General features: G+C 37.7%; 8 protein-coding genes across 33 annotated transcripts; 4 read left to right on the top strand and 4 right to left on the bottom strand.

Annotated features, from left to right (window-relative positions):
- Positions 1 to 921: 921 nt before the first annotated feature.
- adora2ab (adenosine A2a receptor b) lies at positions 922 to 11,571 on the bottom strand. 3 transcript variants are annotated; one of them, XM_079846568.1, is made up of 3 exons: positions 11,547 to 11,571; positions 6,771 to 7,461; positions 922 to 2,385 (listed from the first exon to the last, which is right to left on the bottom strand). In XM_079846568.1, exons 2-3 carry the CDS (start codon positions 7,091 to 7,093, stop codon positions 1,374 to 1,376), a joined length of 1,335 nt encoding a protein of 444 aa, XP_079702694.1. In that variant the 5' UTR covers positions 7,094 to 7,461; positions 11,547 to 11,571; the 3' UTR covers positions 922 to 1,373. The 3 variants fall into 3 exon arrangements, with proteins under 3 accessions (XP_079702694.1, XP_079702692.1, XP_079702693.1); XM_079846566.1 differs by lacking the exon at positions 11,547 to 11,571 and adding an exon at positions 10,305 to 10,570; XM_079846567.1 differs by lacking the exon at positions 11,547 to 11,571 and adding an exon at positions 10,379 to 10,517.
- Positions 11,572 to 12,477: 906 nt separating this feature from the next.
- Positions 12,478 to 44,771, bottom strand: specc1lb (sperm antigen with calponin homology and coiled-coil domains 1-like b). Of its 6 annotated transcripts, none has more exons than XM_079898628.1 (16): positions 44,590 to 44,771; positions 36,691 to 36,871; positions 36,410 to 36,554; positions 34,605 to 36,259; positions 33,494 to 33,701; positions 32,492 to 32,565; positions 32,156 to 32,331; positions 31,866 to 32,029; positions 30,594 to 30,718; positions 27,033 to 27,111; positions 26,660 to 26,746; positions 24,214 to 24,379; positions 23,121 to 23,223; positions 16,462 to 16,578; positions 16,208 to 16,267; positions 12,478 to 14,232 (listed from the first exon to the last, which is right to left on the bottom strand). In XM_079898628.1, exons 2-16 carry the CDS (start codon positions 36,832 to 36,834, stop codon positions 14,143 to 14,145), a joined length of 3,393 nt encoding a protein of 1,130 aa, XP_079754754.1. In that variant the 5' UTR covers positions 36,835 to 36,871; positions 44,590 to 44,771; the 3' UTR covers positions 12,478 to 14,142. The 6 variants fall into 6 exon arrangements, with proteins under 6 accessions (XP_079754754.1, XP_079754755.1, XP_079754758.1 ...); XM_079898629.1 differs by having other exon boundaries at positions 26,660 to 26,743; XM_079898632.1 differs by having other exon boundaries at positions 26,660 to 26,740.
- A 1,728-nt stretch (positions 44,772 to 46,499) lies between these two features.
- Positions 46,500 to 49,678, top strand: setb (SET nuclear proto-oncogene b). The gene is made up of 8 exons (XM_079848028.1): positions 46,500 to 46,825; positions 47,761 to 47,818; positions 47,908 to 48,050; positions 48,144 to 48,247; positions 48,341 to 48,454; positions 48,538 to 48,708; positions 48,803 to 48,943; positions 49,129 to 49,678. The coding sequence occupies exons 1-8, from the start codon at positions 46,753 to 46,755 to the stop codon at positions 49,147 to 49,149; spliced, it is 825 nt and encodes a 274-aa protein (XP_079704154.1). The 5' UTR covers positions 46,500 to 46,752; the 3' UTR covers positions 49,150 to 49,678.
- A 1,920-nt stretch (positions 49,679 to 51,598) lies between these two features.
- On the top strand, positions 51,599 to 55,840 carry dync2i2 (dynein 2 intermediate chain 2). The gene is made up of 9 exons (XM_079898634.1): positions 51,599 to 51,947; positions 52,047 to 52,298; positions 53,506 to 53,615; positions 53,700 to 53,857; positions 54,427 to 54,536; positions 54,618 to 54,785; positions 54,929 to 55,161; positions 55,268 to 55,425; positions 55,497 to 55,840. The coding sequence occupies exons 1-9, from the start codon at positions 51,870 to 51,872 to the stop codon at positions 55,733 to 55,735; spliced, it is 1,506 nt and encodes a 501-aa protein (XP_079754760.1). The 5' UTR covers positions 51,599 to 51,869; the 3' UTR covers positions 55,736 to 55,840.
- A 48-nt stretch (positions 55,841 to 55,888) lies between these two features.
- On the bottom strand, positions 55,889 to 87,503 carry sptan1 (spectrin alpha, non-erythrocytic 1). Of its 17 annotated transcripts, XM_079898619.1 has the most exons (57): positions 84,412 to 84,431; positions 77,587 to 77,826; positions 76,879 to 77,004; positions 76,298 to 76,438; positions 75,906 to 76,186; positions 75,371 to 75,515; positions 74,631 to 74,785; positions 74,382 to 74,517; positions 74,055 to 74,156; positions 73,807 to 73,944; positions 73,580 to 73,690; positions 73,403 to 73,480; positions 73,114 to 73,269; positions 72,797 to 73,001; positions 72,431 to 72,612; positions 72,046 to 72,289; positions 71,799 to 71,921; positions 71,448 to 71,665; positions 71,082 to 71,174; positions 70,827 to 70,961; positions 70,581 to 70,729; positions 69,855 to 69,914; positions 69,256 to 69,454; positions 69,028 to 69,132; positions 68,210 to 68,242; positions 68,047 to 68,082; positions 67,746 to 67,793; positions 66,997 to 67,088; positions 66,765 to 66,909; positions 66,492 to 66,673; positions 66,297 to 66,396; positions 65,949 to 66,146; positions 65,704 to 65,850; positions 65,512 to 65,615; positions 65,251 to 65,413; positions 64,991 to 65,005; positions 63,311 to 63,442; positions 63,082 to 63,219; positions 62,881 to 62,985; positions 62,580 to 62,788; positions 62,359 to 62,479; positions 62,106 to 62,227; positions 61,864 to 61,996; positions 61,622 to 61,720; positions 61,324 to 61,483; positions 61,117 to 61,193; positions 60,787 to 60,996; positions 60,398 to 60,694; positions 59,704 to 59,816; positions 59,215 to 59,232; positions 58,815 to 58,877; positions 57,774 to 57,828; positions 57,054 to 57,250; positions 56,873 to 56,926; positions 56,639 to 56,785; positions 56,411 to 56,558; positions 55,889 to 56,302 (listed from the first exon to the last, which is right to left on the bottom strand). In XM_079898619.1, exons 2-57 carry the CDS (start codon positions 77,821 to 77,823, stop codon positions 56,177 to 56,179), a joined length of 7,506 nt encoding a protein of 2,501 aa, XP_079754745.1. In that variant the 5' UTR covers positions 77,824 to 77,826; positions 84,412 to 84,431; the 3' UTR covers positions 55,889 to 56,176. The 17 variants fall into 17 exon arrangements, with proteins under 17 accessions (XP_079754745.1, XP_079754751.1, XP_079754746.1 ...); XM_079898625.1 differs by lacking the exons at positions 58,815 to 58,877; positions 84,412 to 84,431 and adding an exon at positions 87,414 to 87,503; XM_079898620.1 differs by lacking the exon at positions 58,815 to 58,877.
- Positions 87,504 to 88,938: 1,435 nt separating this feature from the next.
- Positions 88,939 to 90,230, top strand: LOC307145010 (uncharacterized protein). The gene is made up of 3 exons (XM_079847818.1): positions 88,939 to 89,052; positions 89,124 to 89,307; positions 89,906 to 90,230. Exons 1-3 carry the CDS (start codon positions 88,988 to 88,990, stop codon positions 90,221 to 90,223), a joined length of 567 nt encoding a protein of 188 aa, XP_079703944.1. The 5' UTR covers positions 88,939 to 88,987; the 3' UTR covers positions 90,224 to 90,230.
- Positions 90,231 to 90,322: 92 nt separating this feature from the next.
- On the bottom strand, positions 90,323 to 102,143 carry odf2a (outer dense fiber of sperm tails 2a; the record flags this gene model as incomplete). Of its 3 annotated transcripts, none has more annotated exons than XM_079847816.1 (19): positions 101,687 to 102,143; positions 100,829 to 100,948; positions 100,573 to 100,677; positions 100,254 to 100,427; positions 98,843 to 99,030; positions 98,618 to 98,756; positions 98,351 to 98,482; positions 98,159 to 98,233; positions 98,006 to 98,077; positions 96,580 to 96,696; positions 96,221 to 96,406; positions 95,440 to 95,549; positions 95,190 to 95,325; positions 94,934 to 95,044; positions 93,560 to 93,823; positions 92,257 to 92,357; positions 91,842 to 92,004; positions 91,616 to 91,741; positions 90,323 to 91,543 (listed from the first exon to the last, which is right to left on the bottom strand). In XM_079847816.1, exons 1-19 carry the CDS (start codon positions 101,687 to 101,689, stop codon positions 91,370 to 91,372), a joined length of 2,496 nt encoding a protein of 831 aa, XP_079703942.1. In that variant the 5' UTR covers positions 101,690 to 102,143. The 3 variants fall into 3 exon arrangements, with proteins under 3 accessions (XP_079703942.1, XP_079703943.1, XP_079703941.1); XM_079847817.1 differs by having other exon boundaries at positions 98,645 to 98,756; XM_079847815.1 differs by having other exon boundaries at positions 91,370 to 91,543; positions 98,591 to 98,756; positions 101,687 to 102,141.
- Positions 102,144 to 103,265: 1,122 nt separating this feature from the next.
- fam219aa (family with sequence similarity 219 member Aa) lies at positions 103,266 to 118,998 on the top strand. Its single transcript, XM_079847735.1, has 6 exons — positions 103,266 to 103,514; positions 109,187 to 109,286; positions 111,191 to 111,293; positions 113,397 to 113,477; positions 117,028 to 117,082; positions 117,434 to 118,998. The coding sequence occupies exons 1-6, from the start codon at positions 103,455 to 103,457 to the stop codon at positions 117,590 to 117,592; spliced, it is 558 nt and encodes a 185-aa protein (XP_079703861.1). The 5' UTR covers positions 103,266 to 103,454; the 3' UTR covers positions 117,593 to 118,998.
- Positions 118,999 to 120,973: the final 1,975 nt, after the last annotated feature.

Here is a 120,973-nt window from a genome sequence, read left to right as displayed (position 1 = left end):
TGCACAGACAGTATATGGCTTAAACTCTTAGCATAATTTATGCCTGCGTGTGATTCTAATCAAGCACATTAATAATGTTTAATACATTTTCAGTAAAAAAAGGTCGAACCCTAAGGTACAACAGATGTCACTGGGGCAATACCCTTTCAAAAGGTACTAAAATGTATAATTTAGGTACTAATATGTACCTTTAAGGTTCCTTATTTACCCTTTAGGGGTAATTAAGGTAGAAAGGTGTACCTTTTGGCTTGTGTACTTTTTGTGGGTGCCGCCCCAGTAACAACTTGTACTTTTTTTTTTAGAGAGTGTACACCACTGTACATAACACTCTATTTGTGCAAATTTGGTTATAGTTTTGTTTTATTTAGTACATTTTCCTTAAATATTAACACATGCTTACAATCAGTACAGTATAATTCAGTTTGGTCATGTTTTAACAGGGCTGCACGATTAATTGAAATAAAAAAGGAATCACAATATCGCTTGGTGCGATTACCAAATCGCAAAGGCTGCGATTTAATGACATAAATGTGTGCTGCATGTTTAAGAGTGAAGAGCATACAAGCTAACAGCTCATGATCTGGTGTTCTCAGTGTCTCAGAGCGGCTCGGTTCAAAGGAGAAAAAATACAATAATACAATAGTAAAATTTCTTGTTTTTTTTATTCATTCAAGGATAAATTATTATTATTCTATAGTCCTATTAAATAATATATTTCATTTTTAATATATTAAAATATTTCATATTTCAAAACATTTCTGGACAAATTGTGCAGCCCTATAAACAAACGAACACACACAGCAAACCTGGAGCTTTTTTTTAAATCACATTTTAAGTCGCATTCACAATTTTGCAAAATAGATTTTTTTTCCCCAGAAATCGTGCAGCCCTATGTTTTGAAGCGCTACAGACGTTCCGGCAGGTATATTGATGGTGCATGCTCTAAGTTTGGACATACTCCTATTAAAAAGCACAGAAAGATGATAGTTCCGTATGGCGCGGTCACAACAGGTTTAGCTGAATTCCACAGAATATTGATTTAATCCATTAGGCCTCCCCCACTTTGACCAGGAACAATGCTCTTTTAATAAAGCTCCTAAGAATCATATAAGCTTTGAAAAAAACCCTCTACAATGTCAGCAAACAAGTTCTTTATGAGGTCTGAAAATCTGCAAACACCATCAGGGGTGTTTGGAAGCAAAGAGAAGTAAAAAATTCCTGGAATTTGTACAGTAAGGGTTCCCACAGGAGCTATGCAATCCTCTCATAGCTTTATCTTTCCTGACCCTGGCCTAGATAGTACTGTAAATGAAGTCACCCTCACTAGCACAGCAACTCAGATCAGTGATTGCTTCATGAAGAATGAATGTGTGTCATGACACTTCTGCAAGATCAGATGAGTTGCTTGTCCTTACGGGCAGCAGACATTTGACATGTACATTAGTAATAGCACTGCAGTCTTTTACCGTCATGATTTCTACATGGTCTTTGATGGGGGGAACTTCCTCCCCGGTATGTAATGAAAAAATCTGTGTCGAACTGGCGGGAAAGGAATGTTCCAAAGCTCCATTTAAACTGTATCCTAAGTCTTGGAATTCCGTTTTTGGCCTGATTTTTGCTGCCATTTGCTTTGTGAATTCATCGCAAGAAATCATGCCGGGAATGGGATTGGGATCCAGCTCAAAGCCATTGGACATCTTACAAGAAGTCTCAATCACACTGACCGCAGCAGAAGAAGCAGCCATACCTCCATTGCTGTTACCAATGGCCAGTCTGCTATCATGCCACAGGAAGTGCTGTCGGATGATCCTTCGGAAGGTGTGCCTGAAGTCACGTATTCGGTAGGCGTATATAAACGGGTTCACTACTGAATTAGCATGTGAGAGCATGATGGCCAGGTACATGACCCAGTCCTGAGGTCGATCACACTGAGGGCAGAACAATGTGAAGCAGTTAATGATGTGCAACGGGAGCCAACAAATAGCAAAAAGGCCCACGATGATAGCCAGCGATTTGGCCGCGTGGACCTCCTTTTGCAGTGTGGACCGGGAGGAGGATCCGTATCCGTGAGTGTGTCCGTGCACTAGCTTCTGCTCCATCTGTCTGAGCTGACGACGGGCAGCCATGAAGATCCATGCGTAGATGGTCAGCATAGCAATTAGCGGAATCAAGACGCAGCCAAAAAAGTTAAAGTAAACCATGTAACCCATGGTGACCACCTTCTCGAACAGGCACTCTGTCATACCTTGAGGACAGGAGCTGTTGGTGCCCGCGTCGACGCGACTGTTCCAGCCTAGCATGGGGGTCAAGCCGATGACCACTGAAAGAATCCAGCATACTGCAATTATGCCTTTGGCTCTCTGGCTTGTGACAAGGCTGTTGTACCTTAGAAAGACAAAACAAAAACAGAAATTTTAGAAGGAAGTATGCTATGAAGCACTCTGGTGATAAGCATGCCAAGTTTGGTCATATATTACAACTCTATCTGCCTCAAACAATATGTTGATGTTTCCTGAAGCCCATCCTGAAGTGGGCTGTATTGTTCTGTATTGTTCACTGTCAGGGCTTTATTTTCCCAAATCTACACATGCATGCACTGCTCCTGGGAAATGTCTATTGTTTAGGTGTAAAGCCCTGGTAATTGCTGCCAAAATGGAAAATACCAGGATATGTGTTAATAAGAAGCATATATTTCACCTGTATTGTGCCTAGTCTTAAAATAATACTTGGAGGCTTTGTTTTTGTACAACTTTGAACGAGGCTGTAAACTTTCAGCGGGGTTAGGAAACAACATTATTTCCAATTATAAAACAAGAAGAATTAAATTGTTCAATTAAATCAGGGGGTTTCAACTGCAAAAGATATTTAAAAACTTTTCACAGAGAGGTGGCATACATTCAATTCTCTAGTTCCCTAAAAAGAGCCAAGTTGCAAGTCATTGTTTTAGAGCTGGATTAGACTGGTTGGTTTTTTGATTCTCTAAAAAGAGCCGACTCAAAGTTCATTTGCTCGCGAGTTGCACTACACTGGTTGGTCGCACTGTTTATTTGTTTTGTTTTGTTTTGCTAAAAAGAACTGGCTAACACATGAGTGATTCGAGTCAGACAACACTGGTTACGCTGTATGTTTTTGATTCACAAAAAAAGCGGCTCATAAGAGTCATTCGTTCGAGAGTTGGACTCTGTAGATTCAATAGCGGTTTTGCAGGGACTTATTGGAAGGTACTCTGTCAGAGTAGGCTATTTAATCGGTATTGGTTCTGTCCACGGCAGAAGGATGCATGTGAGAAATGGGGATGCAACCAGGCGTCATTTGGTTATGTTATTTTTTTTTAAATTTGTTTGCCCCTATTGTGCTTTTTTTAATATTACCTTTCAGGCAGTGTGTAATATAGCTATCTGAGAACGTAAACGGTCTGCAAAGTTGTAAAGTCGAAAGTGCACGATGTGTTATATTTCTGCTAATCAGCTGTGGGTTCACTATTACCAATAAATGTATCACAATAAAATGGTAAATGTTCTTACTACTTTGAGTAAAGATTAAAAGAGTAAGAGTGAAGAGTAAAGAATGGAGCAAGATTTGTTTTGCAAACTTTAATGTTACATCAGTAATCCACATTAGTGCTCAGCTAACGTATGCACTGTTATTGATACAGTTAATGATCCAGTTCCCGCATGTGCAATGGAATAAATTAGAAATATACACATCGGTTTGTTGATGGACATACACTTGTTAATGCTGATGGTGAGGAATTACAGTTGCAACATCTCATAATGTATGTCAAACTGAGTAGCGTATCACTGAGCATCCTGCTCAAGTCGTCCTTGCGATGGAGGTTCGGGCTGAATGACTAGTTCTTCCAATGTTTCATAATCAGACTTGCGCTCTGATTGATATGGTAAAATTGATGCCAGCATTACTGTCTTTACAGTGTGTACTATCGCTGAACTTTAGGAAGCCTCTGGTGCTGAAATTCAGCTATGGTAATGGGCATTTAGTTTCCGAGGTAGACCAATCACAACAGACTGGGCCATCTGGCCAATCAGAGCAGAGTAGGCTCACGGAAAGGAGGGATTTAGAGAGACTGATTCATCCGTCGAGTCATTTGAGAATCATTGAAAAATGTGGTGATGTGCAATGTATATTAAGAGAAAATGAAAGTGTTTTTTGACCTTTGATGCATGCAAACCTGTTGTAGGAGAACTCCAAAACAAAATTAGAAACCTTTAAAATAGCATAATAGGGGCACTTTAATACCTACAATAACACCCCCTCCCAGCCAGCCCACCTCCCCCAAATATATATAAAAAATATTCATGGTAACATTAGAATAAGTTTTGTTAAGAACATCATTGAGACCCCCACACAGACCCCTGGTTAAAAAAACCTGGCTGGTACTAAAATACATTATATGAAGCATATTAGCAATTGTAAAAGCATCAGTTTACAAACAGTTTGGAATACAGCTGTGCAAAATCCACAACCGCTATGCATTTCAAACATCCCGTCGAGCAGACAGCCCTGCTACATGTTTCCTTTGCCAAGGGCAACAGTTGGAAACGGTGGTCAAATGTCAATTGTTCCAAAAATCCTTGGGCTTATATCAGGCCCATCGAGAACAACAGTGGCTGCTTCATTAAACCCAGAGGACTTACAGGGCTCCAGTACTACTGGTACCTCATTCACACACCCACAGAGACTGGAAGCCGGCAGACCTTATGTAATCAACACTTGCCCAGGCTTTTGCTGTCACTGCTGTTCTCTTACAACGCTTTGTGCAGCTCAATCTACACCATGAGCAGAAATGTGCATCACACCTTGTATGCAGGCAGGTGGTAAAGTCCCACACCTTTCAGCTTCCGAAAAGTGCTGCTGAGAACTGCTTGGGCCAGAAGATTTAAGAAAAATCATTACGATGTTCAACTGGAGTGCAAAATGTCCCAGGTTTAATACCCAACACTTCTTACTTTTACATCTTCAGTAAATTAAGTTTATATCAATTAGTAGTAAAAAATACAAGTATAACTCTTTGTTACATATTTTAATTACTAATTAAAGACTGTATATACACTATTTCTTCTCAAAAGACTTAATAAGTATTTGTGCAATGAATGATACCAAAAATTATGTGGCTTGTGGAGTAGAGGTGTGCTATTATTTTTCTAAAGGATCAGACCTATGATTTACACCTGACAGACAATAAAACGGCTGAAAATCCCCTAGGCTTACACTGAAGGAGGAACCTGAGTCATATCTAGACTGGGGTTAGTAAACAAAAAAAAGTATCTAGCAACTGGGGTTGTGTGCCATTTAGAATTGAATTGAGAATGGCTTTTGAATTACAATTTAATTCCTGAATTTGAACTGAGGTAGCAAACAGGATGCATAATTTCAGTTGGAATTTGAACTTGAACAAAACTGAATTTTTCTTTGAATGTTTGTAGCTGTTAAAAAGTTTTGAAGCAAGTCTAGATGAATGGATGGATGGATAGATAGATAAACATTTACAATTCAGTAAATTCCTCCTTGTGTCATTTTACATCAAATTCCAATTCTCCTTCCTGTGGGGTGTGACTTGTTTGTTGCTCTTTTGTACGTCACTATATTACAACATGGTGCCAGATTGAGTATTGATTATTGATTTGGCTCAACTGAAACAAACTATTCTTAAAACATTTGTCAACAGTGTAAAGCTGCATGACTCCTATTTACTGCAAAAAATCATTGCAAGCAGTGAAAGAGTGATTAAAGGGGAAATTACATGTATCTGAGGGAATTACAGTGCATGTTGTGCCCATTATCAAGTCATTATCATGAGAAAGGCAGAGAGTCACTCAGTCTAGGAGCCTTTGACCTCATATCAAAACATTTGCAAAACACACATTAATAAAGATTACATAGGATTACATATCTGCAAACACATAATGTTTTACTGAATATACACATGTAAACACTCACACAAACACACGCACAATGGCTCTCATGTCATTCTAAACCTGTATGACAATCTTTCTTCTGTGGTATGCAAAAGAAGATATTTTGAATAGTTATCTTTATCCAAAACATCTAATATTTTTTACCCCAATGACATGAGTAAATGGTGACAGGTTATTAATTTTTGAGTGAACAATACATATTTATTTAGGGTTTGGGTGTAATTTCTGCATCACAAACCAGTTTAAAAATAAGGACTATATCGCATCCCTATCCAGTGTTATATCCCTATTATAGTTTGTATTAATATTTTGAATAGGTTTTATATTATTATACTTTCCAGTTTAATTTTAATTTTAGTTAGTTTTAGTAATTTTGTTGTGTTTTTGTCATTTTTAATAGCTTTTGCTTTTTTTATATCTTTCCATCAATATCATTTTTAATATATTTTTAATGGTTTTAAATGTCTATAGTTTTTATTATTTTATATTTTAGTTAATGTATATATTTTATTACCATTAAAACAATTTTTTATGGTCTTAGTTTCAGTTTTAGTTTTTTTTTTATTAGAATAACCCTGCCCCCATTTGCCATTATTTGGACAAACAAACAGATTGCAATTCCGTTTGGTCTTTAATACAAGTTTTGATCAATTTTACCATAAACAATAACTAATTATAAATGTACTGGTAATGTGAAAGAGGAAACTTTGTCTATGTTCTTGCTATGGGGCGACTATGTAATCTGTTCTTTCAAGCAACCATATGATCAGTAATCTTACTAAAAGTTTGCCTACAACTCTGAAACTGAAAATCACGACACAATCGTTCACTCACCTCAATGGGATCTTGATGGCAATGTACCGATCCACAGCAATGGCCAACAAACTGAAGATGGAGCTCTGCGTGAGGACCAGCACGAAGCAGGCGATGAAGAGGCATCCATGAAAATGACTGCAAAAGCCTATGCTGATGGTGACGGCGAACGGAATGGCCAGGAGTCCCACTGCGATGTCCGCCACGGCCAGTGATACCACGAAGAAGTTGGTGATGGTCTGGAGATTGCTGTTGAGGCAGACGGCCCAGCACACTAGAACGTTCCCTGCCACGGCCAAAACCGCAATCAGCAGCTCAAGAACAATGTAGACGAGAGAAGACATGGTACCATCAACCAGTGTGAAAGGACATCCTCAAAGACACACATAGTTGTGCTCCCGATAATTGCTCAGTGGTTCTTACAATAGGTGTGAGGATGAGCCAATCCGACCATTGCTCTAACCAAATATCTCTCTTTTTCAAGGGAAAGAGGAGGTAAGATGAATCTGGTATCAGCTGGTAGCAGCACTTTGGGGTTCACTGTGGTAACTGCAGGGTCAACGGAGACACCCCTCCATAAATCTTGATTTACCCGTTCACCAGCCTGTCCCTTAGGTCCAGCTCACTTCAGCCTTTCATTGAAAGTCTTAAAGGAAACAGCTGCTAGATTTCATGAAGCAGAACCGGTAGACCTTCAGTGGGACTTCTTAATCTGTAGAAAGAACAATGACATCGCTCAACAAAATATCAACCTCTCTGGGTCACAAAAGCAATCCATCTCTAAACAGGAGGTCTCCATCAAAAGATGACAGACCAATCCAACAATAAGCTTTTATTTTAAGAAAGACTCCACAAATACGAATGAAATAATTGTGCACGCCTGCTATATATCACAAGACCCGGCCAGCACTTCCTCCATTAGTTTCTAGGATGTGTACAGTTGAACTTTGCTATTAATGGCTTAGAATTGCGAACAAGTATTCTTTTGTACCCATTCATGTGATTCTACTTTTATGTTTCATGGACTACATGAAATGCATCAGTTTCTCGATAATTAAATGGTTATTAGCTTTCTTTTATATCATAATCAACCATACATTACTGTTCAAAGGTTTGGGGTCAGTAAGATTTTTTTAAGTGTTTTTGACCCAGGTTGTATTTATTTGATTAAAAATACAGTAATATTGTGAAATAATATTACAATTTAAAATAACTGTTTTCTATTTTAATATATTTTAAAAAGTAATTTATTCCTGTGATGGCAAAGCTGAATTTTCAGCATCATTAGTCCAGTCTTCAGTGTCACATGATCCTTCAGAAATCATTCATATGCTGATTTGCAGCTCAAGAAACATTTGTGCTGATTTATATTTTTGTGGAAACCCTGATAATGTTTTATCCTGGATTCTTTGGTGAATAGAAAGTTCAAAAGATCAGCATTTATTTTAAATATATATATATATATATATATATATATAATCTTTATAGTCACTTTTGATCAATTTAATGCATCCTTGGTGAATAAAAGTATTAATTTGTTTTTAAAAAAATCTTACTGACCCCCAAACTTTTGATCAATAGTGTAAGTTTCAGCTCTACTTCTTCATAATTTAGTAATACTCAGTCTGAATTGTTCAAATACAGTATGCTTGGCTTTGAAAATACATGCAGAGCATCAAAATATTTCAGTATGTGTGTGTAAATAAATCATTCTGCCAAGCCTTTGACTCTTTTGGATTCTTTATTGTGGTTTTGTGTAGACCTATCTAGAAAGAATTGAGTAATTGCAACATGCCTTCCAAGGTAGACCTTTTTTTTTTTATTTCTTATCTTCTAGTTCCATTCTGTTTGATCAGGCACAAAAATGCTATGATTAAAGTCACAGTCACTGTTTCTGGGGTTTAGTGTTGCTGTTTGCTTATTATAAAGCAGTGTGACTTTGGTATGACTGTTGACTCTCTCAAGTGAAATAATGACTAAATGTTTCCAATGCACGGGGTTGCGTTTTAACAATTTTAGCAAGCACCGTTCTTCAAACCACTTCCTGTGTTTTAAGATGATGTACTTTCCGAAACTTGAACGTTTATGAAGTATCGTATTAAAGGGATAGTTCACCCAAAAATGAAAATTCTGTCAGTAATTACTCACCCTCATGTTGTTCCAACCCCGTAAGACCTTCGTTCATCTTCGGAACACAAATGAAGATATTTTTGATTAAATCTGAGAGTTGTCTAACTCCTCCATAGGCTTCTAAGGGACTGAAACTTGCTGTCCCAGAAAATGTATTAAACACATTGTTAAAATAGTCCAAGTGACTCCAGTGGCTCGATCTTAACTTTATAAAGCGACGAGAATACTTTTTGTGCGCAAAAACAAACAAAAATAACGACTTTATTCCACTTTTCATTTCCTTCTCTCTGGGCCTCGGGTCTTTTCACGTAGTGTTTAAGCGTAGCGCGTCTGTGTTGTACGTCACCACGTAGGCTCACTATTGGCCGACGCTGGTCATGTGTGATATGTGGTGACGTGCAACACAGACGCGCTACGCTTAAACACTACGTGAAAAGACCCGAGGCCCAGAGAGAAGGAAATGAAAAGTGGAATAAAGTCGTTATTTTTGTTTGTTTTTGCGCACAAAAAGTATTCTCGTCGCTTTATAAACTTAAGATTGAGCCACTGTAGTCACTTGGACTATATTAACGATGTCTTTAATACATTTTCTGGGCCAGCAAGTTTCAGTCCCTTAGAAGCCTATGGAGGAGTGAGACAACTCTCAGATTTAATCAAAAATATCTTAATTTGTGTTCCGAAGATGAACGAATGTCTTACGGGGTTGGAACAACATGAGGGTGAGTAATTACTGACAGAATTTTCATTTTTGGGTGAACTATCCCTTTAAGCACATGATGTCTGGACAGAAAAGAATGTACCAGGTCCCTCATGAGTCATGAGTCACTCATGTTGGGTGTGAGGATGTTTGGGGACTATGATAAGCGTGTATCTGTCATTAAAAAGCACGCTTAACAGTTATTTCATTGTGGAATAATTTTAGCCTAGTCAAGATGCAAGTATCTATGTAACCATCAAAAGTCATTTGGATGGGTGGGATGACATCATACAGTATAGTTAGAAACACTTTAAAAATCAAATACAGTAATTTCACAATTACAATGAGGTCATAAAACGTGTACATAGCATGGTACTAGGAAAATAGGAAAAGAAAATGCTCTAGTAAAAGTAGTTTTTAGTAGCACCACAAAACTTGTCACACTGTGGGAGAGTGCTGTCACTCCTTGTCATGAGAATTAAGTAACTTATATTCCCATGGTAAAAAAAAAAAAAGGAAAAGTAAGCCAAGGCGTGAGGTTATCATCAAAATATTGTTGTCAAAAATGATGAATTCATATTAAGAAAGAGCGAAATAATACAGGTGTCAGTCTCCGTATGGATTAATAGACTGCCAAAGTTATTTAATCTAAATACAAAATCAATACTTTCAGTTATATCCCAAACATTAGTAATAAACAAAAACATTTATAAACTCCCGCCGCGCACCTGAGTTGTAGGTTTCTCCGCTGGCATCTCACCTCTTCTGAAAGTTCAACCGCAAAACTGCTGAATGTACGTACCAGGGATGCAAATCAAATCATTCCATTCGTTTTCCTCACCCTGACAAAGTACACTTATAGACTACTCTAAACGTCTTTGGTCGAGAAAAAGGCAAGTTGAGTTGCAGCTTTCCTCAACGCTCCGTGGAGTTGTGGTGGCCACAGACAAGTGCGCGCGCTTACACAGTGACTGACACTCACGCGCGCTGTGAGAGAAAGAGACGCACGCCTGATTGGTTTTCGTGGTTACATTAAACATGATGTTTCCGGTTTTCGTGGTTACATTAAACATGATGTTTCCTTCACTACAAATTACCATTGTGGCTGGTAACTTCTTCATCATAACTGTCATTTTTCATAGTTCCTGCAGTTATAGCAATAAAAGTCAAAAGGCATTAGCCAGCACATAAGTAAACAAATACACAGCAATGATTAAAAATTCTTAATTGAAATTAGTTATTTTTGTTTTGTTTTTTTGTATTCACTGTACTATATACACACAACAATGTATGTATGGATAAACAAATAATTTAAAAAATATATATTTTTTTACAGTAGCCTAAGAATCATTAAAGTGATACAAACAAATCACAAAACTACGGTACATGTGAGCAAAAAAGTTTTTAGACTTTTTTTCCTTTTTTTTTTTTTAACTTAGTAGGCTAGTTAGTCTTTTGAGATTATAGTGCACATTATCTTGTTTTAAGAAAATATATTTTTTATCTGACGTTTTATACCGTAGTAAACGACCGCATTATTTTATCAGAGAAATTTAGCTCGAATCGTTTAGTTTGTATGCTAATTTGATCGTTAGTAAGCACGCTTTGAAATGTACGCCGCCAGCCCAATAGCTGATGTGAACGTGAGGATAAGGGAGTGAGGGACCTGTGATGGGCACCGTGAGGTTGTGTTGTTTCTCACGTACAGCCGAAACATCCTGCTTCACCTCAGGGCCACATGAAGATAAATGTATGTAATCAGCAAACCAGAGGCTGAGGTCCACCCACCAAGGACTTCATTAAAGCACGCAGCACACACTGCAATGACATTTCTTAATGTTTTGGATCTAATACATAAGCCAAAGCCTTTTTGTGCCCCTTCAGTAAATCAAATCACAGCCTCCATGCTCACCATTTACCATAGCCTTGTTTATGCATGCAAAAAACATTCGCCACAAATAGACACTTACCTCAGAGAGCCAGACACAATCGGTGTGAAAATTAAAGGTTATTTTCGTAGGAAGAGGAAGTTCTTGAGTACAGCTGTTTAAATAGACATTTTCTGCTGGCTCAATTCTTTCTTTCCACGAGACAAGGGTATAGTTTATTTTTTTTCCCATTTCTGTTCCTTCCCTGAAGTAGACTACCGTACGACTTCCAGGAAAAGGTGTACTTATAGAAGAAGTATATAGAATCTTGATTAGCATCCATCCATTAGCCTACACACAGTAAAAAAATTATATGACCAACACGTTCTAACAATTTTTTTTAAATATATATACAAGATTCAACACAATTTTTAGGTCACTTTAATGTATTAATTTAAGTTGAAATGACTTAAATAGCCAAGTTGATTGTACTTACAAATTTAAGGCAGTATTGTTTATACTGTGTACAGTTTCAGGGTCATGTGCCCTTGGATTAATTTAAATACTACCAGTTAAAACAGTCGAGTGTGTTGTAAAACTCTAATGTCTACACAAATGTGTCTTTGATTTAACATTTTACATCTAAAGGTTAAACCTATTCAAGCTGGTAATGTACTGAATTTATGTACCATAAAAATAATTGTTAACTGGTGACAGAATGACCCACCAAGGACCAAGATAAGATCAATATATCAATAATGTTTAAATAAACGAGGGACATTTGGTAAGAAAACAGCTTGAGGGGAGTTACAACCAGTGTTATTTTAGTATTATTATGCTAATATATTTCGAATCGGCTTATTATTTAGTTATTATTGTTTTATTATTTGTATTTATTTACACAACATTTCTAATTTTTTAGGGTTTTCACCTGATATTTATATTTTATTTCATTTCAGTCATATTTCAAATAAAGTATATATATATTTTTATTAATTTTAGATTACAATAACACTGGTTTCAACAAATATTTCAGTCAATGAGACTTTATTGTCAAAGTCCATGCACAAGCCCATCCGCACAAATAATCAACACACACTGAACAAATTTGAAAATATCAAACTGTATTTGTGCTCACAGATCTTTGTTCTCATAAAACCTTGCTAACAGGAAACCTTGTTTTCAAAATCCTCCATGTCATACAGTGCTCTAGGAATTTTAATAGTGAAACAAGGTATTTGTAGTGTCAACAAGGAATACAATCCAGGATTTACACAAATATGAATTATGGCAAAAGCACAGCAAGATATGATCTGATTTTGTTCAAATCAATGTGTTCATATCAAACTCCATGCGATTAGGTAGCAAAATAGAGCTTACATCTCACAAGAAGATCCAAACAAAAATACTCCTCGTCACTACTGACCTTTTCTAGGAAATTCAATGTCAGTATCAATGACATTTCCACATATAAACAAAATCTATCATTTAAAACACGACAGGGCTCTCTGTAGCGTAAATAGAATAAGTTAGTTTTGCAACAAACATGACTTGCCCTTGACATAAAATTCATTTTTGAACTGCTGTCATCATTAGCAGCATAAACCTTGCTGCAACCCACTTGATCCCTTCAATGAGGTCTCAAATGGGCAAATTAGCCCCGAAACAAACATATTAAAAGAGCAGTGCATCGAAGAGTTAACCTAAAACAAGAAATGTGCTCTTGGCTTTTCCTTTTCCATGTAAGGCTTCAGTTTTGTGTGCAGAGGCTTATCTTTGACAGACGTACAGTATGTAATGCATGAGTAAACCATGAGCTGACGGTGTGGATGGATTGTAGTCGTCTTATTTCACATTTCATTTCAGTGAATACACATTCAGTCTTTTTTTATTTGTGCTTTAACACCCATAAGACAAACTCAATCTGAATCAGCAAGCTTCCAGAACCCAGCTGGCTTCACGTGTCAAATAAGAATTAGTAGTGCGTAGACAAAAAGGACCGAAATGCTGAAAAATATCCAGTAAAATAGAAAACTTCTTGCAGCATTTTCAGTGATCAGTTGGAATGAACATTGAGGGAAAAATACACTTCTGGCCTAACAGCTTCATTTCAAATTACATATTAGCTTTCATTTAGCGTATGAAAACAGTACAATATTATAATAGCAACACAAATAGGTTGAATGTTAAGGATCCCTGTTTTACTTATTAGGAAAAAAAAAGGCTAAATAAATCAGGTTTGAGCTTATTCAGGCTAAGGAAAACACAAAAAACATATTTTTTGTGGGCGAAACCTGTTGTGGCGCCACTCTTTGGAATAAATACTGATAATCTAAGACCATTACTGGCATAAAGAGGGCATCCTTATGATAAAAAGGCATTTTTCAAAGGCATCTCTATTCCGAGATACATATTTTTGTTGATCGATTGGCACAATACACTTAAAATCGTGTTTCCCACTTCCCCTCTTCCAAAGCATTGCCGTTCAGAGAAGCTTAGTAGGATCTGGCCTGTTTCTGCAGCCATAGAGGATTCTGGGAAAACACATTGGGAGAGAACTGTAAGTTGTGTGGGAGCTTCCTCCATGCACAGCTAAGGCATCTTGGAAATTTGTAGCATCTTGGGTGTAGCATTCCACAGCAAGGAAGGCGAAGCGAGGTAAGCTTAGCTGTCAACACAGTCCAGTTTAAGGAGATTTTCAGGTCTCAAAGTACTTATAGATGGCCGTCACATAGGTCATGACACTCTGCCAGTCGGGTCTTTCTGTGCGCGCCATTTCACCAAGGTCCTGTCAGACAGAGAGAGTGAGTCAGATACAGGAAGGCAAGAGCAATTGGTCAGAAAAAAAAAGATGTTTGTGTCAACCTATGTGGTGTTCTTGCCACATCTTGTTGAGCAAACAGCACAGCTAGCAGTCACAGTTTTCACCATTGAAACTAGTAAACAAAGTCATTACTAATCATCTATTTACATAATAAAAGCTTAAAGGGTTAGTTCACCAAAAAAAGAAAATTGTGTCATCATTTACTCACCCTCAAGTTGTTTCAAACCTGTATGAAGTTCTTTCTTCTGCTGAACACAAAAGAAGATATTTTTAAGTATATGGGTAACCAAACAGTCGCTGGACCCCATTGACTTCCATAGTATGGGAAAGAATAATATGGAAGTCAATGGCTACCGTCAACTGTCTGGTTACCAACATTCTTCAAAATATCTTCTTTTGTGTTCAGCAGAAGAACTTCATACAGGTTTGGAACAACTTGAGGGTGAGTAAATGATGACAGAATTTTCATTTTTTGGGTGAGCTATCCCTTTAATTGGGTAATTCTTTGTATATGTCGCCTTTTTGACTGCATGACAGGTTAAAACAATAAAAGAAAATTAACAAGATAACACAACAAAGGGTGGGTCGAAACAGCTGGGTAGAATATGTATATAAAATGAATGTTAATGAAATGGCAATAAAGGGTGGAAGGAATATTTCTTTGAAAAATACATTTTAAGAATGACTGAAATGCATTTTAATAACATTCCTGTGAGGAATGACTAAATTATCTGTAAACATCCACAAGATCACAAATCAGGAGGATCATTGCGGCTTATGAAGTCACTTATTTTTTCTCTCGATATAAAATGTTACGCCAGGGAAGTGATGTCATAGTTTGCTGCATTAATGTTTTACAGCTGGCTAACACAATTTGAAAACATCTTCTACTGTTGAGGGAAATTCAAAACAAAAGAAGATTTGATTAACAGATCTGAATAAAGAGATTTGATGTTGTCTCATACTGAGAACATTTCATTTGTTTACAACTGAATTTCATTAGGAAAGATAAAAAAAGCACCTGGAGACATGGAGAAAACATGCCTCCTCTGATAATAAAGATGCATCTAAAAATACATTCAGAAACGCTGCATTTATGCGATCAAAGACACGATAAAAAGAGTAATACTGTGAAATATTATCACAATATAAAATAACTGTTTTCTATTTTAATACAGCTTAAAATGCAGTTTATTCCTGTGATGTCAAAGCTGAATTACTCCAGTCTTCAGTGTCACATGATCCTTCAGAAATCATTCTAATATGCTGATTTTCTGCTCAAGAAACATTTATTATTTTATCAATGTTGTGCTGCTTAATATTTTTGTGATATTATAATTGTTTTTCACGATTCTGAAATTTAAATACTTTGTGGCAGTGTATATATGTGACCACAAAACCAGTCACATGGGTAAATTTTTTGAAATTGAGATTTATGCATCACATGAGAGCTGGATGAATAAGCTTTCCATTGATGTATGGTTTGTTAGGATAGGATAATGTTTGGCCGAGATACAACTATTTGAAAATCTGGAATCTAAGGTTGCAAAAAAATCAAAATATTGAGAAAATTGCCTTTAAAATTGTCCATTTATGTTCACGATTGTGCTGCATTCACTCACAAAAATAAATGTTTTATATATTTACGGTAGGAAATTTACAAAATATCTTCATGGAACATGATCTTTACTTAATATCCTAATGATTTTTGGCATAAAAGAAAAATCGATAATTTTGACCCATACAATTGTTGGCTATTGCCAAAAATATACCCGTGCGACTTATGACTGGTTTTGTGATCCAGCTAATTCAGATATGCATCATATTACAATGCCTCAACCTAATATGTGACCCTGGATGATCCAGGGTCACATATTAGGTTGAGGCATTGTAATATGATGCATATCTGAATTAGCTGTGACGTTCATATTAAACTCACCAGTGTTGATTTGATTCCCACACTTTCTGCTGCCTGGAAGGCTAAAGTGAAATTTCGCCTCTGCAAAAGACAACCAGGAAGAAGTGATGTCAATACATGAAGTGAATGCATATCTTTTTAAACACTTTTTATGCTCACTGATATTAAAGAACACAACATATAGAGTGAATTCAGGTAAATTGGGCCACATTAAGACATTCCGATTGACCTGAATTCACCCTATTTGTGTCGTTCGTGTGTGTGCACGTACAGACCTTGTCCTGGCTATTGAGCTCGTGGTAAGGGATATGTGCCGGTAAGTAGGTGTGAAGAATGGCACAAAAAGCGAGCCCATCATTCCAGCTGCTGCTGAAGTTGGTGATGTCAATATTCTGTGTTTGTGTGGAGGGGGGAGAGAAAGATCAATAATTACAATTTCAGTAGATGAACTGAGGGGATTGGGTGTGTGATTCAGAGAGACTGATGAAGCAGTGAATCTTTCGGTGTCTCTGTGACATTATGGTTGTAGTTAAGAGCCACAACTGTAAATCTTGTCAGAAATAATGACTTTTTTCAATGTTTACAGAAACATTGACAAACACTGCTATTCATACAGTTAAACACACCTCCCTGATTTGGAGGTGATGTGTACATTATACTTAAAGTGTATGTTGACCAAAAACCCATATCTTGCTACATTCGTTACATTACACTTAAAGGGATAGTTCGGCCAAAAATGATATTTAACCCATGATTTACTCACCCTCAAGCCGTTCGAGATGCATATGTCAATCTTTTTTCAGACGAACACATTTTCAGTTATTTTAGAAAATGTCTTAGATCTTTCAGTGGTTATAATGTGAAGCTATGGGGTCCACCTCCTTCAAGTCCCAAAATGTTCATGCATCCTTCACAAAAGTAATCCATCCGGCTCCAGGGGGATAAACGAAGGCCTTCTGAGGGTAATCCGTGCGGTTTTGTCGTAAAAATATACATATTTAAAACTTTATAAATGAAAATATCTTGCTTCCGGCAACGGTCGACGCGCGTTCACGGAGATGGATGCTGGCGTATGACGTAGGACATATGGATTACTTTTGTGAAGGATGCATGCACATTTTGGGACTTGAAGGAGGTGGACCCCATAGCTTCACATTATAACCACTGAAAGATCTAAGACATGTTCTAAAATAACTGAAAATGTGTTCGTCTGAAAAATGATTGACATATGCATCTCGAACGGCTTGAGGGTGAGTAAATCATGGGTTAAATATAATTTTTGGCCGAACTATCCCTTTAAGCATTACATTGTTTGTTTAGTAAATATTTTGCCTATTTTAATAGCGCTTTCAGTCACAGCTAAGACCATTTTACTGAGAATGAACACACTTCACAGTTTCAATTCACCATGAAATCAAAATGGACAATTCTATTGCAGTATTTATTATGAATTCATGTGCCCTTGTTATCTTTAATCATAAGTAATATCCCCTCATCTCTTCTCTTTGCTGACGACATGTTTACAACCTGTCACTCACATGACATCATAGCAATAGCAAACCAAAACCATCCAATCAATTCCCGATAGACAAAGTCAAGTCCCGCCGTACATTTTTTCTTGTTCGAAAAGCTTGGATATACAAACTTAACTTGCGGTTAATGTCGAATTTAAAATTTAGCTTTTTTTTTCTCCCAACAGTCAGCACTGAAATTGTGAAACATACGCCACATTCTGTGTAGGCTTGCTTCATTACATATGTACACAGAATAAAACATTTTAAGAGATAATTGCGACTTTTTATCTCACAATTGCGAGTTTACATCTCGCAATTCTGACTTTATTTCTCAGAATTGCGTGAAATAAAGTCACAATTGCGTGTTATAAAGTCAGAATTGTAAGATATAAACTATTCTGAGGTAAAAAAAAAAAAAAAAAGTCGTCTTTTTTTTCCCCCTTAGAATTGGACTTTATATCTCACAATTGTGAGTTTATATCTCTCAATTCTGAGAAAAGATGTCAGAATTGCGAGATATAAACTCGCAATTATGTGTTATAAAGTCAGAACTGCGTGATATAAAGTCGCAATTGCGAGAAAAAAAGTCAGAATTCTGACTTTATAAGACGCAATTGTGACTTTATTTCACGCAATTCTGACTTTATATCTCACAATTCTGACTTTATAACACGAAATTGCGACTTTATTTCACGCAATTCTGACTTTATATCTCGCAATTCTGACTTTATAACACGAAATTGCGACTTTATTTCACACAATTCTGACTTTATATCTCGCAATTCTGACTTTATAACACTCAATTGCGACTTTATTTCACGCAATTCTGACTTTATTTCTCAGAATTGCGAGATATAAAGTCAGAATTATCTTTTAAAATGTTTTATTCAGTGGCGGAAACAAGCTTCCATACATATTACATACATTATAATTTAAAAAATAGTGCATTTGTTTACAATAAGCTCTCCATTTCCTTGACGAGTGAAATGTATTCTTGGTACACTGTTATGCAAACAACTATTTTCTCGCACACTGCCACAAAAAGTATCGTTCATGCTGTTCAGAGACCAGCGTTCACTTACTTATTCACATTCACTGAGACCAGCGTTCACCTACTTATTCACATTCATAACACATTCACGGACTGACAGTCTCGCCTTGTGCTGAAGTATTTGTTCAGCCCTGCTTATCTACATCAACCTACTTCACACATGCTTCAATCCATACACGGAAGAAGCCATTCGACTGATTGCGAGCCATTTATGGTTTTGTTGTGACCGGGAAAGAGGGTTTGCGTTCATTAATGCATCAGCGTTTGCTCAACTAATGCTCAGATCTACAGCTCTCACGTGTTGCACTCACACATTATACACTATCGTTCAAAAGACAATCTAGCACATCTATCTTCAAAATGGGTAATAATACGAAATGTTTCTTGAGCAGCAAATCAGCATATTAGAATGATTTCTGAAGGATCATGTGACACTGAATACTGGAGTAATGATGCTGAAAATTCAGCTTTGCATCACAGGAATAGATTACATTTCAAAATAATCCAATAGAAAAGTGTTTTTTTAAATTGTAATAATATTTATAACCTCAATATTGCTATTTTACTGCATTTAGGATGAAATAAATGCATCCTTGGTGAGCATAAGCCCAAAATATCAAGCCCAATAATATTTGAATGGTAATGCAGGTGCAATAATAAGGTAAAGAGGTACATTAAAACAAGACTAGCAAGTATCATTAACTACTGCTTTTCTGTATGTTTTCTGTTTTTTTAATCCATTGTCTTGTTTGTTGTATCTGGAATCCAGAATGAAATACGTAGGCCGTATGGTGGCAGTTTACTGGAACTGATATTTGTTCGCCCGTTGCGGTTCTTCTGATGTGTATTCAAGAGTTTCCAAAAGAAACAAAAGCACCCTTTCTGATTACACTATCACCCCTGTCCTCTAGCAAAAAGGACCCTCGATTTTTAAAGAACGAGTAACAGCCTTTATCAGATGTGGCAGGCCAGTGTAAACGTGCTAAGGGATGGCGTAAATTGGCAGAGCGCTCGCTCGACTTTCTGGAAACCCATAGAAAGTGGAGTGGAAGGAAGTGATGAGCTCATCAGAGTGGGTCACAGCAGCAGGGGATCGACAGGCAGGAAAAGGCCGAGGTCTGTGGAGCACCAAAGTGGTCTCACACTGATAACGATGCTCTGCTTTTTATCCAGAGATCTGCGGGAGCACACGTACCACTTAAAGACACTGGCTTTAGTTATTATACAGTGACCCCAAAAATGGTTTGGAAACTTAAGCCACACTTAAAGATGTGTGAATGTCATTGTATTTAAATAACAAAATAAAATTTCAATAATCAATAAAATAACAAATAAAATTTGTTAACGTAAGTTGCATTAGGTATCATGACAATGATAACAATGAACAATGGACACTACTTTTAGCACATTTATTAACCCAGGTTTAAATTTAAAATAAACTGTTGTTTATGGTTGATTCATGTTGGGTTATAATAAATTAAAGTTAATTTATTTAATTTGTTAAAATTGTAAACTACAATTAAAATAATTTATTCAGCAAGGATGCATTAAATTAATCAAAAGTGACAGTCAAGATATTTATAATGTTACAAAATGTTTCTATCTCAAATAAATTCTGTTCTTTTGAACTTTCTATTCTATCATGGGTCACACAAAAATATTAAGCAGCACAACTGTTTTCAACAGTTATAATAATAAGAAATATTTCTTGAGCAGAAAATCAGAATATTAGAATGATTTTGTAAGGATCATGTGACATGAGTAATGATGCTGAAAATACAGCTTTGCATCACAGGAATAAATTACTTTTTAAAATATTGTAATAAAGTTAATAATATTTCACAATATTACTGTATTTTTATCAAATGAAATGCGGCTTTGTTAAGCATGAGAGATTTCGTAAATCTTTGTTCACTGATACCTACTGCACTTAATAATGTTAACAAATTTAACCTTATTGTAAAGTGTTACTTAAAAAGTTTGTTAGGTGTTACATCATACAACCATATATTATAAGTCAAAGTGGCCATCCAATATACTGTATAGACACTTAATGGTTGCCAAATATAACTGATGAACTATACCTCTGATTACTCTCCAAAAACCCTTTTAGAATTTGAGGAACTGACTTGAAGTAAAAAAAGGTCAATTTTGTTTTCACTTTTACTGTAAATTTCTTAAAGAGACAGTTCACCCAAAAAATAAAATTCTGTCATTATTTACTCACCCTCAAGTTGTTCTAAACCTGTATGAAGTACAGGAAGGAAGGAAGAACATAAAGGAAGACATTTTGAAGAATGTTGGCAATCAAACAGTTCCTGGTCCCCGCTGACTTCAATAGTATAGAAAAAAAATATTATGGAAGTCAATGGGGACCAGAAACTGTTTGGTTACCGACATTATTCAAAATATCTTATTTTGTGTTCAGCAGAAGAAAGAACTTCATACAGATTTGGAACAACTTGAGGGTGAGTAAATGATGACAGAATTTCCTTTTTAGGATGAACTATCCCTTTAAATTACCATTGTAGCCAGTTATGTCCACAACCCTCCCTAACAATTCAGTGTACAAACTCCAGCCATGTTGTTTGCAGCCAAATGAACGTCAGCACAACAGAACCGTGTGAAGAGACAGGGTTACGAAGACATCGAGACATCCTTCCCGTGTCCTCTCTCGTTTGTGTGCCAGTGTTCAAAGTGAGCAGCTAATGAAAAGAGGTCTTGTGTGCAAAAGCAGAAAGGCCCAGGGGAGAGAGCATTAGGCTAATCACATTGAAAACAGAGAAACAGAGGCCCGTTCGCTGTGCTGTCTGTGAAAAGTGCACTCCCAAGTAAAGCCAGGCCGCTTGTAATGAACACATTAGAGTTGCAGTGAAAAATGGCTTTTATCCACTAGTGGACATTACCATCAATCACACACACACTTAGAGAGAGACAGACAAAGATGTAGAGAGGAAGGAAGAGACAGAGTCTGTGTTTTTTTTCGGGGGTGTGGTGTCAAAAAGACAAAAGAAACTGAAAGGGGGAAAGTGTACTTGTACTGAGGCGATAAAAGACAAAAATCTAAACTGCTAATATCGGAATCTATAAAATCAAAAGAAAAAACAACTTTAAATCACAAGGTCATCAAAAGCACAAATCTGAGCCCACAAGGATTCTGTGCTCTGATTGGCTGAGAGGATTTCTGTTTGTGACATGAAGCGGGGGAAATGTAGCACACTTCCTGGCTTGAGGGAAACCATGGTAACATCATGGCCCAAAACCCTCTCTGAATGGTAAACATTTTTTACGCTTGAAGGCAGAGGAGTCATTGCGATAGGAAATTAATTTGTGTGTTATGCATGGTCACGTTCTGTTTAAAAATCAAACACACTCAAACACGAATACCTGAATGCTGACAACTGTGAAATTGGAGAGTGAATTTAAGAATTTTAAGCTACACTGAACAAAGAACAAAAAACAAAAACAAAAAAAAGTATATATTAAACTGCATTATGAAGCATTTTCACAATTTCCCTAGTCTGTAGTTTTTGAAAGAAGTTTCTTATGCTCACTAATGTTGTACTTATTTGATCAAAAATAAATACAGTAAAAACAGTAATATTGTGAAATATTATTACAAATTTTAAAAGTTTTAATACATTATAAAATGTAATTTATTCCTGTGTACCCATTACTCCAGTCTTCAGTGTCACATGATCCTTCAGAAATCATACTAATATGCTGATTTGCTGCTCAAGAAACATTTCTTATTATTATCAAAGTTTTTGTTGAAACTGTGATACTTTTTTACAAAGAATTTTTTGAATTTTTTTTTACAAAGAATTTTTTACAAAGAACTTTTTTACAAAAGAATTTTTTTATGAATAGAAAGTTCATAAAGAAAAAATAGCATTTGAAACATTTATTTTTGTAACAATGTAAGTCTTTACTGTTACATTTCATCAATTTAATGCATCCTTGCTGAATAAAAGTATTAATTTCATTTAAAAAAAAAAAAAAAAAAAATCATACTGACTCCAAACATTTTGGTTGTAGTGTTTATACACTGGTCTTCAATTTGTGGTCGTAACTTCAATTTGTGTGTGTGTGTGAGAGTTTTTTTTCTTTTTTCACCTCAGGCCAATATATATTATTAATAGGGGTAAATATATAATTTCACGTTATGACCGATAACCAATATGATGGTCAATCTTATAAATGCAGATATTTATTTTATAATAATACGTCTAATATTTGCCTAATCAGACCGATGATATAAAAGCAGCTAAAATTAGCTCATACCGATATGGTCTCAATATATATTGTGCATGACTATATTAATATCACAAGTGACTCAAATAAATGTAGATACAAAAACAACATGTACCTGATAACCCTCAGTCTTCTTTTGGCACCACCTGAGCAGAGCGTTCCTCTTGGATCCTCCATATTCCCTGGCTAATGCAGACAGAGGGTCCTTCCTTTCCTCTCTGGAGAGACATCAATCACTTTAACAGCACAGTTCCTTTGTATTGGACTCAACTTTAATAGCAAAAACGATCATTCATTTTTTTTGAGTGGAAATTCTACCAAGCTGCATTAACCTGATAGATGCACCAACTTTCTTAAGATGTTTCTGACACTGTAACTATTAATAAATTGATCAATGATTCTGTATTGTAAAAACAGATAATCTGACTCAAGCAATTATAAGGTTTATTTAAATGAAAGAAAGTTTCCTCAAGCATAAATGTCCAGTTTTAACCAGCCAGCACTTGATTTGGATTTGACACTATATAACAGTAAAAATTAAAATTTAATTTAATTTAAAAAAAAAATAAAAAAATTACATTATTAATTAAATATGTTTATATTTATTTATGCATATTTTTCCCAAATGCATAAATGTCCAGTTTCAACCAGCCAGCACTTGATTTGGATTTGACACTATATAAAAAAAATAACAATAATATTAATTATAATATATACATAATAATAAAAAATAAATTAGGAACAAAATAAATATTATATTCTTAAATAAAAATTTATATTTTTCCTTCATGCATAAATGTCCAGTTTCAACCAACCAGCACTTGAGCAAAACCAGCTACCATCAGAAGTTGGTTCTAGCTGGATTTTTCCAGCAAGGAAGTTAATGCTACGACCAGAAGGAAATGCTCTGATAATAAAGGAAAGTGCAGAATGATTCGTCTTCCACCAATGGCCTATTCAAAAGCCACGGTGGACCCACGGTCAGGTTTCAGGACAGGTAAACGAGTGACATCCATTATCGAAACACTGGCCTGTCAACACCGCAGTAATCAGACAGAGACAGAGATCGAGTGTGAAACAGAGAGACATCTGGCAAACCTGACAGCGAGTAAGAGTCTTCTAGAAAGTCAACACAAGAAGAGCCAGAGCAGAGATGAACATAAAAGAGATGGAGGCATACAGACAAACAAGGAAGGTCCGCTGCTTACCGTAAACGTCCTCGTGTGGTGGGCGTCACGGAGGCGGTCGGGGAGGAGGAGTTTGAAGACAAGGAAAGCTGGGGAGAAGACGAGCCCAACGCGATGATTGAAGATGCCGTTGATGCGTCTGTCACCGACAAATCTCTCTTTAACTCTTCGCTGCTTCTGCCAGAAACTGACAAGGACGTTATGAAAATGATTACACCTTCTGTGTGATGTTAAAGGGAAATTAAAATTCTGTCATTAATTACTCACCCTCATGTCGTTCCAAATCCATTCGATTTTCGTCCATCTTCGGAACACAAATTAAGATCTTTTGGTCTTTTCTGTCCCTCAACTTAAAGTCTATTCACCCAAAACGTTCATAAAAAGATCATAAAATAAAGCCATATGAATGGAACAATTTAATCCAAGTCTTCTAAAGAGTCACGATCGCTTTATTTGATGAACAGATTTAATTTGAATAGGTTTTTATTCACATATAACCATTGATCAGCGAACAATGTTTACAGCATTCAAATTTGGTCATGCAAGCATAAGAACCAATGAGGTTCATTCTCGCATTATGTAGCAAGTTTGAGGTTATGCAAGAACCAATGAGGTTTGTTCTCAAGTGTCAAGCAAGTACGGTTGAAATTCTGTTTATGTTTGCTGATCAATGTTTATATGTGAATAAAAGCCCAAATTAAATCTGTGCATCATATAAAACGATTGTGTCTCTTCAGAAGACTTTGATTTATATGGATTTATTTTACGATCTCTTTATGAACGTTTTGGGTGAATAGACATTCAATGGAGAGAAAGAAATCTCTCATTTCATTAAAAATATCTTACTTTGTGTTCCAAAGATGAACATGGGTTTGAAACGACGTGAGGGTGAGTAAATCATTTTTAGGTGAACTACCTCTTTAAAGGGGTCATATAATGGTACATGCACTTTTACAAGTTGATTGTACTGAAATGTGTGTTGGCAGTGCCTGTACACAACCATCATAAAATGATAAAAAATCCATCCAGTGTTTTTTTTTAAATCTTCTTATATGTTTCCCCCCATAGATATCATATAAAGGCTAGATGTCTTAAGGCGGAGTCACTTCCGGCATCACCGGCGGCCATCTTAGGACAGGACTCTGTGAATTAAGGTGAGTGAGCAGCACGCACACAAATCCTCTTATCTCGCTGAAATCTGGACGGATTTACAAACGGTTTGGTTTCTTACAAACGTTATTAACGTGGCTATAATTCTGAATGCTTAAACATTTTGAACATAATTATTCATATGTATGCAGTATAATAGCTACATCTCTGACGTTTATAACAAACCAAACCGTTTGAAAATCGGTAGAAAATTGAGCAAGTTATGGTTATTTAAAAGTACATGCACCATGTTATGAGTGAGCGAGCACCCTGTCGTAAGATGGCCGCCGTGTGCGGATGTCGAGCTCCATTGGCCAGCAGCGCGGACGAGACATCTAGCCTTTATATGATATCTATGTTTCCCCCTCTCCTGAATCAAGCTGTTCGATTTTGTGACGTCACAAAATCGACGCCCCTCCCACAATGGTTGATTGACAGCAGCCTTTCAACCCAGACCCGCCCTCGCGAGCGAGCTGTCAATCATAGCCCGCGCCAACCGGCGCGTTCATTGCTGATAGCTGGAGCACTGAGTAGAATGGCGTCTAAGCGATTGTGGTGTTCTTGGGTGTAATAAGGAACACAGCAGTCATTTTGATGTTCCTAAATCCGAACCGCTGAAGATGCAGTGGCTGAGTTTGTTTTCGAAGGGAATATTCCCCACAACGTCAATGCTTTCATGTTTGCGAGAATCATTTCACCAGACTGCTTTACAAACGAGGGTCAGTACGTTATAAAGCTGGTTTTGCTAAGAAGCTGCTCCTGAAAAAAGGATCGGTACCAACTATTCGTGTTCCTGACGCACCTCCAGAAGAAGTGAGTGAGTGTAACGTTTTATTAACCTTTATATTAATCTTTATATTAATCTTTGCAAATCACTTGCTGCACGCTTCACGATGAATGCGGCTATTTTTACACTCAGGGTACATTACATGTTTTCTATGTATGACGTTCTCAATATAATTCATAATCCCATGTTTATAATAAACAACGCGTTATGGTTATTGTGTTACAAACGGTGTACGCACAGAACAGAGGGGCGGGGTGAGCAAAGCTCATTATCATTTAAAGACCCATGCACTCAAACGGCGTGCTGAAAACAGAGCTGTTTTTGACCAGGTAAAATTAGTGTTTTCTTACAATACTAATGAGAATTTTTAATTAAAGTATATTACAAACTTTTTATTTAGACCCTAAAGAATCATATTAGCTTGTACAAAAATGACATTATATGACCCCTTTAATGTTGAGATAGTGAGAAACTATATTGTCGAGTACTTGACTAGTTGTTGCAGAACGAGTACTCAAGGTCCAAATGTACCTGATTTATTCGAGTCTATGTTTGTCATCCTCTGGAGCCCGCAGCCGGGGCGCGTTACAGGTGAGGTCCGGAGGAGGTGGTCTGCTATTGGATTACATGAAATCACACATACAGTCATGAAAAAGAACAACAGGCTTTATGCGGCATGACTAAGCTTGTGCTCTTCTAAAATAAATATCCTGCTTCCTCCTCAAGGTCTGGCACACAATCTCTGGTCATTAACAGCAAATGTTAAGCCCGAGGGTAACGGTACAGCACGATTACACATGACCTTTAACTCTGAGTTGGCCTCTGAATAACTAGATCAAACCGGAGTGAGGGAAGACTGAAAGATCAAGGAGTTAGATTTCCAGTGTGACTAACGTCAGCTCACCTGGTATGCTCAGGTCCGTGTAGCTCGACCTCTTGTCCAGCATTGACGACAGAGGTTTGGCTGAGCTGATGGTGTGTCTCTGTAAAATAGGGAAGGGACATATACTGTACAGTTGTACAGACAACAATAGGGCTGGACAGTATTATTTACTATGAAGTGGCTGACCAAGGTGATTTTGAAAGAACCTTCATGTCAACCAAACCTTTTTTGCTAAGCAGATTTCAAATAATAATAATTAAAAAAAAATTGAGATGTTTTTCAAAAAAACTCACTAAATTAAGAATGAATTGTATTTAATCATTTTCATTAATATGCCTCAGCTTTATTTTAGTTTAAGCTTTATACTATCATATATGCATTGAGCCCCTAAAGGGAAATGGTGAAGAAAAAAAAAGAAAGAAATTATTTGGCAATGCTTTTGCATTCTCTCACAAATGTTTTGTGCTCCCCTGAGAAATGTTGTGTTCGCACGCAAAAAAACACAACATTTTTGTTAGGGAACACAAAGTTTCTTGGAGGAAAGAGTTTTCAGGCAAAAGCATTGACTTTTTATTTTTCCTCCCATCTCATATTTGTTTTCCACCTCCATGTCCCTTTAGGGGCTTCATATTTATGTATTAATATTTTGAATTAGATTTTATTTTTTATATTTTCATTCTAAGTTTTAAAATATTTTTTTTTGTGCTTTTGACATTTCTATATTTCTATTTGGATTAGATTTTTTTTATATTCAGTTTTAATAATTTGATTATATTATTTTTATTTTATTATCAAATTTTTTATACTTCAACTTCAACTTATTTTATTTCAGTTAGTTGCAACATTACTAATTTTTAAGTTTTCGAATTATACGTTTTTCATCTAATATTTATTTTATTTCAGCTTTATTTAATTTAATGCAAATGGTTTGAAATAGTTTTAGTTCACAATAGTAACACTGACAGTATGCACCAATTTAATAATACATAGTTAACGATAAAAATAAATGTTTTCATTTTAATATTGTACTTTTTTACTACAACATGAAAAAAATACCAAGCACAGTTTTAAACGGACAGTTTCAACTCAAAGAAATGAATCAACTTAACTCAAAAGCCACTTTTGTTACTAAAGTTTAAAACACAGACACTATTGAAAATACAAATAGTAAGATGGCTGGTCTAGTCTCATGAAAATCTGTGATGTTCATGATGTTGCTGTTTTGTATGCCACAAGAAAAATAATTTTGAATATATCATGAATATACAATATATATTACTCAGCCCTAGCGCACAGCACAACTTTAATAAATTCAATTATGTATGGAGCTCAGGTGGTCAACACATCAACAGTTAGGTGTGAATTATTAGTTATTTTTCACAACCTAATTGGATAAACAGTCCAGTCCTAGCAAAGACAAATGGTCAGTAAATATAATTTCTAGAAAAATTCAAGGCTCTTTCTTGTGCCCAATAACACAATTTCACAAATACAAAAATATTGGCTGTCTGCAGAAAGAACATTATAGCTTTATGTAACACAATTGACAATTTCAAAAACCTTATGCAAGTTACATATCTCGTATCTCTCTGAGAACCTTTGGGACAGGGATGGGAATTTTTTTCTAGTGCTAGTATTATTTCTGCCCGGGGAGAGAAAAAGAACGAATGCTGACATAATTTTACCTTCAGAAAAGTAAATACATTCCCTATTCGGTCATATGATGGGATTTCATATTGTCTACACAATATAATCTATAAACAACTAGACATCAACCTGCAAACCTAAATTTAAAATGTGAAACGAAATTTTTCTGTGGCGTGAATGAGGATGGGGCTGAGAGCTATTGGAGCGAAGCGAGGCCAGTTGAGCAAATGAAAGTAGGAGTGACGACAGTGGAAGACGAGAGAGAACCAGGCCTGGGATTTTATGTTGCGTTTTATTTTGTTAATATACCGCAGTCGTCCATGAGGGGCTGACGCTTGTTTTGGTTGGTTTTGTTTATTTTAGTGATTAAAAGTTCCTGCCTCCTTCTTCCCTGAACTTGAACATCGTTACAATTTAATTCTAAAGCCCCATAACTAATCATCGATATCAAAATTGAACTAGATTTTCAAATATTTTAAAAGTCAAACTTGCCGAACAAAACTCGTCCGCCATGATGCTGAGGGTGATAGACCTTAGTAAGGTTAGACACCATATTGAATTTAACGCAGATGAAATGAGGCTGTGAGGGATAGGCGTACAGTCTTTACAATGGCATGTTTTTTTTTCTTCGGAAATATGATTCGTAAGCTGAGCAAACAGATTGTTGTTAAACAACAGTACAATCATTGAACGCACTGTATTCTATCGCTCACAACCTCATTTTCATTCCTGTCAAAAATGAACTATGGCGCTACCCTGACTGAGGTCTATTGCATGGCGAATTTTCAGTGGCCCAAGTCAAAAATCCCACACCAAGAAAGTCATTTTCTGGTCCTGCTTCAGGGATTTATTTTTAACTGTTTTACCTCAAGTTAGATGTTCTCATGATCTAAAACTCAAATTCACCACAAATAAACAAACAAAATCTCTGTACCTCAAACTTTTTGCACTCAAAGTACGTCAAACTGTCTGATTTATTTATTTTTGTCCTTACAAAAACATCCTGTTTTGGCACATTTTGAGGAGACTTCTATGTCCTATTCAAAAAGAGCAACACCGCAAAGGACATCCGTGGAGGACGGTGGGCGAGAAAAAGAAGGAAAGCCCTACTCCAGCTCCACACACACACACACACCAGGTCTGGAGATCTCATCTGACAGACAGGGGTGTTAGGTCAGAAAATCCCCATCCAGAAGAATCCAGACATCTGCTAGAGTGATCAGAGATCCGTCCTAATGCATCTATCAAACACGGACCCATCTATCCCACGGCAAAGTCAGTTTACTATTAACATGAGGCTATCATACAAAGGTTTAAAGGTTTGGGGTCAGTAAAGAAATTAATACAGTTTTATTCAGCAAAGACACAATCAATTGATCAAAATAATAATAATAAAAATAATATGATAATAATAAGAAATGTTACTCGGGCAGCAAATCAGCATTAGAATGATTTCTGAAGGATCATGTGACACTGAACTGAAGACAGGAATAATGGCTGCTGAAAATAATTAAATAAATTAGATTAAATTTTTTACTTTTTTTTAAATAGAACAATTCTAATAACATTTCACAGTATTTTTTACTAGTGAGCAAAAGAGACTTCTTTCTAAAATTCAAAATCTTCCTGACCCAAAAGTTTGAATGGTACTGTAACTGTTTAGATTAATTTGTTTTTAAGTGAAGGTTAAATAATGCTTTTTTGCACGGATGACAAACTTATTTGTTAATAAAATGGAGTTAAAAATAAAATAAAATTTTAGAATTATGTAATATATAAATCATTTAGGGGTTAAATAGCCAGCAAAAATAACTTTATTGTGATACATATAACACTGTTATAATATATTCATAACCTGATTTAAACTACTCATGTAATTTAAGGTTTTGGTTATAGGACTATATCCATCCATTAGTTAATACTGATTGTTTATACCTGTATAGGAGAGACAGCAGCGGCTGGAGGGGTTTTGATTGGACTGGGACTGAGGGGGGTTCTGGAAATAGCGGCGGCAGCAACAACAGCAACAGCAGCAGCAACAGGACTGGCTGGAACAGGACCTGTACAGAGAGACGGATGGACAAACGGACACAGAGATCATGCGACTTGTAAAAGAAAATATATAAGGTTTCATATACAGTATTTGCAGGCTAGTAGGGCTGCACGATACTGGAATAACACTAAAAATTTGAAAAGAATGAATCATTCTAGAGTGAGTGGGGTGATTTCTGGGGGGAGTCCAAAAAAAAAAAAAAAAGCCTTCAGAGTAAAAAGTAATTTTTCAGAAACTTTTTTAAATGTCAAAATCCTTTTACGGCTGAATGATTTTGGAAAAGCTTCACTGTAATAAAAATTTTTTTTTGAAGTTGTAGATAAAACTGGAGCACCTTTGACTATCATTATACTATTTCAGTCTCCATACTTCAAAATTTCATTCAATGTGTTAATTGAGGTTTCTTTGAAACAACTTTCACTCAGAAATTGATAGTAAATTTCACAAATGATTACTAAGTAAATTGTACACCAAATCTTTTCTAGAATTGAATTTAAAATCTTTCCACTTGAGTTTTCATCAGCCACATTCCCACTGTTTTTGACCAATTAATAATATGACTATAAAATAATTATTAATGTGATTTAATTGTGATATTGTTATTAAATAAAAATAAACAAAATAAGAAATATATTGTAATAATAATACTATTGTACTGTAAGAAAATAAAAAATTGCATAAAAATTATTTTATTTTACTGTAAAATTACAATAATGTTTACATTTTAATTTCTTCATTTTCAAACAGTAATCCATCAAGCTTTTATTTTGTGAAATGCAGCACTGTGTTCATTTACATGCGTGCAGCTCATGACATCAGGTGTGTAAACACTGCGCTTCACTCTGAAACCTGTAGCTCATATATTTATAACATTTTATCGCAGCCTGCGCTATTTCAAAATCACACTAAACTATATTGCAATATCGATTTTATTTCAATATATCGTGCAGCCCTACATGCTAGTATATCACATTACTAATTTGTAATTTCTTTATCAAAAGCGACCTGCAGAACACTTGCAAGCGCAAGCGCCCTTGTGGGGTTCGAACAACCAACAACCTTTTGTTTACCAGCAAAGATCTATAAACAATAAGCCACACCACTCCAAATATAAGAATGCAATGCATCTGCATAAATCTGCATGTATTGTGAACCTTGCGAGGCGCTGTCGAAGCTCTTAATGAGTGTTTTGACGGTGGGCGATGGTTCAGAGGAAGTGGAGGAACGTCGACTAAGGCCCATCCCTTGCCTCAGCGCAGCCAGGTCTCTCTCCACGGCATTCATATAATTATACACACGACCACGCTCCTCTTCCTGCCTGTAAAACAAGACACCCTGACACTCAAAGATCCTGGATATGCAAATATTTGCACACAACCTGTGTCCGAGTATCAATATCCCTGTTTTACTCTGGGTTGTAAATCTACACTACATCTTCTCTTACTTCTTGCTCTTTAGGTCATCCAGCTCTTTGCTCATCTTCTCATTTTTCTCCTGAGCTTCCAGTAGGCGGCGCCGCATGTCTCCAATCTCCTCCTGAGCTTCTGACTTGATGTCGTTGGCGATGACGACGGCCGTTTGGAGATCAGCTTGGAACTGACGCCACTCGGCTGATTCCTCCTGTGAGTGACAGGTGTCAGTTAAATTCATTTGGAGAATCATGGAGATAATTTCTTGGCTGAAAAGTCAATGGAATTTCAAACCATCTTGAAGATTACAATTACTATAAGAACCCTGATACACACAGTGCAAACACAGCACATAAAAAGGGAAAATTTACCCGCAATTTACGATGAAGAACCTTAATCTCCTTCTCCATATCATATTTCTGATCATGAAGCTTTTTGATGGAATCTGAGGGGGGGAAATGGCAGAAATAAATAAAGATTTAAGTTAAATGTTCATTAATGTGTTGCTGAAAGTTTATTTTTTATTCAAATGCCTAATTTTAATTGTATACAATTATGTTATCTTTTGAAATATGTTTTTTAGTATTGATTTTTGGTAATACATATTACAGTAAAACTATCATTCCAATAAAATGAAACTGAAAGCTAAACAAATGTTAAGTCAGGATAATGTCTGTATTTCATACTCAGATAGCTCGATGCCGCCTCTATGTGGACAGCCTGCATAACTACAAAATAATGAAAACAAAACTGTGGGCATCTGGTCAACACCAGATAAATTTGTGTTACATACATAGAGAAAAGTTTTCTGTACAATTCTTTACTTGAGATCTATCTTACATTACGCACATTTGATATATTTATATATAAGTATATACCAAAACAATAAACTATTCTCACTTAGTTTTTTCTTCAGTCTGGACTGTTCACACCAAGAACAATAACTATATCGATATATTAGCATTGGCACCAATGTACAATATCATTCTGTTTATTGTAAGTGCGTGCTGCAGTTTTGTCACCAGCCACTTGAATTCTGATTGTCTGTCAATGTTTTAATCGCTCATCAGCGAGTAAAGTAATTCCAATGATATTGTTTCTCTGTGGCGTTATCATCATAGTTGTGGTGTGGACTTTTCTATTCTATTATATTACACGATTTTTAGAATTATATCTTTATCGCTATCGTTAGTCCTTGGTGTGAACGGGCCTTCGCTCTACAGAATTTTTTAGCACAATATTTTTGATAAATATATAATTTTGATAATATATAAATTAAATTTAATTGTATAAATATATTTAATGTGTCAATTGCATATAAATAGTGTTAAGTGACCAGTAGCCATGGAAACCATTCTATGATTGTGACTTACTCTCCAGGTCGGAAATGATGAGGTTGTCATGAAGCTTGACAGCCCGATGCTGCTCGACTTCATCCTCCAGCTCAAAGATGGTCTCCTTCATGTCAGCGATCTCTGTATCCTTCTCCTCTAGCTCAGAGCACTGCTGCTCCAGGAGCCGCTTCTGCTCCGCCAACTGTGCCTGGATATCGACACGAAATGCTCGGAACTCACCCTCAAGCTATAGCGAACACAAGGATACATGTCAGCAGGGATACATCAGGCATGTAATCAGCTAAAGACAAAACAGAAGGAAAACCTGCAATACATGTTGCAATACAAAAATGTACTAGTTAACCTGGAGATTCAATATGTGGATTCAGGATGTGACAAAAGAAGAATGTCAAAATTCACAGTACTCATAAAAGAGTATGAAAAAAGTACCTAGATGACCTATGAGATTCTGAAGTGTGCATGTGATGGACACTTTAATATCCCATGAGGCCACGGGAGAGGATTTATGAATGGCAGTGAAGGACGCAACTGACACTGGTAGGTCACATGATAATGACAACATGACGAACGTAGTTTGTCCGGATTGCATTCATACTATATAGAACATACTTTTTTTTTTAGTGACCATGAAATAATTACTTCTTCAAAATAACTACCTACTCAGAGAGTATGCGATTTCGGATGTAGCCCCTGTGTCCGAATATGCCTACTTTTTTTGCCTATAGTAGGCAAAAAAAAAAAAAAAAAAAAAAAAAAAACGCGTGTGAAAAGAGCATGTTAGAATTCATAGTATTCATAACAGTAGGCATATAGTACTAGGATGACCTACTACTTCTGGCGAGATTCTAAAGTGTGCATATGATGGTCATACTATTTCATGAGGCCACAGGAGAGGAGTTGTGAATGGCAGAGAAGCGACGAAACTGACGGCTTAAGTCACATGACAGTGTCAACATGGCAGATGTAGTACGTCTGAATTTCATTCATACTACACACATTCATACTACATAGAACATACTTTTTTTAACAGTTCTGAAATAAGTTCTTCATCAAATGTAGCACATATTCAGACCTCGGACGCAGTTTAAGACAACTTAAAAAATCAAAGATATGTGCTTGTCAGTTTCACCTTACTAATTGCCTCCTGTAGCTGGGCAGCTTCACTGCGCGTATGCCCCAGTTCCTCTTGTAACTGAGCTGCTTTGGCCTCCGCACGCTCCTTGTCTAATCTCTCGCTGTCCAGCAGGTGGCGTATGTCGGTCTTATCCCCTGCATTGTGGATGGAGAGGAGCTGGGCCACTCTCTGCCTCTCTTGCTCAAGCTGGATTCTGCAGCGGTTCAGCTCCACCTGCTCCCCTTCAGACACCACCCTCAGCGCTTCCAACTCCGCTTTGGCGACGGCCCGCTCCCTCCGTTCCATTTCCACAGCTCTCTCTGCCATATGAACACGCTCCTTCAATGCTGCCATCAGGCCTTGGGCTTCTGCATTCTCCTGTTCCGCCATCTTGAGAGCACTGCTTAGCTGTTGCTGCACACCCAGCAGTTGCTCCCTCTCAAAATGCGAGCCCTCGTTCAGCTCGGCGTAGCGCCTCTCCAGCTCCACATAGCGCCCGCTTTTGGCATCTTCGTCATCCTTGGCATACGCTACCCGGTGCTCGTCAAGAAGGCCCCGGAAGTAGTCCAGCTGTCTTCCGTACAGTTCCAGACGCTCCCCTTGTTGACAGAGGGAGTCGACAAGAATGGCGCGCTCTTCTCCCAAGCGTTCGTTCTCCGTGGTCAGCTCTTGTGTGATCTGCTGCAGATCAGCAAGCTCCTGCAGGGTGGCTTGGAGTTCTTCTGACGTGCTGTGCTGGTTCTCCTCCATTTGATGGATTCGCTCAGTCAGGCAGGCCACGGAAACCTCGCTGGTGTTCCCGCTGCTGCCCCTGCGGGAATTTTCCCTGCTCGGTGGCCCTCCTTCTGATTCAGAAGACGATCCACAACCTGAGGGCGCGTCCAGAGCATCATCACTGGAGGTGATTGGCTGGTAGGCCTCACTGCACTCACTGTCCACTGCATCAGGAGAACCTACACGTCTCGGTTCTGACAGAAGGTCCTCGGTAGAGCCTTGGGCAGAGCCTTCTGCGGAAGACGTGCGCAAGCTACCTCCTCTACTTTCACGCTGACCTCCACTGCTGCCGGAAGCTACAGGCTCAGGACTAAGGGACGGGCAACACAGACCTTTGTTAGGGCTGTCCAAACGGTGCTCCAGAGAGAAGCCAAGAGCATTGAGGCGATCCTTAAGCATTCGGTTTTCACTTTTCAGCATATTTAGCTCATCAAGGATGCCCTGGTTCTGGTCTTGAAGGAGGAGGAGAGTGGACTCCACATCAGTGGCACTGATCACAGGAGAAACCTCTTTCTCCTGAGGCTGCTTGGTTTCTTGAGAACCTTGTTCTGGATCAGGGGCTTCAAGTTCTTCCAGACCAAGCTGGGCCTTCATACCTCTAAGTTCAGAGCGGAGATGGAGGATCTCCAGGTCTTTGCTCTTGGCTAAGCCCAGCAGGTCGTTCACTTGACACTCCAGCGCTGCTTTATGGCTTATCTGGCTGTCTGAGCGAGATTTGGTCATGCGAGACTCAGTTTCAGCTATAGTATGGCATCGTGACCGCTTCTGAGGCATGGCATCAGTGGGTCCGGCGAGTTTTTTGGCAGTACTGGCTCTGGTTCGATCTCGCAAGTTCTCTCTGGTCGTGCCTGGATCCTTGGCTGTGGATGACATGGCACGCCTTCCTGAAAGACCTACTGGAAGAAAAAAAAAAGTTGTAAGCTGAAACATTCCACAACTACATAAATTTTATGGACATTTCATTAGCGTTGTTGTGGGTATCAAAGTCATTCTGCAACACACTTTTTCTTTAACATCTTCAGAACCAAGGTAATGCTTAGTGCTACCTGAACTGGTCTTGGACCGGGTCTCAGTGCTGCTGGTCTTCTGAGAGGAGGTTCCTCTCTTGTTTCTAGCAGTAGTGTTACTGTTGCTAATGGACACTGCTCCACTTCCTGCACTGACCGCTGGAAGATCATCATTGCTCTTTGCCTGGTTAGCATGCAAAACATCAAGTTAATGATCTGTTACAGACAAATCACAAGCTAACATTCTTAGCTGGCACTTGGTTCAACATATTGATAATGATTAAAAACATGTTTCCAATTTCTCCATGCTAAACAGTTACCTTAGACAGTGGAGCTGCACTATGGGTTTTGTTTGTCATCTTGCCACCTGTGCCCATAATGCTGCTTCCCTCTGGTCTGCCTGGGGCCTTAGTGCCCGCTGAGGTTCTGGAGGTGGCGGCCGTGGGCTTGGTCGCCTTTTTCATGCTTGGCTCCAAGTTCTTGATACATTTACAGCGTAATCTAAATAAAAGGAAAGCAGACGAGGAATAAATTTGGTTGTATTTACGCAGATTCAAATGGAACTAACAAAAATGCAAAACAAGTTTATATTGGATGACAATTTAAAAGGTTACACTTTATTTCGATAGTCCACTTTAGACATTCTACTAAGTCACTTTTCAACTACTTGTCAACTAACTCTCATTAGAATATTAGTAGACTGTAGTAGACTGTCAGTAGACTGGTAGGTTATGGTTAGGTGTTAGGGTTCGGGTTAGGAGAATAAGTTGACTTTAGTTGCCAAGTTACTTATAGTTAGTAGAATGTCTGTTGGGGGACCAACAAAATAAAGTGCTAACCGATCTTAAGCAGACAGTCTACTAATACTCTAATGACAGTTAGTTGACATGTAGTTGCAAAGTACTTATAGTTAGTAGAATGTCTAAAGTGGACTAATGAAATAAAGTTTTACCATTTAAAATACCCCACTCCTTCAGAAAATACAAAACAGTGGTTCCTGACATTATGGCATGCAGTGCTAAGTAAACCCAGCCATAGATAAAAATATACATCACAAAGACATCGCTGCCACATAATTTATTCTTCAGACCTATCTTTTTGCCCAGTAGCATTCAATAGCATTTAATCATGCACAGCTTTAATCGAAAAATCTCATTACCTTACTCCAGCACTGGTTATTTTCCTCGGGGAACACATTATGTACAAGTCTATGCTTTTGCTTTTAGACAGTTGTAATGTAACATAACGGTCTCAGAGGACTCTATTTATGCAGCTTCACACACACTGTAAACTCAGACACTTTAGGGGAAAACAGTCATTGGTCAGTGTTTGAATGCACACAACACTGTGTGATTGGAGGAGAGTCAGAAGAGGATGGAACTGCCTCTCTTATCACATCATCATGGGTGGAGGCCAGGCCCGTTGGAAGAGCTGACCAACTGCGTCAAGCCTTAAAAGGCTTTAAAAGTCTAGAGCAACAAGGCTAGGTCTGAGGCTAGAAAAAACACAGCAGCTCTATGAATTTATATAGTAATTTTCCCTTCACAGTATACTTGTGAAGATGGTCCATACTAGTAATATATATAATCATCTATAATGTCTTAATAAGCATGTAAAAATACCATAGCCCATCTATTTTAATTAGCTATAAAAATCATAAATTTAAGGGCAACAGAGGTCTAGAAATAAGGTCTGTGCAAGTATAAGTGTACTCATGTTGATGTAACTACTAGAAATCAAGAACCAGAGACTCCAGTGCATGCTCGAGCAGAGCTAGTGAACTCTGACACTTTACTTGGCCCTAAGTGGTCTCTTTTTGCAAAACGAAACTACGGTGATTTGGATACTTTGATGAGAAATAGATGAAGAATGCCCGGATAGACACCAGCCTAAACACCCCCATTTTTCCGAACAAGCCTTTTAAGTTGATATGTTTGAAGAGGAGTCAAAACAAAAAGCACCACACCCAACTCCAGACCTTCACCACAACTCTCAGTTCTCATGCTTACTGAAAGAATATAGACATCCATATCGACGTTCATATTTAAATGCAACGAATGTGCAAATTTAATGCTAACTTCCATTATAGTGATAAGAGTTTGTAAGAGAATAAAACTGAAATAAAACAGAAAATCCAGTGAGTGTTTCTTAACAAGCATTAGCAATGAAGTTGTGCACAACGGTAATGGTCACTTTCTTTCTCAGTAAAATGATAAAAAAAAAAATGTAATTGTACAAGCCCTAAAGGGAAAAGACACTCTGCAGTAAAATTCTTCAGTGGAGCAGTTAGTTGCCAGAGTTAGCCTAACTTCCCACTTGAGAGGTCATGGCGGCCAACTTTCAATCAAACACAAAACGTTCCATCTAGGGCTGGACCCGAATATTCGTTCGGTGGGTTGGTATTCGATTTGAAAATTTGACATTCGAATATTCGTTTTTTTTGTTGTTGTTGCTTTTTGCACACCTGGCATCCCCCTCGAAACGGTTCTCATTCGCGCTTGAATATGTTCAACACTATAAAATCTGACGAAATACAATGCTCTTTTTTTTACTATTATCTTATATAGCCTAGCCATTTTTAATAGGATGGACAGTTGAAGGAACCCAACCTCGTTATACTTAATAAATATATTTGCTTCTTCTTGGCCTACTAAAGTGTTCCTGCAACGGGAGTATTCTCTGGCTAGAGCGCAGAACAGCGGAGTGAGTGTGGACAGAAGTGCATGTCTGAGCTTGTGTTTTGGGTCAAGCTGCGTTGCTTTGACATTGTGGAAAATAGAATAATAGATACAAAATGTATTAAGCTTTTTACCCTTTATTATCAATCTAAATTAATCTCGTTTTTAATTTAACTTAATTTCGTTTTTCTTTATTTAAATTTCGTTTTTTCTTTATTTAAATTTTATCTTTTCTTTATTTAAATTTAGTTTTCTTTATTTAAATTTTACCCTTTACTGTGTCAGTAGTTTGTTAGTCAGAAAAATATTAGACTACCTTATTAAAAGTATTGCTTAAGTAAGTTAGCAGACCTGTGTGTGTGTGTGTGTGTGTGTGTGTGTGTGTGTGTGTGTGTGTGTGTGTGTGTGTGTGTGTGTGTGTTACGTGCGAGTGTATTTACTTTGTGTTGTTCATGGGGAAGATGTGTTTAATATCACTAGTGCAGTGTCCGTTCTCGGAGCATATAAGCCCTGCCCGTGTGAGGCGCGCCGCTTCCCGCTCGCACTGTTCTGTAGTTTACTAAAAGTTTATTAATTCTGAACGTGTCGCGTCTCACGTGTCCATCTATATTGCACCAAATGCGACACTGCACTCCCTTGTGAAGTCGATTGGATGAACGGTTCTCGAAATAATCAAAATGCAAACGGACAGACAGACACATAGAGAATACTGCCTTTATTAGAGAGAAGAATATGTTCAGCCCCGTCTCTCCGAAGCTTCGATGTTCATTACTACCGAAGCTTCGAAGATTCGATGTTCATTACTACCGAAGCATTGAAGCTCAAAAAATGGTATTCGGACCAGCCCTAGTTCCATCCAGACTTGATTTCAGTGTTCAGTATGAAACCAGCTTCCGGGCATTTGCACAAATCTGAGTGCTGAACCGCAGCGCCCCAACACTTCAACACAGAGTCATATCCATCAACACGCTTCTAAAAACAATTCAATGACACACAGCCTCAAACATGCGGGACCACACAAGCAAATTCATATCGGGTAACAAGACAAACTCAATGATCGCCAGTGGAAAATGAAAACCAATTTAAATATTTCAGGTGAAAACATAAGGAATCACACTCTATGACTCCAAAATTAGTCTGTCTAGGCATTGGCCAATGGGAAAGAGGATATATATAGAAATACTTTCAAAGCTTTTGAGGATGGGGGTGGGTTTCTCTTTCAACTCAACTCCGATTATGTGGAGGAATTGTGTGACTTTAAATTTTTGGGGTCAAGGGTCATTCCAGGTACATAAAGAAGCCTTTGATCATCTGTTCAGATGGTGGTCCTCAACACAGATGTTCAAATAAAAACAGAACCTGTATAGGGACAATAGACTGTCAAAAAGATGGACGACGCACCTTCATTCTCTTCCATTGTAGAAAAGTGAAGCCACCAATGTCCCAATATGACACTGACATATTGCGCTGATTACGGACTGCTCTGCACAGTAGTGAGCGTGAGGTGGAGGTCCCACCCACAATCCCGCAGAATCGGTACATTCGCAGAACAACTCATTATGTCGGTTCGTTTTCGATTTTAAAAAACGAGCACTTGAACTTACATCAGTGTGACAAAAAGTACCTAAAATGAGAGAAACCATCTTTGGAAAAAAAAATTATTTTAAGTGTAATTTGATTCTTTAGTTTGTCTCACGTTCTATTATATTTCATGGAGAGGGCGGGTTTTATTACCTATACTGTATCCAGCAACACGGGGGCGATCAAACCTTTTTGGCTTCACTTTTCAGAACTCGTGCGGCACACTTGATAGGAACAGACAGAACACTTTACTACAGTAAAACAAAATTTCAAAATGTTTCAAAATTCAGAAAATGTAAACATTCCGAAACGCTTTTCTTTAGAGCCCATTCACACAAAGAACAACCATAACGATAACTATAACTGTAAAACTTGACCAATCAATCTAATTCTGTGAGAATATGAAGTCCACACCACAACTATACGATAAAAACATTGACAGCCAATCAGAATCCACCTGACTTTGAAGAGCTTGAGCATTTAAAGCAGTAAAAGACGTGACTGTAGCATGTGCTAATAATAAACAGAATGTTATCGCCCGTTGGTAGGAATGGTATGCTAATATTGTTATTGTTATGCTAAGTTATATTTCTTGGTGTGCTTGGGCCTTCAGACTTAATGGTCATGTTTAAACTTCCTGCTGGGTGGTTGGTTTACTTTGAAAGCAACAGAGTGTGACGGTGCCTTAAATACGTGCAACATGGTGGGAAAGTTATTTGGCCCTTGTGTAGTGCAGGATGAGAAAATGCATCCAGTGCTGTGGGTAAAAAATAAATAAATGGACGCTCTCTTCGAAATAAATTAAATAAATCTGCGAAAATAGGAGACAAAAATCCTAAAACAGCAGTGCACACACACACACACACAAAAACAGATGTTGTATTGCAGAGGGAGATCCATGTGGTAAAGACATTGGTCTGTCCGCGTCTGACAGGAAGGCCACAGTGAAGTTCGGCCTTTTTTCTCGAACATTAAAGGAAAGCGGGCCTTGTGGGGAATAATACGAAGCTTTTGAAAAACAAAAACTAATTCTCTCGAGAGGGAATCCAAGCAGGACAGAACAGTCCAAGCATCTCTAATGGCCCACTAAACGGTGACCACAATCCTGACCTACTGACGCTCTGCCTAAACAAACCGTTTGATATGCAAAACAGGCAAGATGGTCCTGTGAAGTTCAAGGGATTCAATTTCTTCACCATATCTCTCGAATTCCGTGTTTGGATTATTCTTTGGGCTATTTTAGACACACATCTAATGGAAATTCCTTGCAGACCTGACACAGCAGCCGCTTGTTAATTGAGCATCAGTATGGAGCCTGATGGGAGGAATGTGTTTGTTTGGACAGTTGATTACACATACACACACTGAACAGTCTGCAATTATAACAGCAGGAGGTCGAAACCTGTAAATAAGCTATAAGCCTATAAAGAAAAATCACTAAACGGCTCATAGCTAGGAAACACTACTTTTAAAGGGTTTTTTTACCACCAAGTGAGACATGAGTCCAAGGGTCTGAGACATAAGAACCATGACGCTACTAATAAGAGCTTCCATTCAATGAAATCATTCCTCTGAGAGCTGCTAATGTGATCAAGCAGAATGCAGTCAGCTCAAGAGAGGTACAACTGGGTCAGTGTCTCTCCGCCTGGTCCACAGGACGTCCCACTGGGCATGCAGGCAGTCGCTTCCACCCAAATCTGTTAAAACCAATACGAATTTCTAATGAAGCGCTCATAGAAGGACCAAAACGTATGAGAAAGATAAAGAAAATGTTACAGCATTTTATGCTAAATGAGCTACTAGAAATGTTTCTTTGACTTCATAAATAACGGTTTGAAATTATTAAAGTTAACAGGAAACAGGTTTCACAACCCCTATTTCCGATACAGGATATTCAAAGAGAAAAAAAAATTTAGGACGGGATATGATTTTATTCACCGTGAATTGATTGGGTTGTGAAAAGGGACGTTACATGGAGCAAGAAGGTTGAAGGGATGTTTTGATTTTTTTTTTTATTATAAAGACTAGTGACGCGCTGAAATTTCGACAATCAAAAACATTCAGCCAAAACAGCAGGAAAAATTTAATTTTCCGTTTCGGCCAAAATAGTTATAAAAGATTGAAATCATCAAACGAAAAATAGTGCTTTTGACTGTGTCAAAGTCTGATTGAAACTATGTGAATAAGCTAAAACTCAATTCAACACCATGCCAGCAATACCACAGCTATATTCATGGGTGAGAAAAAGTGAAAGATATAAAAAGTAAATAAATAAATAATATAAAACACCAAAATAAAAAGGCAAGTAAAAATAAAGTTTATCTTTGATAATAATTCTAAGACTAAATCTGGTCTCACCCTCAATTAAAAATCTTTTCATGAGAATCAACTGAAAAGTAAAGAGTCCTAAAGGAGTTCAAGACGTCACATCATAGTCCATCAAAATATGCTCTGGCAAGAGGGACATAAGCTACAAGTTAACATCCCTGTAGCTCGGATGCACTTCACCATGACCAAAAATTATGCTAGAACAGCAATACTTGCTAAATTAAAACTTTAATTTTGATTGATTTTGATGATTTCAATCACTGCTGAGCAGTGGGAAGTGTTGACTTCTGAATCTGAACGCAATAAAAGTGACATGAATCTGTTACAGACCAAGAAAAAAATATTCCTCAAGTGCCCTTCCCCTAAAAAAACTAAAATCCACATACAGTAAGGCCTACTTCATGCAGACCAGTTAATCAACAAGCTATGTTTTTGAGAGAAATCCTCAATAAAAAAGCAAAGCAAAGCAAAAAAAAAAAAAAAACTATACCAATCAGAGAATTCCTACTGCGATCATCCTTTTTACAACCTTATGCAAAATGAGGGTTTGCCATTACCCATATACTCTACCCTGAAGCACTCCCCAAAATGCTTTGGATGTTTGGGGGCGTTGGGTTGACTGGAATGTGCTGCTGCCTGCTAGAATCAGTTCAAAACAGCTCATCAAATGCCTTCATGGGAAAAAGCTATGGATGCCATAGACTCAGCAGAGACTATTCCCAACAACATTAAAGGAAATCTTCTTGCCATTAATGACACATTCTGAAGATGGACTGGAATTTTTCTTTTTAAATAACTGATACAGACTTATAATTAACTCTATGTGTAGTAGGCAAAAAAATTATTTTGAGAAGTTGACATGTCCTGTGGTGTGGCATGCAAAACAATTCTAAATAGCATTCCATAGAATAGGCCTATTAATTAATTTTTATTAATGAATACATTTTATCTATTCAATGGGATTAAATCAATATGATGGCATTTGACAGAAACGCTCAGATGAAGGACAGGCCCAAAATCACCACTTAAAGGTATAGTGGAGGATTTTTTACTTCCGGGTGGATCACCTATACTATTGGTCCTCCTAATTGTCAATCATTCTGGTGAATCAATCAAACTTATTAAAAAAGTGGAGAGGGCGGGTCTTATCTAAAATTCAGAAAGATCCTCCACTATACCTTTAATTAAAGTGGATGACAATAGCTTGTCAAACATATCTAATAAATATTAATATAAAAAAACTTGAGATTAGTGGCTTTTAAACTTAAAAAAAAAAAAAAAAGTCATGGACAACCAAAGTGTGTACTGTATTCATGGAATGACACTGCCAGATGATATTAGGAGGATACATAATTCACATATCATACATAAAAGTTACTTATCTTAAGACAAATGCAACATTATTTTCCCATCAAGACATAAACTTGTCAAAGCAAACAGCGACCGTAGGCTATAACTGATGACATCAAACGAAAATACACTGGGAGGATACATTGTTATATTACCATATAAGACAAAAGTTTCAAATTCTCCCGGTGGGCCTAATTCACTCTTTCCCGACACAACTGACCACAATCAAACTGAGACACAATTCAGAAGAACAGAAGACATTTACTTAAATGACACTTGTACCTTGCGCTCCTAGAACTCGGAGAACTTCCTAGGGTGTAACTTATCCGAATGAAAGCAAGTTGACGTAATCATTACAGAAAACGAAATAAACGTTTTGATCTGGTAAAAATAAATAAATCTCAGTTTCTCCACTCCCCGGCGGCGGAGTGATGCTAGTGTTTCGCAGTCCTACTACCAAGCCTAACGCGACGTGTGAAGCAGGGAACAATATTCGGCCACGCCTTTTTTTCAGTAACATTGCTGTATTTTTCAAAATAAAAGTATTGGACAAAATTTGCTTTTCTTGAAGATTGGTATTAATAATTAAAAACGTGAAGTTGTTATATAGGGTGGTGGAAGAAGAGGAAATAAATGGAGGATTGTTTAGCAACTTCAAACACAATTGCTCTTTGTAGTAAGTATAGCAGTAACTTAATAGTTAAAAAAAATCTGGGCCACTAAACAAAGGTTGCAGAAGACTAGTATTACAGTCTTCAAGCTTTAATTCAGATAGTTTATTCTGTCACTTTAAATGAAAAGCTTAGCTACAGTTAAATAAAGGCAATTCTCTTTCATTAGTACACTTATGTTGTGTGATTGTAATTTAGAAACTAAAAACTACACATTTAAGTGTAAATCATAGTTAACCTCTATCTGTTAACATCAAGTGATATTCCTGCATAAAAAAATGTACTTGGGGAGGGAATTAGGTGATATATGAATTTGCACAAAAAAACCACGCATCTCCTTCCTTTATGATTTCTGGCTTCACAAAAGTAGGCTTTTTGCGTGACGTAGTGTTATCAGCCGCGCGCTTTGTAAATCTAAAGGCATGTGAATGCAAATACAGGATATTTGTTTTTTTTTCGTATCATTGTTTGTTCATTGTAAGAGATACAACCTTGCTTCACTTCCCTGAGCTTGTAGTTATGTGTAAGTTCTGCAATAAAAAAAAAATAAAGGCATGTAAAACATACATAGACATAGCCTTCTGAAAAAAGCATTGAAGCGTAATCAGTGTAACTCTTGCGTTTTTATCTTATGTCTGAGGTTTAGTCTTAGCTAAATATGTATAAGCATTGATGCATGCATAATTTCACTCAAAATCCACAGGCCTATCTTCATCAAAAGTATTCTACCAATAACACAGTAAGCACCATCAGATACAAAAGAGCAAATATCTACAAATATATAAACACTGACAAATCTGGCATTCAGGTCAATTAATGCATTAATGAACTGATATTTTTCAAACCGGTTTACAGCTCGATATTTTGGATTCAATCTCAGAGCATGTGTAACCTTATTCAACTAATATCAGGTTAAATGTGAAATATGGTGTCAAAGACATGAATATATGAAATAATGGTGTAAAATATGGGTAAAGAGATAGGACAACAAAGAAAACGTAGGACTGGACTTGATATTGCTTTAGAAAGGCTGTCTAATCTTTGTCATTCAGCTCAGCAGCATGATGGATGGGACAAGTTTTTTTAGAGAGATTGTTTTTAAAAGAAATGAATACTTTTTAATTAATACGCATTAAATTGACCAGTGACAGTAAATGCATTTATAATGTTAAAGATTGCTATTTCAAATAGCCTAAATATGGTTCTTTTGAGCTTTCTATTCATCAAAGAATTAATTACTATGAATAAAATATTTTTTTAAATATATTAAAATAGAAAAACAACTGATTTTAAATTGTAATAATATTTTCGAATATTACTGTTTTTTTTTACTGTATTTTTCAAAAACAATGAAAAATCGTACCACTTTTTGAATTATAGTTTTATAACCAATGTTCGATATTTAATTTCTATATCCAGAGCTGCATACTTTTATAAATCATGTTCTGTGCACTAATATATTATATTATGGAGGAGGCGTGGCTCTTAATTCTCCTAAAGCGCGTTCCAGGGACGGCCAGAGGGGGCGCGCATGCGAGCACAGTGGCGGGTGTCAGAAAAGAGGAGGCGCGTGGTGTGATACGCATCTCTCATTTGAGTGTGTGTGTGTTGTATGTGTGGAGGGGAAGCGCAACACACGTTGTGATATTCGCACTTCTAAACTGAGCTAGAACCAACTTTATTTCTCCTTCTTTCGCTTTCCTCGAGCGGAGGAGGACGTTCCGGAGTTTTTGTTTCAGGAGTAAGAAGGCAAATCCTCGACTGTGGGGGAACAATGTCGGCGTCGGCGGCGAAAGTGAGCCGAAAGGAGCAGAACTCGAATCACGACGGAGCGGACGAGACCTCGGGTAAAGTAATGGCGGCCTCCTGCGCACCGCCATTTTCAGTAATTTACACCTCTTGCGTTTAAAGCACGAATATCAATTTTAATTATTCGCCTAGTTGTTATCTTAATCTTTGATAAAAGCCCGAACCTGTGACCGTTTAATCCAACATAAGTCGATTTTGCGTTGTAATTTCAGTAAAAGGATGCCGCGCGCACCGGAGGCCATGATGTTTCCTCGCGCGACGGCTTTATTGTGCCACGCGCGACGAACATTGCGCTCGCGCGCCTTTTGGTTTATCAAAACGCAAATTTCTTGATTGTTTCCACTTGTGTGCTCAAGCGTGTCGTTTTAAACCCATAGTGACTCAAATAATGCGTGCGTTGTATTGAGCCCGTATTGTGTGCTAATAGGCTAACTGGTTATTGTGTCTACCCGCCATCATGAGCCATTCCCACATGTGTTGCTAAACCACGCTGCATCACATATCACCGTAGACGTGTTTTAGTGACGCTCAAGTGGGTCGAAATTACTTTCTGAACTGGCTTAACTTTTAATGCACGGCAGTAATGTGTATTCATTGAGACAACGGTAAATGTGGCCCAGCGCGTGGCCTCCACCGTTTAAACCTCGCGGCCTCGCGCAGCTGCTGCTGAAACTACCGGATTGAGCTGCTCGTCCGGTGTTACACCTAGCTTTGACTTAAACTTTTTATTTTTGTGCTTTAACTTTTCCATTGTGATTTTTATTAGATCAAACTAGCATAAAATAATGCTGCTTTTTGTCTTGTGATTTACGAAATGCTCCGTGTTTACTTTGATCCTATTATATATATAGTTGCATTTGAGTGTAACTTATAAATTCTTATAAAGGACTGGATACGCGTGCTGTTTTATCCCACTACATTTTATAATGCATGAAGAACATGGTTAATAAGTGGTTATTTTATTGCATTTCAGAAAAAGAGCAACAGGAGGCAATTGAACACATTGATGAAGTACAGAATGAAATCGACAGGTAAGCTTACCGGTGCCTCTTAAGTATCATTTGTAAGTGCACATCTAATGCATTTTTTTTTAATGCTTTACTTCTGTTGCTTTCCACAGATTGAACGAGCAGGCAAGTGAGGAGATTTTAAAAGTAGAGCAGAAGTACAACAAGCTACGTCAGCCATTCTTCCAGAAGAGATCAGAACTCATAGCCAAAATTCCAAACTTCTGGGTCACAACATTCGTCAACCATCCACAAGGTCAGATTTTGAAACCCATCCTTGGTGTTATTAAATGTGGTTGGTTTGTTTATATATTAAATTCTAATATATTATTTTTGATTTGACTAATAGTCTCAGCCTTGCTTGGTGAGGAGGATGAAGAAGCACTTCATTACCTGACCAGAGTGGAGGTCACAGAGTTTGAGGACATCAAATCAGGTTACAGAATAGATTTTGTAAGTAAATTATTTCAACTTTTTTTCTTCTGGTCAAATTTAAAAGAAGTGCACAACTAAATTGCCTGACCCGTAATTTTATATTCTCTCCAGTACTTTGATGAAAATCCATACTTTGAAAATAAAGTCCTCTCAAAAGAGTTCCACTTGAATGAGAGTGGTGACCCATCTTCAAAATCCACTGAACTCAAATGGAAGACTGGAAAGGTGGGTAACAATTTTTGTGGGTTAGTTTTAGACTAATGCTGTTCCTGTTTTGGATGTCTATTAACCAATTATGTATGATGCAGGATCTGACGAAGCGTACTGGACAGACACCGAACAAGGCAGGGAAGAAAAGGCAACATGAAGAGCCAGAGAGCTTCTTCACCTGGTTTACCGATCACTCTGACGCAGGGGCTGATGAACTCGGAGAGGTCATTAAAGATGACATCTGGCCCAATCCCCTGCAGTACTACCTGGTAGGAAATATTAGTATTGCTAAACGCTGATAAACACTTGCTGTAATGACAGTCAGAACTTGTATTTAACCTCTCTCTCTCTTTCTGCGCTCAGGTGCCTGATATGGATGATGAAGAGGGTGAAGGTGAGGATGATGACGATGAGGAAGAGGAGGAGGGTTTGGAGGACATTGATGAAGAGGGGGATGAGGATGAAGGAGAGGATGATGAAGAGGATGATGGAGAAGACGGTGAGGTGAGATACGCTTTATTCAAAGCTTTGGCTTTAATATGAAGGCTAATTATTTATGGTGCATTATAACATGTCTGTTAGTGTGGTTTACGACATGGAAAGTTTATGTTGAATTTATTATTTGCATAAAATTCAGAAACTGACACAGATCATAAATCTTTTTTTTTCTCTCTACCTCCTCTTTTCAGGATGATGGTGAGGATGACTAAAGGCTGTTAAGGACATATTCCATCACTTGTACCTGTTCTTTCCTTTTTGAAGTCATCCTCCAATCATGGGAGCAAAAAAAAAAAGCTTTGTTTTTATTTTTTTATTTTTTTTGTGCTCCATGTTCTGTTCTACTGAAGCCTGTCCTGACCATGTCTAAACCCAGTTAGTTCCCTGGACATACAATACCTTCATTGGAAAACTAGTGGCATCTCGTTGCTCTGAAGCCTCTTGCGTCATCTTTAATTACAACCATCTCCAAAGACAAACACGAAATATTAACAATCTGCACGTCATCCTCTGTAGACTAAACTGAAGTAAATAGCAGTTTATATATTAAGTATATAAATGAATTTTTTTTTTCTGTGAATGGTTGTGAGTTGAAGTAATAAGCCATGGTGCAGTGATCTAATCATAGCGTACATACCTAGCCACTTTTTTTCTTTTTGTATATTTTCTTTAATGCAGAGGTGTGCCCCAAAGAGTTGACACTGTTTTTCCTATGTGATAATATTGGACAAAAGGAAAGCACCAGCTAGCTCCTGTCACCTCTTGTAAATGATTTGGGGTCAATATCAGGGTATGGCAGTTATTATTGTTGACAGTTCAATGGGGTCGGGTGGGGCAAGTGGGCATTTGACACATCAACATTTGGGTTTATGTTGATTGACTTTTCATTGTAATGTTTTACAGACACCCATGAGGTTTGAAACATTTTTAATAAAAACAAAACACAAAAAAACTTCCTCTTGTAATTTTGAGCTTGGCTAATTAAAGGATTATTTAAATGAGATAATAAAGCCTGTAGAATCTTAAAGAACTCTATAGCTTGTCTTTTCTCCACCTGTTTTCTTTATTGGAGATATACAAATGAACACATTTATGAGTAAAATGTGTCTTTATATAGTTTTATTTTTAACATATTGTGATTTTTAACGTGTTTTGGTACATCTTTGAAAGCTTTTGAATTTATATCTAACAGGTTTTTCTAGACAATTTAGCGTAATTTTGAGTGGTTTGTCACCGAGGAGTCATGACCGTAGGGTTAATGTTGGTACAAGTACTGAGTTATTGCAGACGGGTCATTCATACAATTTATTGCTGTTTAATTCTTTTATACATAGAAATGCATCTGTTACATTTTAACTGCTTATAACTAAGTTGCTTTGGGCCTAAAATTCAAGTTTTTAGATATTGAAGTCATCTTGATTTATTATACTGAGTGATATATTAAGCAGTATCATTACCTTTTCATAGTTTATAATTATATGTTGTGTGTTGAGTTACTGTCCACCTCGTATTTTCCTGATACTTTAAGAATTATGTATTAACAACATGGATAGGACATCAGCCTTTCAGTAAAAAAAGAAAATAATCTGATTTTGTGATGCTAATTATTTATGGTCAAGCATAACATACTCCAGTTACAGGAAATACAACTAATTTAATCATTACAAATTATTTATAACATTTACGTGTAACTACTATAACTATGGTGGCTTATTCACACATAAATGTAATCAGTGAGTCCACCATGGCACCTCAAATGAGAACTTCGGATTTTGACGGTGAGAGGAGGAAGCAATCCATATCTAAAATTAAACAGTCTACATCTGAACTTGAAGACTGAATGAAATGTTACTTTGTGTGTCAATGAAAGTATGAAATGATTCATTTATGTAATGTTTTCAGCTTTTATGCTAAATCCTAAAGGTACAACAATTTTCATGGTCTTTTGTAACTTTGTAAAGTGCGTTCATTTTTGGTAAGATTTTTTAGAGGATAACAAAAGTAATCTAAAATGTGAAAAATATCAGTCATTTAAATGTTATTTATTTCACTTTAAGCATGTATCACAATTCGGTGTCTCCACCCTCATGTATTGATGTTTTCTTATATATAAATCATAGTTTAATAATATCAGCAAAAATGTGTTTGTTGTTAATGAACTGATACAGAAATGTTTCTTTCAAAAACGAGATTAGTTCTGCTGGTTACGCATTTATTATCTTAACAGATCACATGACATTTTAGATCGCAAACATGTGAAAATGTTCTGTGATCAGTAATGTAATATCAAATAAAAACAAAAAGAAAGAAAAAAGTATTAAAAAGTTTATATTAGACGTTTGATGCTATTGTTCAGTACAGGGTTTGTGGCAGTCAATTATTTACAATATGTATTTTTTAACAATATAACTTCAAGAAATCATCAGAGCAGTCGTCGACACGTTCATGTGTGTTTTTATGATGAAAAATAAAACCCTTTATCAACTAGATTTCTTTCTCGGAAATGTTCAAAGACCAAAAGGCACCGAATTGTACGAATGACCCAGTACAAAGGGGCCTTTATCAAAATGAAAGTGCGAAGAATAGGTTGACCAATCAGAAGCTAACACCAGTGACGTTAGGCGCACAGACAGCCATTGATTGGTTCTCGGTATCTATGGCAGCGCGGTCACGGATGTCACATCCAGGATAATCATGGAGGAACGAACTGCGCTGTACAGTGGCCAAACACAATAAAATATCTTACAAAATTAGCGATGCTGTTGTTTTCCCCATCATAGAAGCAGATTTGGATTCGTCGAACACATAACAATCCTTCAATATGATGAAAAACCGTTTGCTTTATAAAAATAATCGCTAGCTCCCAGCTAACTGTAATTTATTGAGATTAAGAAGAGCATTTTGTACTCAAGCTTGCTGGCAAACTTTGAACATGTTTACGGATGAAACCCTTGACTTAATTGGTGCTGAATCGACATGGAGAAAGTCACATCAGCAAACACAAGAATCAGTAAGTTAACAACCTCTCAAACCAGAATATTCATACGCTTGATGAAATATCAGTCGTTTTGTGTGATATATGTATCGTGTTCGTTTTATTCCTGCCCAGAGAAGCTGTCAAACTCTTCCAGTTCACACAGCAGAGGCTAAAACTCAAGCCAAAGATGTGTTGGAAAACAGCACCCAGACACAAGACCAGATCAGCCAAACACTCGCCCTAGATCGAGACATTTCGGACTTTCCTGGATTGGTGGAGTTCTTGCGTAGAGTTGAAGATGTGGTTATCAGAGAGCTGGTGAAAAACTCCAAGAGTCACGCTTTTGATGGGTTTGAGGTGAACTGGGAGGATCAGAAGGAGTCGGTGAGAGCCTTGAATGCAGTATTAATAATGGAGTATTAAATAGTAAATTATGGAAGCTTGTTTCCACCACAGAAGTTTGCTATTGTGAGTTATAAAGTCGAAATTGTGAGATATAAACTCGCAATTCTGAGGAAAAAAAAGTCTAAACTGGAAGATATAAACTCGTAATTTTGAGGAAAAACGAAATACGAAATGTGAGATATAAACACACAATTGCTATTTATAAAGTCAGAACTGAGATATAAACTCATAATTGTGAAAGAAAAAGTTGCAATTGCCAGTTATAAAGTCCGAATTGTAAGATATAAACTTGAAATTGAGAGAAAAAAAGTAATAACTTTATAACTAGCCATTGTCAGTTTATATCTGACAATTTGAACTTTGTATCTCACAAATCAGACTTTTTTATCAGAATTGTGACAAAAACTTGGAATTGCAAGAAAAAAGTACGAATTGTGAGATAAAAAGACGCAATTACCTTTTTGAATTATCTCACAATTCTTACTCTTTTCTCGCAATTCCAAGTTTTTGTCACAATTCTGATAAAAAAGTCTGATTTGTGAGATATAAAGTTCAAATTGTCAGATATAAACTGACAATGGCTAGTTATAAAGTCAGAACTGAGATATAAACTCGTGATTGTGAGGAAAAAGTTGCAATTGCGAGTTATAAAGCCCGAATTGCAAATTATAAACTCACAATTCTTAGAATAAAGTCAGAATTTTGAGATATAAATTCACAATTACGAGAAAAAAAGGAAGAATTTTCTTGTTAAATTATATCTCACAAATCTTGACTTTTTTCTCGCAATTCCAATCTCACAATTCTGAAAAAAAGTCTGAATTGTGTGAAATAAACTCGCAATTGCCAGTTATAAAGTCCGAATTGCAAGATATAAACTCACAATTGCGAGTTATAAAGTCACAACTGAGATATAAACTCGCAATTCTGAGAAAAAATTAAGAATTGTGAGATAAAAAGTTGCAATTAATTTTTTTAATGATATCTCACAATTCACACTTTTTTCTCACAATTCCACATTTTTATCTCACAATTCTGAGAAAAAAGTAAGAATTGTGGGCTATAAACACGGAACTGCGAGAAAAATATAGAGATAAAAAGTGTAAACAAGCTTTCATAGTAAATAGTAGTAATAATTGAGTTAGTTAAATTAGAGTTTATGTCTTTGTGGGGATTTCTTGCACAGGTGTCCTGCATGTACCGTCTTCAGCATGTTGATGCTCAGGAAAGGGGTCTGCAAGTCACCAGTGTGTCCTGGAACTGCACTGGCTCAGTCATAGCCTGTGGATTTGGCCGGTAACAGTCCTTTCCTCATTGAAATACATAAAACCACCTGCAGTGTCTATAAAAGCAGTTTTAATGATGTATTTCTGGGGGTAGTATGGATGATGGTGATTGGAGTAATGAGAAGGCTTCTGTGTGCACGTGGAACCTGGACCGGCAGAACCTGAACCCAATGCGGCCAGACGTGATCATTGATGTGGCCACTCCCATCATGTGTTTGTGCTTCCATCCTGTGAGGCCGTCTGTATTTGCTGGTATGGACACACGTTTAAAAAATGCTTTTAAGATTTTTTTTTTCTCTTAAAGGGTCAATGACACATAGGTTTATATTTAATCTCAAAATGGAAAATATAAAAACATAAAATGTGAAGTGTTTTGCATTGACATTGAATTAAATTGAAGGAAATTTTTGGCATTGTGAAATCATTTTGATCATGTTAGTTAAATAATACGGAATTAAAAATCTTGTCTGTATTTTTTTTTTAATGTAAATTGAATTTTTGCAACAACAAAAAATGCTTAATTGTCATGAAAATAATGCAACAATGGCAAAAATCGAAATAGGAAATAGATTTAATGTTTATATTCCAAATATAATTCTTAAGCATCCTGAAAAGAGCCATAAGAACCAAACATTGATCAATAAATAAGTCTGGAAATCAATCATCTCAAAAAGTGCTATTCTCCGAGTAGTTTCATACTGCATTATTTGACAATAATATTCCTAAGTGTTAAAACGGAAAGCCACTTTTATTAGGGACAAATACCTTTTAATGGCTCATTTCATCAAGATAATTTCCCTTCTTCTTTATTGTGGTATTAGGGGGGCTGTACAGTGGCGAGGTGGTGGTCTGGGACACCAGTCGCTCACAGGACCTAATTTTGGCTCAGACGGGAATGTCTGCAGACACCCACCGTGAACCAGTTTATCAGGTATAGAAACGTTTATGACTGAGGCATGATGAACAAGCATTCACTGATATATGAATGCACAGTATTCCTGCGTGTAAACAGGTAAACTGGGTCCCAGGAGCTCGCCGAGGGGAGTTTGTTGTTCTGAGCGCCGGTTCAGGAGGAAGAGTTCTGTTGTGGACTATTGATGGAGCCGAAGCCAAACTCATCTTGACTTCTGGATATGCCTTTGTCCCACAGCAAATGCCTCAGAGTGGAGCAGCAAGCAAAGTGGGTGTCATAATATGGTAAAATGATATCTGATCCTAGCTAAATCAGAAAAGATGCAGATTTAAAATAAAAAATTAAATATGACCTTGACTTTTTTTTTTGTGCAATTCAACCTAATAATGCTTTTGTTTCTCTCCCTGAAGACCCGAGGTAGCACCACTATAGGAGTAACCTCTGTTGCACTTTCCCCATGGGACCTGGACACATTCTTGGTGGGCTCAGAAGGAGGCCATGTGCTCAAATGTTCCTTCAGCAGTGGGACAGTAGCAGCAGTGCCCCCTGATGGTGAGAGCGTGACTCTGCGCAACCCAATGCAGTTCTCTTTCTCCCCACGAGGGGGTCCTATACACTCAGTCCACTTCTCACCCTTCCACAGGTGAGCGCTGCGCTATTTTCCTGCACTGTATGTTTTCTACTGTGTAGCATGTACTTTAAGGCTAGTCGGCAGTAATTGTAACATCTCTGGGTGTTTCTGACTTTAGGAATCTGTTTGTAAGCGTCGGGACAGATGGCTTAGCTCATCTGCACAGTGTGCTCCAGCCACACCCCCTGCTGTCTATACGGGTGTCCGATTCATATGTGTTTTGGGTGAGGTGGTCACCTACACGCCCTCTAGTCTTTGCTGCAGTCACAGGACAAGGTGGGATGTTTGTAATTATATATAGTAAAATTAAAGCATGATCTCTAATTTTTATTTCAATTACACGGCAGGTTTGGTCCAAATGTTTGATTTGGGTAGAAGGTCTTTAAGGCCAACCTCCACAATTGACCAGAACACAGGAGGTCAGCCAGCTTATTGCCTGGAGTTCAACCCCAAACACACAAATCTGATGGCAGTGGGCAATGCAGATGGTAGCGTCAACATCTGGCAGCTCAGTGCGGAGTTAACGGAACAAGGTGCGAAGGAGACGGCAGTACTGGAACAGCTGGCCAATGAGGTGACAGACTGAGACTGTTCAAGAATTTATAATGTATTGTAACTTGTACATATGCATTTCATGTTAAATTGATGTATTTATACTTATGCTCCAAATAAAAACACAACAGCAACACTTTCCAGTTATAACCAGTAGCGTTTATTAAAGCACACTGCAGTCTTGTGGGTGATGTTACAGCATATCCTCTCTATAGGTGTGTTAAACAAAGCAAAGCACTTAACAGCTAAAACAATCACAATAAAATGCAGACAGATCCACTACACTATTGTCAGTGAAACATGAGGAAGTGTCAGATAAATACGCAGGGTTAAGAGTGATAGCAAGATACAGATATTGCTATACTGGATGCTATAGAGAATTTTCATTTCAGATCCATGCAGTTTGGCCTTGTGTTATTGTGAGGGGGGAAAACGCATCCCGATTGGTCACTGGCAGGCGGGGGGGGGCGGGGAATCAGTTGACGAAAAGCGAGCGGGTGAATTCCACAAAGTCGAAAGCTGACGGGATCTCGCGGCCCTTGCTGTCCAGGTACGGCTTCATATGGGAAATGCAGTAGTCCGCCTGTTCCTTCGTCAGGTTCTGTAAACACAGAAGGTCATTAAGGTCATCTTTCGAACACCAAACATGAAGCCGAGGCCAAAATTGTCCAATACCAGTTGTAAATAACATAGGTTTGTTATTTTGTACCTGGTAGAGTTCTTCCTTGGTGACGAAAGGTTTGTTCTCGGCGCTGAGAGCACGGAAAGCGCTTTCGATCTCCTCGCTTGACTTCACATTCTCCGTTTCTCGGCTGATCATGAAGGCCATGTACTCCTGCAAGGACACGTTTCCATCCCTGAATAAAACAAATTTTATGTTAGCTCATCAACAGACAGAACACAATATTTAATCACATCCATAGAAGAGGTTTCTCACCGGTTTGGATCCACTATGTCCAGGATGGACTCAAACTCTGGGTCTGGTTCTCCTTCTTCAACCATGGGCAGGTCGTAGCCCAGAGACCGCAGGCAAGACTTGAACTCCTGATGGTTTAGACGACCAGATTTTTCTTTGTCGAAGTGCCTGAGAAATGAACAAAACTTGCATTACATTTTCAAGAACACTTGAGATGAGCATTGTAATGTTTTCTTATTCAAGTGGAAAACTCACTTGAACATCATGCTGAACTCCTTCAGGGCCTCCTCTGTGACTCCTGTGGTATTTCTAGAACAGATTTGCGAGAACAAGTCAGTCAAGGTAAATTGCTCCAATCGCAATGTTCAATAAGTTATTGACTTATTGAATATAATAATCTTAATTTCTCATTGTAGACTGGTTTCTGAGGTGTCACCTGGCTTGGATCTGTTGTTCCAGGTTGTGTTGCATCCTCATGCCCAGCTGGTCGAGTTGGTCCCACTGTTGGGCCAGACCCACGGTGCTGTGTTCTGTGTATTTGTTGTCCAGGATCAGCGCCTCCTCCATGGCTGCTCCCAGATCCTCGATCTTCTTCAGCTGACTGCGCATGGCACGAATCTCCTGGTGCTTGCGCTGCAGAGGAACCCAAAGGGAAAAGACATTTAGAACAGAGCAGGGTGTCCATTTATAGCTACAGTCTCAGGTTTGAGGCTTATGCAAGTGTTTTAATGTCCTCTTTCCTGTAGGCTTGAACAGTGAAATGTTCACACATTTTATGGAAAATGATTAATGGATAAGGGTTATTTGGAAACCATTTTTTATAAATAGGACACACACAGAGTTCCTTCTAGCTGAAGAAAAACATTATACTGACTATAGACATTTTTTCCAGTATTGTTGAAATGCTGAATATTGAAATGTGCACATTTACTTTAAGACTAGATAAGGATTTTTTTTGACAAACAATTTTATCAAAGACTGCACTGACAAAAAGAAAGGTCTTGCAGCTAAAATCATTTAGAGCTGAGCATAACTAGATTTTTATTTTAATTCACTCTTTTAAATCCACTTTTTAAGATTTTATCAATTTGCATGACCATGACTTCATTTAGTGTTATTCAAAATTGAATTGCCCATTCACTGGTCCCAAACTCACCTTGGTGGCCTCTAGCTGCGACTCTAGAGTTCCGGATTCTTCCACCATGCAGGACCTGCCCACAAACCAAAGCAATGAAACCAACAGCAAGGTCCGAGAACACATGACACATCCACCCAGAAACATCTCACTCACTCCACATGCCAGTCTACACCTTAGAAGAGTGGCTCTCACTACACTAGGTCAGTTATAAGGTCAACTATCATTAAACATAGATATGTAATTTCCAGAGAGTTAAAAAGGTGCATTTTTATGACTATGAGTTATACTATATTGTTAAAATGGGTTTGCACAACCTCTGTCATTACTTCTAGAGCTGTAACCTACATCTTCCTGGATTTCTTGTACATGACAATATGACTTACCAATTGTTTTGTAGTAGATACAGAATACAAACTATAAGCCACCCCAGAATGCAACTACAATAAGTCATGCTAACAAAGCCAACTTATATCCATGGTAATCCAGACCATGCTTAATTAGGGCTGTTGTCAACAGGGTTAGAAACTGCTATATTTGTACCACTGCTTAGCTTTAGTTTAAAGTACAGATCTTGCAAAATGTGCAAAATCAAAGATTCAGAGTTCCTTGACTAGCCATATTATAAGAGTCCAAAAATGTTAATGCACAGCTGTACAAATTCAGATCAGGATATTGAAAAAGTCTAATCATGGAAATCACATTGCAGTTTCCACCCTGAATCTGGTGCATGAACATTTCCCCAAAATGAAGAAAAAAACTTAAATAACTGAAACATGGGGGGAAAAAAGAGGAGAAAAAAAAGGTTAAAGAATGAGATGAAGTGTTCACACTCCTCAACACTGGTGCCGAATGTAGCCAGGCTTGTTGGATTAAGAAGCTGGAGGGGATCATCTCAAAAAAAGCCTTACATCGCAGTGAATGTTAGTAAAAGGGATTGAACACACACACAGAGCCTTTACAGTGGGGATCAGACTCAAGTGCATGAGGAGAAGAAAAACCCAAAAAGTGTGTGGGGTGAGGGGTAAGAGGCCAATCAGAGGAGGAAAAAAGGGAGAAGACCTTCCAGAAAGATCATCATCGACTTCATACTGATAGACACGGATTACCCTCCGATAGGCTATGCTATTCAGAGATGGGGGAAGGTGGGAGATGAAGAGGGAATGGAAAAAGAGTGTGAAAAAACAGAAAGGAATACATCTGGAAATATATTTTCAAAACATACTGTAAAATATGCAAAATATATGTAAAGTGAGATTCTTCTTGATGGCACCCTGTATTAGTTCTAACCAATCATTGGTCTATTCTGTCCTGAAACTCCCAAAATTTTCCACCAAATGTGTGCTTCTATCATGACAGTCCCTAGACATCCATTTGCTGACAAGTAAATCCCATTAAACAATTCATTCACACTCTCACACACACATACTACAGTAAAATAGAAAAAAATTGTGATATTCACCCATCCAGAAGGTATGTCCTGATTAGAGAAATGATTCCAAGCATCAGGGTAGCAGCGAGTAGGTCGAAGGAATGGGGAAAGAGACAAATAAGGGAGGGAGAGAGAAAGGAACAATTGAGCCGTGACATTAATGCCACTACTCAATACGCACATGAAAGCACATGTGACCAGCGCAAAGCACTGTTGTTGCATATCGAGCCCAGGTAGGTTTAAATTGTGTGACCATGTGAAGAGCTTCACCCAAACAGACAACATGGCAAAGCAGGCAATGACTTCAGACTATAAAAACAGTGGACAAAACGAATGAAAATGGCCGTCTACGACAGTTACATGGAGATCAGGAAAGCTTGAATAAATGCAAACAGATGTGTATGTCATGCAGTGGAGTCAAATGTGTTGCATGCTATCTGTGCGTTTAATCCTCGAGCATAACTCAACTATAATGAAAGAGAACACAACACTTAAGTAGTGCATGATGGTCCCCTGTACCTGGTCTCCTGCAGCCATTGGTGGAAAGCATTGGCATGTTGGGCAAACTCTTGTCTGAGTTTATCATTCTCTTCCTGTCTCCTCTGCTCCTTCTGTAGCTCCAACTCTCGCTCCTATAAAGAGACAAATTAAGTCAGTTATAAAAATGTTCATTTCAACCTTTAATAATAGATTTAGAAAATCTAATTATTGCACGGTTACAAATGTGACAAATGTGAACTGTTGTATAAAATCAATAAGTATATATTCCGTTATATTTGGACACAATATTGTCAGTATTGTCCGTTTTTGCTCAATTTTGCCAATGAAAATAGTTCCAAACAAAGCCACAACAGAACTGTTGTGTGTATTCAATGCTTTTCTCATCTAACACAATAATGGCTTTTCCGGGGTCATTTTTCAGCCAAAATTGATGTGTGACAGCCCTAGTATTTATATTGACTAACATTAACAAAGATTAATAAATGCTGTAAAACACATTGTTAGTTCATGTTAGCTACTAATGTATTAACTAATTATACCTTATTGTACAGTGTTACCATACATTAAAATGTCACTGGCACCAGACAAAGCACATTTTTTGTTTCAGATATTCAGCAATCATCTCAAAAGTCAAATGTCATCCAATTAATATTGGTCTACTTCACATGCACAAACAATTGAAAAAAATTATGCTTCAGGATCCCAATATCACCTTGATGATCTTCTGAAGGTTCCTCCAGGTCTCCTCTAGAGCATCCATGGTAAACCAAGTGTATGGGTTGGATACCACTTGGTAACTCTTGATCTGGCGATCAAGTTCTGCCAGTTGGCTGAAGTCAGCCTCTGCGGAGCTGAGAGAGGAGCGGAAGGCATCATGTGCGTCCCGCAGGGCCCTGATTTCCTCCAGAGAGTTGCACCGTACGGGGTCTGTCAGATCTTCCTCAGCGTTCTCAAACCAGCTGTTGAAGGCTGAGGCCTTCTTGGCAAAGGTGAGGAAAAGATCCTCGACCTGGATTGAGTGGCGAACATAAGAACAAGAGTTACAGACATACAAAACAGAATTTAGTTTCCTCACTTAAGGCAAAATTCCATTCTTCACACCTTTCTGAAGTGCTCCTGGGCTTCCAAAAGCTTCTTCTTGCGTGCGGCTGAGTTGGACAGCAGCTGGTTCCAGCGCTTCATCAGGGTGGCATGACGAGCCTCGATGGCCTTGGACTGCACGTGTTTGGCTGCCAACAGCTGGTCTTTCAGGGCTGTGATGTTGGTGATGCCCTCCTGCTGGAAAGCCTGAAGCCCTGCATCAAAGGTTTCCTATGGGTAGAAGAAAGACAATTAGATTTAACAATAAAGCTTGAAAGGATTTGATGTGCTGAATGTAGAATATGGTTTACGAATGTGTTGAAGACATGTTTGTCATATGCAATGTCACACCTGTTTGGTGAGCAGAGTCTGCACGGAGGAGAGATCCCGACCATAGTCATCAGTCTTCAGGCTGTTTTCCTTCTCCCCTAATCAAGCCGAAGACACAAATGGTTTACAGATTACAAGGGTGAAAAGAGAAAATAACAGTTTATTTCTTGCCAATCCTTCTTTTAAATGAAAGTTTCTTCTCATTTGCATGAAATATCGTTAACTCACCAATCCAGGACTCCACCACATCAGCCTTCCAGTTGAACTGCAGGAAGGCAGAGTTCTCATCCAGCTTGGCCTTCCTCTGAGCTGCGGCTCTCTCAAGCTCTGACACCTTCCCACGCAGGGCCTTAATTTTAGCCATGATGTTCTCCACATTGTGGTTCTCCTGCAAAAAAGAAACAATATGACAATGATATTGCTATCAGCTCACATTAAACTTCATAGAAACTTGTCTGTGATTAAGCATTAAAGGGTCAAATGGCCAAATTTACAGTATATGGACTTTTTAATAGTTTAACTATACCTTTTTGATAAGTTCATCTCCATTGGAACACACATCATTCACTCGGTCCCTGTGCACGGTAAAATCGGTTTCAAATGCTTCATGTTTCTTCAGCAAGCCCTGAAAACGAAGAGCCAAGTTTTGACAAAAAAGAAATAAAAAACAGCAATATGAAGGTGTGTCCAAGACCAAGCTATAATCTTGTGTTTTTTTTGTTGTTTTTTCCATTAAGCTCATCTGATGAATACTATAGTTTGTCACACCTGCACAGCTGCCAGCGTATCACCGTAATCCTCACTTCCAACCAGGTTCAGTTTCTCATTAATCCAGGCTTCCTCTTCTTCCACATTCGCCACAAACTGCTGGTATTCCAGCGACTCCTCAAGCCTCTGCCCGCTAAAAAATGGCAAACCAAACAATTTTCAAATTCCTGTCCAAGGCAATATACACTGCCGTTCAAATGTTTGGGGTTTGAAAAAAGTAAAATAGCGAAAACCGTTCTCACCGAGCAGCAGCCAGATCTTTCAGTTCCTTCCAGTGCTCCACAAACTGGGCCAGCCTCTGCTGGATCTCCTCCTGTCCTATGGTGTTGTCGTCAGACAGCTTCTTCCCAGTCTCCAACACAGACTGCAAGGACAAAAAATAAATAAATACCGTTAGCATTCAGAATTATGATTCACTTGACTTTAATACGCTCCAGTCAAGACTTTTTCATTTCTATAAATCGATATGCAACAATGTTGCAGGTGTCTCCTCACCTGAATGGCCGGCTCGTGTGCTCCCAGCTCAGCCTCCAGCCTCTTGTGCTTCTTCCTCAGATTCTGTACTCCTGTCAAATCACGTCCATAGTCCTCCGAGCTCACCAACAACTTCTTTTCCCTAATGGAACAGAATGAATTAGATCTAGTATACAGCCTTAAAAGAAAAAAAGGTTAGTGTGTGATCAATTTTAGACCACTCAGAATGATGTAAACCATACTTGATCCAAGACTCCTCATCGTCCAGATCCCTGAAGAACTGGTGCAGACGATGCGACTCGTTCAGCTTGGCACGGCGCCCGGCAGCCATGCTCTTGATTTTGACGAAGCGTCCATTAACGGCATCACGCTTGTCCTTGACCTGGGAAGTGTCGAAGGCATTGCTGGCCATCAGGCTGTCAGCCTGGCCATTAAGATCCTTCAGACGATCCTATAAGAGCACAAAGACACCAAAGAGTCATCAGAATGTGCTAACTGAAAATACAATTATGAGTACATCTGGAGTTATAGTCGGTGAGTTACCTCATGAGCAGAGATGTCAGCCTCCAAAAGCTGGTGCTTTTTAAGCAGATTGTTGACTGAGGCCAGATCTTTCCCATAATCCTCAGAGGCGAGAAGAGCCTCAACCTAGGAGCAGAGGAAGAACGTCAGAATTTTTGGAATTATTCTAGTTAGAAATTGTACCAAGAACTATCCTAAGTAGCTATTAAGTCACATAAATACCTCAGACAGCCAGAAGTCAAAGTCCTTGATGCCAGTGTTGAAGTTCTGCTGCTTGTTTGCCTCCTTTAGTTTCTGACTCTTCTCAGCAGATTTGTTGACGAGGAACTGCCACTGCTCATCCAGAGCGTTAAGACGAGCCTGAGAGCAAATATGAGCGCGACCACAGCAAAATGAGCACAGACCATAACGCAGCAGCTGCCTATTTCTGAAACACTTCTGAAACTTTTACCTTGACAGCATCCTCACTTCCAGCACAGGCACCTCTCTGGATGAGAGCATTGCCAGTGTCTATCACCCCGCGGATACGATCAGCATTAGCGTGCAACTCAGCCTCAAAAGCCTGGTGCTTCTGGTGTTTGCTCTGAAAGTGGCAAGAAAGCGGAATACAGCAAAACTGAGCCACACAGTGAAGTCGTGCAAGGGTGCAGGTGTAAAAAAGCAATAGCTGGTTTTGTATCTACCTTTGTAGATGTGTACAGGAAACTGATATAAACATCTGTGTAAAAACTCAATATCCATGAAAGCAGTGCATATTTAACGCTACTGTAACATACATGTGTGCGTTTTATGTGTATGCCTTTGTTTAGACTGTCTGTGAAAAGTGATGTCTTATCTGTAAATCACAAAAGTGCACACCTTTCAAAATAAAAATGAAAATGTGTACATTACACAAAAAAACAGAATGTGAAGTGACTGTGAATTTACAAACCACCAAACAAGGACCAAACAAGGACCAAACACGTAACGTGGAACTCATTCTATAAACATGACATTCAAAGCCTGATGAAACATTCAATAAAATGAAGTGGACGCCATCCAGCACATAATAAACTCTGTGGAGAAATCTAGGAGTTGGGGTGTTTTGTCTAAGATCATTCCACATTTTATATTATCCAGAGAGATGGAGAGAAGGAACAAAGCACTTCCAAACGGCTCATCTAAAGCATTTGCTGAGACACTCAAAATAAGCCGGGCTGCTGATACCATAACTGCATATGGATTCTGGCCGTAGCACACATGTAACTGATTCTGTTATTTTAACACAGTATTCCACAAAAAGCAAAGCAAAATTAATAGTTTGAAAGCACTTCTCCAGCATCTCTCTGAATTGATACATTATTGTGGCTATGTTCGGAATAGTACCATAACATACTACTATTGCAGCATGCATATTAGACGTTTTTTTATGCATGTAATATTTGAAAGACTAACTACATTTATCAAAATGTGCAGTACAATTAGAGCACAATGTGTGGGATACTGTGGATAATGCTCTCAAATAGACCTTTCATGTAATAAATAAAAATGTTCAAATAAGAAAAAAAAATATTTTAATATTTTATTGTAAAATAAAATAATGAATATTCATGTAGTACTTGTATTTTATAGTATACCTGTAAAATTAAAATACTAATAGTATGTATGGCTGTCTTCAATTCTTCATTTTCAAATATTAAACCATCAAAATGAACAGAGCTGCGCTTCACTGTAAAACACACAGCTTATATGTTTCCTTAATTCAAATCACATAATGAAAAGTATGAAGTATTCTACTATGCTATTCCAAACACAGCCAAATATTTATTGACATACTTTTGTCAAAGTTTGCTTTTAGATCCACAACTCAATGAGAAGAACAGGTTTTCTGTGAGGAACGAATTTAAATCAAAACATCCCAACTTCAGTGACACAACATGAAAATGGAGGCCACACCCAGCAATTAAAAATGAAAGGCTGCAACAATGGGTCACGGGAAGGAACAATGACAAACAGCTGATGATGCTATACAAAGCAAGACATTTAATAGACATACGGAACTTAAATACACATTTACAGACAAAACAATAAGACAATAGACAAGTGGAGAGACCCTACTGAGGTTAGTTAGCTTTGGCACTACTGCACTTACCAGCAGCTTGGACAGCTAGAAACAGACAATGGGAACACAGACAGAAGTTCAGTTTAATTTCCTATATAATAAAACACTTGGGGTTGGTTGAGGCGGGGATAACAAGAGAAATGCATTTTAATTTGCACTTGAATTTATTATGGTATTAATAGATTTACAAGGTTAGACTTAAGCGGGATACTGATATTTAGAAGTTTAGCATGTCTGAAAAAAGGTTGGCACGATCTGTTCTGAGACTGATGCCTGAAGTGTGACGTTACCTGGATGTTAGTGGGGTCCTTGTAAGACTCGTCGGTGGCGGTCTGTAGTTTCTCACTGATCCACGCTTCAATCTCATCTACATCTCTGCTAAACTGCTGCAGAGTCTGCGACTCACCCAGCTTAGAGCGTTTCTCAATCATCTGAGCCTTGAGACGGCGCCACCTGGAGGTCAGAATTAAATAAAATCACACGAAACCCACAAATATTTACATGGTATGGATTCACTCAGTCTGAGCAGTATAAAACAGAAGGAGCCGGACCTGTCCAAGACTTCATTGCGGCGATTGAAGATTTCAGGCTTAGCGTAGTGGTCAGCACTAATGAGCTGGTCAGCAAAAGACTGCAGTGCTGCAATCTTCTCTTCCTGCAAGGACAGACAAATCGAAATGATTAGCACAAAAAAAAAAATTCCACGTTGACTGCATTGTTATATCACAATGGCGCTTGCTGACCTGCACATTTATAGCCTTGTCAAAGTCTTCGTGTTTCTTGATGAGGGCCTCCACACTGTCCAGGGAGTCTCCCTTGTCATCGCTGGCCAAGAAAGCCTCGCGAGCTGCCATCCAGTTCTCAGCCTGCTCGCAGTCACGGTTGAATAGCTGCAGAAGACAAAAAAGAAACATATAATGTTATTTGACTGCAACATTTCCTAATGTCAATGTTTTGTGTGTTAAAAGTAAACATGATCCCTGCTGACCTGCAGTTCCAGACACTGGTCCAGCATCATCCTGCGCTGAACCCAGGCCTTCTCCAGGTCAGCGCGCTCCCGGTCAAGAGCCTCCAGCTTCTGTTGGATCTCAGGGCTGGCGTAGTGGCCACGGGCAAGAAGCTGCTGTCCAAATTGCTCAAAGGCCTGGAAGGTGCCTGCACGAGCATCGATCTCAGTACGGTGTTCCTACAGAATGGGAACATGTGAGTGTTTAAAAAAAACATGTTTCTTTTGCAAAACTGTGTTTAGTCCATGAACAACTAAATCGTATTATTAAAAGTAAAACGGTAATGTGACAAAATACAGATCACAGATCTTTTTGGCAGCATTCAGTACCTGATGTCTCTCCAACAAGGCTTCAGCTCCAGTGACGTCTTTGGCCAGCTCGTCAGAAGACACGAGGCCTCTGATGCCATTGATCCAGGACATGAGATCCCTGTGAGAAAGAAGCACAGATTTGTTTAGAGACTTCTATACTACTGCTTTTATACCATCTTGTTCCTTTTGCAATACGTATTTTCATCTCCTCACCTGAAGTCACTGAGGAAGCGCTGCAGGTCGTGAGAGTTGCCCAGTTTTTCTTTGCGTTGGTCAGCACGACCCACCAGGCTGCTCCAGGCTGTGTTCAGCTCGGTGCACTTCTCCTGGATGTCATCCACAGCCTCAGGATGAGACTGAATAAGACGCTCTGCAGTCTCACCCAGGGAGTTCACCTGCCACAGGGAGAAGAGGATATTTAGCTGATGTCTTAGGCAAGGAATGAACCAAGAAAACTCAAACTAAGACAATGAAGATGAATTTTACCTTGTCTCCTAGAGCGGCCAGGTCTCTCTCAAAGCCTTCGTGCTTCCGCTGCAGAGCCTGCACGCTGGCGAGGTCATGGCCATAGTTATCGGTGTTCAGGGCTTGGTTCTTCTCTTCAATCCATTCCTTGGTCTCATCTGCATCCCTGTGAATCACACACTAGCTGAATTTCTCTGCATTTCATGTGGCTCGTATCGTACAAGTATAACAGTATAAAGTGCCATATATGTACCTGTGGAACCTCTGCACTTCATGAGCACTACCCAGCATGTTGCTTCGGTCTTCAGCCAGCTGCTGCAGGGCCCTCCAGCGGTTGTTCAGCTCCTATTCACCAACATAAAACCATTAGCAGCCAATCAGAGCTTACGTTATTGGTCAATGATGTGATCCTTGACCGCAGGCAACATATTAATCTTGAATGATATAAAACGACTGTTGAGAAACAAAAATGTTTTGGCAATGTATATTTAGAAATATGTTTAACAGCCAATCCACTATCCAAAGCACTACATAAATGCTTCTAAATCCTTTGTGTCATACTTTGCTCTTCATTTCAGCAGCAAAAGCAAAAGTATGGATGAGTGGAACAAACAGAAAGGCTACAACATTTAAGCACATAGGATGAGTGATGGCAGTCAGCAAATATGGAAACTGGGGTGGATGCATCTGCCACAAACTGAAAAAAAGAAGTGTTAATGCATTCTAGAATGGCTGTTATACCTCCACCAAAAAACAGATGGTGTCAAGACATAAAGGAGTTATTTCAAGTGGGCAGCATGTACTCATGAAAGGAAAAGGGGTGGGGGGATGCAACTGCACAGTTGATGGTTCAGTAATGAGACAAAAGGAATAAGAGACAATGGTTAAAGTACAAGACCACCACAATGAGGTAGTCCTCCAGGTACACAGGCCACAAAGCAGATTTAGTGGAATGGGTTGTGGGACGATTTAAAGATTGCAACGAAGAACCTAGGATCTTACCTTAATAGTATTAAAGTTGGCCGTTGTTTGAACAGCCAAGCGAACAGACTATATTGAGTTGAAAAATTTGCAAAAGAACAGATAAGAAACACACCAATCAAGAGAGTATCACCATGTGAATTAAAAGAACCAGACTGTTCTTTTCTTTCTGTAACCACAGTCAACAAACAACACCGTGGTTAACTTACAGGTCAAACAAGACCCTGCATCAAAACTACACATGCATCAATCTCAAAGACCAAAGATTAGATGATATAATAGATTATGTCTAAAGCATTTGAAATCCAACATGCTATATTACCTTCCATGGAGATGCACTTTTAGAGTCAGCTTCATCCTGTGAAATAAAATAGGAATACAGTCAGTTCAACCAACAAAAACATCACATGATATTCTTGTGTTTGTTTCATGCAGACACTCCAACTGTTGTAGAGATGATATGAATGATATAAAATAATAATGACCTTGCCAGGAGCTGAGCCCAGCATCTCTAGTTGCTGATGGTAGGATGAAGGGATGGTGTGAGGAGGGAATGGCGGGTTGGGAGGAGAAAGGGGGAAAAATAGACAAGGTCACCACATCTATGATGCTCATAAATTCAGGCATACAAATAAGCATACTACTCTGATGTATGTATACTCCCACATTTCGATGTAAATGATGATGAGCGGAATGACTAATTTAGAAAAGATGATTCACACTACCATTCAAAAGTATGAAAAAGTTTTATTTTTTAATACTTTTATTCTGTAAGGATGCGTTAAATTGATCTTGAAGTTAAAATGACTTGATAGACATTTATAATGTAACAAAAGATTTGTATTTTAAATAAATGCTGTTCTCTTAAACATTCTATTGATCAAAGAATCCTGAAAAAAAAAATGAATTACAGTTTTGACAAAAATAATATAAGCACAAATGTTCCCAACACTGATAATAATAAATGTTTCTTGAGCACCTAATCAGCATATTAGAATGATTTCTGAAGGATCATGTGACACATGACTGTAATGATGCTGAAAATACAACTTTGATAATCAGGAATAAATTACATTTTAAAATATATTAAAATAGAAAACAGCTATATTAAATTGTAACAATATTCCACAATATTACTGTTTTTACTATATTTTTGTTTAAATAAATGCAGCTTCTGTGAGAATAAGAGACTTCTTTCAAAAACATAAAAAAAAATCTTACTAATCCCAAACTTTTGAACAGTAGTGTATGTATGTGTATGTATAATCAAATTCACTGTGTGTATAAAGTGTTTTCCTCTCACCTGGGCCTGCACAACCGGAGCTTCTTCCGCCATCAGTCCTTCAGACTCCAGCTCAGATGCCACCTTATTTATGTCCCTCAGCCGAGACTCATTTGCTTTCAGATCCTAGTAAACAATCAAACAAAAAACAAAAAAAGACAAAACAAAGAGTTTAGAATTAGGAAATATGTACAAGCCAATGCTAGTGTCCGATGATAAATGTGTCACAGATGTGTAAGAGAAACATACCTTCTGGAAGTCATCAAATTTCTTCTGCAGCACTTCCACTTGCTCCAGGTCAGAGCCGACCTCCTCATTAGTAAGCGCTGACTCCTTCTCATTGATCCACTGCTGCAATTCGTTCGCCTCACGGAAAAGCATGAACTTCTTGCAGCTCTTCTCCAGCATGTCCTTCCTCTTCTCTCCCAAGTCTTGCAGAGTACCATACCTGAAGAGAGGGATAAAGAGAGAAGTCAGAACCTTAAATGCAACTCCCACCTCAACACAGGGACTGAAGCATCTCCCTCAAGGAGAGGAAATGAGAGGTGGAAGCACAGACAGGGGTTCAACTACTGACAAGAAATCTGCATAGTCAGCCACTGAAAATGCAGAATGAATTCTAGACACCAATTCTACGAATGGAAAAAGCTCAGAAGAGATGTGAACTTCTATCCCTTGATGAAATAGAAGAGTTGAGAAGGAATGAGAATTATCTGGACAGAGGGATATATAATAGGAAGGATAGAATGTTAGAGGACCTAAAGTGACAGAAATGCCATATGGATGAGAGGAATAATTGATCAAAGGCTTCTTTGATCAAAGGAATGACATAGGTTAGGCCTACTCACAGTTCCTCCACCTGCTTCATGCGCATAGATACGCTGCACACCTCCTTGGTGACCACAGTCCTGCCACAGGGCAGGGCAAGCAGACACATGCAAGCATTTAAATGAAGAAAGAAAGAAAATAAAGGAAAAAGAGGAGTAACGAGGGGTCAGAAACATTATTGAGGGTTAGTTTTTAACAGATGCCATTTTTGAGCTACAGGAAGAATAAAGATGTTAAGATCTTAAGAGGCTTTGTGTTAAAGAGAAATGATTTTGTTGGAATGTAAGATGTGAGGTAGAAAAGCAAGTACACATACATGTTCACATTTCACACTTTCAATCGATAAAAATTGTTCAGCAGATTAATTAGTTGAATGAAAATGCATTTTGCAATTGTACTGTTTTCCAGTTTAATATATTTAAAATGTAATTTATTCCTGTGATGGCAAAGCTGAATTTTCAGCAGCCTTTACTCCAATCTTCAGTGTCACATGATCCTTTAGAAAATATTATAATATGATAATTTGCTGCTCAAGAAACATTTCTTCTTGTAAATGCTGAAAACTATTTTTTCTTTCAGGATTCTTTCATGAATACATGAATTCATCCTGATGAATAAGTTCTTTACTGTGACTTTTGATCAATTTAATGCATCCTTGCTGAATAAAATAATTAAATAGTTTTGATAATTTTTTTTATGTGATGATTTTAATTTGATAAGAAAACTGAAAGCAGAATGACTCTTACTGGTTGTCAATCTGATCCTGTCGCAGAGCGATGCTGCCCTGTTCATCTAGCAGATTCTCGCGAGAGGAAGATTGAGTCGGGTCCAACTTCTTCACGTACGCCGCGGGAACAAAGCCCTGCCTGTCGTTCACTTCCACTTTCCACCAGTCCTGAGGACAAGATAAATATATTACTTGAATGAGTTCAAACTGTCATTTAGATCCAAACTGTCATGCTAAGTAACATGTAGCATGCCCTATTAATCACCTTGTTGGTGCTGTTGAGCAGAGTGAGGATGTCGCCCTTCTTCATGGTGACCTCACGTGGACTCTTCTCCTGGTAGTCATACAGAGCAAGAACCAGCTCCTTACCGGTCTCATCATCAGTGGGGGCCACTTGTTGCTGTTGATGAAATCCATGAAAAAGGACCACATTTTAATTGACATGAAATGAACAAAGGTGCACATGTAGTCTATGTTATTTCCTTTCGGTCAATGTAGCAGTGTTGTTATGTGGTCTTACTCTGCAGCCCTGAGCTTGTTCTTTTAAGGCCTGGATGCTGCTGCCATATGCACTCAGATCAGACATCAGTGCCTCATGCTTCTTCAGCAGAGCCTGTAAATGATAACAATGAGATTTCAGTGTCCATCCATTTTTAACATAAAACTGCAATATGAGACATTACAAAGCAAATTAATTTTAGTTCTGGCAATTAAACATCTTGTGAATGAGAAATGCTATATGAAACGAACACCAGAACAGTAAATGAATTACTTTTTCCCCTTACTTTGCAAGTTTTGCTCAAATATGAGGTTTAATAATAATTTCAGGCCTCTAAACCCAAAAGAGGTCTATTCTAGATAAATTCCAGTCCCCCTTCCTGTTTACCTCTGCAGAGTCCTCGTCTTTGCCATAGTCAGTGCTTCCTACAATGGGCTCCTTCTCTCTCATCCAGGACTCGGCCTCGTTGGCATCAGCGAAGTACTGCTGAGCCTGAAGGGAGTCCTCCAGATCCTGTCTACGCTGGGTCGCTTTTCCCTTTAGTCCGTCCCAGCGGTTGTGCAGCTCTTGGAGCTTAGCTTTCACATCCTCCCCTGCAAAGTGACCTGAAACGGTGGGGAAAAAAAAGCTTTTTAATTTTCATAAATACTTCAAATGTATTGCTTCTACATTGACTAAAGGTGTTTAATTCTGAAACAAAGCCTAATACAAAGTCAATGTCTTAGAAATAAATCCTACCCTCATCAACCATAGCCTCCCCCTTCTGAGAAACAGCCTTGATTCTGGGCTCATGACCAGAGATTTCTGCCTGCAGAGCCTGGTGTTTCTTCAGAAGGTTCTGGACTCCAATAAGGTCTTTTCCTGAGAGGGTACAAGAAGATCATTGTTATATGAATGTCAACAGTTATTAGTTCTTTTGGATAGTCTGTAGAATGCCAACTTCTTTTGACCAAGACCTCACTTCAAGTAATTTAATTACACTGACCCCTGTTGGTGGAGGAAGCAATAGGTTCCTTCTCTCGGATCCAGGTCTCCTCATCTTCTACATCCCTGAAAAGTTGCTGAAGGCGCAGAGAGTCTGAAAGCTTCTGTTTACGGGCGGCCATGGGCTCCTTTAGGGCCTCGTAGCGTGCCACCAGAGCCTCTTGTTTCTTGCGGATGTTATCAGCATCAAAATGGCCGGCCTCCTGGAACTGCCTGGCCTGGATGGTAATGCCATCGATACGGTCCTGTCAAGAGGAGAGAAATAAGCTTTCAGTTCAGATGAAAGAAGTTTAGATGTTTAGTAAAACTGCCAATAGTACAGAATCATACATGAAAGTCTACATATCGTATATCAGTTAATTTCAGAATCATTCAGACATTGTTACCTGGTGGGCAGCCACATCAGCCTCTAGCAGAGCATGTTTCTTCTGAAGGTTCTGGACGCTAGTCAGGTCTTTTCCAAAGTCATCGGAGGCCAGGTGTCCCTCCACCTCATACAGCCACAGCTCGATGTCCTCCACATTACGATTGAACTGCTGCTGCTGGTTTGCTTCACGCAACTTAATCCCTACAAGGGTAAAGGATGTGATATCATTAAAAAATAATATTTTTACTTGTGTTACATGTTCGCCACAGTTTTGAACTAGAGCCAAAAAAGGTTATGGTTTCATAACACACTGGTAGAACTAAATGAACAGTGGTTGTTACATTAATTGTCAGTCAGATAGTCTCTTCCAGCAATTCTCTCTCACCTTTGAGCTCAGTTGCCTCTAGAAGTTTCTTCCACTGAGAGCTGACCTCATCCATTCGGGTGGACACCTCGCTGAAGGCATAGTGTTTCCTATCAACCAGCTCCTGGCCTGATTTCTGCAGTGCATCAATGCGGCTCTGATTAGCAGAAAGCTCGGCCTCGAAGGCCTGGTGCTTCTGTACCTTCCCCTGCAGGTTGGATGGGTCCTAACAAAAGAAGGAACAGAGATGGGGAGGAAAAGAGGATGAGAGAAATAAAGAAATAGACAACTGAATCCAAATGTGCAACACAACTTGTAGTAGTTCTAGGACAACATACCTTGTAGGCCTCGTCAGTGGCGGTCTTCATCTTCTCATTTATCCAGCTCTTGAGCTCATCAGAGTCCCGGAAGAACTGCTGCAGATGGAAAGAGTCCTCCAGGGCGGCACGGCGAAACTGAGCACGCTCATGAAGAGCGTTGCGTCTGCTCAGCAGCTGAAGTAGAAGAAAAGGCGTTTAAATTCTAGTATTACCAATGATTCAGCACTTCTGTCAGCAATAATTGAGAGGAGGAAAGTGCTTGCGAGTGTGAAATGAAGGACATTTCAGGGTGCTAATCTAAACTTACTGCATCTCTGCGGGTGGCCACATCCTCCTTGGCGTAATGATTGTTCTGGATCAGTTTGGTGGCAAACTCATCCAGGGCCTGTACATTTAAATACAGAATTAAAAGAATTAAAACTGTAAGATTTGTAAAATAAATTGTACCAGGCCTTGAATTGTACATCAGACTGTGATTTCTTACGGTGATTTTTTCTTCCTGGGCACTGAGGGATTTCTCAAAGTCTTCGTGTTTCTTCAGAAGAGCTTCAACGCTGTCCAGAGAGTCACCTAAGTCTTCATTCAGCAGGAAAGCCTTGTGGAAGACAGATTGAGAACTTTCAAATCTTTAAAACTAAATTTTTGTAACACGTTTGAGAGAAATTGTGATCTTCACAATATAAGATTAATGATTTCTACACAAATTCGTACCTCTTGCTTGCTCATCCAGTTGTCAACCTGCTCGGTGTCCCTGTAAAAGAGCTGCAGGTCCATGCACTGCTCATACTGCTGCCTGCGTAGCTCCCACAGCTCCAGAAGAGACACTTTTTCTTCAGAGAGTATGCCCAGCTACACCGACGAACACAAAACGGGGAGTCATTCAGGTGCTACTCACTTTAGATTTTCAATAATGAGTTTGCAAATAGTCTACAAAAACACAGATCTGTGGTCAGACACACCTTTTCCTTGACTTCCTCAGAAGCATAATGCCCAGTGTTCAGCAGAGCTTGCCCAGCCTCATCAGTAGATTTGAAACTGTCCTCATGAGCATCAATCTCGCCCTGATAAAACATTATGGACACAATCAGTCTTTCAATGCCAAGCATCCTTGGTGGAACAACACTTTAAGAGCAATTACAATAGCAATACTTAATTAGCAAATCACACTCAAATAGTTTTGTTTCTATAAAAATAAAAAATTATAGAAAGAAAGGTTGTAGATCCAATATTCAATCCAAACATAATTTTCCCATGTTGCTCTACTGGTTTAGATGTTAGGATAATACCTTATGCTCCTGGTGGCGGTCGAGCAGGGCCTCAGCTCCAGCCACATCGTTGGCCAGCTCGTCTGCGTTGATCAGAGCCTTCATCTCGGTCACCCAGCTGGTCAGATCACGGAAATCTGCAGTGAAGCGCTGCAGCCTAAAAAAAAAAAAAAAATTCATAAGATCACAAGCTAGCACTGTGTGAGCTGAGCTTAACATTAAAATCTCAATTTGAAGCGATCAAAAGCAAAAAGGTGTGTATTAACCCACCTGTAGGAGTCATTGAGGCGAGCGTGTCGCTCAGCCGCCAGGGTACGGATTTGCTCCCAGTTGGTAATGAGTTCGTCTCTTTTCAGGTGGATCTGAGTGGCGTTCTGGGGGTGTGTCTGCTGCAGACGGTCTGCCTCACCACCAAGAGTGTTTACCTGAAGACAGGAGAGCATGTCTACATCATACCAGAGTCCTGCACGGGTCCGATTTTGTAAATCCGCACCCGCCCATACCCGCAGTGCTTAAAGCCGCATCCGACCCGTTTTCCGACAGCAGCACTAATTAAAATCCGCACCCGACCCGCTTAAAATAGAACCGACCCGCAACCGAAATAAAATCAGAAATCAGTTTAGACAATCACATTATAGACACACTTACAAAAATGTTTATTGCCAGATCATACAGAAGTTATCACATGACCATTAACACAAGGACAACTTCAGCCGAAGCTGTCAAAAGGCCGGTACATGAAGAACATGGCTAACGTTACCACAAAACTGAGTAGCCTTATAACATTTTTCCAATCGAACTACAACACTATATCTACTATATCGAACCCGTGCAGGACTCTACATCATACACAAGGAATGATTGCACATTGCTTAAACATGGGCGTATAACAGAGAGTGCATTAAACTGAATGTACATAAAAAAAACAATGAGAGGATAAATGTATAAATTTGATTTGGCCTGTATAGTGAAATAGAAAAAGAAAAGTTTGTGGATAGGCTGAGACTGACCTTGTCCTCCAAGGCTGCCAAGTCTCTTTCCAGCCCTTCGTGTTTCCGGAGTAGGGCTTGAACGCTGGCGAGGTCACGACCAAAATCATCAGACGCCATCAGCTGCTCCTTCTCCTTAATCCAGCTGATTGTCTCATCCACATCCCTGTAGGCCAGAACAAAACATTTCAGTAATTAAAGAATTTTTTTATAAAAAGTAGTGATTACATCAGGACATCCCATAGAAAGATTCATAAAATATAGCCGAATACCGTACAAATGTCTTGAAAAATAATAAGTACAAAGATAACATATCTATATGAGCATCTACATCAAAGCATAATAAAGTTCCATTTACTATAAGCACGTGCTGCAGTTACATCATCTGCCGTGCAATTTAAATGCTCAAACTCTTTAAAGTATCTGATTGGCTGTCAATGTTTTATTGTTCGTCATGTGGAAAAATTTGTTCTGAAAGTGGTGTGGACTTCCCTATTCTCAGAAAAATAGAAAGATTATTAAAACTTTATAGTTATCGTCGTTAGTGTGAACTTACCGATTGAAACGCTGCACCTCAGCAGCTCCAAACAGTTTGCCCTGCCTCTGTTGAGCCAAGCCCTTCAGCCTCTGCCAGGCAGCGTTCACCTCCTCCTGCTTCTTCAAGATGAGCTCAGCCTCTGGGTGGTTCTCCTGGGTTAGCTTACCAGCTGCCTGGTTCACCTCGTTCACACGCTCCTCGTGGGCAGCCAGGTCTGTCTGGAACTCCTCAAACTTCTTCTGTAGAACTTCCACATGCTCCAGGTCCTGCCCAAGTTCCTCTGAGGTGGCAATCGCTTCCTGCAAGAAAGTTTTGTCAGTGCGTCTTCAAATATCTTGGGTGAAATTATTTTTCACAATTGACCAAACACGCCTATAGCACAATATATGACGCCTACTATTGTTTCTCACCTTGTCACTGATCCAGTCCAGAGCATCCTCGCACTCACGGAGATACTGCACCAATTTCTGGGCCTGCAGGAGACGCACTCCCTTCTCTTTAGTCTTCTGCAGCAGGAGGTCCCACAGACGGTGAAGCTCCTCTAGACGGGTCTGAGTTTAAAGAGGGGACAAAGACAGAGAGTTAGGATCAAAACAAAATGCTCACCTTGTCACACATATTTTTTCTAGGACAGCTCAGATGAAGTCTAGAAATGTTGTTTTCTGAAATAGAAAGTCAGCTTGGACTGTAATAGAAAGACTGAGTAAGGAAGTTGAGGTACACTGAAAAAAAAAAACACTGCACGCAGTTCTTTCAAGGGACATGCACTGTTAAAAGAAGCAGAAGAAATTTAAATTAAACATGTTTCACCGCACTCAAGCACCTACTTGAATGAAAGCGCCATAATTGACACTTTTTACTATTGGTCGCTGAGAGGTCCGGTAAGGCGTAAAAGACTGATCCATATAGGATGATGTTAAAAAACTACAAATTACACTGTTCATCATTATGGAAATGTAGCATGTGGTATAAAAAAGAAAGAGTCTCTTACTCGGATGGTTTCAGATGCAAAGTGGCTCTCAGATATCATGAGGTTGCCGGTGTCATCCAGTTTGATAATGGCCCCAGCGTTAGCCTGCACCTCTGCCTCAAAGGCTTGATGTTTCTGGAGCTTTCCCTAAGAGATGAAAAAAAAGAAAGCTCTGTAAGACAAAAATAATGGTAAAGTCGACGCATACTGTGCAGCTCTTAAACTTCTCGTTTTTAAACAACGTATTTTGTGAAGATGCATTTCTTTAAAGAGCTTTGCAACTCTATAAGGCCTAATTTCAACCAACTCCATAATCATCTGCATATGTCACAATATATACTTTTGATAAAAGTCATTGTATGCATGTTTTCAATATGTATTCAAGCTATTATAATCTGATGACTCTACACATAAATTTACTGTTGATTACAGCAGACACCCAGTCAAGGAATTTACAGCTTAAGGGAGGAGTCACTTCAGGAAAAGGAATGTGTGATAACACATTTTAGTACTTTATTTTTTACTTGTTTCCCTGAGTGATTTACAAGTTGTTCATATATTATATATTATATATATATAATATATATTCATATATTATATATATATATATATATATATATATATATATATATATATATATATATATATATATATATATATATATATGAACAACTTGTAAACCTGAGTAGAAGAGTCACTTTGGAAACTTCTAAATTGCTTTTCTCTCACCTGTAGGTTACTGGGGTCCTTGTAGTTCTCATCAGAGGCAATCTGTAGCTTCTCTTGGATCCATTTCTCAAGCTCATCTGCATCTCGACGGAAGAACTGGAACCGGTAAGAGTCCTCGAGTTTCTGTCTTCGCACAGTAGACAGCTCCTTGAAGCGACGGTACCGGTCCAGAACCTGCTGTCGGCGCTCCTGGATGTCGTCGGCCGACTCTAGAACTTTGACTCCACTGACATCCATTTTCTAAAAGAGGGCAAAGACTTTGTTAATAAATTAATCTCCAAATGTCCATGCCAAATGCCCTTCCACATGAATTTGGGCATAGTAAGCAAAAAATCAGTGTGGCTATCTGATCAGAAAAGAACAAGAGTACAGCAAAAGAGTTCTCTAACAGGAAACAATGGGAATAACTTCCTGGTAATAGCAATAAAAGGACCAATTAAAAAATATTTCACGATAAAATTACAATGTTTGCATTAAACTACAGTAGTCAACATTTGAAGTGGATCAAAACCTTTCATCAAAGTTATAAATTAATTTTGAACAATACCCGTTCTTGTCTTAGGACAACTTCGATGAACTTTTTTTGATCCATTTCAAATGTTGACTACTGTATATTATATTTATGCAAATTAATTTAAAAAATGACAACACTAAGTCTGTATGAAACAAACACTCACTCGAGGGAGGTACCTAAAACCAAGCGGATATTTTATGAGTTAAAAGACACAACTCTCCCCAGCAATGGCCAACAGCTGAGCACATGGGGGGCCAGGCGGACATTCCTCACGCTTCTGAGCAAACCAGCACAAAGAGAGTGCTGCCATCAGCCCCCGACTGACTCTGAACACAACCCCCACCAATCCAAAGCCCAATCCAACTGCATCTGTCCCATACTGTCAGTAGGGTGGGGGCGGTGTGATTTCAGCTGCATTTGAGGGTGGAGGGGATGTTAGTGTCCAGAATGACTGAACCAAAGATGGGTCCCACCCAGGTTACAGCAAATGTCTCTGTAGCTCTTTTTCTACCAATAGCATGAAGCTGGATGATCTAGAACCATTCCAAATGTTTCCACAGCAGATCTCAACAGCATAATCTCAACAGCATCTCATTCTGATGCGAAACAAAACTAGGTTGTTGTTGACACTGGAAACACTGGACAATGACTCAATTATATTCTCAAAAATCTTTGTACTCATAAATAAAGACCATGATGTGTCATGTTTATTTGTAGTTAAGTAATATGATGATAAAAGCTGTTATGAGCTGATTTTCAGATAGGTTCAATCTCGATCTCCAGACTGACTGGATTTCTTGGAATGCAGGGTCTGCTGCTGATCCATTTAAGAAGAGTCTTAAGTGATAAAAAGCTAACCGAGGACAAAGAGTAGAAGAATTCACTTCACACACAGGTGTGAACATCTGGAGTCATTCCACACAGATATGTGTGAACAAATGAACATTCTTCATCTGCTTCAGTAATAGCATGGCAACATATTAACCCTTTCTGTGTGTTTTTATTTATTCATTTATTTAAGGCTAAATGCCATTTTCATGGCAAATAAACTATAATTTAAAATATAATAAACAAACTCCTGGAATTACACAACACCACTTAAAACCAGAACAGATTTTAAAACACTAGGCTTCATACATTCGCCGAAAATCTGATCATACACTAAACGACACTGCATACCCGTGCTGGTAGAATGTGTGTAGTGATGTCGCCACTCAGGATTGGTCACTTGTTTGTTGCCTGGCTGCCTGTTTCTCTATAAATGGCCAAGCGCAATATTTGAGTGAAGTTAATAATAAAATTAAAATAAATATTTGATCAGCCTCCATAACACGGTCGCTATTTACATCTCATATCGTCTGTAAAGCAATGATTTTGTTCAATTTTGTATTCATTCCAAAGAGCTCTGTGCCCCACTGTGGAAAATTAAACCATATCTGTACCGGCAGGGCCGGATCGGCACGGAATGGAACGGTTAAGCAATGAGAACGGTTTGGCCTGATAGAGGAAAAGCAGCGACTATGTTCTAAAATCGCTCAAAATATCAAACCTGTTTATATCTCCAACTGGATGGAATCAAAGTCTGTGGCCATCATACACAATACGAAATCTGTCAATTCCAACTGCCCAAAATCTTCAGACTGGTGATGACTTTAGACAACTAGCTCATCCAGACTGCAAATCGGGACAAAAATCTGTTCAAAAGTCAAAAGTCATGTAGTGTATTCCAGTCTTTACAAGACTATAAAAAACCCCTTCATTCAATTTCTAAATTTGACAAAAGCATTGTTGTGTGACTGCATGTGGATGTTGTCGGGCATCACATGCTAAGATCATTTGAGAGGGCCGTGTGCTCCATTTGCTGAAGCGAATCCATTACAGGACGTGTTTGGGGAGGGTTCAGGCTAATCCAAGGCCAGAGAAACTAACAAAACAGCATTTTTAACAATGTGAAGAGTAGCCAGACTATGGAGTCAGCCATGTAATGCACTGTCAGCCTGGATCAATACAGTCTTTTGTTATGCTGGCCAGATCTGCCATCTTTCCATTATAACCCCCCATGCAGATAGAAGAGATGAGGGAAATAAAGGAAAAGGTGGTGGAACGGGGGCCGAATGGGAGGAGAGAGAAGATGGCGGTCATCATGCTAAATATGAAAGAGACAGAAACAGCAAAGGTTTATGAAGAGAATTAACCACAGGAGATCAGCCCAATCAGTGGCTGCTATGTACAAAACATCCGCTTGATATAATGACGGGAGAATAGAAAAGAGAAAGTAGATAAGGAAGTGATTAGTTAATGGCTGATCCATTAGTGAGGTCCTTGACTCAATCATAACTTCAACCCATCCAGATGAGAAACGTGATGAACGAGCGAAGATCTAATGCACAGCTTGCGCTTTACTGAAACATTCTGTTTTAGTCCAGATCAGCTGGATGCATGCCGCCCTTCCCCCTCCCAGCCTCTCCCAAAACAATCCCATCTCAATGTCCGCTCAGATCAGACAGGAGATTACGACCAGCTCAGCCTGGTTTCAGTCCGACAGCTCTGTGGGGATAGGTGTCATGACCATGGATCTGTATCGTTAAATTTAAGCCGGCAACTGTGCGTTGGAAAAAACGCAATAGGCCACACCCATGTGCAGATCAAAAGTCAGCAGACGTGCACACTCAACCCGTGATATGTCTTTAAAAACCATGCAATCTCAGTATTCATTTTGTGACATTGTATTTAAAAACATGAAATAAGAGTTACAAAGTTAAATACACAAACAATGTAATAAAAACTCATTGTAATACAAAGCTACGCGCTCACGAGTGCCTCACTGCAGTCCAGCTGTAGCGACAGATAGCGCTTCTAAACGCGACTGCGTACTAGTGATAACACAAACTCACACTTTCTTCTCCCTCCTCGTTCCTCTCTATCATTTGTCTTAGTCTGTTGCTTCTGAATCCAACTGAATACGGCAGTCCAGCAGCACTCTGGAATATTCCCCTCTCGTTCCCACGAGCTCGTTCATTGAGCACAGCACTTCAATAACTGCCTCTTACATTCCCACCACATGATGACACAGGCAAAGTCCAACCTCTCGCCCTCCTGCAATACAGTGGCCATTTATGATTTATGAACAGGCAACCATTACAGCTTTAGAACATGGTCATGTTGAAAACCATTTCATCTTCTGAGGTTTGTGTAATAAAAAAACAACAACCATCTTTGCTGTTTTACAACCATTATGGTCAGAACCACAAACCAAAAAAAGGAAGTATGAAAAAAAAAAAAAAAACTATGGGAAGTCAATGGGGCCCATCAACTGTTTGGTTACCGACATTCTTCAAAATATCTTCCTTTTGTGTTCAGCAGAAGAAAGAAATTCATACAGGTTTTGAACAACTTGAGGGTGAGTAAATGATGACAGAATTTTCATCATTTTTGGGTGAACTATCACTATACGGATATTCCCACTCCACCCAGACAATCAGGACCCTCTAATAGCAACAAGACTGTTATTCCCATTCTCCTGATAATGAGGTTGTCCTCTGATAGACATTCTTAAGATTCTCTCAGAGAAGAGCTGGGATATTAATAACCACAAGCCTGAAGGTGACACAGATTTCCAAAGCAGTATACATATGATGGTAACAATGTGTGAGACTGAACCAATCAGGTAAAACTAGAACATCAAAATGAGTTAATTATAAAGCCCCGTTCACACCATCAGGACGCACAGTGATAAAGAGACATGATCCCATTCATTTTCAATGGCGAGCTGGCGACTTCCGGCGACACGAGCGAGTGACCGTTGGGAGAATTGTAGGCATGTCAAGTGACGTTAATCACGAGACAAAAAATTCTGAAAAGTTTATGCAAATGAGCAGTGAATTTTGCAAGCGACAACCAATAGGAGTTAAGACTGTTAGTGGAGCTCACGTCATCGTCATAATAAAATGATGTGTGGAAAAGAAATTGTCGGCAGTCTCAGGGGCTGTTCACATTATTGCATCTAAAAACATAAGGAAAACGCCTGCCATGCTGCTTTCTCCTCCATTTAAAAGTGCTTGAGAGCATTGTGTCTGCCGTCGCTAAGCAATCATAAGCCTCATTCTCCATTAAGACATGGACAGATAAATGGATTTCCAACCCTTGCATGAGCTCTACTACTAGATATATTTATGAGGATGAGAAGAACAAAAAAAACGCCCTGTACAGATATGATTTTCGTCCATCTTTGCTGAGCTTTCAATGTTTTCAAGAATTGGTTGGTTCTTGTCACATGACCTGCTGTGTGCTTGCAGCATTCTGAACAGGTGAGATTTTATTCATCTGGCTGCGGCATAGTTGTGCCTGGGAAAAAATGGCCACGTCACTCTCTACTTGAGCGCACTTGTCATGCATTTACATGTAAAATACGAACTTGAGCGTGCAAAACTACGTGGAAGTAGTGAGTTTGATTCATATATTGATAGTTTGTGTTAACTGTGTTGTCAATATGAAGCAGCGAGCAGTTTAGCACTGCTGTAGTTAATATTACAGTTTGCAGGGGCATTATGTTTATTATTAGGGATAAGAAAATGTATTATTTGACGGTTTCGAATGATGTTTAAGTCATTTTTGGAAGTATGAGTGAGTTTAATTTGTTGATTGATCGATTGATAATCTAGTTAATGATTTAATGAACCGAGCACTGCTGTAGTTTATCACAACACTCTCTAACAGCAAAATTATACTTTTAATTCTTTTAAGTCAAATTCCTTGTCAAATTAGAATGATAGCTAAGTTTTATATATCATTTGTGATTGTATTTTCTAAAGATATGGACAGACGTGCAGTCTACCAATAACATTAGAGCGACAGCACTGGGAACGCCCACCACAAGAGTCTTCACAGAACAGAGAATAGCAACATATAACGACAAAGTCGCTGGTGGTGTGAACAGGGCTTAAGGTAACACTGCTAAGATTCTTATCAGATCACAAGGTAAAAAAAACAATGCAGTGATGTAATAAGACACCCATTTCCTCAAGCATTCATTTTTCATAACACAGATGGATACCATACTCCAAACATCAGTGTTCAGCAAGAGTGAAGCACATATCATCATTAAACTCACTCCCACTATCAACCTGGGAATACCGAGAACTAAGTAAGGTCACGCTGAAAGCCTGGAAGTTTCCATGGTAACACATCTGTTTCCGAGGGGCGCTGACGTCTAAATGGAAGGATGCAGGCCTAAGGAATTTAGAGGAAATGGGTGGGATGTCTCCAAGGATTTAGTTTGGCTAATAGTAACTGTTCGAAGAGTCCAAAAAGCTGAAATAATAGCAGTTTTGCAGGGAGATCCAGAGATATGCTCATATTATTTCAGTCCTTTATCCTGTTAACTCGTTTCGAAAAAGCTTCTTTATTGATTGAGATTTGAAAGCTCCACGAACCCCGAGAACGATGATGCACTCAAACCGAGCCCATCCTAAACATAAAATATTTATGATTATATTGAGCTGCAGGGAAAAAAAAAGGTTCACTTGCAGCCTATCACAGCTGCCCAGGGATCAAAACATCACACGCAGGCGGATTTCAAGAGATTTAATCCGTGGCAGCATGTCAACTAGGGTACCATCATGCAGAACACACCCACTCAAACCATGCAACAAACACAAACAGCCTATAATAAACCAGCACTTCCATGCATTAAATATAAACAAAAGCACCAAAAGACCTCACAAATTCATAATATCCTGTTACTTACTTTAAGCCCAGGTTCTATGTGCAATGATGTTTCTTAAGATGAAGATGGGTGCATGAGTATGCAGAAAACAAAACCTCACTCTCACTGCATTTGTCTAACCATCTCCTCTCCCTCTCGCTGCAGTGCTGACAAAAGCATCAGCGCTGCAGTGACGGCCTCTGTGGGGCGACAGCCAAGGTACAGCCCAACCCATGCGTCTCTCTTTTTGAGAGAATAAGAAAAAAAACTTCACTTTCTTCCTTTCTACACTGACAATGCAAACACTTTACATTTATTTTCTCATTGCTACTACACAGCAAATCAGGGCAGAACACAAAGATACCAACACAATCTCATGGCAATTCGTAACTATTTTACATTTTGCCAAATTGGTGGCTAATTCGTATGATCTCATTCATTCGTTTTCACATAATCTTCTTACGCCCCTGTGACAGGTACGTTTATGGGTGGACTTTCACGCTTGCCTTTTCTCTAATAATCATACATTTTTGAACAATTCACAAATTGTAAAATAGTCACGTATTCCTGTGAGATCAGGTTGGAGACGCAAACTCACATATTTTACCTTCAGTTTGGGTTTAAGAAACGTGGACATGGTAACAGGTGTCTTGGGGATGGCTACAAGGCGTAATGCAAAACATTATTATTGATTAAGACATTGAGACTGGTTAATAAAAATAGAACCGGGACAAATGCACATGAACCATTTAATATATTCAAAATTCACTGCTTATGTGAGCCAAAGTAGAGCATGCGGTCTTATAGCAGCTCATGCAACACAATAACACAACACAGACGCAAGAAACAGACCATCTGATACATATCAAAGTGACAACGTAGACCACTTCAGGTTTGTGTTACACCACCAGGATGCAACCTGAAACCAGAACAATAGCACAACACACAGGCTTTGGTCTGTTTTCTATCATGTACAGCCTTACAAGACACCGTCCATCTTTAAATGTGCACCATTAATGTGACTATTTCCAAAAACCAGAGTATGGACTTAATCGAGGAAGATGTTTACACAAGCTTTGACTTACCTTTTCACTCCCATTTACATGCAATTTTCATTATTCTGATTATTTATACACACAGATTTATTCGCCGGCTCTTTTGGTATACGGTTTGGTGACGTTCCTAAAAATGTCTCCATTTCAATGTTTTTGATCATCACGTGACGTGCAACATTTTCAACATGGTCAGTGGAATAAATGGTCAGAGTGGAATAAATGTGATTAAAGTGTTTGCATGCCTAAATAAAATAAGAAACGTTTTACTACGATTATGGTTGCTACAATTATGAGCTTAATCACATCAATTCCATTCGATCAGTCGAAGTATTTTGTTTACATGAGTATAGTTTAAAGTTTAATCTAAATATTGCCTAAATGTGAGTGTGTATGATTTAAACACAGTCAGTGAGTGGTCACTGATTATTAATCTGCATCATTATGAGCACAGAGCTGCTATGAATTTAATAAAGTATTGTTCCAGTGGCACCCTAATGACCTGCACAAACTGTTTCTAATAGTCATAAGGAAATTAAAAAAAAAATCCTCATCAGGATTGGTTTAACATCTTAAACCAAGATCTCTATAATATTGTGGTGTTAAACAACTATTTGCCTCATTTATTTTCAATAAGCAGCACAGACTAAGTATGGGACCCTGGCACTTGGGAGGGGTCAACCAAAATAGTTACGCAGCTGCACTTGCAATGGCAACACGTCCCAGAGGACACCCCCACCCTTACGAAGACCCTGCGTGTTATGAGTTACGTTACATTATGAGACAGGAGACCACACCCTTTGAAAGATTTTCAACAATTTCAGCATGCATGCATGCCATCAGGCTCCGAGGAAACAGGATGGGGAGTGAACACTAGACTGTCTACACGGTTAAACAGAGACCGACCAAAGTGCTAAATTCCAGACGCTGACGGGCAGTGCAAGGTTATTTCATAATGCGTAATTTCACTAAGGTACCAGATCTGACAACAGAAACTAGGCCTGCTGATTAAAGGCAAATAAAAATCTTACTTGAAAAGTCATTGGAGATCGAACGATATAGCTTTTTATGAACGATATAGATTAGTTATCTTCAAGTGTCTGAAAAAAGATATTCGGAACAAAATTTTAACAACTGTTTTTCTGCTTTTTGGCACAATAATTAATCATTACACCAAAACAACTAATGCCCAAAAATCAGTAAAAATAAAATACTGATCAAATCAATTTTTGGTCTATCTCTACATATTACAATGAATAAGGGGCCCAGTGTGAAACTGTGAATATTAGACAGCTTAAAAGCAATGCATGCTAATGTCCGAACACAAAAAACATTCATTTTTTTTGGCTTCAGGGGGTTTTTCATAAGCGCAGCAGGGCTGTTGGCATGTCAGCAGTTGGCATGCATATTAAGTCACTCACTGCTTCACCATAAAAGTCTATGGGTTCAAAAAGCAATGGTACAAATCGTTAAAACCTTGCAGGCATGTTCAGAGGCTGTAATAATTTTTTTCCCAAAGAAAAAGAGTTAACATAAGCCAGAAGACAATGAAGTGGAGAATTTAATATACTGACAATATCACGCAAGACTATACTTTGCCTGCTCGTATCCATTCACACGATTACGCCTGATATGTTCAATTTTAAAATAATTATGACTTTACTTCAAGGAATTTATGTAGCATACTTAGTTTATTAATAATCATTTAAACATTGTTGTTATTAACGGTTTTCCAACATTAATTTCAAAGTAAACATCATCCACTTAAAAACACACAGCTATGGTTAAGTTAAATATGCAACTGTGTTAATAATAAATGGTAAGAAGGCCATCAGAAAACAATAAAAGCAGAGCCAAAGCCCAGGCCTCATATCAGAGCAATAATCCAATGACAGACACAGAGAGAAAAAGGCGCTGGGCGGATCCTCTAACGTTATAGCCTGAATGCATATACGTCTATAAATGTACATTAACCCAATGAAAATACACAAATTGCGTGTTCTGTATCGGTAGAAGAAGATACGTTGTTGAAATAAATGTCTTTCTTTGGAAGAGCATTTGGAATTGGAGGAGGTTGCTGGTTTATTTGCATGTACAAATGCCTTCCAAACCCAATTAATATAATTAAATAAGGTTTTATTTAATAATTTAAAACGTCTCTGTAGTCCTATAGATTTAAATGAATCTTGTTGCACATTGTACTGTATCCGTGTGTAATGTTTAATTTATAATCTAGCCGTGTATAGTATCTGGGTTAGCTCTGCAGCTAACGACTTCATTGGGCAGGGCAATGAAAGCTCGTCTGAGACAACATTAACGCGTGATGTTCGCACAACAATGTAATAACAGTATATTTATAACACAATGAAAGAAATGTGCTGTTCTAGATAACATTAAACAGATGGAAATGGAGGCTAAAACGCCCAGCACGGCCCTCGGCATAGCAAACGCGAAATAAACCAAACCGTTGGTATAGTTTGCAATAAAACGTCCTGTATTTGTGTTTTGTTTGTAAAAATGCACAACTGTACAAATTAAATTTGGTGTAATAGCCTACCTTGCTGGAGGTTTTGCTCTATTTTTCTGAGGCTGGGTGGCAACGGGTGGCGACCAGAGCGAATGAAATAGCAGCGTAGCCCGAGCTATCGAATGAAACGAGCTGCGCGAGACAGTGACATCATGCACTGCAGCAACCAGCCGAACGCTGCCGGAAAATGCCGAAGCGGTCTAGTGCGCTCCCCTCCCACTCAAATTAGATTTAAAAGCTCTGTGTTTTACATTTAACAAAATACGTTTATTTATAGTCATAGATATATAACAGATATAAATGTTGGCTCATTTGTTTTTTGCAATTTGCTGCTGAAAGTCAATTTAGCATGTTTGATCAATAGCTATCATTTGGTGAATTTCCTGACTGTACCTAATTAATTTAATTGATTCTGCATCTTTTTTTAATTCCTGGCACTGCAGTTCTCCTGGTCCGGAAAAATGCTGCCATAATAAATTTGGTCTCTATGGTTTCTGCTGTAACACAGTGTCTTGGCACATCCAGGTGAAATGGTTGAGAAATGCCTATATAGGCTAAAACGAGGATGATAATAATAATAATAAAAAAAATCTGAGATACTTTGGAACAAGTTTCTGAGGCAAAACAGCAATGTAGTCAGAAGTGAGGACAGATTACATCACTTTCTTTCCTGAGTCTGACAAAGCACAATGTTCAAGTAGAACCTTCTGGAAGGGAGTACTAATTAAAGGAGACAATTTTGCAAATATAATTATCTCCCAAGCAGGGAAATAGAGAACACAGAATTCAAAAGAGCCAGAAATATCATAAAGAAGGTCTGTAGAAGCAAGAAGAGTTTTGGCTTGTAAAGAGAAATTGTAATGACCCACAATAGATAAAATAACCTACATGTTTGAAATTAAATTCAGTCCTCTTTTCTTTTTTTTAAAGCCTGTATTCACACATATTTTGCAACCTTAAATTGCAAATCACTCAAGTCTAGAGTCGTTCAAAGTGGTTGTCTTTGATGGCCCAATTTTGTCTATTGTTTTGGAGACTTACGCTGTTTTGTTTCTAAAAGGTCCATGTCATGAATGTGTGTGAAACTAGGAGGGGGAGGGAGGGGTACAGAGAATGTAGCAAGGAGAAGCAAAATAGTTGCAACATCTCCCTTGAGAAAACAATGTAACATTTGAACAATTTGTTAAAAAGAAATGGAAACATTAAAGACACAAGTTTAAATCAATTTGGGCAAATTTATGATTTAAATGTTAAGTTAAGACTAAGTTAAAACTAAGTTAAGTTTCCCAAACAGAAAAATAACCCATATTAGCCTACTAGCTACATGCTACTTAGACTTTTAGTTTTAAAGTTATATATATATATTATATTTGTTGGTTTGTGGTGCCTAAATGCTGCTGCAAACAAAAGTCCAATCCTGCAACCATTATGTAAATAAAACACAAATGTCTCTATTCACGTATTTTTGTGTAGATCGCCCATTACTCTTACATGAATGAGAACCATCAATAGCCTCCCAGTGTATAAATCACAAGACTCCTCAACAGGCCTTCATTACTCTGATCTCTGCACTTCGGTTCACATGTGTAAGCAGAGTTGAGGAAATGCCAGCGTGTGATTTCTGCGGATACGGCCCGGATGAGAATATCGACGGTATCTCATTCTACAAGTAAGCATGTGACCAGTTTGTCTGATGGTAAAACAACACCTTTCTGTTACTGATGATCCTGTTTCTCTCAGATTCCCATTACAAGAAGAGCATCGCCGCCATTGGCTAGTCAATATGAGGAGGGATGCTGAATGGACTCCATCCGAATCCTCTTCTCTGTGCTCCGCTCATTTCACTCCGGATTGTTTTGAATCTGGATCTGCGCGTTTACACTCAGACGCGATTCCGACTATATTTAATTTTACACAGTCCACGGTAAGTCTTTCTATTTATCTATGGAGGACTTGGTATAGGCCTAATTGAGTAATGTATGTTTAATTGACACTGAAATATTGTGACAACTAGTCCCCGCCTTCCCTATATGACCCTGGATCACAAAACCAGTCACAAGTAGCAAGGGTAGGCCTATATATTTATGGCAATAGATCAATTATCGAATTAAAAATTATGGCAATTATCGATTTTTCGATAGGCTATTAAGTAAAGATCATGTTCCATGAAGATATTTTGTAAATTTCCAACCGTAAAACATATAAAACATTTGTTTTTGTGAGTGAATGCAGCACAATCGCGAACAATAATGGACAACTTTAAAGGCGATTTTCTCAATGTTTCGATTTTTTTGCACCCTCAGATTCCAGTTTTTCAAATAGTTGTATCTCAGCCACATATTGTCCTATCCTAACAAACCACACATCAATGGAAAGCTTATTTATTCAGCTTTTAGATGATGTGTACATTTTGTGGTCCAGGGACACATATGTGTAATATTTTATCCACGAAGAACCTTGTACAGAAGGTTCTGGTTTAACAAACAATTATATTTTATAAATTAACACTCTTTGTGTTTCAGAATCAGATTCTAAAGGACATTGAAAATGTCCTTCCACACCAAGGAGCATCCGAGTCAACCGGTTCATCCAGATCACCCTGCTGTGACTGTTATAAACGTCTTCAAGTCACAGAAAGAAATTACCATCTGAAATTAGCTGCTGCTCAGCTTCAGATAAAAGAGTACAAAAATAATCTAGTGGAGGAGTCACGGAAAGCAACCCAATGGCAGAAGAGAGCAATAGTTTTGCAGAGTGCAATCAGAGCAATGAAACAAAGGGGGTCAATAATACCTGCAACAAGAAAAACTTCTACACCTAAAACTAATAATTTGGACTGAAATATATTTGGACATTGAGGATTACATGGAGAAACAAAGCATTATATTTTGATTTGGTTGCAATTGCAATTGAATCAGTTTTCTTCAAACACATAAAGTGGGTTAATAAAGCACAAGACTTTATATACATCAGTACAGTGTAATACACTTGATATGTATATAAATATTCTTACCAATTAAAAAAATACATACCATTGCATTTCATACAAGCACAAACATTGAAGCATTATGGTTTGGTTATTCTTACACGATGGTACATCAGATAAATAAAACAAAAATACACAAAAGTGCAAGTATAACTTTAAACAACAACAAAAAGATGGATCATTACAGTAATGTAAAAATGTATAGCACCAATAAACATTTTATTACTGGAGTTCTATGCTCTCAGCCTAAGGAAGACAACAATTTAACATACATCTTGACTCAAAAGATGCTTTCTACATTGTTATTATATAGAAAGATTCACATAATGAACCTGCTATAGTAAACAAAAACTTTGGCTAAAAAAACAAAATGATAAATCCTGAGTTTGTTGTCATTTTGTCTCTTAAAACCAATTCAAGTACTAAGCAAATTCAGATATGAGCAGGTGATCGTGACGTTTTAAATGGGATTTTATGGATATAAGAGATTATGATTAAGACTCTTACTGTGCCTCTCAACCATCATCATACTGTAGATACTGATATTATTTAAGCTGAAAGCAATTAGATAATACAGAGGGTCAAATCAGATTCTACAACTAAAAAGCAAATTGTATGTATTATAACCAGATGAAAGTAAAAAATATCAAAGAAGATTAAATCGACAATAGCCATTACTGTAAATGCAGTAAAGCCTTCCTTATTGCCATGTAAATTAAGGAAGAAGAGTTATGCATGAAGATAATAATAGCTTGAGGTCTGTTTATCGCATAATGACCACCTTGAGACAGGGCAAAATGAGACAAGATACGAATTTGTCTATAAGACCACTGTTCTCATTCTAGGATGGATATGTAATACTAAAGAGTCTTAGTACTCACCAGAATGACCATGTCCAATAAATAAGCCTTTTAAGAGTAAAGTACAAAGCACAGCAAAGTCAAGAGGTCATCAGTTGTGAAAAGTAGACTAATACATGTCAAGATTTCTGAAAGAGTTTTCAGATTGGTGAAGGCGTGCGGAACGAGGACCCAGTGAGAGCAGGATCTCCAAACACATTGACGTAAGAAGATTTTAGGAACTGGACATAGCTCTGGAGGCTACGGTTTGTGCTGTCGGACTGCTCCAGTCTGTCCTTGACGTCTTGTAAACGGCTCTGGTATCTCCGTTCAGCCTGTAAGGAAGTTCATGGATGTTTTGACGAATTTATTTCAAAGAAATTCACAAATGGGGAAATTTCACTGACCTCCTCTTTGGCTCGTTGTAACTGGTTCAGCTCAGTTTTTATTCGGCTCATTTGAGTCTCTAGGTCGACAATTTTGGACTGAGTAACACGCTCTTTAGAGACTGCTCGCTCCCTGGTCTGAGTAACCTGACAATCAACAGGGAATACTCAATGAAACAAACAAAAGCTTTGCAAGATGAAAACAGAGATGATTGAATCCATGAGTTCATGGCAGTTTGGGCCAGACCTGCCGACGAGCATCGTCCAGGGCTTCCTCCAGCTGTCGAGTCAGAATACTGCACTCCCGAGACTTTTCTTCCAGACGCACCTGGTTGCTATGAATAGTCTCTTCACGTTTTGAAATCACCTGGATGAGGTCTCGATTTTGTGAGTTAGACTCCTCTAGCTTCCTGTTGACAACATGGAATAGAGCATGTTAATGGGAAATTGAAAATTGTGTCATCATTTCCTCACCCTCATGTCGTTCAAATCCAAACCTGTAAAACTTTCTTCTTTGGAGTATAAAAGAAGATTTTTTAAGAATGTTGGGAACCAAACATTGGAACTAAAGAATGTTGACAGAACTATACCTTTAAGAGATTAAAATACTTTAAAATAAATGACAGACAATTAACGAGGGATAAAAGGACGAAGCGACAGACCGTTCAAGGCCCTCTGCTTTGTGTTGAAGCTGCTTGTTTTCCTCCAGTAACAACATGTTCTTGTGTCTCAACATCTCTGCCAGACTTCCCTGTTGCTCCGCCTACACACAATCAACCAGAAAACATAACATTCTATCAATAAAAACATAATTTATGTACCGGTACTAAAGAAGGCCACTAAAAATACAATTATTTTACAGATTGTTTTTGCTATTACTTAATTTTTTTATTGAAAAAATAACACCAAAATTAAACCTTAAAAAAAACCTGACAATATTCTACCCTCTCGAAGGAACAAATTTTGCACCACTTCTGTTAGTCAAGGTTTCTTGCAACATAAACTTCATAATTTAGCTATACACAATCATTTTCCACCCTTTTCCTTTTCACTGACCCTTTAGAATCAAATGGGCTCTTCCTGCTACTGTACTTAGTACTAATGTATGTAAATTTTACAGCGTCTGTGAGGAATGACTAACCTATTTGCATATGAAATGAGAAAAAACAGCCCTGCCAAGTTGCTGAATTCTGAATAGCCATTGATATGGTAAATGTAAGCAGTCACATGCAGTGTTGAGGAAAGCTACTTTTAAAAGTCATGCGTGACAATATTGCGTTACTCCCTAAAAAGTAACTAATTGCTAGTTACTTTTTATACAATATAATGTATTGTTGCTTTTGGGCTACTTTATCTCACCTGGCTGAGGCTCAGTTTCTTCCAGGCCTTGCAGGGGTTTGCCAGTGTTTAACGCAGTAATGCATTTAACAACATAGCCTTTTTTTAAAAAACACATTTAAAACATTATTATATTCCTACCACTTAGAATATTTCTTGTCCATTAGAAGTATGCATGCCATACAAAAGATCTCTTTTTAAAAGTTTACTGTTTATTTTACCTACTGTACAATTCTTTTTATTGAAAGTTATTTGTTACTTTTGTACTTCTGTTCCCACACACGCATATGAGTGTGCATGACTAACTGACAACGTCATGGCAAAGAAAGAGAATATTAATTTAATTCAGTAGTTTAAAAAATGTACTGAAAAGTGAAAAGTAAAATGGATTAATAAAAAATAAAAAAACTCATATATTAATGTGTAAATTAAAAGTAATGAGTTACTTTAAACGTTACATCTCATAGTAGTGTTGTCGATACTTTTTGTACTTTTGTAGCTTTTTTTATTAAGACGTTTTTGTTGCACCACCAACAATGTTCTTCCAGTGTTTTTTTCTGAAATAACTGGCCGTGTTTTTAATATTAAATGCAAACTAGTTTCAAGGACTTAAGCCGAACAACACACCTTGATGCGAAGCTCTGCGAGGGAGGTGCTGAGCTCTGCGTTTCTTCTCTCTTGCAAGCGTTCTTTCTCGTGAGCTTCCTGCAGCTGCAGTTCGGCATGTCTCAGAGCTTCAGGAAGCGGCTCCAGTTCCGCCAGACGACCGTGAAGCTGCTTCCTGACCTGCTGGATCTCCTGGTCTAGCTCGTCTCTTACAGTCTGAGCTTCACTTTCAGCCACCTGCAGGCGTGCAGAGTACTCGTCTGCTTCGGCACGGGTCTTCTGAACCTATCAATTCAAAGAAACAGGGAAGAGTTTATAGACGGACACATACAGACACTCAAAAAATAAAATAAAAATAAAAAAAGTACACAGAGTGGTAAGAATTAAACAACTGATTTCTCTGAAGATATTTACAATTGTTTTCAATTTTAATGTTTGAAAATGTACTTTATTCGTGTGATGACAAAGCTGAATTTTCAGTTGCATTACTCCAATCATAAGGGTCGCATGATCCTTCAGAAATCATACCAATATGATAATTTGGTGTTACATTATTATTATAATTTAATATTTTTGTGGAAACCAAAATGATGATTAGAAAGTTCAAAAGAAAAGCATTTATTTGAAATAGAAATCTACTGTCACTTCTGATCAATTTAATGCATCCTTGTTTAATAAAAGTATTAATTTCTTTCTTTTCCTTTTTTAACTCTTATCTCAAACTTTTTGAATGAAAGTTTACCATGGTTTCCACAAAATTAAGATTTTAGATTAACATTTTTTTCAACATTAAATAATAATAAAAAATGTTTTCTGAGCAAACAAGCATATTAGAATGATTTCTGAAGGGTCGTGTGACACTGAAGACTGGAGTAATGATGCTGAAAATTCAGCTTTGCCATCACAAGAATAAATTACATTTTAAAATATATTAAAATAGAAAACAGTTCTTTTAAATTGTAATATTTCACAATATTAATGTTTTTACTGCATTTTTAGCGCAATTTTCCACCGGACAAAATTGCGATTGTTAACTCATGATTTCTGTTCTGTCTGTGCGCACCAATTTTGCACTTCTATCTACTCCTCAACCAGACCACCTAGAGACTTCGGGTTTTCGGCATTATGTTAAAGAAGGTCTAATCTCGGGAACGCACAAAAAAAATCCAGGAAAAGATTTACTATCTCTTAGTGTTGTGATCCCATGACGTCAGAAAATTGCGCTAAAACACTTACTGAGTTTTTATTACTTGTTTAATCAAATAAATGCAGCCTTAGTAAGCGTAAGAAATTTCTTTCTAAAACATAAAACAAAACTTATTTTTTCCAAACTTTTAACTGGTAATGTAGTACCTGAAATTCGTAAATGGGTTTGTTAGAATTTGAGGATCACACCTGGGCTTTATAGCTGTCCACCAAGCTCTCATACTGTTTCACGGAAACTTTGACCTGCTGGACCTCAGACTGGGACAATGACAACTTCTCTTCCAAGGCAGACGAAGTGGCCTGCATAAGCACAGCAATTCAACTTTCATCTGTATTCATTTATCATAAAGGCACGAGGACAACTGAGAGATTATGAGTAAAATGGCAATCAACTGAAAAAAGAACAAATTGGAGATTTGTACTGTATGGCTGCAAATGGACAAACCTTAAGGCTCTGGTTCTCCAGGCGTATAGTAGTGCTCTCGTTATTGAGCTCATGAAGGCGATCTAAGAGTCCTTCTCTCTCAGTTCGGGCTTTCTCTTCCTGCCCATGCAACTGTTCCGTCAGGTCTGTAATACGGCTAAAAGACACAAGAATGGTTTGCATGGCTTTCTGGGAGGCTTTTTACATCTGTATACAATTATTCAGAATTAGGATTTGTATAATTATACAAGGGATACAAATCCCTGCTGACCTGTTTAACAATGCGAACTCCATCTCTAGCTGTCCTTTATCCTTCATCTCTTTTGCGTGGCGACTGCTCCAGTTCTCTGCAGCTGACACAGCATCTGACAACTGTGCTTCCTGTGAAAAAAAGATTCATTATTTTATATTTTTATATTATATAAGACAAAATCTACACTAGCATTCAAAAGTTTGGAGTCAGTGAGATTTTATTATTTTTTTGAAAGAAGTCTCTTTTGCTCACCAAGGATGCATTTATTTGATCAAAAATGGAGAAATATTATTACAATTTAATATAACTATTTTAATATATAGTTTATTCCTGTGATGGCAAAGCTGAATTTTCAGCATCATTACTCCAGTCTCACATTATCCTTCAGAAATCATTCTAATATGCTGATTTGCTAAAAAAAATAAAAAAAATAATTGTATTGTCAATGTTGAAAACAGTTGTGCTGCTTAATATTTTTATGGAAACCGTGATACATGTTTTTCAGGTTTTGTTTTATTAATAGAAAGTTCAAAAGAACCACATTTATTTTAAATAAAATATTTTATACCATTATATATTTCAGTCTTGATTAATTTAATGTATACTTGCAAAAGCTGACCCCAAACTTTTGTACAGTAGTGTACATTGTAAACCTTCCATTTCCAGAATGACAAACTAACCAGAAGTGATGTCAGATGCAATATTTACAGCAGAATACTACAGTTTGAAACACTTATCATAGCAAACTGTAATTTTAAAAACCTGTAAGCAGTATACACATTGAGCTCATTCCACTCACTATCTCCATGAGCTGGGCGCTGAGCTGTCCAACAGTTTCTTCACTGCGCTGGGCCCGCTGTTTCTGAGCCCGCGTGGCTTTCTTCAGTGACTCTTTATCAGCCTCTGCTTGCTGCCTGAGGTCTCGCAACTGATTCTGCAGGTGATCTACCTCCCCCTGCTGCTGGCTGATGGATCGCTCTAGATTCTGAACCAAATGGATTTTACATATTATTTACATTTTATTATATATGAAGATAATATTTGAATGAATTATATAGACAATATCTGAAATCGTCCATACATGTCTTGTAGAATAAACACTATAAAATAAGATAGTGGTAGATGTTGCTTGAATACTAATGATGCTGTATGCATTACCCTGATCTGAACATTAAGGCGGTTATTCTCTCCCTCTTTATTGCGCAGTTGACCCTGCAGATGGGCTCGGGTGGACTCCAAGACTTTGGACAGTTCACTGGTGGTCTTTGCACTCTCCTGTTACAATGGGAAATGAAAAGGGCTTAAATAAATGACAGTCCCATGTCTAAAACATTCTAAAAAATATTGTTTACTAGGGCTGCATGACACTGAATAAAAACATATATTTAAATATATTTAAAAACTGAAAACAAACATACATGTTTCACATTCTTTTTGTGAGAAGAAAGCATCACTACAACTTCTGAAATTGAACAGCAGTGTTTTACTGTAGCTGTGTCATTTTAACATTAGTGTAAACCAGGGGCTTTAGGATTTTGGGTAGGCCTACATTAGATTTATTTAATAACAGAAATTGAATAATCAAATGTAAAAATAAAATGATAAATTTTTTAATTAATTAAATACACTGATTCTTATTAAAGCTACAGAAGTCCAAGTGACTACAGTGGCTCAATCTTAAGTTTATAAAGCGACGAGAATTTTGTGCGCAAAAAAAACCCAAAAATAAAAATAAAAATTATTCCACTATTCATTTCCTTCTCTCTGGGCCTCGAGTTTTTTCACGTAGTATAACTGCGCAGCGCATCTGTGTTGTACGTCACACGCATCACACACATCACACACATGACCAGCGTCGGCCAATAGTGAGCCTACGTGTGACGTACAACACAGATGCGCTGCGCAGTTATACTACGTGAAAAAACTCGAGGCCCAGAGAGAAGGAAATGAATAGTGGAATAAAGTCGTTATTTTTGGGGGGTTTTGCGCACAAAAAGTATTCTTGTCGCTTTATAAACTTAAGATTGAGCCACTGTAGTCACTTGGACTATATTAACGATGTCTATAATTTTCTGGGCCAGCAAGTTATAATGCCTTAGAAGCCTATGGAGGAGTGAGACAGCACTCAGATTTAATCAAAAATATCTTAATTTGTGTTCCGAAGATGAACGAAGGTCTTAGGGGATTGGAACAACATGAGGGTGAGTAATTACTGACAAAATTTTCATTTTTTGGGTGAACTAACCCTTTAAGACATAACTGACTGTGTTTATGTGAATACTCACCAAGACGGGCATTTTGACATAATTTTGTGTGTATTTGGCCATATAAGCTGCGGAAAGGAACAGAATTCGAGAACATGCGCTGTCCGACACAGGTGGCTTTCTGTGCGTATGAGTACTTCGTTTATTGCATTTAATGACATTAAGCATGTCACATGTATGTAACAGTCATGTGTCCAGTTTACTCTCTGCGATCCAAAACTTTGACTTTTTGTTATCTTTTTGGGTATTAAATTCAAGCAGTTATCGCAAGCCGTTGCATATTGCGATATTTCGATATATCGTGCAGCCCTATAGTTTACCTTTTCGCTCTCTAACAATGAAGTGAGCTGGTCAACCTCTCTCTCTTTGTCTTGAAGCTTTACAAGAATACGCTGGAAGACAGAAATGAGTTCAGCGTTAAAACTAAGAAATCAAAAATAGCGCAGCATACTTTATGCAAACGCAGCACAAACCGAATTGTCTTCTTCCACATCAGAAAGTCTTTTCAGAAGCTCGTCTTTCTGCTCCAAGAGTCTTAGTGAGTCCATCTGTTACAAAACAAGTAGTAAAAAAAGGTTATTAATCTTTACGGTTTTTAGTACAGTGAAATGTAATCGTCTAATAATAATATACTTTGAATTTATTGGTTAGAGGCAAAGCAGTACCTCTCGACTATGTTGTTCTCTCAGAAGGTGTCTGAGGGCTCTGTTAGTGATCTCAAAAGTCTCCAGTTTCTGAAGCAAGAGCTCTTTCTGTCGGGCCAAGAGTGTTGAGTCTGACCCTGACATCTTTTTCTCCTGTACAAATATATAAAAAATATTTTTAAAGCGTATCTGATATTGTACATGATACCGTACAACATCATGTTTCAAAGTGGTTTCAAAGTTCTGTAGAGAAATATCCACCCAGAACTGTTCAGCTATTTTGCTCACACTCGCACTCCTGGACATATGGCTGACCGTTTCACGGAGAGCCGACACCTGCTTGGCGGCTGCACTGCTGTCCATCTCTGCTTCCAGCAGCTTTTTGAGTAGAACATCTTTGTCTAGCTGCATACTGTCCCTCTCTAGTCTAGACCAGAAGAAATGGTTCAAATTATATTAGAGAAATTTAGTTATATGTAATAAAATGTTTAAACGTCAATGTTTTCATCATACCTCCCAAAATCATTCTCCACTAGCATCTTCCCCATGGACTCCCGTAGGCGGGAGTTCTCCTGCTCTGTGGCCTCCAGCTCCCGGGCGACCTCTGCGAGCTCCTCCTCCTGCTCAGCAATGACACGCTGTGATGCGTTCAACCTCTCTGACTGACGCTCCAGCAGCTGCTCCTTCTTACGAAGCTCAACCTGCAAACACAAACATCACCATTTGCTTTTATTTGTGTACAAACAAACAACTTAAAGAGCACTGACCTGTACCACCTGACTGCTGCAAATTCATTTTGGCGTTGATAGTGTTGCCATTGAAACGCATAAATTCAAGTCACAAACACCTCAGAGTATAACATCACGGGTTTCCATCTCTTCCAAATTACAGTAGTTATGGCGTGAACGCAGCATAAGCTCATTGTTTTGGTTCAGGAGGAACTGTTTCGGCTGCGGTGCTCAGTGACTGACGTCGGTCTAACTCTGCATAACATTAAACGCGCTTATGATGTGTGATGTCTGTGCAAGCAGGGTGCGCGGAGGTATAGAAATACAATAAGTTGACAGGCAGGTAGGACATCGTATCATTCGGACCGAATATAATGATTGGACAAACATTTGATTGGCCTATGCCTTCCATAGACAATATATAGCCTACATATAAATACATGTAGACCACTTAACTTAGTGATTGCTATCAGGATGTGAAGGGATTTTCAACCAGCATAAAAAAATAAAAATTCTGGAACAAATCACCTACCCTGCCTTTAACTGTTAGTATTTATCAATTATGTACATGTGCGTATACACACACAACCAATAAATAGTTTGGGGTAAGAGATCAAGATTTTTTTGATTAATACTTCTATTCAGCAAGGGCGCATTAAATTGATAAAAAAGTGAAAGACACTTATAATGTTACAAAAGATTTGTATTTTAAATAAATTCACTTCTTTTGAACTGTCTATTCACTCTATTCACATTCAAGTATATAGAAAAATATTACAGTTTCCACAAAAATAACAGAATAACAACAGAAAATGTATCTTGACTTGAGCACCAAAGCATAGAATGATTTCTGAAGGATCATGTGAAGTAATGATGCTGAAAATTCAGCTTTGCCATCACAGGAATAAAATTTAAAAATATATTACAATAGAAAACAGTTATTTTAAATTGTTATGATATTTCACAATAGTATCGTATTTACTGTATTTCTGAGAAAATAAATGCAGCAATGGCTGGCTTAGAAACTTCTTTCAAAAATATAAAAAAATCTTACCAACCCCCAAACTGTACAGTAGTACAGGTAATAGTGTGTTTATAAATGGATGAATATTTCCCAGTATATAAAGTAAAATATTTCTCCCTAAAAAAAAGAATGACAGATAAATTATCCATTTCTCCAATCTATCTTTTCTCACCTCATTTTTCAGAGAGCTGACCTCTGTCATCAGGCTGTCGATCTTCCTCTCGTACTGATTGATGCGTCCATGGAGTGCCTCTTCCTCATCAGTGGAGAGATCTTCTATTCGGAGAGGAGACTGGGAGCGTTCAGGTTCCTGTGGAGGCGTTATCTCCAGACGATGAGTCTGTCCCTAAAACATACATAAACATGAAAACATCTGAAATAACAGAAAATGGTTTTCTTCTGTAAAAGAAAATTACTCACCGCAGTGTGAAAGATTGTAAATGAATTGAGCACAAGCACAAATGGGAATGTATCTGTAATATTTGACTGACCTCCCACTTATATGAGGCTTCTCTTGTTGAGGCCTTGCCAGGTGGGATCCACGGGACCCTCGTCTTTACCTTAGCAGTATGATGCAAGCCACTTTTTGTCTTAACCTGGAACATAAAGGACATACAAGTCTCACGGAACTTTGAAATGAAATGAAAGTGAAGCTGCACAACTTTTTGGTTTTATAATAGGTTACTATAAATTTAAGGGTATTTCAAGGATGGGTTTCAATGCACATGCTACAAGATGATGCTATACCTGGGCTGTCTTGGTAGGGCTGCATTTTGTGCTCTTCTTCACATGCACGTGCACAGGTGTGGTCTCGTTCACATGCACGTGCAGAGGTGGGGAGGAGGAGCTTGTTCTCGTTGCTTTTTTCTGCATAAAAATTATAATAACAATAAGGCAACATACAATCCTGCACATCAGGTCAACTATCCATTTGCATGAAAAGCACTGTTGTAATTTGCACTCTAATATTTGCACTCATAAAAATGCATGTAATATTAAAGAAAAAAACGTGTGTGTATACTGTATATATATATATATATATATATATATATATATATATATATATATATATATATATATATATATATATATAAAATATTCACCAGGTATTTGTTTATGGATTGGGAACACATGGCTAAAGTATAATTTGACTGATCACACATCTTCAGGTCATGTTTCAGAGTTTAGTACTCAAGACTATCAGAGGTAAACCGAGACTACCACAACAGACACTCTTACAATCATGACTGACATCTGGCTTAATGTAAAGGTAACAACAAATTCAAGATATGCAAGTGTATGTACATAACCATATAACGTTAGCACCATCAATGGATTCAGAAGTGAATGAACGCCAAAGAGAACACTGAGCTACAAGATGACAGGCAATATACCTGCTAGGAAGCAGAAGATAGCTTTCACACAACATATAAACAAAGACTGCGAAACAGAAATGAAGTAGAAATCATGAATAAAACAGAGAAGCTGCAAATGCAGCTGGAGAATTGTCCATACACCAAGAGAAGTAGCTATAGTTTGGAGATGTCTACAATACATAGTCGTTAAAGCATGAAGTGAAACGTATTTATTTGCAAGCCATCTTACCATGCGAAATTACAAACATTCAAACGACGATATGGGTAAAATGTACATAAAAATAGTTGCGAACTACTTGAGTTTTCTTGTCATCCCAGAGTCTCCAAACCATTTTCCGGTGGGTAATCGGTTTTTCATTTGATTGGCTGATTCAAAATGTTTCGCTGCCGGTGCGTGATCGTGATTGGAGGAAATCGCCTGACCTTGCTCAACGTTATGGTAGTACGCTGTCTATAGCAACGGTGTCCCTAGAAACCAAGCCTAACAAAGGCCCAAGCTACAGTTGTTGTCAAGGTAGAATGACAAGGATAGCAATATCATTCCCGTGATAATCTTTGCCGACCAGACAACAAACATGTTTTGAAAGAGCTATCTCTTATTTGGTTTCATTGTCCGTTAATAAACCGACGCTGGAGAGCTCACAACTGCAGGAAAATGAGAAAACGAGAAGTAGCCTAATGTCTGTGAAGAGTTGGCTTTCAAAATAAAAGCGTTGAAAATAGAAAGGGGAATAAATTATATATTTATTATTTATTTTATTTTAATATGTAAAATGAAAGCTTATTGATATTGTGTAAAGGAATAGATGAATAAATAAAATAACAAAAGCAATTCATTTTAAAGTCAAATTTAAAACTTAACTTACTGTAAAACAATTCAAATTGTTAAAAAAAAATTAGGTAAGTTATCGTTCAGTGTTGCTGTTTTTCTTTTGACTATATAATGTTTTCCACAATATAAATAATGCCTATTTCACATCTTTGGCATGAACATAATCAAGGCTTGCTGCAGAATTTGATTCTTGTGGAGAAGATTGTTTCAAAATAAAAGTCATTTAAAGAGCAAAGAGGAAATCCTCAAAGACAAGATGGTGATAGCGAGCGACACGCATTTTTATTTTTCATAATTTTTATTTTTATTTTTCAAAGTTTCATAAAAGCTGAAAAATGCAAAAATCTGTTTTTGTTAACACAAACAAAAACAGCAACGTTGTCATTTGCCATTCTTACCTGATGCGCAAATTTAAAATAAAACCATAGTATTTAATAAAACAAAAGATTGAATGTATAAATAATAATAAACTATAAAAGTAATATTTTAGCACTTGCCTCAGTATTAATTTATTATGATACACAATATTTGCACGATTATTATATTTGATTTGCCATTAATCCAAAGCTTTGCCGTGTTGCTTTTGATCAGCAAATCGACCTTATACTGATAGTTCACCCAAAAACTAACATTTTGTAGGCTAATCACCCTCAACCTGAGCAGAGTCAACGGCACCATAGTAGGAAGAAAAAGAAAAAAACACTATGGAAGTCAATGGGTGCCGTCAACTGTCTGGTTAACGTACCCATATTCTTTAAAATAACTTATTTTGTGTTCAACAGAAGAAAGAAACTCATACAGGTTTGGAACAACTTGGGGGTGATGATGACAAAATTTTCATTTTTGGGTAAACTATCCCTTTATCTCGTAAAGGGAATGGGATAGTGATGTTCTGATGTTTTGTCAGCACGACCGAATCGTTATCGAACTGATTAATTATTCAGCGCCTCGTCAGTATGGGCGGGGTTCCGGACCCGGAAGTCAGATGTTGCTGTTGTTGAGTCACCCCTGACTGGTAACAGCCAGATAGCGGAAAACAACTAGAGATGATGCTGGAGAGCTCGGCATCTTTGAACCTATCCAGAGAGTGAATAAATGCGGGTTTCAATTAGGATATCGCCTTAAGCATTTGTGCTTCACTTTACAAGACTGACGTTTTATCAAAATGATGGAAGAAATTGACAGATTTCAAGTGCCACCAGTAAACCCAGAGATAAAGCTGCTGGTAAGTGCCACTCTCACTTGAATGGAGAAAAACACTGTGTACCTTTACATGACGTGCTAAATGACACTATGTGTAAAGACAGTAATTCTGTATTATCTAACTTAACCTAGCCCACAAACGCTGGTGGGTTACAGATGTCATCCAAAGCATCGGATATTTAGATTCAACCGACAAATACAGTTGTCTAGAATATATTGATAACGTTACAATGCCAGCTGTTATTGACATTGACTCAGGTAATAAACAGAATATGCGCAGAATGTTCCGGCCTTTAATGAGACTAAATAAATGATCTCACATTATAAGTTATATCTGTTATATTGTTATATTTGACAGGAATGCCTGTTCGTAATAATCGATGTCCAATCCGTAAACGTTTGTTCTTTTGAATCGGATCTTATAATTGAAGCGGTCTGCGCTGTTTGATCACGATTCGGATTGAATCGGTCCGACTCACTATGAATTGGACCAGTAAAGTCAGTTCGGTTCAAAATAATAGAACAACAGATTCGTAATAAACTGAGAACGAATTGATTGAGATTATGCTTGTATCATTTCTGTGATTAAGTTAATTACTTTTACAAACTGAATAGTACATTTTTTTTCTAATTAACTTACACTGAAGGTTATTTTTTTGTGCCTCATCTGAATGTCAGGGACCACGATGGTTCATTACGTCATAATGACACAAACCTGTCACTAACGCATTACAAGTAACATGGGTTAAATGATCAGATTTCTTCTCAAGTAACAAGTAAAGTAACACATTACTTTAAAATAATCCACAACAAAATATCTGAGTTAATTTTTCAAATAAGTAATGCAAATGACTTTTCCCCTCAATTTATTGACTGGCCTGAGGGAGTCTGGCGCTTTGTTGTTGGTTAAACTTAAAAAAGTAAGTTACCTGGTTGCCTTAAAATTTTGAGTTCATTGAAATTAAACAATTGAGTTAATACAATGAAGGAGATTAGTTTAATCAATAGAAACTCAAAATATGATGTTATCTGAACCACATTAATTAACTAAGTTGATTTGACAAAAGATAATAAGTTGTGATTACAAATAATGAAAATAATGTTTTACAGTGTATGGTATTTCTAGACTAAATGTGGGCTTGGATTTACTCATATCACAGTACACAAAAATTGCACAAAAATAGATTAAATATTCCTCAAAACACTGAAATGCAAACTCAGAATATTACGTAAACCTGCAGTAATTATATATGTCAAATAACACAAATATACTTTGTGTAATTAATCTCAATGTCTTTGCTGCTGACCTTTGACGATCCAATTAAACCATACAAATAAGCAAAAATGACTTTAGATAAACAGCACATTTCATTTTTTTGTTGTTATTGCTGAAGTGTTGAATTTTCTTCTCCTGCATCATTTCAATTTCAGTGTGAAAATGACCTTTACACTTGCCAAAATGATTTTTTTGTTATTATAAAACAAATAAGAAAGCCCAGCCAAAGTGAGGAAAAGTAACAAAAGTAATGTAACACATTACTTTCCATAAAAAGTAACTTTATAATGCAATTAGTTACTTCTTCAGGGAGTACACAAAGTAAACACAAAGTATCAGTTCTTTTAAGCATCAATAAGTTTCAATTTGTATATTAAGTTAAACACAATACTGTAGAATTTAACATATGTATATAAGAAAACACAAGGATGATAATCACAAACAATACAAGTCTGAAAGCACTTGAATTGTATAGATATGTTCTCGTCTTCCCATTCAGACAGTAGTAGCAGCAGACACATCTTGAATTTCTTATTAGTTTTAAAGCTTTTGTAAATGCATTGATTTCCAGTGAAGTAGGTTTTCATTCAGTTAGTAGCCTGTATTTTCTGGGTGAACTGAAATCCGCACCTTAGAATATGCTGGATTGGTGAGATCCGGCCTGGAGTGATATTGTCATTCTTTTTTCATTGGCGCCTCACTATTCCCTACGTGCTGCAGACCCAGCTGTTACCCCATACAACAAACTGTGCTTTCTCATGCTAATTCATTCTTCTGTGGGCAGAAAAGGACAGACCCACTGCAATATGGCACCTGCTTTTCAAAGAAGAATGCTTATCCTTTCAGGAATTTAGTATTTATTGGCTTTCCTGTTTATTGTAATCATCACACCTTTTTCTTTTTTTTTTAGATGTCTTGTCTATACATAGATGAAGATGACTTTCTATTAGAGCTCATAAACGAGTAGAAAAAACAAAACAAGAAGCACTAATTTTAATTTCAGATTGTCATGTGCTTGGATAAAAGGAGGTCAGTAATAACAGTACGCTACCACGGTCCTTGCTAGATTTTGCAAGTAGGGCATTTTCCTGGATGAGCATCTTTTGTTAGTCCTAGAACAACTTTCCTGTCAAACTAACAGGGACAGACCACACAAAAATTAAAAATCTGTCATTTTTTATATTCTGCTGTAGTAGTCCAGTAGTTTAGTCATTTATTCACCCTTATTCCGTTCCAAACCTGTATGACTTTCTTTCTTCTGCAGAGCACAGAAGAAGATATTTTGAAGAATGTTGGAAACCAAGACGTTTTGGTTCCCATTGACCTCCATTGTATTTTTTGTCCTCACAGTGGAAGTCAGTGGGAACTGAAACTGTTTGGTTGCCTACATTCTTCAAAATATTTTCTTATGTTCCACTGAACAAAGAAAGTCATTCAGTTTGGAATCATGACATGAGGGTGAATAAATAATGACAGAATTTTCATGTTTGGGTGGACTATCCCTTTAAATGAGTGGGAAATTTAATATATATATATATATATATATATATATTTTTTTTTTTTTTATTCTAAATTTATTTTTATGAGGCATCTGTTTATCCGTTGTCCCTTTATGGGACATATAGAGCAACTGTTAGTCACCTTATGGATCATGCTTTGCTGTGATTGGTCCAAAGTACATCATGTCATATAATCCCACCAATCCTTTTTATCTCTTCAGCTGTGTCAGCATTCACTCATCTTCATCTAGTTCATCAACCTGCATCACCAAAATGCCATATTGACATGACATGTCAGAGACGGCATAAAGATCCTGGTGTTCAGATCATAAGATCCCACATGACATCATTAGCCTATGTTTGCTTGATGTTAAAAGGTGACCTTCTCATTGCACCATTTTAAAACTCTTGAAACGTTGTGAGAGATTTATTTAGCTCAAGATCTACAGGTGCGCAGTGTGGATTCGCCATGTTTAACTAGCCACAATCTTGTTTTTGATGTGTTTCTATGGATTTGTGAGTCTTGCATTGCTTTAATGTAGACTCGCTTCATGGTTTCAGTGCTGATAGTTTCTATAGATTTCTGATCAATTTAATCTTGTGACAACATGCTAAATCAGCTTTAAACCATGAGAACAGAGATTAGGATTGCATCAGATATGGCTCTATAGTGCTCTGACGCACCACTCTTGGTTTTCTCCAGTAGATGCTGCATACATTTCACGGGCAGTTGTACATGTAGCCAGTGGAATATGCATGACTTTGATGGTGTGCTAGGTGGTGTTGCTCTGAGATTGGTGTAGCCTGTGTAGTCTAACAAAGGCTGTCTGGGAAGCCCAATACGTCGGCTTACACAACAAAGTCCTTTGTAAGACCGCAAAATCAAAAGAGAGATAGTTGTTTTTCTGTTATTTATGTTGATGTGAAGCATTACCCCTTGCCTGTGTTGTGTTCTGATGCTCGAAAAAATGAAAATGATACTGTGGTTCCATAACAGCTTCAGATCGAGATGACAGTGTACTTTATACTCAGCATATGATTAGATGCTTTAGGAGCTTGATGGTATCCTGCTGGGCTATTACCCACAATCCCCAGCTGGTCTCTTTAGCTGGTGCTGAGCTTAAAGGGTTTGTGAGAACCCTGCCAGGCCTACAGCTGGCACCATGCCACCGCTGAGCCAGTGGGCAAAGAGGTTGCCTTCAACAACAAGGCTGCTTCCTCCTCCATGTTTGGTAAGCAAATTTCTTTATGGTATAGCTTTTTTTTTTTTTTTTACATCCAATGACCCCTTCAAAGGTTTGTCATGTTGATCCATTCCAGACATTTCATATTGCCTTCTGATAATGATATTTCCGATAGGTGGTCAGTGGAAAAGTTTAGAAATAGTGTGTTATTTTAGTAGCCTGTTATTTATAGCATTTATATAGTATGTATTTATATTTTAATTAGCTTATTTTTTGAAGTTTTAATAGTACATATTTCTATATAGCCTTTTAGTCATTTATTTTAATTTTATAATGTATATATATTTATGTCAATTGTGACTATGTTTTATTTAAAAATATACACGATGATTGCCTAAAGAGTCTCAAGTGGCCACATCCAATGAAGGCAGGCTTTTTGAGGTCACAATAGGCGCTCTGTTAGCTTGGGTGTGCTCTCAACATTTTCTCCAACAAGCTCCCTCTGTTCTGTCTCTCCCGGTCCCTGGTGATGTCACTGAGCACTCAGACCCTACATATTAAAGGCTCAAGCAACAAAACATGTCTGGTGTCATGCAAGCCAGCTATGCAGGAAGTACCAGTCGGTTACTATGACAGCTAGAATCTCCCTCCTTTCATCCATCTCTCATCCGAGCAGCTGTGCAGAAAGGAGGCTGTGGAGAAGAGAGGGTGTGGCTCAGACTTTAAGATTGAGTAGTAATGAAGGCTTGGAAAATTTACATCCATCCATCCATCCGTCTGTCTGATATAATATGCATAAGGGTGTACAGGTACACAGAAGTCACGGTTTGGTACGTACCTCGGTTTTGGGGTCACGATTCGGTACGATTTCAGTACAATAGGAAACAAAATAGTATTTTGGTTTAGGGTCCAATTAACTACGACTTTTGCCTCAATAAACTCCTAATTACTGCTTATTAATAGTTAGTAAGTTAGTTGTTAAGTTTAGGTATTGGATTAAGAATGTAGAATATGGTCATGCAGAATAAGGTGTTAATATTTGCTTTAAGTACTAATAAACAGCCAATATCCTAGTAATATGCATGCTAATAAGCAACTAGTTAATAGTGAGAATTAGACCCTTAACTAAAGTGTGACCATATAGTTGGTATGTAATGTTGTAAGAAGTTTTAATTGTATTTTTTATTTAAGTAAAAAAATTTGCCGTGACTTTCTATGTGTTTACACAGTCCATTGTGAGTTTTCGACTGCACAGGCCCTAACATCTATCTCTGGTCTCAGAATCAATAAGTCGCTGGAGCACAGCTGTGAAAGCAAATCTGAGACGTTTTGATAGAGATCCATTAAAATGACCCGTTCCAGCGACAGCATGGTGACATTGTGCTGACTCGTGTTATTTTACCAATAGAATTATACACCCTCTGACTCACCAGATACCATTATTTACTACCAATCTGATATTTGCTGTCTGTTTTTTTTATCAGCACACTGAGCTGAGCATGGTTGAAATAGTTTTGCATCAGAGAGAGCCCTTCTCCTTTACATTGTTTCAGATTTGGAAGGTTTTTCTGTTTACACTCTGAACTCATATTGAAACCGCTTTCCTCCAAATCCACTTGTCAATTGATCGATTTTGGATCAATTTTGGAATATGTAGTTTTGCACATTGCTAATAACTAGCGTCTGCCGGTGGGAATGTAGTGTTACATCTGATTGTGCTTTTTTTTTTTTCCAGGATCCTGCGGAAACGTCCACTTTGGAGGCTGAAACAGGAACGAGAGAACCGGAGTCAGTCGCTATCAACTACAAGCCCTCTCCGCTGCAAGTGAAGATAGGTAAGGCACTTTCTCATTCAGCCAGGGATCTGACTACGCCATATCGTCACCAGTGTAATTTGTCCATTTGATTGTAAAAGTGACTGTATTGATTTTCCCACTGATACTGTGATTGTGAAGCAAATGGCTTGGAGAGAGATTTAAGAAGCGGCCGTGTGAAATTAGATGGCCATGGTTTTCGATAAGCAGAAGTGTAATGAGTCTTCAAGTCAGAGTTTCTCAGAGAACATGTAACTGCAGTCTTTCAAATACAATTGTGGAGCTTTGTGGGCTTTCCTTTTCTTAAAGGAAATTTTAAATAAATAACATTCATTTCTGTGTAATTTGGGGAAAAAATATCCTTCTGTTGAATAAAAAATAGCCCAGTTTAACTGTCAGTAATTTAATAATAGTAGTAATTTATATATAATGCGAAACATATATTATAAATAGACATCATATTAGTTATCAGCCATAACATTAAAATTATTGGTAGTCTGTATTGGGGGGAAAAAACTTAACAGTTTTCAACCATAAGGTGTTATATTTTTTTTTTCATTGAATTTTATATTTTAAAGTTATTTTCATTTTATTATATATGTTTGTTTTTTTATATTTCTATTTAGCTTTAATCTATTTTTATTTCAATTTTAGTTTTAGTAATTTTAGTGCTTATTTCAGTCTGTTGCCAAAGCAACATTTACATTTTTTTGTTTTAAGTTTTTAAAAGTGCAAGTTTAATTAACATTAACAACATTGCAAACCTTAACATTAAGGTTATTGTTTGCTATCAGTATTGTCCAAAGAGGAAAGTTAAAAAAAGGAGGCTTTGAGGGGTAGAAATAAAGTCCATTTAATGTCTTGAACTATGTCTTAAACTTTTAGATCCTGCATGATTTTCAGAAAAAAAAAATATTTCACTGTTTCATTGGCTAACAGCAGAAAGGAAAACAGCATGGCTTATTGCTCAGCCCTGTTTCTGTGTTTAGAGATGTTCGGTTAGGGCTTCCTGAAATACGGCAGTTGCTGTTGTTAATTAAACTTCACTTTACAGTCCTCACTCTGACAGCCGTATTACTTATGGCACCGCAGAGAAATCTCTCCCACACACACACATGCAGGCCAGTGCGTGTAAGTCAAGCAGAAGTCAACCTCAGACTTCATGCCTGAAGAAACTGTTCTCCAGCCAGAGAACCATGCAGAATGGAGAATATTAATAAGACTGTAGTCTCAACGCATAATAAAACTGTATGTGTTGCCATGGTATTGATCTGGAATTAAAATAACACACTGTGGTTAAATATGTATGCAGAGGAGACTCATGGTGCATTCAAAGTTACATACTAAGTAAGGTTTACTTTTGAATTTAAATTTACTTTGCGACTAATGAGTACGCGGGAAATGAGTGCGTTCTATATAGTATGAATGTGGATAATATGAATGATATTGAGACGTACTACATACACCATGATGTTTCTGTCACATGACCCACCCGTGTTATTTGCGTCTGTGGAAGAAATATTCACTGCCATTCATAAACCCTCTTCTGTGGCCTCATGGGATAGTAAAGTGCCCATCAAATGCGCTCTTCAGAATCTCTGCAGAAGTAGTCGGTCATCTGGGTACTTTTTCGAATTCAGGATCTACTGTTTTTCAAATACTATGTATTCAGATATACTTCTATTTTTGGTGTACTTACTTTTTCACATACTATATAGTAGGGAAGTATTCGATTTCCGATGCAGCATCTGTCTTCAGTATGCAGTTGACTCTAAGAATGAAGACCAATCACAATTCCGTATGCAAATATCATGATGACACCTTCGCTGTTTGTTACATTTTGAATGCTGAACATTCTATCAATGTAAGTCAATGGGAGGTTTTCAAAATTGATCTTAATTGTTCTTAATTCATTCTTTTGGTAGAGAAACAACGAGAACTCGCGAGGAAGGGCTCGGTGAAGAATGGAACTGTGGGTAGTCCAGTCAATCAGCAACCTAAGAAAAATAATGTTATGGCCAGAACAAGGTGAGACTTCTCCACCCTCATTTTCATGAGTTATAACTTATAAAGGGTGTTTTCACACTTGTAATTCAGTTCTTTTGGTTAGTTTTGAGACAGAACTTACCAGAGATCCAAAACAATGCTATGTGCTGGGCTAGATGCGCTCATTGAACACATGGTGGTATTTTTACCAGCTGAGAACTCTTGAACAGCTTATGAAATGTGTAAAGGAGACACAACAGTGCCAGGAATTCCTCCATTCCTGGAGGAACACATAAAAATGAAGATCTGCTGCAAGGAGGCGGCGGTTCTGACACCTGTACTCAAAAGTAATGGTCAACATAGATTTAATGACGAGAAGAACCAGATACATGTTTGAGCATGACGTTTTTTAGGGTCGCATCCTGTGACATTGTTTTTGTTTCGTTTAGATGTGTTTGGTCTGTGTTGCATTTGTCAAACCACACCAGAGTTCGTTTGGAAGCGGACCAAGCCCTCCTGAAAAGTTGGGTCTCAGTCCACTTGTTTGGCACACACCAAAGTTCGGATGGCAGCATTCACACTTATGGTTCATTTTTTATAAGTGTGAACGCTGCCATCCGAACTTTGGTGTGCGCCAAACAAGTGGACCGAGACCCAACTTTTCAGGAGGGCTTGGTCCAGAGTTCATTTTAATCAAACCAAACCTGCCAAGTGTGAACACACCCTAAAACTACTTTCTTACCAAACCAACGAATGGTTCTCAGATGAAACATTTGTGCATGAGAAACACCATATATGTTTTTATTATTGGAAACATTTTCATTAAAACAAATGTATGGCCTCATAATAATTAGTACATCAAAAATATGAACAGCAACAACATCAAATCGTATAAACAGCAGTTTTATATGAAGGCTGTACAATCTGTGAATGTTAATTAGTGTTAGTGCAGTCCTTCTGCCATCTCACGGTCCCTGGTGCCCTGTTAGGATTAGCGCAAATGCTAGAACCCGTCCGCAGGCCTGTTTTAGAGCATATAGCTTTAGGCCTGAAGATTAGCTACACACAGGCCTGCTTATTCTAAAAGCCTGAGGGCCAGAGATTAACTTCATCCTGAGAGGAGGAACAAAAGATGCTCCAGCTCTGGCTAATGTAACAGGGTTTGATGATGTTAAACTCAGCCATGCCCCTAATTTATATGATTTCCCTGGCCAGATTTGTCCTAGTACTTAAGGATTTGGAAAAATTGGATGTTAAAATTAAAGGTTAATAGATAAAAATAAAACCTAAATAAAGAAAAAGAAATGACTGCTTCTGTTTTTTGAGGGTTCCTTATAGTGATATGTGGATATATCAGGTAATATGTGGCCATTTTAGATTAATGGTATTGTGCTTATGGATAGAAAAGATAAAGAATTTTAATTAGATTTTTATCATACAATGTTATCATCAATTGTATACAATATATGAAGAGTTCAGATGCAAAAGCCTCTAAGTGCCATCTGAAATTTTCTTCAAGAATGATAATTTTTATCAAGCTCGTATATTTAAGTTCAGTAATTTCACTTAAATGGCAATGAAAATGTCCTATTAATTGTCATTTAAGTGAAATTACTGAACTTAAATATACAAGCTTGATAAAAATGAGCATTCTAGAAGAAAATTTCAGATGGCACAGAGGCTTTTGCATCTGAACTCTTCATATATATATATATATATATATATATATATATATATATATATATATATATATATATATATATATATATATATATATATATATATATACACACACACGCACACAATTACTATTTTTATTAACTAAATAGTCAGCATATTTTATTATATATATATATAGATAAAAAATGACAAATTGTTTTAAATAATACAAATGCAAAATAGAAGAATATAATTGTCTCTAGCGGCCATCAGCAACACCACTTTCTAGATATTGGCTATTGAAAGATAATGGCTATTGAAAAACCCATATCACCATTCCAGTCAATCACGGTGTGGCAGATCATCATCAAAACAATGTGTATAAGTACCTATATATGCATGCATGCATTGATATGTATATGAATAGACATGGGCTTTGATTTCACTGGTCTGACAGTCTCTTCCTTTTTCCCACTTTCATTACAGGTTGGTTGTACCTAATAAAGGGTATTCCTCCTTAGACCAGAGTCCAGATGAGAAGCCGCTTGTAGCACTGGACACTGACAGGTATGACACACTTCACATTAAAAAATTCACCCTGTTCTTCTCTGGGAAATGCTCTGGAAATCTTTCATGATTATTTCAGAATGCTTCACTGCTAGGGAAGGATTAGAATGTATCAAACGATGAGATGGAAATAAATCCTCTAATTAAAGCTTTATGCCATTTTCCTAGCAGATGTAAAGCCAGCCATCTCCATCTGAAAAGAACCTGACATTTAATCAAAATACCAGCTAATTTGAAAGCGACTAAAGCTGGTGTGCTTCAGACTGGTGTGAGAAACTGACAAAGCATAAAAGATTTAAAATGAATGTGCTTTCCTGATGGCAAAGCGAGACCCTTCAACTTCTGCAAAATGAATCATCATTTGCTTTTGCAAAAAGTCATTACAGAGATGAACAAAATTGCGTTGAACTTTAAGGAGCACTTTTACTTCAATTGGACATATTATAAATTGTTGAAGCATTTTCTGATATCATTGATTATTAACTTTATTGATTATTAACATCATTTTTCATAATTTATTTTCACATGATTATTGTCCACATGATCCTCCAGAAATCATTCTAATATACTGATTTGAGGCTAAAGAATTTTTTTTTATTATTATTATCAATGTCAAAATGTGCTTCATATTTTTGTGAAAACCATGATGCATTTTTTTCTGCATTTTTTGGATGCAACTTCGTACATGAACACATCGATTCACTTCAGAAGGCCTTTATTAACCCCCGCAGAGCCGTGTGGTTTACTTTTATGATATGGCAAGCCGTTTTAGCTTAAATTGTACCCAGCGTTACTCGTCGTAATTGCATTTTTACAGTAAGAATTCAATTAGAGAGCTCTACAATTCAATTCTTACTAGTAGCAATTGCAATTAGAGAGCTCTCTTATTCAATTATTACTAGTAAAAATTACAATTGCAAAGCTCTCTAATTCAATTCTTACTAGAAACAATTCCAATTAGAGAGTTCTACAAATGAATTTTTACTAGTCATATGTCTCCATTGACTTCCATTCATTTTTAATTACAGAGCTCTACAATTGAATTGTTACTAGTAAGAATGCAATTGCAGAGCTCTTTAATTCAATTACAGAGCTCTGCAATTATACATATCTTTAATTCGTTTTTTTACTAGTAAAAATTCAATTAGAGAGCTCTGTAATTGCATTCTTACTAGTAAGAATTTAATTAGAGAGCTCTCTAATTGTAATTGTTACGAGTAATAATTGAATTGTAGAGCTCTCTAATTGTAATTCTTACTAGTAACAATTGAATTGTAGAGCTCTGTAATTGTAATTCTTACTAGTAACAATTCAATTGTAGAGCTCTCTAATTGTAATTCTTACTAGTAACAATTCAATTGTAGAGCTCCGTAATTAAAAATTAATGGAAGTCAATGGAGACATATAACTAGTAAAAATTAATTTGTAGAGCTCTCTAATTGGAATTTTTACTAGTAAGAAGTGAATTAGAGAGCTCTGTAAATGTAATTCTTACTAGTAATAATTGAATTAGAGAGCTCTCTAATTGTAATTGCTACTAGTAAGAACTGAATTGTAGAGCTCTCTAATTTAATTCTTACTAGTAAAAATGCAATTACGACAAGTAACGCTGGGTACAATTTAAGCTAAAACGGCTTGCCATATTATGATGGACAGATGCACTTGTATGGACTTAAAACAGAAACTGACATTCACTGCCATTATAAAGCTTGGAAGAGCCAGGGCATTTTTTAACATAACTCAGATTAAATTCGTCTGAAAGAAGAATGTCATATACACCTATATAGATTTACTCCAACAATGTGGGGTCACATGAGATTGATGGTGAAGAACCCTTTTATAATCTAAAGAACCTTTTGTGCAATAGAAAGGTTCCTTGGATGTTAAAGGTTCTTCATGGAACCATATACTCCAACAAAGAACCTTTTAAGAACCTTTATTTTTAAGAGTGTAGGATGACTTGAGGGTGAGTAAATCATGGGCTAATTTTCATTTTTGGGTGAACCCTTTAAAGGGATAGTTTACCCAAAAATGAAAATTCTGTCATCATTTACTCACCCTCAAGTTGTTCCAAACCTGTATGAATTTCTTTCTTCTGCTGAACACAAAAGAAGATATTTTGAAGAATGTTGGTACCACGTCAACTGTCTGATTACCGACATTCTTCAAAATATGTGTAGAATCACCATTAACAGTACAGTTCTGGCCAGGATTTGTCTTGTGTCTAGGATTCTAGCCCTGAGAGTTGGGAAGAAGCAAGTAATCATGTTTATTGACCGCAGTCCAAAGCACTTGAAGTCATCGGTATCATTTGTGTGGCCTACACCCTTCTGTAATGAGATGTGTCACGGCATGTGTTCAGCCATAATAGCGTGGTTGCTGTTCAGTTCAGATGATCAGGCACAGCGTGCAGCGTCTCACACAGATGGGTGATGTTTTCTGTGCTGCCAGCTGTCTACTGGATATCTGTGACCTCAGCTGTCTGCACTTGTGATTAAGTCATGTTTTAGGTCACCCGTCCTTCATTGTCTCTCTCTCTCTGTTTTTCTATTTCAGCCTTGCTGTATATAACACTCATTCCCTGACATTTAGTACGTACACCCACTGTCTGCCACATGCTCAGACGTTCTGTCCATCACAAGCCTCGTACAGACTCTTCCAACACTTGTTCTTGCCTGTTCTTGTTCGTTTATTGGAGAGCTCAGCTTGTAATTACAGCATAAATCAACAGAAGGCTCCAGATTGTCGCTGTTGATTTTTCCTGATAAAATAATTTGGCTGAAATGTCATCTTCACATTCCTTTCTCTCTCTCTCTCTCTTGCTCAACTGTGACTAAATAAAGTCTCATTTGTAATTATAAAATTTGTCTAATATGACTAGAAACATAAGAGGAGTCCACATGTTGAAAGAAATCACAACATTTAATGTGACGGCTTTATTTGATATATCTCAACAGAACTTTGCTGACTCAAACTGATCCATAAAATGGTGCAGTCTTCATTTTATGTATTTGTATATATTTTTGTATTTATTTATTTATACAGAACCTTTCAGGCTACAAAAGTGCTGTACAATGCAAATAATATAAACAATCAACAATAAATACAATATAAAAATAAAGAAAACAGAAAAAAACACAACAAATCAATAAAAGAACCATTATAATAATGTCAAAATGCAAGCGAGCACAGGTATGACTTTTAACGGTCTTTAAAAATATTTCAAATTGGGGAAGATCTTACCCCACTGGGCAGGTTTCACATAATCTTGGACCCGTGACAGAAAAGGCGTGATCACTCTTTGATTTGAGACGCACTCTGGTAATTGTTAAAAGGATCTTATTTGAGGATCTTAGCATTAAGCTTGAATTATAAGGCTTAATAAGCTCCAACTAAATATTCTGAAGCCATTCCATAGATTGCTTTTAAAAAATTTTTAATTTATGTGTAGTTTATGTGTGGTTTGCAGCAAAGGGGCAGATTTCATTAGTCTGTTACTGTTTATCTGAAATCAAGGTGTCCAATTGTCCAATTTTTTTTTGTTTTTTAGTGACGATGACTTCGATATGTCCAGATACTCATCGTCTGGATATTCCTCAGCCGAGGTGAGATGTCTAAGGGGCCAGGTATTTATGCACTGAAATAGTCACTTAACCATTTGCCATCCCATAGCCTTAAACTCTTCTCTAAAGTACACAGTTACAATAAATTGACTGCTAATTCAATGGCACATTTACAGTCGCCTATTTTATTTAATTTAATTTATCTCTAAAGTGGCATCATGTCATAGAGCATGTCCTGTCATAGAATAAACCCTAATGTTTTAAAGGTTTAGTTCACACAAAAATGATAATTGTATTATTAATTTATATATATTTTTATATTATAATTGTACCAAAATTATATAAATTATCTGATCACTAACAATTTAGTTTAAATCTGTTTCTTTGCCACAGCAAATAAACCAAGATTTAAACATTCAGCTTCTGAAGGATGGCTACCGATTGGACGAAATCCCAGATGATGAAGACCTGGACCTCATCCCTCCTAAATCAGTCAACCCTACCTGCATGTGCTGCCAAGCCACTTCCTCCACAGCCTGTCAAATTCAGTAACCCCACCCTCACTTGAACCCCTCTTGTCCCAACCCTGTGAGTTAAGCTCACAGTTAGTATCCTCAGCATAGAGTAACTGCTAAAGAAGTTAAAAACAATAGAGTGGGTGAATTAAAATGAGTATAAAATAGGGAAAAAATAATGAATGAAAATGCACAAGTATGTAACTGTCATTGGTTCCTCCTATGGTAGGATGCGAGTCTTTGTATCATCACCAGAGGGCGCTAGACTTAGGTGTGGATAGCTGTAAGATTTGTTGAAGTGTATATAAATGCATGGTGCAACATTAAAAACGATACAGCTGCTCAAGTATCTTTTAAAACAGAACAAAAATGACCATTTCACACTATAGACTCCTCAATACCCCAAACTTTTTTGTCTTAAAAGGGTCATGACATGGATTTTTTTAAATTATTTTAATATGTTCTTTGAGGTTCACTTAATAAAGTTTTTTTGCACAAAAAAAAACAAACAAATATATATGTGGAAAAACATTCTCATTCTGACCCTCTGTCTGAAATGATCTGTTTTTAAAGGGCGGCTTCTTTAAGGCTTGTCATTAAACGGCCTCTGTTATGATTGGCTAACGTCATTGCATAGGAAATCATATGAGCGGTCACTCGATATTGCATGTGAGTAAGTGTTTTGAAAACATTATCCATATAAAACTATCATTTACAGACAAAGCATTATGAAATCATTTAGGCCTACTTACGGGTTGTGATGCAACTGCTGTCAGATTCAATACAGCTGATGCTTCATCTTTCAACAAAAGTTTATTTTCGAACTCTCCATTACACTGTGCCTCATTTACAAAACAATCTGCAGTCAAATTATCTGAACAAACATATAATCCTCCAACGCGATCCAGGACGCCATTTAAAGATAAAACATCCAATAGTTCCTGATGCTGGCGCATGTCTAAAGTCTTTACAGAGACGCAAACCAGTGTTTTAACAGGATCATTCCTTAATGCTTCTATTTACTATTCGATTTGTTGTCTTGTCGGCAGACTCAAGTAAATTGAACGGGCATCTGTATACTGTTTCCAGTGTAGACAGCGTCAGTTATTATAATGGATTCTATTTGCTTTTGACGCAATGCTCACATCCAGTGTTGGCAAATGAAGCGTCTGAATGCCAGTGGGCGGGGCCTATGGGGCGATGATGTATAACTCTTCGTCGATGTATGCTCTGGAGGCAGGCATATGCAAATGTATTTGTGTGACATCACAAGTCTACCAATATCAAAACAAGTCGTTTTTGGAGCTTGATTAAATAAATGCTTAGTTTATAATGAGGACGACATTTTAAGCTCTGAAAATTGCAGGATGTTTTAATAGTACAAAGAGCTCTTATATGTCAAAAGATCAAGGCAAATTTGATTTCTCATGTCATGACCCCTTTAAAAAAAAAAAACACAGCCAATCAGGAAGGGCTTCTTTACAGCAAACCAGAAATGTGTTCCTTTTAACTTAAACTTATTTAAAAAATATATATTAATTTAAAGAATAATACTTAGAGAATTATTTTGAACTTTCGTCAGACCTAATAATTTTATTTTTATTTAAAGTCATTTTTGTTTATAGGTTTAACCAAGCGAAATCAAAATCTTTTTTTAGGTATCACTACTCTAAAATATCTGCCTTTGTTTAGCTGATGCTTTATAAGGACATATATATGGACAGATGTGCTTGTTTCCTAATGAAAGGGAGTGTATAGTGACCAGGTGAATTTTTTTTCTCAGATCATTTACATTTTAAACTTATGTATTAATATATTATCAGTAGCTTTGTAGCAAACACTAATAAAAGGAATACTCTTAGGGTGTGTTCACACTTGGCAGGTTTGATTTAGTAAAAACAAACTTTGGTGCGATTGTTCTGTTAGTGTGGTTCATTTGAATAAGTGTGAAGTGAGCCGAGACCCCTGAAAAGCGAACCTCCAAACGCACTCTGGTGAGGTTCGACTGAAATATGAACGCAACATGGACCAAAGGCATCTAAACGAACCAAAAACAGGACATGATGTCAGTATGCGACCCTAAAAAGGACAGAATGCCATGCACACTGAAGTTGCCCATTACAGTTCTATACAGGCGTCAGAATATCCTTCTTGCAGCAGATCTACATTTGTGTTTAACAGAAAAATGACTAGTTATGTTTTGACTCCTTTACACATTTTCTAAGCAGTTCAAGAATTATCAACTGGTAAAAATACCATTATATGTACGCACATACAACGAGCACGTTTAGCCCAGCACACAGCATTGTTTTGGATGTTCGGAAAGCTGTTTTTTTTTGTTGGTATCTTTAGTTTCGGTCTTAATGATAGTGTGAATGCTAAGTGAACCAGGACTAGCTATATGTATAATTTTCTTTTTTGGTCTGTACTAAAAGAACCAAGAGAACCGAACTACAAGTGTGAACACACCCTGAAATTGAGATATAGAAGACACCAATCTGCTACGATACTGAGAGCAGGTGTAATTCTTACGTCAGGGAATCTCATTGAATAGTTGAGATGTGTTTACTAATGGAGACTCTTTATAGAACTTATTTTTTGTTTTATCGTAAGGTTTAGATCAGGGTTGCTGAACACAAACCTAACACTGTTAAACTGGACTAAGGGAATTGTAATCACCTTAAAAGGATAGATCACCCAAAAATGAAAATTTTGTCACCATAGTATTTTCTTTCCTACTATGGAAGTCAATGGGGTCCATCAACTCTCTTGGTACCAACATTCTTTAAAATATCTTCCTTTTATGATCAACAGAAGAAAGAACCTCACACAGGTTTGGAACAACTTGAGGGTGAGTAAATTATGACAGAATTAACATTTTTGGGTGAACTATCCCTTTAAATACTAGTTTTCAAATGTACCTCTAGATAAGACTGATAAGATAATTCGGTACATTTTTCTGATTCAGTGCGTTTCATTTTTGAGAATTTTGGAGGTTTGTTATAGGGGGAAGAACGCTTGCATTGATTTACTTGAAGATAATAGCAGCTGCCAGATACATATCCCATAATAGATACTATACAATAGATTTTATTCATCTGAATTGTGCCAAAATGCATAAAATGCATTGTTTCTTTATTTTAAAGATGGAACGGGCATGAAAAGCCTTTGGCCAACATTCAAAATGATGCCAGAAATCAATTTTACACTTCAGTGCTCTCGCCTTTATGGTAATTTTAAAGTGCAATACCATTTTGTCAGACATTAAGTGTTGTACCCTGGGATAGAATACTCTGAGTTTTCAATTTAATGCCTTTCTTTATAAACATCTTTATAAATTCATCTCAGCTGTGTGGCTAAATCTCTATCACGTCTGTTAAGCAACATCGAACACTCAGAGTATGAAGGTCCTTGCGTC

The sequence above is a fragment of the Squalius cephalus genome (genome assembly GCF_949319135.1).
Source record: "Squalius cephalus genome assembly, chromosome: 17".
NCBI lineage: Eukaryota > Metazoa > Chordata > Actinopteri > Cypriniformes > Leuciscidae > Squalius > Squalius cephalus.
This window is presented reverse-complemented; position numbering and strand designations above follow the sequence as displayed.

Bases quoted from the DNA above. Each gene is read 5' to 3' on its own strand.
- adora2ab (XM_079846568.1), bottom strand. From the start codon at position 7,093: ATGTCTTCTCTCGTCTACATTGTTCTTGAGCTGCTGATTGCGGTTTTG. The intron at 2,386-6,770 runs GTGAGTGAACGA...TGTCTTTCTAAG, and splicing joins GCCATCAAGATCCCATTGAG to GTACAACAGCCTTGTCACAA.
- specc1lb (XM_079898628.1), bottom strand. From the start codon at position 36,834: ATGAAAAAGGCGACCAAGCCCACGGCCGCCACCTCCAGAACCTCAGCG. The intron at 36,555-36,690 runs GTAACTGTTTAG...CATGCTAACCAG, and splicing joins GTGCAGCTCCACTGTCTAAG to GCAAAGAGCAATGATGATCT. The intron at 33,702-34,604 runs GTGAAACTGACA...TGTTCGCTATAG, and splicing joins TACAGGAGGCAATTAGTAAG to CTTGAGGGTGAGTTCCGAGC.
- setb (XM_079848028.1), top strand. From the start codon at position 46,753: ATGTCGGCGTCGGCGGCGAAAGTGAGCCGAAAGGAGCAGAACTCGAAT. The intron at 48,248-48,340 runs GTAAGTAAATTA...TATTCTCTCCAG, and splicing joins CAGGTTACAGAATAGATTTT to TACTTTGATGAAAATCCATA. The intron at 48,944-49,128 runs GTGAGATACGCT...TCCTCTTTTCAG, and splicing joins ATGATGGAGAAGACGGTGAG to GATGATGGTGAGGATGACTA.
- dync2i2 (XM_079898634.1), top strand. From the start codon at position 51,870: ATGTTTACGGATGAAACCCTTGACTTAATTGGTGCTGAATCGACATGG. The intron at 53,616-53,699 runs GTAACAGTCCTT...TTCTGGGGGTAG, and splicing joins ATAGCCTGTGGATTTGGCCG to TATGGATGATGGTGATTGGA. The intron at 53,858-54,426 runs GTATGGACACAC...TTGTGGTATTAG, and splicing joins GAGGCCGTCTGTATTTGCTG to GGGGGCTGTACAGTGGCGAG.
- sptan1 (XM_079898619.1), bottom strand. From the start codon at position 77,823: ATGGATGTCAGTGGAGTCAAAGTTCTAGAGTCGGCCGACGACATCCAG. The intron at 76,187-76,297 runs GTGAGAAACAAT...ACTTTCTTGCAG, and splicing joins TGGACTGGATCAGTGACAAG to GAAGCGATTGCCACCTCAGA. The intron at 69,133-69,255 runs GTATGTTTCTCT...ATTGTTTACTAG, and splicing joins AATTTGATGACTTCCAGAAG to GATCTGAAAGCAAATGAGTC.
- LOC307145010 (XM_079847818.1), top strand. From the start codon at position 88,988: ATGCCAGCGTGTGATTTCTGCGGATACGGCCCGGATGAGAATATCGAC. The intron at 89,053-89,123 runs GTAAGCATGTGA...TGTTTCTCTCAG, and splicing joins GACGGTATCTCATTCTACAA to ATTCCCATTACAAGAAGAGC. The intron at 89,308-89,905 runs GTAAGTCTTTCT...TTTGTGTTTCAG, and splicing joins TTAATTTTACACAGTCCACG to AATCAGATTCTAAAGGACAT.
- fam219aa (XM_079847735.1), top strand. From the start codon at position 103,455: ATGATGGAAGAAATTGACAGATTTCAAGTGCCACCAGTAAACCCAGAG. The intron at 103,515-109,186 runs GTAAGTGCCACT...TTTTTTTTCCAG, and splicing joins ACCCAGAGATAAAGCTGCTG to GATCCTGCGGAAACGTCCAC. The intron at 113,478-117,027 runs GTATGACACACT...TTTGTTTTTTAG, and splicing joins GTAGCACTGGACACTGACAG to TGACGATGACTTCGATATGT.